At 33.9% G+C, this 144,179-nt stretch overlaps 2 protein-coding genes across 3 annotated transcripts; both read right to left on the minus strand.

The window, feature by feature from the left end:
• Window positions 1–7,098: 7,098 nt before the first annotated feature.
• GDPD6 (PLC-like phosphodiesterases superfamily protein) lies at window positions 7,099–115,861 on the minus strand. The gene is made up of 8 exons (XM_089807663.1): window positions 115,618–115,861; window positions 103,286–103,464; window positions 69,746–69,929; window positions 64,734–64,808; window positions 43,454–43,563; window positions 33,549–33,767; window positions 24,128–24,286; window positions 7,099–7,738 (listed from the first exon to the last, which is right to left on the minus strand). Exons 1-8 carry the CDS (start codon window positions 115,643–115,645, stop codon window positions 7,496–7,498), a joined length of 1,197 nt encoding a protein of 398 aa, XP_089663789.1. The 5' UTR covers window positions 115,646–115,861; the 3' UTR covers window positions 7,099–7,495.
• On the minus strand, window positions 46,465–49,889 carry LOC149534178 (uncharacterized). Of its 2 annotated transcripts, XR_016356954.1 has the most exons (3): window positions 47,882–48,481; window positions 47,560–47,724; window positions 47,300–47,437 (listed from the first exon to the last, which is right to left on the minus strand). XR_016356954.1 is itself a non-coding variant. In XM_089804377.1 (2 exons), exon 2 carries the CDS (start codon window positions 47,113–47,115, stop codon window positions 46,627–46,629), a length of 489 nt encoding a protein of 162 aa, XP_089660503.1. In that variant the 5' UTR covers window positions 47,116–47,437; window positions 47,560–49,889; the 3' UTR covers window positions 46,465–46,626. The 2 variants fall into 2 exon arrangements, 1 of the variants encoding a protein (XP_089660503.1); XM_089804377.1 differs by having other exon boundaries at window positions 46,465–47,437; window positions 47,560–49,889.
• Window positions 115,862–144,179: the final 28,318 nt, after the last annotated feature.

The raw sequence follows: 144,179 nt of genomic DNA on the forward strand, positions 1-144,179 counted from the left end.
TGTTTTTCATATTTTTCAATGTATTTTTTAGATTAATCTTGTATTTATTTTCCATAATATTTCATATGGATGGCAATGCCGCCATATCAATATATTTTATTTTTAAAAAAAGTGATTTATAAATTTAATGATTACTATTTTCATTTACAAAAGTAGTTTGATTTATAATAATTTTTTATTAAGATTAGTATATTAATATTCTAAATTAGATTACTATTTTGCTTAAAATAGTTTTGTACTTTACATTTAGATTATAATTAATCATAACATATTAATATTTGAAAAGTGGATGGCAATGCCGCCATTTTTCAAATATTTTATTAAAATGCCAATTTATTTATTTTTAAATATAAAAACTTAATTTTATAATTTTAATTTTGTTACTTGAAAATTAGAGTAGCCATATATTTTATTTTAATTTATGCTTATTTTTTTCATGCAATTTTTAAATAATAAATATTAACTTTTAGGCATCAATCTTTAAAGAATGGAAGGCAATGCCGCCATTTTTTAAATATTATAATAGTAAGCAATTTATTATAATGTTAACTATATCTCAACATATTTCTAATGTTTTCATTAAGAGTAGTATATTGATTTAGAGTATCATTCTGAATTAGATTACTATTTCAATTATAACAGTTTTGTAATTTACATTTAGATTAAAATTAATCTTTACATATTAACATTTGAAAAGTGGATGGCAATGCCACCATTTTCCAAATATTTTATTAAAATACCAATTTATTTATTTTTAAATAAGAAAAACGAGACTTATACTTTTAATTTTGTTGCATAACCATATATTTATTTTAATTTATGTTTCTTTTTTATATGCAATTTTAAAAGAATAAATATTAAATTTTAGGCATTAATCTTTATACTGACACATTAGAATGTAAATACTTCATAGAATAACAAATATTACTTTGTTTATATTTATGTAACCATTCATTTTATTATGAACATTTTACAAATATTTAACTTTGTATTGATGATTGATTTATATGTTTATAAGGAAATAATGAAATACTCATTTTTTTATTGTGTTAATGCTAAAGGTTTTTTTATTCTGTTAATGCTGAAGGTATAAATAAAACATGAACTTCAATAACGGGATGAAAGTTGAAGTTTGTTCTCATGACGATGGCTTGCAGATTCAATTTTTTCAGGCATGGAAGCCTCTAATAGACAATCAAGCGTTGTCGACATTAGCCCCACTTCTTCTGTATAGTCAAATCATTTTTTTGAGACAGAGTTTCAGAAGTGTGCACGCATAATTAAACAGTGTTGTACAACTATGGTAGAAGCACTTCAGAATGCAGCTTTATCTATTGATCATGTACAAGAGATAGAGATAATGGAGATGGAAGATGTTGCCAAATATGTACGCAACACATCTGCAAAAGTAGATGTGTTTCCATCCATGATGAAAGAGGTCTATGATGATCATATTACAAACAAAGGTCGTAATACAATTTTAATATCTGAAGAATATGTGATGTACTTACATCATTATGGAGAGCTATACACATGGTCCATATGATGATTTCACATTTTTCAAATCTTCACTTATTACTTTATCCAGATAATTGTACTAGGAGATATTGTTCTCCTTCCATCTATGTATCGAAATAATAAATAAACGATTTAAAATTTTATCTCAAATTCTTCTGAACTATACTTCCAAATATTTGAAATGCTTTTTGTTGACCTTTGTTTTTGTATTATTAAAGCTTTTACATGAGATATATCATTAATATGTTGATCATTAAATTATGTATAAAATTGATGTGTTATTTCTAACTATTAACCCACTCTAAAGCATAATATTCATTTTATACTCATTTTAAGTGTAATCATTACCTCAATAATGTTTAGTACTCCTTCATTGTACACTATTCATGCTAAGCATAATTAACATTAATTAATTGTATATTTATAAATGTAACTAATAAAGTTATAAAACTACATAAGGAAAATTTTAATCCTTATATTGTTCTATTATGCTAATAGGCATGTGTAAGGAGAACGAGCTACCCTCCTAAATGTAATTCTAAACATAACAATAACCATAACTTTGACCGTGGTCCTACTTCTCCCCTAACTCTAATCCTAACCATAATTCTAATGCTTTGTCTACCCCTAACTCAAACTATAACCCTAGCTCAGATTCTAACCATAAACCTAATCCTAACCCTAACCCCTACCCTAACCTTTTATGTACCCTTATCTCTAACCCTAATTGTAATGCTAAACTTAACCTTGATCCTATCTCTAACCCTAACCCTAACCCTAACCCCAATCCTAACCCTAACCTTAACCCTAACTCTAATCCTAACACAAACACTAACCCTACCCCTACCCCTAACTCTAACTCTAAATATAACTCTACCATAATTATAATATAACCCTAACCCTAACCCTAACTTTAATGCTGACTGAAACCCTAACCCTAACCCTAACCTTAACTCTAAACTTAACCTTGACTCAAACTCGTACCTTAACCTTAACCCTGATGTAACTCTATACATATCCCTAACTCAATATGTAAAACTAACACTAACCATAACCCTAAATCTAATCCTTTCTCTACCCCTTTCTCTAACTCCAACCATAATCATAACCATAACCGAAACCCTACCGTACCCCAAACTCTAACCGCGAATCTAACTCTACCATAATTGTACTTTAATATTAGCCCTAGCCCTAACCCTAAATCTATCCTTAAAGTTGACTCAAAACTCTAACATTAACCCTAACTCTAACATTAACCCTAATCATAATATTTAATCTTTTTGAAACTCTAACCCTAACCCTAACCCTGACTGTAACCATCCCCCTACCTCTAATTGTAGCCCTAAATCTAACTCTACCATAATTGGACTTTAACTCTAACCCTAGCAATTATTTTAACCCTAATCATAATATTAAATGTCTTTGTAACTCCAACCCTAACCCTAACCCTAACTATAAGCCTACCTCTACCTCTAATTGTGGTCCTAAATCTAACTCTACCATAATTGAACTTTAACTCTACCCCTAAAAATTATTTTAACCCTAAAGCTAACTCTAACCCTAACCCTTTCTATACGCCTATCTCCAACCCTGACCCTAACTCTAATTCTAACCCTAACACTAACACTGACCCTAATCCTTAACCCAATCATACCCCTAACTCTAACTCTAACTATAAATCTAACTCTACCATAATTAGACTCTAATCCTAACCGTATCCCTTTGTTTAATCTTCACTAAAACCCTAACTCTAACCTTAACCCTGACTCAAAACTCTAACTCTAACCTTAACCCTAACTCAAAACTCTAACTTTAACCTTAACCCTTACTTTAATCTTGACAAAAATCCTAACCCTAACTCTAACCTTAACCCTAATTCAAAACTCTAATTCTAAACCTAACCCTAACTCTAACCCTAACAATAGTCATAATCCTAAAATAACCCTAACCACAACTCTAACTCTATTTGTAACTCTAATCCTGACCCTAACTCTGGCTCTAATTGTAACCCTAACCCTAATTCCAATTAAAATCCTAACCCTAACCCTAACCCTAATTTAAATCTTAATGCTAACCCTAACCTTTACTTTAGTCTTGATTAAAACCTTAACCCTAACTCTAACCTTAACCCTGATTCAAAACTCTAATTCTAAACCTAACCCTAACTCTAACCCTAAAAATAGTCATAATCCTAAAATAGCCCTTGCCCTAGCCCTAACCATAACTCTAACTCTAATTGTAACTCTAATCCTGACCCTAACTCTAGCTCTAATTGTAACCCTAACCCTAATTTAAATCTTAATGCTAACCCTAACCCTATTTCTAACCCTAACCATAACCATAACTCTACTCTTAAATATAACAATTTACCTAATAATATCCTTAAAATAAGATTGAATCAAAGTGATGCAAATAAACAATATATATAGAATTTTAAAAAAAAATGTTGAAGAATGATTTTATACTAAGTTTATATGACTACAATTTTATAGTAAGTTTATACAACTAAATTTAAAAAGAAAGAAAAAAATCAATACTAACCATATCAAAAAAAGAAAAATTAAAAAATAATTTATCTGTTGCGCCGCGACTGCTACTAGCTTATATATATATATATATATATATATATATATATATATATATATATATTACGCCGAGAGTAATCGTTCTCGAGGCGCCTATTTTTTTTCATAAATCCCAATTATAAAATAAACTTGGGATTAAATAAAAATAGGCGCCTCGAGAACGATTACTCTCGACATAATATATATATAAGCTATTTATTATACTAAGACAGACATAACTATTGGAAATGAGCTTAAGATGAGAGAGCATAATTTGACAACCTTCCACAAATGAACAAAGATGTACACCCTAGTATGTTTATCATATACATAATGAAGAATGTATAATACAATGATCAACCACCTTGCATATGTAGACAATGATGAGGAGGTGACTTGGTAGGAGTAAAACGCTAACCAGCTCTCCAAAGATGCAGTCAAATGTGTGAGCACGTGTCAAGTATAAATTCACTAGGTGTCTCAAGTAATGAGGAGACATGTCTCAATCACATGAGGTGAGGCTAAAACATGAAAAAAACTTAAGTAAACTTGCTAGGTGTAAATAAGAAAATCCTAGAAAAGTGGTATCATCATAACTAGATGTTCAATAACACTTTATACACTGTATAACTCTACCATGGAAACACTATAGGAGCTCAATACAACCCTGAAAGATGAACAAAATATAATTATATTTACCCCCTGTAAAATATATTTTTATCAAGATACCAATAAGATTGAAGTGAATCAGCAAGGTTCCATATTGGATTCGATTCATTTTGTTTTCCTTAAAAGACGCACCTTTAAATTAAATTTCAATCTGGAACAGGTAATGTTCCCATTTTCACTGTATAAAGCAGAAAAAACTGGCATGTTTCCAAAGTCACTGCAAATTTTTATTTTTATTGGTTTCTTTTAAATCTACTAGCTGTAACTTCCCCTTAAAAAAATTCCAGAGCTGTCTCATTGTAGAAATCAATCTGCTTATGCAAGTATTGTTGTTCTTCTCACCCAAAAGCTTAAGCCACTGATTTATAAAATCCACCTTAAAATTAAATTTCAATCTGGAACAGGTAATGTTCCCATTTTCACTGTATAAAGCAGAAAAAACTGGCATGTTTCCAAAGTCACTGCAAATATCTATTTTTATAGGTTTCTTTTAAATCTACTAGCTGCAACTTCCCCTTAGAGAAATTCCAGAGCTGTCTCATTGTAGAAATCAATCTGCTTATGCAAGTATTGTTGTTCTTCTCACCCAAAAGCTTAAAGCACTGATTTGAAACCAGCAGCAGATTTTACAGAAAAACCTTGATAAAACAGGTCATTGTTTTTTATAACTTTATTTTCAAACCACAGTTTGTTATTCCTTGTATTATAAAACGATATAAAGCCATCTCACGGTGAAAACCAATCTGCTTGTGCAAGGAAGCCTCTTTGGTACTGTAAATTACTAAATTGTATTAACAATTTTGGTTCTTAGGCCAAATCCAGGATATGAGATACTCTTGTTCTTCCCATCCAAAAACTTCAAACACTGCATTAAATTCAATAGCAGATTTTCCAGCAAATCCTCTAAAATTTTCTCATTGTTCATCTACTCACCTTCAAATCATGCTTTGCCATCTCACATGGTTTGCACCAAGGTTTGAAAATCTTCATTTTAAGGACCATTTAAATATAGTAAACTCGGAAAAATAATCAAATGAAAAAGAAAACACATGGAACCCTTCTTGCAGTGCACAAGTGTCCCAATCTTGATTGGAATCCAAACCTAAGCTATCAGAGAGGTCAGTTGTACATAAAATCTATCATCCTTGGCATTTATTCAAACTGTAATTTGTTCAATAGTGCCAAACATTTACTTCAGTTATCATAAGCCCAAGCATTAGAAAAAAATCAAGGTTCAAATAAGTTTCTATTTGAGAAATAAAGAGATGAATTCAACATCCAGTGCCTTTTTTAGATAATTAGGTAAAAATATCAATCCAACTTCCAATACATTTTTCAAAGTTCTCCTGTGGAGAGTATAGAACCACGTTGTAACAAGGGATTATAAGTTAGTATGAACCCTCAATACATGCAACATCCTATAATCCCATCAATTAGTCTGTTTTTGGGTACCTGTACGAATATATCACTCACAACCATAGGCTTAATTATGGATCAATCCATTCTTATATTTCCACTGATTGAGTTTTGTGGTCTATGTTTGCTTTGACAACTTATTGAAATCATATTGGAGACATCATATCTTAAAAGCCTTTCTGCAGCTAATGTTTGTAAATAATATCCATCCTCCCATTGATATGGAGCATTTGATGTACTGCCTTCAGGCACCTGGCCCTGTACAGTTTCCCTACCGGTACTGATCCCGGTACCTCCTGGTTTGTTCTACTATCCAAGATAATGTCATTATAAGGTTATCATGGCCATTATTTGTTCTACTATCCAAGATACTGTCATTATAAAGTTATCATGGCCATTATCCTTCTATTAAGATTCAGGTGGTGTTTTCACCTTAAGCATTAACTTATGCAAGGTTGTCATTTAATAATCATATTCAGTGCTTATGCTACTATCATAATTTACATGTCCAGTTTCTCACATCTTGTTTGATCTCTGAAGCACCCATAAGATGAAGAAAATATAAAGACTTATTTTCAGGAATTTTAATGACTGAAGCAACTTCGTGTACTTCTTTTCTATTTTCTCAGATACCATAACAATGATAATGAAATACAGAGTTTTTAAGTTTGGCGTGTATATTATGACAGAGGAATGTATGTAAAATTCTATTTGCACACAAGCCATATTATTTATTTCGAATACTTCCTTTAGAGAGCTTTAATATAGTTCTAAATTTCTAATAACTTAATAAGCATGACATTTCATTGATAAGCATAGATGTTATTTTAGCTGACATCAAATGCTATGATACTGCACTTGATGAGGGATAAATCCAATTGAGATTTACTATTGAAGTCAAATGACTAACCTCAGAAGTATCAAAATGATGTATTTAGAATTTTAGACATGAGATTTCTAACTTTATTATTTTTGAAAAAGCTTCGGTTCAATGAGCTAAATACAATCATGACTATGTTTCTCTGAATGAAACAATTGGTGAAATTACATATTTTTTAAGGGAAAAACCAGTTGGGGCTTCAAATTGAAGTCCAATGCCTAACCTTTTTTGAAATAGCTTCAGTTCAATAAGCTAAATACAATCATATGATTATTTTTCTTTGAATGACACAATCGGTGAAAACAAATATTTTATAAGGGCAAACCAATTGTGACTTCAAATTGAAGTCCAGTGCCTAACCTCAGGAGTACAAGAACATTGTATTTAGAAATAAAGGAGATTCTAATTTTTAATTTACCTTCAATTCAGTAAGTTAATACAATCATGATTATGTTTTTCTGAATGACTTTATCATGCCAGCAATCTTATGCAACAAATCCAAAGCTGTGCCATTCTTCTTAGAGTCTGTTGGAGAAGTCCACTCTTGATAAGTATGCAAACTTCCAGTAAAATCTGTAAAAAGCCCATCTACTCCAATCACTTTAAGCCAATATGCATACTCTGCATAGGGGTCTTGATGAAAATTGAAATGCAAAAATGTGTTCTCGTTCCTGAAGGTGTAGGGATGAACCTGATATAAAAAGGCTTTCAGTTAGACAGCATCAATGATATGGTAAATATAACACTAAAGATTTAAATTTTGTTTAGATACAAATCTTTAACAAGTGCTCTCTGTTTTCTCTGGCATTATCTTCATTGTTGACTTGGCCAAAATAATTGCAATGCCAAATCAAATAATGTTAAGAGTATGAAATAAACTTGTAGGATCAAAACAAATGCATGTGTGCCAATCGCAAAACACGGTCATTCTTTTCATAAGAAAAAAAAAAAGCATTTTAAGAAGCACTTGCACATAATTCAAAACAATTAGTTGGCATCAACTTGTGTATTACTCCAAAATCAAATAAATTTAAGTGCGGGCTTTAAACAAGTGTCTGCTGAATAAGGTCCAATGGTGCTGAATTTTAGCTAGATTTTAAATGGGATTAAGAACATCCTTGAATAAAATACAAAAGGGTATAAATTGAAGAAGAAAAAGAAAAGCTTCATTAGCTTTTTTGATAAATACAAAAGTATGTTTATAGATGTAAACTTAACGTAATTACAATGGAGAGTCCAGATTTAGAATTTGACCATCCTTTGAAATACTACAAACAGCTGATTTAGAAAGATAACTTGAAGTTTTCCAGATGACAATTATTACTTAAAAAACAAAAAAATTAAAAATAGATATAGCTCGAGCAGCCAGTCATGGAAAAAAATACAGTTTTTTCAAAATTAGGAAAATATCATAGATCCAACACATAAAAGACTATAAGGATAAGAAATATAAACACACAGATTAGTAGCCAAAGGGCCTCAAAATAACTATCTGTTATAAATTATTAAATAGCGATAACTGGCAACCATGTGGATGTTGTTGGAGACAATTTTTATTCATTGATGCTGCTTTCCATGATAAAGTGTAATTTGTGGATGAACAGGAGCTGCCTGAAATTTATTCTCATTTCTCATTCATAACGGGGTTGTTGAAGCAATCAACTTAATAGTATTGATGCTTGGGATAGTATAGCTTGCTCTTTTATTACTTCAACTATACGATAGCATGCATTTTGCCATAGGAACAAGGAGCTGATAGCTTGAAGGGTGTGCTTATGAATGTCTATGATAATTTTGAGACTATCAAGTCAGGCAGCTGTTCATCGCTTCAATACTCTCTTGCTTCTTTTTTCTTCTTTCGAAAATAGGATTGTGTTTGCATGCTTCTTTCAAATATTTTCTTTTGATGGCCTCCACTATTTCATGGATAATTGAAAACAAATTTGGATCAATCCTGTGAGAAGTAAACTTTGAGATTTTAGTTATAAGAGGGTTATTCAAGAAAAATCAGCTGGGAAGGGATGGCATGTTTCCAAGGAATCAAAATTATGATAGAAGATGGGCAAGATATGGAAGAATAGCAGTTAGTAGTATGACTCTCAAGCAGTGGCATGAGGAGTTGAGTGTGATTTTAACATAGAAGGTAGCTAGGATATCAAATCATTGACAATGGAGTTTTTCCTTAAAACAAAAGAGCAAAAGGCTGTATGTCTTTGCTAAAGAAATGAATCAAGGTCATTGATTGGTGTTAAAGGAAATATTAAATAGAAATGATCAATTAGTTACTAGACACAGGATTCAATAAATCGTCTAACTTTAGGATATACTTTATGTTTTATTTCCCTTTTATTTATCCCACATTTATAATGTCGGTTGATTCTCATGCTTGTAAACTTTGATAGAAGGCTTTCTCTTCATTTCTATTTAATGCAACATCTTGGTTATCTGTATGTGCCGACTTCCATTATATTGTATCAAAGCTTAGCTAAAGCCATGGCGTCTAGGAGAGCATCAAGCCCTAGGAATTGCTGCTAGTAAGGCAGATCAATTGGTTGCCAGCGTAGCACGGTAAGTGAAACGAGGGATTTGTATGAACATACAATACTGCAAATCACATCATACGTCAAACACATACAAAATCATGCCCAGAAAATAATAAAAAATTGTGACCATACTTATTTGGAGTCACATGGGGAGGTTTTACTTTTTATCAAAGGTCATGGATAAAACTTTATCAAAAATATGCATGAGTTTAGCACCTATAAATTGAGTGCATTTTTCTACTCAAAATTGCACACAAAAAGCCTATAATTATGAGGACTTATTAAAAGAAACAACCACTTTTTGCATCCTAAGGTCACATCATGATTTTCAAAGTTCTGTTACTAGTTGTGAGTTTATTTTTAGCCAATAATTATCAATTCTGAATGTTACAGGAGGTCTACCATTGTATTTTTGCAAAAGTATTTGCTGCTAGGGTGCAAATTTTATGTACTTGCATTTTTCTGTTCTTAAATTCGAACCAAAAAAGATGTTTTATCTTGCTTTGGGATTCCAAATTAATGGAGAGGAGAACAATACAAAAAGCCTCATTACCCAACATCATGCTCGAAGGTAAATGTTGATTAAGTTGTCCATGACAAATGAAATACTATTTGAAGTCTAGACTAGGAATATTTAGAGGTATTTGAAATTTTTGGGTGAGACTTCAGACAAGGACAGAGCATCATTTCTGAAGATTACATTGTTTTTTATCAAGATGGATGAGAATACTATTTTGCAAGAGCATTTACTCAATATCAACGACATCAAGGATCAGTTGTCAGCAATTGGATAAAAATGGAAGAGAGCATGGTGGTAATCACATAAAAAGTTTAAAGAGCTGTGCCATGGGTTCTTACAGGAGGTCAAATGAAAGAGAGTTCAATACTGTTAGTGAGATGGTGTAGAGAATTTTTTTGTGGTCAGCTACAAGCACAAGGACAAATGATCACAAAAGAAAAGGCAACACTGAGGATGCAACAAAGAATCTGAAGAACATCACATGTCATTACTATGGTAAGTTGAATCATATGAAGAAGTGCTATATTAATGTCGGTTGATCAGAAAGCAAACTAGGAAAGGCCTTGGCATAGAGCTCATAGTGCAAAGCTTACAGAAGATAATTTAGTTGTCTATACTTCCATCGCCAAAAGACAAATAGGTCAGCCCAAGTCATTTGCTTGGTACATAGATTCAAAAACATTATGTCACTTTACCACCTTTTTGTAATTCTTTTAAATATTCAGTGATCTTAAGTAGTGGGGAGTGTATTGTAGTCCATAAAGGAAATGTCCTTTGGAGGGAAAATGTTGATTTTTATCAATGTATACTACGTGTCAAGAATGGAGCTTAATTTACTCTTCATAAATCAAATTACATGAATTTGTCCCCATCTAAATGTCATTTAGCAAATCATAATTGTTATATGGTTGATAAAGATGTTGTCCTATAATTTGTCATCACAAAATGTAGGTAATAGTACGGAACTTTTTCAACTGAGTTAGTTGATTATTTAATTCGGTAGCATTGCTCAATTGACTCCAATTGATATAATGAATCCCTTTACTAAAGGCTTTCGTCAAATCTTTCAGTTTTTCTATTTATTGAGCCTATACTTGATTTTTGAAGCCTTCAACATTCTTTTTGTCAATTTTGATCATGTGTTTGTTGGCTTTTGGTCTTTTGGTTTTGCTCAAGTCATTGCTTTTGGATCTCCTTTCAATTCGGACTATCTTGGGGCTTAATCAGAGTTTACACTCAAAAGATATGACCATTTTAGTGCCCAAAAAGTGGACTCTCTAGCTGCAACTACACAAATTAAAATATCATGTTATATTTTAGAGTTGACATTCACTTTTTAAAAATTATAACTAAAATTCACTTTATGTTATGTTTTCAAGTTACTTTATCATTTTAATTTTTCATTTAAAGTAACTATAGAGCACTTTATGTTATATTTTTAAGTTGAGTTGCTTTTTAATTTTTCACTTAAGTGACAATATTAACTATATAGTTTGATTTAATTTTTGAGTTTTAATTCAAAACATCTTAGTAAATATTATCTTGAAAAATTAAATTGACATGTGCTTAATTCATCCGTTAAGTTATGCATAGCATGACTATAAACACATTACATGAAAATATGTAATTGCCTCTAGAGACCGTGATTTTGAACAAAAAGACTATTTTAAAAATGTGCAAAGACTCTCCAAGAGTGAGACTTGCATATTCAAGTGTTTTCAAAACATGTAGTGACCCCTAGAGAGTGCGATTTTGCACTAAAGGCCATTTTTAAACACATTAAACATGTAAATACATGTGTTTTTAAAATGTGCAAAAACTCTCCAAGAGTGAGACTTGCATATTCAAGTGTTTCCAAACATGCACTGACCCCTACAGAGTGCAATTTTGCACTAAAGGCCATTTTTTAACATGTTTTTAAAATGTGTAATGCACTTCCTAGAGTGTGATTTGCAGTTGGAGTCCAATTACATGTTTTTAAAATATGCATATGCACTCCAAGAGTGTGATTTGCACTTGGAGTCCAATTACATGTTTTCAAACATGCAATCTATCCTCAAGAGTGTGATTTGCCTTTGAAGACATGCAAATACATTGTAAGAACGTGATTTTGGCTTCCTAGAGCAAAACGTCCATGCTTATGTCTCCAAGAATACATTTTTGTTGATTTTGCCCAGATTTGTTCATGAGATGTCTTGAAATCTCTTCCTCAAGGGGTGTTTTTACATTTTCATGCATTATCCTTGCAAAAATGTTGGATTTCTTGCAAAAAGTGATGCATTTTATGGCATTTTGAAGCCACTTTTTGGTGATTTTGATCACGTTTTTGGTTAAAGAGGAGGCATTTTAGCATTTTAGTCCATATCCTTGCTATTGTGAAACACGTTTTTGCATTCAAAGGGTCAAAATGATTAATATTTAAGCTCCAAGAGACCACATTTTTGCTAAAAACAGCTTTTCCTTGAACATTTTACCAAAACTGATTCATGCATTGGTGATTAAAGACCACATTTTTTGGCATATTGATCAAAAATGGTTCTTCATTGCTCATTTTGAATTCATCATTGCAAGGTTGAAGAGGTCCAAGTTTGTTTTGAGAAATTTTCAAAGTTGAAATTTCTTTCTCCTAATCTTCAAGTAAGCAAACATTTTCCATTACGCTCATTAATTCATCTTGCTATTCTATTGCATATTTTAGCTTGATGTTGCACACTTGTCCATAGATATGCCATGAAAAGCGTATTGTTTTCCTCCAAAAATCGTGAAAACTCTCATTTTCATACTTTTGGATTTTTCCCAAATTCCAAATTCGAATTTGCATTTTAAAGTAACTTGCCTCTTGGCATGTTTGAGTCTAAGACCATAGGTACGTGTTTCTTTTGTGCTTGTTTTCATTGTTTGTTTGCTTGCTTTCTTGTTTTTCTTCATTTGGAAGAAATTGCAAGTTCTTTCCCAAGAACTTGAGCATGTTTCATTTCACTCCACCTTCCATCTCTTCATGCAAGTGCATCATTTCATTACACCTCCATCATTACATGCCATAGCACATTGCATCTCATTCTCTAGATGCAATCACATGTAATCTCATCCTCCATCCACATTTACATGCAATCTCATTCTTCGTTCCCATTTGCATGCATTTTCATCTTCTGAACCTAAATACATGTTCTTTTTACATGTAACTGCATTTTGAGAACCCGCTTTTTACTAAAGGTCGCACTTTTAAAGTCAAAAGTTATCATTTGCACGCATTCCCATGCACCTAGCCTTCATTCCTCAAGGCATCTTTATAAGAACTCATCCTTTTCCCATATGCATTTGCATCTCATCCATCTTCCTAAGTCTCATTTTAGCCTTCCACATGTACTTTCCATATCACACCTAATTCATTGGATATGTTCCAAGAGTATCTAATCAATACTCTGAATATATTGTTCCCCCGATATCTATTTTTCCAATATTCTCATGGAGTCAGAATCCATGTCTTCCAATGATGGATTCAATCCCACTGAAACTTTCATGTTGCAGCAAGTCAAGATATGCCAAAATTTCTATAAAGAATGACAACATTCAGTAAAGAAGGCGTACTTCGAATCAAATAAGCAGTAATTCATTTGGTCTCCATTTTCCCAATGGTTGTTTGAGAACTTGAGTTCGTGTGGGAATGTGCCTAGCATTTTGTTTCAAAAAAAGAGAGTTATGGTGCTGATGGAAAGTTGTTCCGAGTTTACACCCGGACATCATTGAGAAGGTCTTCAAAGTGCCAAAAAATCCATAATGTGCAAGTCTAACAAGATAATTCACAACTTGGAATGAGGAAAAGCTTGATCACATTGAGTTTTTAAATCACAACTGGAAACTCGTCAAAGAGAATATAGTGGTGCAAAATATAGGAATCCCCAATCCCATGATCATCATGCAGTACAAGGATTTTGTTGATACTCTACAAGATTGATTCATTCAAAATCAATAGTCTCAACACTTTCTTCTTCTCCTTTCATGTTTGTAGTTGGAAAGAGTGTATTGCATGAAATGATGTAATTATATGAAATTGTGTAATGACATGTAATCCAATAATTTCTCTCACCTAGTTAGAAAAGGTGAAAGTTGGTTGAGTTGCTCCCACTTTTTCCTCCTTTTTCTCAATCCTTTGCCTATATAAAGGAGTGCCCCCTCATTGTAAAAATCATCTTTTGTTGTATGCAAGAAAGCTTAGCCACACTTGTGCAAGCATAACTTTGATTGTATAGTACAAATTTGGAAGAAAGTTGAATGAAAAGATGCAATTGGATTTGAAGCTTTGACTAGAAGCAATTGTGATAGAGAAAATTAGAAGCTTTGACTGTAATTTGTGCTTATTGTCTTTGGTTCATGTTATTAATGTGTTCAATAATAAGAGCATAGTGAGTTAATAAGCAATAGGAGCCAAAGCTTTGACTGAGAGCAAATGTGGTGATACATAGACTAGAAGCTTTGACTATGGCTTGTATTACCATCTCAAATTCATAAAAAATAGTTAGAATTCCCCTACTTCTTGAAGTCTTTGTGCCCCAATGGTAGAGATTTTTCTTATAGAATAAATTAAAATAGGACCTAAAGCCAAACTAGTACGCTTTCAGCTAGCCTTTGAGTTAGTGTAAGTTTATCAGTATCACCGTTTCTAGCTACTAGATAGAAGTGTAGTTGGAGATTCATCTTGCCCATTACTCGCTCTGCGGGTAAGTGGATTCTTTCCTAAAAGCTAAGAGGAAAGAATATTGGTAACACCCCTCACAAATATCTCAACTTCTTTCTTACCTTGAGTTGATCCAAAGAAAGGTGAGAAAGGAGAGCCTTTCCTTTAATGTAGGAGAGAATTTGTCTCACAGACTGTGGCTAGTCTACATCCACCCAACAAAAGAGACCAAAAAGAACATGGATTGTACACACAAATTCACGTAGGACAAGTCAAAGAACATGCATTGGCAGCCAAATGTGCATCGAACTTTAGTATGCACTAGCATAAGGATTTAGGCACCTTAATTTGACCTACCACTCTCACTTGACCTCAAAGAACTTGTTAGATGAATGTCCTCCCATCTAGAAAAAAATACAAGGTGTTTGTGAAGTTGGCTTGGGAAGAAAGCATCTGTCACTATGCCAAGCATTTTTCTCTGTTATCGATTATAAGAGGACAATGTCGATGTAGTATTTACAATTGAAAAATGATGAGTTTATGAATTTCAAAAGTTTAAAGCATTAGGAGAAAAAGAGTCAACCAAGCACACTTTGGTCCACTATTGAACAACCCAAGAAGAAGTGTTGTTGAGCCAAGCTACTATATTACCACTTTTAGATCTAATAATGAACTCAACACTGGTTTTCCTAAATATAGTATAAAAAGATAGTTTGCTGCACCCTACACAACATAATGAAGTGGTTGAGAGGCGTACCACATTATAATAGAGATGGCCCAATGTGTGACATAGAACATAAGTGTTCCAAAAAGGGGCTGAAGCAATATTTACAACAATATATTTACTAAACAAATCAACCACCCAAGTCAAGCAATAGACCTCAAAGGAAGCATGGTCTAGAGTGAAGCTTGAAGTCAATTATCTAGAGGTCTTTGGTTCTACTATTTCTGTTTGGATTGCAAATGAGAAAAGAATCAAGTTATATCCTAAGAGAGAAAAATCAATGACCCCAAGGTACGACAACATGAGGTCCATAGGTTGGATAATGTTAGTACCAATCAGTTGATCTTCAACGAAGATGTCATTATTGATGAAGAAGTTGAGCCTTCCCATACTTCTCTTAAGGCCAAAATTACAACAAAACAACCCATAGTGTTAAAGTGTTCTAGTGTTCAAGTAGCTCCACCTAATGGGATTAAGGGTTTTCAAGATGTGGAATCTCTCAAGCCAATAATTACATGGTAAGAAGACTCTCTTTGCATACTCTGTGAATTTCCTAGTCCCTAAGGTAGTTGAGCCGAGTCAACAAGACTCCCATGTCAACTCTTTCTAAATCATGGAGAGTACTTGGTCAAGCCCTATTCCAAGACTCTAATGCTCAAGCTCAAAATCTCGAATCTGGAGCTCAAACCCTTCTATTAAGAACTTAGTGATAACAATCACACTTTTTAACAAATGTCAACTTTTTGAGGTCATTTGCTTCTCTTATTCACCCATTTTACCCAATGAACCATCAAGATGTCAAGAAGATGATTTGAGAAGAGAACTTAAGAATTCAAAGTAGATAGAATCATCAAATAGAAGTAACAAAATTGTATGCAACGGAGGAAAACAAAGATAGTAGAAGTAGAGAGACAAAGACGTACATTTCATGTCGATAGAATTGTCGACACGAGCAAAATGCTGGTGAAAAATATTTTTCATATGTTTTTGCTACAACAGTGTGCATCTTCTCTTTCATAATTTCCATTTTCAAATAATATATTTGATAGTTGATTTTTTTTTTAAATTTTATTTAAGAGATTTTATTATTTAGTACTTTATAAATTGCTGTGTTTTTGTCAAGTATTTGTTTGCTGTAATATAGTTCTTGTAAATAGTATAAATAAGTTCATTTACACCTTAGATTTTTTTTATGGTAATTTTCAAGTCTTCTTATTGCTGAAATTTTTGTTGACAAGGTGATTACCCTTCCAATTGTTTGTATTGCAAATCAACTATTGTCAAGAACTTTAATGAATTTTATATTGTTGCATTTATTGGAAGATGTATTGTGGATTTGTGCCCAGTCCTTCCTAGCTAATTCAAAATTTTGTATTCATCGTTTGCGCTTGTTCATTAAAGTTTGCTTTGTTCAAATTTATGGTTTTCAATCTCAATAATTAATTTTAAAACGGAAATGTGTTTAGTTGAGTTATTTTATGTAGTAGATAGACTTACATCCAAAAATTTCTTATCTAGTGCAGATATGCTGAAAATGCTTTATGCTCTAGGCTAATAAACAAAAGGATGGGGTCTTAATTTAGTTTATCTATCTAGTACACTTGAAAATATTTTTAAATTTTTAGTCAAAGGGAGCCTTCCCTACTGCTTTAAAGAATATTTTACACACTTCCATTTTTTGTAACACCAAAAGGTATGAATAAAAAGCTAACATTAACAAGAACCATGGTCTTGCCATATGTTATCAGCAAGGATGGATTGAAGAAAAAAGGGTAATAAAAAATTTGACACAAAATTTAGTTTCTTGTTTGAGTAATTCGAAAAGACATTGTAGCTCACAAAAACCTCACTCCTCCTTGATCATGCATCAGGATCTTGTTTCAAATGAAAGCAATTGATAATAGGTCAATCAAGCATATTCAATAATGTTCCCTATTTCTCTTGTGAAGGGTTGGCATTGGAAGTTTAAGAAGAGCCAAAAAAGTCAGTAGTACTACATTCCCTAGGGTTTGAGTTTGTCAATTGAACCTAATCTAGAGTGGGTGATCTGCAAACATGTTAAAGTTGATGAATAACTCTTTTAGTCAAATATTTGTTGATCAAATTATTTCTGTAGTTTGACCTTTTTTGCCAGTGTCCATTATGGTAGGGTTGTTGCCAAATTAGAGCAGCATCTTGCTATCTTACATAGGCTTTGTGGCTGAAGATACATTTTTCAATTCTAGGGCTAAGTTGTGGCAATCAATAGATAGACAAGCCTACTATTCTCCCAAGGTAGATGGCATGGCCATTAGAAATTTTCCATGCAACCTCTACTTTTAATTTTTGCAGACCTTGTTTTATATGTGTAGCTATGTGCCATAAGTTGACTTTTCAAGTGGCACAAATTAAAGAGGCAAGATGCTTTATATTTAATCCAACATGGTCTTTGAGTTGAATAATCTGCAATCAAATGACTGTAGGATATTTGAATTTCATTTTTTGTTCCTTGTAAAGTGTAATGTCCCCATTTTTGCATTGTGGCAGATTTGATGGATTCAATCTATTATTGGGTCCTTGTTGGCTGATACTGGTGTTTAGAGGACCTTGTTGTGGAGTTATTAGGCTCTCCAGTGGCCTATGGTGAGTTTTGGCTCCGTTTTGAGAGACATACTATTTATAGTAAGTCAACAGTTGGTTCCAATGAGCTCATATGAGTTATAGAGGAGTTGAGTGATGTTCTCAATTTTTATTTCTGGCTTCTGCTTTGGGCTCCAAGAATCTTGGAGGGAGCATCTATTTTCAATAAGTCACCATGTTATGTTCATTCATTGTCTTTCTTCATCACAATCACTATTCTGTTGTTAGATTTCAATTCTAATGCTTCTTCAATCATTTTTGCAAGACGAGTGAATTATAATTATTATTCAACTAAATATACTGAGATTGTTATTTTTGATGGTATTGTATATTGGCCACCTTAGTGTCATAGCTTGTTGGAAACGGATTGAAAAGTTTTAAATCTTGGGCACAAGAAACAATGACATTGTGTGTCAAGATATCATAATATGGTTGAAAAGGTCAATTTTGGAGCCAAAGTGAATTAATAAATTGTATTAATCAAGTTGTGCCTAAGTATAACAAAGAGGCTTTTAAGTGAAAGGTGTCTTCATGAAGTCATCTTTATTTACTATAAAAGTAATGCTATGTGAGAAGGGAATTCATTCCCGTCTACTGCTTTTTGATATCTTCTTGTGAGGGTTTTGAGGTTGTGAATTTTTCTTGAGGGCTGACTCCTCTTGAATTGTGCATCAATTGCCGCAGTTGTAAAGCAATTTGTGTTCTGAAGCTAAATTGAACAATCCAATTCACTATTATTGTATAATGAATTGCTCTGGAGCTTTTCAATTTGATATTGGGTGTCCATGTTGAGGGTTTTAGAGGTGAATTATCTCAGCCTTTCTTAGGGAAAGGCGTTTATGTGCTGAAGTTTGGTTTTTACTGTCACTAAATTTGGGCGTCTACTATCTCTATTTTTAGGCAGCATTTGTCTTGCATTTTGGCATGGTTGATTTCAGTGTTTGATTCATAGCTGGTACCTATTACATCTGTGGACTGGTGTGGGTTTTAATCTGATATTCATCTTCAGCTGGGCAGCTTTCATATTGGTATTGGTGCTGCATTTTCGATTGCTTAGAATTCCCTATCGGCTCCTGTGATTTTACCACCAGTGAAAGCGATTTCTCGCTACTGTTATTGAATGCCAATATTGGCGCCATACTGCTGCTGTGACTACATATTTGGAGGCTGCGAATATATATTTAGAGGCAGCAATTAGTTCAGCAGACCCTGCATACATTGCTTGGTGTGGGAATTATACATCTGATGCAAATTTACAAACATCTGCAATCACAGACAGGTGCAATTTAAATCTGTTTGCAATTACCTATTTGAGTGGCATAAATTATAAATTAATAATTGCAAAACTTAGTTGGAATCATTTTGGTTAAGAAGTGTGTTCCTTGCCATTTCAATTTACACAACAATTATATATCTTGAAAAAACAAAAAATGTCACAAAACAAAGAAACCCAAGTCACATCATTCAGCATTGCTAGAGCGAGCCAGCAGGTTTATTACATAAGGAAAGATTATTTGAACCTGAGTGAGATGTCTTTCAATGCTCTACTGCAATGCAAGGAGTAGAGGGGCTCATGAAATAGATTATCACACAAAATACAGAGCGGTGTTGTGGGAAACTAGAAAATGAAAGGTGGTCAACAATATCAGTATTGCAATTTCAATAACTAACACGTGACTAGGGAGAGGAATGAACTTTCATGTATTAGGATAGAAAGCTGAAAAGAACAACTGGGATCTTCACATCCTTTTTCCTCTTCAAAAATAAAGACATGTCCATGGATAAAACAAGATATCATGCCTCACAACTATCATACTACCATAGGGTGTTTATTGTCTTTATACTCAAATAATGAAGGTGAAGATCAAGTTTCTCAATGTTGTACATCTTTTTCATCTGCCAATTCTAACTTACATCAATAAGGGGTCTCCTATACGGAAAGAGGAATGGGCTTGACCAAAACTGATATAAGCTCACAAAGTTCAATTAAATTAAGTTGAAATAGCTAATATGAAAAGGTAAAGGAGGCCATAACTAGAGTTAACAGTCATATTTTATACACCTAGGAAAATATTAGAAAATATATTTATAAAGGTAAATCGTGATGAAATTCATATTTAGATGAGATGAGACATCAAGAAGGATAGAAAAAGGAAGTCCAAAAATAAGCCATACCCACGGACAATATTATTGCCCAATAACTCGGCAATGATTTTTTCAAAATCACATGATAATTTTGTACGGTAAAAATTGCAAAATTGTGCAATTCTTTTAACATGACATCAGTTGTAAAATAACATAAAGTGAAATGCAAAAAAATAATAACATAAAAACAGAGTTTCATAATATCATTGATTCTTTAGCACAGTCTACGTTTCATGTTTGAAAGCTGTGACAAAGGGAAAGAAGGCTGCGAAAGTATTATATTTTAATCTCCCAACTTCAGTGACATCTACCATGCCTGATAACAGTTCCTTACAGAATTTGGTTATTATTTTGATTGATCTGAATGCCCAAATCAGGACCCAACATACAATGTTTTATTATGACTGATGATAAACTATATACCTATGTTTGGTTCATGTAGAGATCTTTAATAAACTATATGAAATCTTTATAAATCTTATGCAATAAATAGGTGATTAATCTTTATAAATCTTATGTGATAAATATGATTTTTTTAGCAGTTTTACAGTCTTATCTTTATAAGTATAGATCTTATGCAATAAATTTGAAATCTTATATGATACTACCTGATCGATAAATCTATACTCATAAATCTATTAATCTGTATTCATAAAAGATTTATAAATTTACGAATATGGATTATTAAATCTGTATTAATGTATATTCATAAATTTATAAATCTGTACTCATTTTTGAATACAGATTTATAAGTTAACAAATATAGATAAAAATAAATACGAATTTATAGATACAGATTCTCTAATTCTTATACAGTTATAAGAAAATCAATAAGATGTCACTCGTAACCATAAATCGGCAAAAATATCACCTTGCAAAGATTGAATGCCATGAGATTACATTATGTGATGGCTGTCTTGAAGAAGCTACAAAAAAGGTGTTAGAAAGCCTTTAAGCATATGAGCAAAAGAATACAGGAAAAAGGAGGACAACAGAGGCAATGACAGCCAGATGAAATTTCAGTTCTACAGTGTTACAAAGAGGTGTGGAGGCTTCTTCTTTCATTAAGCCATGGATACGAGGATCAGGAAATGTGGGCAGGCATATGTTAAGAGTTTTGGGTTCCATGTAACACTCCTGATGCTCAACCAGGATTGCAGGACACTATGTTAAACAAACAGATGCAGCAAGAGGCAAAGCTGGCAGTTGCGGAATTTTGGTACTGCAACAATATTCCCTTCTATGTTTTGTTTAGTCTGTATTGGGATCAATTGGTATGCAATGACTATGTTAAGTAAGGGGTTCAAAGCCTAGAGTGTCAATATGAAGTGAATAAGCCGTGCTTGCGAGATGAGGTGCAAAACACTCATCGTCTTGTGGAAGACCAAAGGAGAATTTGGGCAAAGAATGGCTGCACAATTATGCTTGATGGGTGGACAGATGGAATAACTATGACACTCCTCAACTTTCTAGTTGCTTTAGGGGGACACTTAGTATTTTTAAAATCAATTGATGCCTATAAACAAGTGAAAAATGTAGACTTTGTGCAACATGTTGGATGAGGTGGTGATGGAAGTTGTAGTGCATAATGTTGTCCAGACTATGACAAACAATACAACTGCATATATGGCAGCCAACAGACTTTTGATGGCTAGGCATTTGACATTACCTTGGATCCCTTGTGCCGCCCATTCTCTTGACAAATTGTTAAGGGCATAGGGAAACTATGTTGGGTGGCGGAGGTTGAAGATGGAAGGAATATCACAAAGTACATCTACAATCACACATGGTTCCTAAGTCTTATGAGAAAGCACACTAATGGTAAGGATCTCATGCAATCGGGAGTCACATGCTTTGCTATTAATTTTCTCACCTTGTAGAGCATGTTAGCTGCATTACCCAAACTAAAATGGATGTTTGTAAGTGAGAGGGGGTCTGAGAGTACTTATGCCAAGAAGTTTGAAAGAGGTGGTCTTAAAGGCCATTTTTTATGTTAAATTTGCCAAGATGGTAGAGGGGATCACTAATGCAAGTTTTCAAATCTTAATTGATGATTTATTTTCTAATTTTTTGATATTGCAATTTGTTGATTTTGTTAGATTTTCAAATTTAGATGTTAAAAACTTTGATCAGGGTTCTACAAATAGTAGATGGGAATAAAAACCCTATGGGTTATCTATATGAGACCATGGATATGACCAAAGAGACCATTTAGCACTTGTATGGGTCAATCGAGACCTAATATGAAGTTATGAACCCATATGACACATAATTGATCAAAGGTGGAACCAACAACTCCACCAACATATTCATGTTGTTGCCTACTTCTTGAACCCCAATTTCTTTTCTCCAAAACTTTCAGATTAGATGCAAAGGTTAAGGTCAGCCTGGACACATATTCGGAGATTAGTTGATGATGAGCACCTTTGACACCTCATACTTGATGAGTTACAGTGCTATAAGAAGGTTGTGGGGCCATTATTTTGTTCACTTGATTACAAACATAGGAGAGACGCATGTAGCTAGGTAATAAAGATGATGTGTTAAATTTTACTATACCATTTATTTCACTCATTCAAGTTTATTGAAATCCTTACCAAGTTACAAATGACATTTTTTATCCTTACAAAGTTGAGGTGGGAAGATTATAGTGCCATAGTGTCTAATCTTCAAAAGGTTGCCATCCACATTATCGTAGCCTTGTAGTACTTTTCGTTGGGAGTGCAACTAAAGCATCTTTTAGGCCATTCGCACAGAAAAATGCAATAGGCTGACTCAACAATGATTGAATGACTTGTGTATGTGTGGTAGAACCTTCAATTCCATATTCAACAAAATAGATTGTTGCTCCTAATGGTGATGATGTGGACATGGATCCTTTCTTTAGTCATAATCACTTTGTTGAGTGAAGATGGTGGAGATGACTGGGATGCAGAAGTGGTAACATGTAAGGAGGAACACATGCTTGGTCATCCAGCAAAGGCTCCCATTAAGGCACATATCACTATGGATGAGGCACCTAATGAGGATGTTGCAACAACTTCAGCACCACATACCCAGCGGCAACAGTCTCTTTTGAGCTTTATTCGTAGATCTAATAAATGATTTCTGTTTTTCATTGATTCCAAAACTTGAAATATATGTATTCAGAGGTTGTTATGTAGCGTTAGACTTTGATATTCATTGAACTCAATTTTATTCAGATGTTGCTCTTGGTTTGTGGTCTATGACTCTATGCTAAATTCTAAATGCTAAGTATTAACTCCACACTTTGATTTATCTGGTATGTGTGTTTTTTTGAAGAACATTTTAAGAAATTGTGTATTCTCAAATTTTCAATAGAACTGCCAAATTTTTCCTGAGTTTTTGGGGAGTCATGAGTTTTTAAAATTTCCGGGCCAGCTTAGTTATTGCTGAGCCCAATTTATTCAACCATGATTAAGACAACAAAACCCGAAATTACTAATTACTAAAGAATTAGCATTACGACCATGTTGAAGATGTTATGAGAAATTCTCCTTATTTCTTTTAATAAACAACAAAAACTAGTCAGGTATTGTATGTTGTAAAGTCACAAATAAAAAGGAGATAGGTATGAACCTAAAATATGTTGCATACAAATTCAAATTTGAACACAAATACAAAGGATTCAAGATATGCAGTACAGAAATATCAATATTAGAATTAAAATTTTTTTTTTTTAAAAGAATGAAAAAGTTTAAGCAACTAAAAACACCTTTAAAGAGAACTTCAAATAAGGTTCTGAACTTCATCTCTGTATGATTTTCTCAACAAAAAGGGAAGAAATAAACACATGTTTCCCACAAAACAGATCACGTGTCTCAAAAGAATACCTGTAAATTATGTGCATGTGCTTTAGCAACAAGGTCTGTTGGAGTTGTCAAGTAGTTTAATTTGTCTGCAGGTACTATGGTGTCCTTCCATGGCCCTATGCCAACAACATAATCTTTTATATAGTCAAGGTAACTGTCTGAAGTAATTTCCCAATATGTCTGCAAATACAACGAGATTGATTAATGTTTACCACAATGCATATACATATTTTAAAGTTTGATACAAAAAGAGTGGACTTGACATTTTAAGTTCATATAAAAAAGTAATAACAAGTTGCCATTAATTTTTGGAAATGCATTTATGATAAGAATCTATGACTACAAAAGTTTTCCAAGCTTTATACATGGTGTTGGATATGGAGGTTTCTGGTCAGCTCGAGCAGTGGAGTTTAGAACACAAGCAATGACAGGGTTCAGAAAGGAGTTCTAGCCAAATATCATATTTATACTCTGTGTGCTTTCATTCAGGAGCTGTGCCAGAAGTCTTCTTTTTCTTTGTGGACTTTAGGAAAGCCTCCAATATTGTACTAAATGCTTCCTCTAAAGTTACATGATATGGGGGTCTTACAGAAATTCATTATTACTATGATGAGGCATTCTGAAATAGTTTTCAAATTTCAGCCAATCTTGTACTTTGCTGTTTCCAAAGATTTACTGTTGTGTTAGGAGGAATATTCAGTCAAACAAAAGAATTTTTTTTAGTGGTTCTATTTCGGATGATGAGTTCTATGGTATTTTGTTTTACAAAGACAAGTCTGGAGACATGCTTTGGCAGACTACTAATGCCGACGCACCCTGCAAAGAGTTTACCAAGTTAATTGATACTGTAGCCTGCTTTTTAGCTTTGGGAATATATTTTAAGCATGGTCAAATTTAGGCTACAATATTCAATATCTCCCAAGCTTCTTAAGTTTCAACTCTCTATAGAGGATTGTCCATAATCTCCCACTCAGGAGGACATGGTGTACCATATGTGAGTGTTGTTGGCAATTGGATGTAGTTTATGGTCTATATGAAGCCAGACCTTGCCCTAGTAGTGGGAGAAGATTTATGGATAAACCTAGACAAGTACAATGGGAGGGATACTTTCGAGCTTTCCTAGTACTTCCATTGTTATTCTATTGGACCTCACCATTCATATTGTATTCAAGGATATGAGTATTCAAATTACAATGTTCAATGGTGTCACTAGTTGGATGAGTAATTGGTAGGCTATAGTTGCTTTTTCCACAATGGAAGCAAAGTATATGGCAACTACTCATGCTTGTAAGGAAGCCCTTTGGCTTAGATGGTTGTGTTCTTACATTGGGTTTGATGCAAGGGTGATTAACATTTGTTGCGATAATTGAAGTACCATTTGCCTAGCAAAGAATCCTACTTTTGCCAAAAAAACATATGTTCAATTTCATTTTGTTTGTGAGATGGGAGGGCAAAGGGAATGTACAATTGGAGAAGGTGACACTTTGGCAAATGTTTCATTGACAAAGCTATTGATTGCAAATAGTTCAAATGTTTGAAGGGTTTATGGGCCTCACAATCCCTAGCAGTTGAAATTCAATTATTTCAATTGGCTCTTCGAAGGTGTTTGACAAGTGGAAGAATGTTAGAAACAAGGTGTCTCAAACTTTGATTTTTCAACATTGACTATTTAATCATTGATGTTGATGATACGTTGATAATGTGACTATGTAATTAGATTATATGTACACCTAATAATATCATTTGCAGGAGTGGCATCTTGAGTTGTCTTCGTACATGTGAAGTGACATGGTGATGGGTGACATGTTCTTTATTTTTTGGGAGATAGATATCCCACGTTGTGACTTGACTGAAGCCAATATCATTAGTTAACTTATGCCAAATTATCAATTAACAATGACAAGTGTTGGTGTAAATAAGTATTTACTTTTATACTTTAATTAAATTTACTTAAGTTAATGCATTTTCATATTAGTTGTCATGTAGACAATATAGTAGTTTGTTTTATTTGAGCACATTTTATCTACAATATCTCTTTATGAGATACACCTTAGAGAGTTTTTTGTTGCAAGTGAAGATCAGAGCTTGCTAGTACAAATCAGATTTGGCATCACATTGAGAAGGTTCAAAAATTCCTAAATCAGCTCTTGTTTCATCCAAATCAAACATCTAAGACAAAACTTAGAGTCATTTGAATTTTGAAGGTGCAATGGCGGCGATTTAGAAAAAATAATTACAGAGGTGATTTTCAAACAACGATATCTCACTTATCCGAACTCCTTTTTTTGAGCAATTTTTTTTTTTTTTTGTTTTTGGGTAGAATTTTGTGATCTACACATTGGTGCAAGTTGTTTGTGATCTTTGTTCCTGATTTTTTCTGAAAATTGCAATTCCCACTTTTACAACTTTAGAGGCTTCGTTTAGGCTCATACGGACACATTTTCAAGTGCTATTTTTTTTTAAAAGTGTATGATTTTTTGTCTACTTTCTAGATGTGGTATCAATTTGGAGTAATTTTGAGGGAACATAGTACTTTCAACATTTGGTCATTTTTGGCCTATTTTGGCACTTGTAATTAATGAGACGATCTTGAATCTGATATAGCTTCATATTTTTAGTTGCAATCATCAAAATCAAAAGTCCACTTTGGCCAAATTGAGCAAGTGGAAATTGTCTCGCACTATTGTTCTTTAATTCATTGCATTTTGGGGGTAAATTATTTATGTAATCATGGAAACATCACATCCTACTATCATACAGTTAACTAGGGATATTTATGCATTATGGGCAAAAGGCATCATCACGCATTGTAGATGGCTTAATATCTTGCGTCATCTTTATGGATTTATTCTTGGGCCAAATACATATTGGAAGAGAGAAGCATGGCATTCTAAAATCAACATATTAGAGGTAAAATTTGTAAGAGTCTCACTTCTTGGAGATATCATATAGTTTACCGTACAGCTATGGATAATGATTCCCCTTCCCTAGTTTGGAATCTTATATGAAAACATTTTGGAGACCCAGGTATTCCTCTAGTACCAGTTGATCCAGCTATATATTGTCTCATTCTACTTGAGACAATATTCCCTATGATGATGATACATTAGAGTTCATCACAAACCTTGAAGAAGAGTCTTCATGATCCAAAGCCTCTAGTTACATCTCCTACTCCAATTGAGATTACATCTCTTGTTGTTCATGATGAAACTTGCATTCACAAAGCCATGGATTCAGGTGATTTAGTGCAACAAGACATTCCTTGTCTTCCACTTACAGCTCCTTGGGATCACTTCTTGACAGAGATTGTAGATTTGTCTATGGAGTCCTACATTGCAGGTTTAGGTGACACTATGATGTCATTCATCTTCTCTTTGGTGAAGATGATCCTTCTTCAATTTTTGCAAGGGAACTCTTTGACCCTCATCATTCTTTCAAGGTTGACATGATTGTGAATCCTTTGTTACAGCAGTTGCGAGTCTCTTTCATTTCAGAGAAAACATTTCAGTCTTTGTCACCTTCCTTTTTTGGGCTTGATCATGATTGGTGTTACATCCCAAATTTTGCCCTAATTTTCTTTTATGATAAAAATAGCCGTTGAACCAAAAATAAGATTTTCATGATCAAGTAGTTTATAACCGTTGTGTTCATGTGAAATGGATTTAGTTGTTAGTCGTTATATTAATGTGAAATGGATTTAGTTGTTAGTCGTTATATTCATGTGAAATGGATTTAGTTGTTAGTCGTTATATTCATGTGAAACGGATTTAGAATTTAGCCATTATGTTTTAAGCAAAATGAATACAGTTTTATAATCATTATGTTCATAAATAGTTTTAACCATTGTTCAACCAGTTATTATTTATGGTGAAATTCTTAATGATATTATTAAGTAAATTATGAATTATGAAATTGATGTTTTGGCGAGAATGATTGTTTTGAAGGTTACAAGATAAAGACTCAAGAAAGAGGGGGAAGCATTACGAAATGAGGTTATTCGGCATCGGGACTATCATGTGACCTAGTTATCAGGAAGGTCAGGTTGATCAAAAGACGCCATGGCAGGGTTGTTAAGCTTGACAATTAAGGTTTAAAGTGGAAAAGTTACATGAGCTATAAATAATATAAAATTGTAAAATTAAATAATAAAGAAAAAGCTTACCTTTAAATTTCTAAACAACGATATCATTTAATATTATATTATTACTTTGATTAACTTACAATCAAATATTGCATAGTGCCACTATGTATATACTTAATTATAAATTAACCAAAATAATAATAAAACATTAACGTATATCTTCTTATCATTGTTCCAACGTATCTTACTTTCTAATTGATGGGGAGTTTCATGCATAATACAATCTTGTAACGGCAGGAGACGAACAGCCGATTGATATCTTTATTTATACTGCCTTATCGTTTTGGGAGAAAACCTATCTCTTCTTACTTCCGTTTCAGTCTCTTAGTTTATGTCTTTTGTACCCGTGCGGGAAAGAACAAAAAGTCTTGTCTGCAGAACCGGATACGCACGAACTCATTCACCCGACATTGCATGAAGCCATCCTTGCATGCTTCTGAGCCATGGATTCCAGAACCAGTTGAAGTTTACCCCACGCAGAAGCATACAATACACTGAAGATAAGTAAGGATGATCTGCATTTGTCCATATCTTCTTGCACGCAAATTTCATCTCTATTCTGTTCTTTATTTTTTGAGTCGGGTCGGATGAATGTGAAGAGTAGAAGTATACAAACTAAGTCATAGTATCTCACATGTGCTTACCACCTTAGTAGAATATCATTGAGCATAGTAACTTGTTAGCAATAAAGCATGAAACGTCCTTGACAGTGGTGATAAGGAAATAATAAAAACCATTAGATCTTTCTTTCTTTTCCACGTATATGTTTGAATTTTATCTCAATGTTTCCTTGTGATAGAACTGTATCAGAACCACCCAGGTCATAATCTGTGGAGATATGTTAAGAACTGATCCGTATCCATCCATCAAAACAGTAATAAAAATCAAGTCTAGTACCCATAAAATTTGAGAAAGCCGAACCAAAAACTTATGATTAAGTGTAAGATTGAAATGGATTTAGGCATCAAGAATCATTGATCTGAAGATTTGTTGATGGTGAAAAGATGTAGATGAATCTGATACAAGAAAAATAAGGTAGATATCAGTAATTGTTAATAGATGAATAATTGTTAATGATCTAATAATCTATATAGCTCATGTAAATCCACTTGAAGAATTAATTGTCAAGCTGAGCGGTGGAGATCGGGTTATAAAACCCACCTCTGAAATCCCTGGCCAGGGCGATAAAAAGGGCATTCATGCCACAACAAATGATCGCGTTGATGTCCTGATTCTTCAACTATTCAAAAGTTGTTGGGAACTCAACCCACCTGAGTACTCCGATGACTAGATCGATGAACATCCCAAGTCTGACCTCAGGGTAGGGAGGGCCGTTCTATTCAATTAGAACTTGTGGGGAAAAGTAAAAAGGTCCGCGGTTGAGAGGTTAAGCCCACGTTAATGCTTCTCCTCTCACCAAAGTCAGAGCTTGGTCAATTAATTGGAAAAGACTCTCAGGAAATCAGTACGTATCCGGTTTATTTAAGTTTCTTTATATATATAGATATATATATATATATATCTGTATGCATTTTTCTGAAAGATTTCTTCCATGCATTTAGTAGTTCCTTAATTTGAATTCTTTTAAGCATACTAGATAAAATTTTAGAATAATTTGATACTCAGTAATTAAAATAGATTCAGAATCTTAGATATTTGTTTAGATATCTCATCAGATGTTAAATTCAATAGATTTATAATTGTGGAATTAACCGTATGTTACAATTGGTTCGTGACGTCTTCATCAACCAAGAACATGGTGACACAGTTTCAGACTTCAAAGATAGCATACTTCATATGGATTCCCCTTCCATCTTCCTATCCACAATGGGAGGCATTCTTGCACTTGTATTTAGTTGGGGAAAATGTTGTTTTTAGGCATTGGATTATCTTTTGTCTCCAAGCACTTCCCATACATGTAGGGCAGCATTCACTACGGAGGGGATTTCATTTCTCCTTGTTTCCTTCCTATGAAGGGATTCTTTATATATGCACGATGTATGTCATAATAAGGGGGTCTTGATTACTCCATCCTTGCATGCATATTGCTTTTTTTCATCTCTCTTTTCGGGGGAGGGTTTTTCCCATGACGTTTTTCCTCTTTCTCCACTTTATGAGAGATTGCATTGCATATCTTTTGCTTTTGCATTTTGTACATGGGTACCTAACATGGCCTAGTAGCCAGAACCCATCTTTCATTTCCATCTAGCTTTTGTAAGCTTAAGTGCATTCCCCTAAGTTGCACTTACAGGGGTGTGTTGGTGTAAATAAGTATTTACTATTTACACTTTACTTAAGTTTACTTAGGTTAATGCATTTTCAGATTAATTGTCATGTAGACACCTAGGAGTTTGCATATTCATATGAGTTGTCATGTAGACAATATAGTAGTTTGTATTTTATTTGAGCATATGTTGTCTACTACATCTTCTTATGAGATACGCCTTTGTATTCTTATCCTCTCATTGTTGCACATACTTTCATCCACAATGGAGGATAATCCACTCTTGGTGGACATGTGCTTAGTTGTTATGCTTATCTCTTGCATGACTCCTAGTCATCTTGATTGCCTGTATATACAAGGCACTTCTATGATGTATTCATTTGATTATCCATTATCATTTGATCAATATTGGATCATATCATTTTGTCTCTCTTGTGCTATCAATTGAGCTTTTAGATCTTGGGATTTTCATTCTTTTCCTTACGCAAATTCTTACACGGTATCAAAGCTTGAGGCAGATTCTTACAACAAGAACTATTAAAAAGGAATCAATTTGGGAATCGCCAAAGCCAGTAGAATTGTGCATGCAAGCATTTTTGATGCAACATTTTAGTTTTCATGCATGCACAAGTCTAACATGTTAAGTGGACACATTGCATGTGTTGTTACAATTAACAAACTGTACTTTTAAGTGTGAAAGTTGAGATAGCCACCTTATATGTTCATCTTCAATCTTGCATGGATGCACATGACAACATGTGGTACTATTGTTTGTACCATTTTGGAAACATCTGATGCATACATTGTAAACTCCTATTTATTGTACACTTGATTTTGAAATAGTATCATTTGCATTCATAGGTGCTCTTATGCTGCTGGAATTACTCCAAAATCCTGTGGTAGTGTGAAGATTCCTCCAAGTGCATAACTCTGCAGTTGTACGTAAATTCCAATTCATTGATAAGAAGATTGGCTTGTGTTTAGGAGTGTGGAGTTTTTCTCCTGAAATTTATTTCCCCACACATACAAGTTGTGTTATAGGTTATTCTATCTTGAAGTTTTATTAATATTATATTGAATTTGCATCAAAATCTATAATTTTTAAGGCTTTAAAGCAATTGTTGCTATCTGTAATTTATAGCAATATCACAATTGATGAGCTAAAGGGGCTCTATATTGAATGGTTCATCACACACAATGCTCGGATTTTCTAACAGTTTTTCATCTCCACAAGAACAATAGATATGCCTTAGGTTTTTGACACAAGTGCTAAAGCTGCTGTAGCAGCATCAGAAACTGAGTTTTGGCTTTTTAAATCTTCTATTCTTTTCATTTTCTCCCAGAGCTAATTATACTCTTTTCAACATGCAAACCACCATCCTAGGCAGTGATTCCTCAAATGGTAGCAGTTAACTCAGCACACTAATGTGTGGTCCCCTCTATCAGGCAGGTAACTGGCTAGAAACTGCAGGGATTGACATCTTCCAAGCTGAACACTGTTAACCAGCCAAAAAGAAGTAGATGACTTTTTTCTAACTGCAGAATCAACTGTCCTAACTGGAAAACTCAGCCACTTATTCCACTGACACCCTCAGCTACCTTTTCATTCTAATATAATGATACCGAAAAGGACTACAAACCTATCTACTGCTAATCTGACTACAACAACTTAAATATATATAATGGGAAGGAGTAGGAAGGGAACATGACTGTCCACTGGAGTCACTCATGTAGGTCCAACTAGTGAAGTCCATTCTCATGGCACATTATCAGACCTTTTATTGGCTGTTTTATGAAGGTTGATGAGGATGGCAGTGTTCCAACTGATATAGATTAAGATCGTTCCTCATCCACTTTCCAAGTCTCTGCCAATCATATCTATTCAATAGCAATAAGTCTTTCTTGCTTGTGGTTAGATGTAATGTTTGACTTTGGAATATGTAACATTAAATATGCTAACAATTTTGGGATTGACTTATTTTAAGTTAGCCCACTCTAGTTGCTTAGAGACATTTGTGTAGGCTTCGTTTGGACCTTGTAGTCCTTTTGTATCTATAAAGGATAGGTTTCCTTTTTGGCACTCACATGTAACCAGTTAAGTCTGTTCTATTGAGCCTCATTGACCTACTTATTCATATGAGGGCATAAGTATAATTTCATCTTTCTTTTTTCTACAATCAATCCCGTATTCAAACAGATTGGATATTTTAAAAATATGATGTATGATGATTCTTTTTCTAGTACTAGTATTTACAGCATGATTATAAAAAATGGTTGAAAGTTAGAAACCTTCTAATCTAAGACCTCATACTCATCCAGATTGTTCTAACATTTTGTGAAATCAGAGTAATGAAAAGAAAAGTTTTGGTCCATAGATTCTTCCAAGTTTGGTCAATAAAAGTTTTCTAAATTTCTCTCTTTGAGATGTTTTAAGCTGAGAGTAATCTCATTCAAATTGAGGAGAAACTTCCAATGCCAATATCATGTGCCGACTTTTTCTCCATGGAAAACTAATAATTTCCCTGCTTGTTATTTTCCAAACTTCATATTCTGAGAAGATTGTACTATTTAGGCTTAAGGTATTGTGAAAGTAAATGAAGGTATTAAGTTATTAACAGCTAATATATCTTCATATTAAATTCCTTACTTTCATTGCAGTATACATTTGCATCTCCAAAACACTTGGGTTTGTAATGCAATCCCTATTCAACTGCTATTTTACATTAGGAAAACCAATAACTTACATTCTATTTGTCAATAATTTGTGAAGGACAAAATCAAAACTGTTTCTCAGACAAAGCTCACTCGAGTAAACATGCCTTTCAGTAGTAACTGGTGGTATAGATAATAGAAAGTCTATAACTTGGTGTGTGTATTATGTATCTGCAATGAAAGTATAAATAGGCTTTCCTCTCCATGTTGGAGGAAAGAAAGAATGTCAAAAGATACTATTCACGTTCTTAAAATAAACTGCCACCTCAGTGAATGGAGTCTAGTTATTAATTTGTTTATGTACATCTTACACACAATCTTTTGGACCTGAAATTTTTTTTAAACAAGGGATAAATGTTGAATACCTGGTTAGTGTCCTGTGTTGGAACTGTCACATCATCAATCAAAAATATCTTTGGAGAAGCTGTAAGATTTGAGACATAAATAAGAGAAGTTGGAGCAAAGGACTGGATAAAAACCGGTTGTTTTAACCAATCGGTTGACATGTACTCCCCTTTGTATCCATATTTCAACAAAGTCTCCACAAACTTATCTTCAAATTGTTTTCCACCAGGCCATTTTACCTGCAATCACAATTCAAATGTCTAATTCAATGTTCTTAAATAGTATTCAACTAATATCTTACTATGTCCAATTTTATGGAGAAGAAAGCATGCAATCTAAAATTAATTCAATGTTTTCAAATTTATTATCTACCGTTTTAAAATAGTTTCTAAATAAGAATTATTCAACACCTGCCCACATTACTCCTCAATGTAATATTCCTTTTGGCTCAAACAATTTGTCTATGCTTGAGGATCTTCTCTTATAAGATATCACTTTTGAAATGCTTATGATCGCCTTGCAGTGTTGCATCATGTAAGTCAACTCATTCAAAGAAGTTAGAAGGTTATCCTTTGGCATTCACCATCAAAAAAATTCATCATAATAATGTGAAATCCCCATACTGTCCTAAAAAACAGCTTTGCTCAGTCAAGCTATATATTAAAATTAACATATCTGTGGTCCATTGGAAGCCTTTATGATAGCTTTAAATCTCAAATGCATTGACTCAGAAGTACAAATTAATTGCAAGTGATCTATGCACATAGATAATTATGAATCACACATCATTAGTGCATTGTCAATTTGTCACAATCAACTTTGATAAGCAAAGGCCAAACACTTCCCTCTTGTCTGACGACTTATGCTTAATTTAAAAGTGGAATACAGTTCCAAAAAAACTCAGCAATATCAAAATCCCACATCTACAAAGTAGCTATGTCCGATTGAGTTGCACTTGAGTGAACTTGACAAAACATGGACTTGGCAAGTCAATACAAACAGCAAGATGTGATAAGCTCCCCTAGTTAGACAGTCGTATAATCTTAAAAAATATGTCGGACGATCTTGCAGTTCAATGATAATTTATTTGTGCTGGAATTATTTTACTTTAAAAACAAATAAATAAATTTATAGGCAAAATAAAGTTGTGAAAAAGGGGCTGGGATTGAAAATCGGATCGTCCTCTGAGAGTATGTTTAAATGTAAGTGAACATTCCAGATAAACAGTTGAAGCCTATGAAAGAGCATAGAACTTGAACAGTTGAAGCCGATACAGTCAAAAAATGTAGTTGTAAAGTTGACTAAATGTTTGAATGGGCAGAAGACTATGAACAGCAGAAATATATACAGAAGAATTGTCATTGATAAGTTTCGGGAAACAATGATTTCTTCTCAATATAGTGATATCCACATGGAAAGTGAGAAAGGCTTTCCTCATTCGTGAAGGACATTTGTGTGGCTTTGACTGTCATTTGGCTCTTAAATAATTTCAACAATCAAAATCTCTACATTCTCTGAAAGGACCAAGGTATTCGCTGTCTAGACACTTTTCCATGAATTTCAATAATAACATTATGTTTGTGAATATTTGTTTATTGAATCAAATCCACTCCTGCTTTCCCACCAGATAGATGAGTCATAGAATACTGATTTCCATTAACAGACTTTAAGTGTGAGCGTCCTTGAAATGGTTACTCCAATGCTAAATACATTGATAACTTTGAGAGTATGACCAAGAAATAATGATCAGCCTTTCAGTAGCATTCTTTAGAATTTCAGAGCCAAGAAAGCAAACAATAAAGCTAGACTAGATAGATAAGGAGGAGAATGAGATGGGTTATAAGGGCTTCATCCCAGGCATCTATACTGTCTTGGTAACTCAACTATTTGTTAAATCAGGTTTTAGATTTGATAAAGCTCCTAAGTCGATATGAACTTACTCACTGTTTTAGAGAAGCAAACATTTTTGCAGATCCATGGCTTATAACAGCTCTTCATAATATCACTACAGATGCTAGTATTTTCTTCCAAGGATATAATCACTCCTACCTCATGGGACATCCTTTTTTGGGTTGTCAAATGTACTTTGTGCTTGGTGTTCATGCCAGGGTTACATGGCTCAACTCCTAGGTTTCATTGCCTTGCCACTGCCACTTATCTTAAGGGAACTCTCTCTGCACATTTGTATAACACTAACAATTCTTGTGTACTGTGTAGCTACAGGCGTCTTCATCTTGCTCGCTCCATTCTCACTCGTCATTCATGTTCTTCAATTTTGTATGATTTGGAGTCTGCTAAACTAGATCTCCTGCATGTGGATGGGATTAATATTAAGTAGAAAACTTGGCACTTATATTTTCAATCTATGCATCATGGTTTTCAGGATTATGCTTTCTATTAAGTTCTTTGGGTGGAAGGCTGTGATAGCAACATTTGTTTCAGGCTCAAAAATGCCTTAACTATGCATTGTCAACCCGTGGACTCTCTGATCACTTTGCTCAGGCCAAATTGACTTTCTCTGCAACCTTTTGGTCCTCCCAACCACTTATGTTTCTCTGTTTGCCTCAATTGTTGTGGACCTTACTTGGTATCTAGAAATGACTGAATTCTTGATGAGCAGTTATGGGCACCCATCTTTGTTCTCTTATCCAATCTTCCTGCTAAACTGGAATATAACATTTTGATGGACTTTTACTGGTGGGTGGCTTCATTTGTAGAGAAGATTTGCTGGATGACATGGTTTCAATGTCTGTTCTAATCTCTATTGTAATGGACACCCTAGAATTGCCCAAAAACTGAACCAACTGCTGATAGGAATTTATTCGAATAATTTGCATCCAACTTTTAATTTCTCCATTAAATGTTTAAACCCTTTTATGGCTCCGGAAATAAAATGTTTGTTTGTTTTTATGTCTTTGCATAGATTTGAAACCACATAACATGAACAAGAAGGAATTTATAATAATATGCAAACTGAAGATTGAACTACTGCTGAAATAATATTAATTTTCAACTAATATAATCAAATACATAGCAGACTTTTCAACTCACTAATTACTCCAGCATTATAACATAATTTTCCAGTGATGACTTCTCATCTTGCTGCTACAGTAATATGAATAGTGCCACGCTACAGTGCTGCTACAGTAAAATCTACCCTCAATCAGTCGAAGACCCTCATAAAATCATCCCTTCGCAATGGCATAAGCATCGGACAAGAAGCGAGAATGATATGAGCAAACACCCAATCTGCCTGTAGCTGGAAATACGCTCAATCTGCCTGTTAATGAAGCTGATAGCAATGAATTCCAAAGGCCAAACCCCAAGGGAATGACGTCTAGAATGTCACAAGAGAGGATAGACATCCTTTAATGCCAAGAACGGATCTGCAACTCACACATCAATTCTCTTTTCATATTCCACCTGCCAAATGAAGCCACTAAAGCTCTATTTTATTCTTTCTCCAAGGGTCCATTCCACTCACATAAGCAATATGGGAAAAAAAATGTACAATATAAAACATATTAAAATAATCACTTATGTCTCCCTTGGGTGCCTCTTTTTTTTTGCACACATCCCCATAAAATTTAATATTAAAGTAACACTTTAATAGTTTACAACAAAATTAATTATTACTTTTATAATACTTCAGGCATAAAAATATATTAGCTATCGGACTCCAAATAGCACGAGTGATAGCTCATCGAAAAGCTCTCGCCGTGAAGTACCAAATTCCATCACCAAAACTAGCCTCCCCTGTGTCCTACTAACTTACTAAAAATAGTAAGTATGCCTGAAACTGAGTAAATAAACTCCGTTTTGGCCCAAACTGGAGATGACTAGGCCAAAACACTCTAAGATCCCTTTAAACCCTTCGTTAGCTCTCGGGACCATGTAGAACTAGGCTAACGCACACACACTTGGTCGACTGCTAAATTGGGGACATTACATCCATGGTAAATGGTCTTGTGGGTGATGCTCCACAAGCTTTTCATCAGTGCTTGTTCACTCACAGGCAGTAAATTTGTGGGTCCCTCTTCTCCTCTGCTCTACCCATTTTGATGCAATTCACGAGCTTTATACACATTCATGAATTCCCCACATCTATCCATAGTCCAATATCAGGAGCCATCTTAATGGAGTCTTCTAACAAACCGTGATGCATTATCATTTCCTTTTTTGGTTTTCCTCCTTACAAATGTTGGGCTTCATGTTATCATCTATCATGAATGAGCTTTGCTCGTTTTTGGGAGCAATTTTGTTTAGTCTCGGTTCTGCATTTTGTGACATGGTAATGGATCTTTGTCTTGTAATGTTCAATGAGAGTTGAAATTATTCCCCTCCATTTTGCTCTGCAAACTCTCTCTAAGTATTTGAGCTTCATATTATAAATATAATATTTTAAACTTTTAGCCTTTTACCTAAAACAAAATGAAGCTGATTTTTTTTTAATGTAACATTCAAAAATTCCTACTAAAAAATATGAAGATGAGCCCATAGAAGGTATATGACATTTGAAATCTACTCTACACTTGAAATGAAAAAACCAAGTGGGTGTGTGAATTAATGTCAATAAAACAAATTCAGTTAATAAACTCTTCTTGTTGGTGGCACCTCAATGGTATTCAATTAAACCTTTGACCACCACCAATAAGATGAGATCACCAAATTATTTTCCATTCAAAGATATCCCAAATTCCAATAGTGGTTCTGTTTTGTTCCTTGCTTGTGATGGCCTGTTTTATGCATTCTTGTTTTTATAAAATTGAATGTTTTTATCATTTTGTTTGTGAATGCATTTGAAGTCCACCTATTTTTTGCTGATGAAGGAGAAGGGTTGATGTTGTCTTGGAAATAATGGCAAAATTTGCTAGCATCACGGAACAAGTCTTCATACTTTTCCTATAAATGGACTGGAATCACATGAGACAAATTCACTAAATCTGGAAAGCTATCTAAACTTCTCACTTGATCCAATCACAGTTGGGGTATGCTCGTATTCAATGATCCTTCATTTTCCACCACTGCGACTAAAACTATACAATTCTGAGAGTTGATTGTTGTTTCATTTCACACACATTTATAAGCTGCTGTTGTTTGCACCCTATTTTATCATGTCTCATGGTGTGTTGTTTCACTTTTTTGATCTGCTATGACTTTAAATAGCTCATTGCGTTAATGATGTTTCAGGTTTTGGTTTTCCCTTCCTTCCATTTCAGCCAGTTCTCTTTATTTCCAATCCCCAAACTTGGCTAAGGCAGCGAATAGGAAATCGGTTGAAGGTAGCGATTGTCATTACTTTAAAATTGTTTGGGAAGTTCCTAGTTCCCACTCCTTACCTACCACACAAGAAAAATATTGGCAAAAATATACATAAGGATGATCAATTGCAGGCAGAAGGTATGCATCAAAGCTCAGATCCACAGCTGACTGGGGTTGCGAGTGGCATTAGCATGTGACCTGTGACAGCTCCTTTATGAAGGGTCTACCATTTTTATTACAAAATGGTTTTGTGGACAAATGCCTGATGGAATAAAGGTGTCCCTTTTTGTTAAACAACAATTGTTGACACCAACCCCAATAGGGATGCGACAAAGAGATAAGGCAGAAAAAAGGGTTAGGGCTAGTGACAATAGAACATTAAAACCTAAACAATGCACATTCTCCACCTAGTCACCCTACCTTGCCATTAGTGGACATCCATTGTCTGCAATGCTATAGTAAAGGAGGTAGTTGCTATTTGGTGAGAGTTTAAGAATGATTCACAATGCCCATACTTCATTTATGGCCTGCAGTTCCCCTTTGTCAAAATACCCTTCCTAGGCTTGTTTATTGGTGTTTTATGTGCAATATCTTTCAATTTTGTGCTTCACCCCCGTAGCCCATTGATTCTCCTGTATGGTACCGATCATGTTCTTGCAGGCTATCCACTACTTGGATGCAGTTCTGTTTGGGTTTCCAATTCCCAGCGACCTCCCAACAGCCTTGGATTCCTATGGTTATATTGGCAGATGACTTTCATTTTGTCAGAGGCATGATATAATTTTCTAGGGTCTACAAAGAAGGTAGCCAAGACAAATACAGACAGAAGAACTAGAGAGATCAGAATTTCAGCTTTAGATAGCAATATTTTTGTAATATATGATTTAGGTTTATACAGAATATGTTGGATACTGATGCGGGCTTCTTGCATGCAGAGGCGGAAATGGAAGCGATTACAAGCGGAGATGGGCGGAAGCTCTCTGTATTAATGTGGTTCCTGTTTTTTTTCTTTTATTTAATTCCTCCGCTGATTCTATTTCCTGAGTCCCCAAACACAAGCATCAATCATATGCATGATGTCTCCTTGTGTATGTACTCCCATATTCTCTGCTGATGTTCGTCTTTGATGAATTGGACTAAAAAGATCTGTGCAAGGATACTGCACTGTAGGCTCTTGATCTCTGTCACTGGAGATGACTCATCCCGTCAGTTTGCTACCTTCACAAATTCTCTCCCATGCTATTTCCTACCCTTAAATTTTTGATACCAGAAATTCTCTCTATTTATACGTATATTGCTTGTTTGGTTGTGTCTTTCCATAGTAACCATTCCACATAGTTAAATAATAAGTAGTCATTTATTATTTTTAATTAATTATTGTTTGATTAATTTAACATTATATTTATAATCTTATTGAATATTTGAGTTTCAATTTGAACATGTATTGGTGAAGTTATAAGTATCATACTATCAAATGTTTTAATTTTGTTTCTTTCTTTCATTTCTTTGCGTATATATGTGTTTGTGTGTGTGTGTGTGTGAGTGTGTGTGACAGAAATTCTCTCTATTTATATGTATATTGCTTGTTTGGTTGTCTTTCCATAGTATCCATTCCGCTTAGTTAAATAATAATTAATGTCATTTATTATTTTTATTTAACTATTGTTTGATTAATTTAACATCATATTTATAATCTTATTTCAATTTGAATATGTTTTAATTTTGTTTCTTTCTTTCATTTCTTTGCATATATATATATACACGCATCTGAATTGGTAACTAAGCTGAATATGCAATAATGCATGTAACTATTGTAGAAAATATGAGAATGGCAGATTCAACACTGATTTTGTGTTCTACATTCGTATATTCTACATTTTTGGTTGTTTGTTGTCTAGTTAGTCAACCCAAAAACTGTAAAATCTTTACAAAGCTTTTCTAAGGTGTTGTTTAACACAGTAAAAGAAATGTGTGAGTATGTTTATGGATAATTAAGGTGACTTGTTAAATAGTCTGCAACCATCTATTTTTTTCTTGAATGTATATGTAGAGCCCAGCTTACCTATGTATTCTAGAAAGCCTGGACTTTTGTGATGTATTGATTGACACATTATCTTAGTTGCGAGATTACATGTTCTTCTTAAGTTGGGAAATTCTATTGCCCAAATGGATAAATACATCAATCTGCTATTGGTTTTCTCTCTCCCACAGTCCTCAACCTATTCAAAATCAATCATTTTGATTCAGATTGTGTATATTCTTTTGAGCCGACGTTTCAGGTCACACTCCATGAACCATCATCAGGGCAAGAGAGCAGTAAGGAGTTGATCCTTAACAGCTCAGATTGTTTAGATTTAACATATAATTCCCTTCCATGGAGGGTGTCAATAACTGTAAATGTGTTTCCACAATCCATCATATCAGTTTTTAGCTTCTGGATTCAGATTGTGTATATTCTTTTGAGCCAATGGTTTGTTGTCAAAAGATTTGGCAGTAATAAAAGGTCTCAACATTCCTCAAGGACCCTGGATGATGGGAGGGTCAAGGAAAAGTGGACAACAGTGCCAAAGAAAAAGAAAGATTTTTCCACTGAGAAACAGTAATGACTGTATTTTTGGCATTGTAAATGTTAAAAGCTTTCTATTGTATTCTGTTCTATTGCAAAAAGGAAGGGATCTTCCATAATATATATCTTCATTTTATATCCTTTGTGGTTGTATGTGGTGATTTACGCATATATACAACCAAGAAGAAGAACAGACAACATCATTAGTTTTCTATTTTGAATGTATGCTTACATGATTTATTTGATACCAAAACATGTGAAATTTACACAATATCTCATACCTACAATCTAGGTAACTGTGAACTAGAAATGATTTCTAGCTTCTAACAAACTTTACTCTGTACTTTAACTTGATGTACACTATCAATCAAAGAACTTTTCTAATCCTACTTAGTACTGTAAATTAAAACCAGGTCCAAGAAATTACTTATTATTCCAAATAACTTGTAATGCCCCCATTTTAGCCAGTTCCTACAATTGGCTTGGTCAGTTCATTGTTGCGACCCTCGTGAGCTGACAATGGGATTTGAGGGTCTCAATAGTGGAGTTATTAGGTGTTCCAGTGGCCTATGGTGAGATTTGGCTCTGTTTTGAAAGACTATTTATAGTAACTCAACAGTGGGTTTCGATGAGCTCAGTTGAGTTAGAGGAGCTGAGTGATGCTCTCAGTTTTTATTTATGGCTTTTGTTTTGGGCTCCAAGAAACTTGGAGGGAAGTCTACTTTTAGTAAGTCGCCCTGTTAGGTTCTTCTCTTGTTTTTCTTCATCGGGATCACTCGTATGTTGTCAGATTTCGATTTTGATGTTTCTTCAGTCATTTTTGCAAGATGGCTGAATTATTATTATTATTCAACTAAATAATGATAAGGTTGTTATTTTTGTTGGTATTGTATGTTGGCCACCTTAGTGTTATAGCTCATTGGAATTGAGTTCGAGAGTTTTAAATATGGGGTACAAGAAACAATGACCTCGCGTGCCAGAATATCATGATATGGTTGAAAAGGTTGTTTTTGGGAGCCAAAAGGAAATTAATAAATTATATTATGTGCCTAAGTATAAATCAAAAAGTGAAAGGTGTGTAGTTGAAGCTAAGTCGCATGATGGAGAGTATAAATATGGCTCCCATGATGAGAATTGATCATCCAATTGTCTATGTCTTTTATTGGTTTTGCTGAGGGTTTGAATTTGGGAATTCTGAAAAATCCACTGAATTGTGCTCCAATTTGCTGCTGAGGTATAGCAATTTGAACTAGCTTCTCATTTGTGATCGCTGTAATTGAGAAGTTGATTTCTGCGAAAGATTAGCTGAGTTCTAAGATCCATTTGTGAAAAGGCATTGACTGTCCCCACATTTGTGTGCCCTGTGATTCCTGATTGAGGGTTCGACCTGCACATTAGTGGGTGCCACACATAAGAATTGGCCAGTGTTTGATGTTTACTGGAGGCCTGTCTTTAAAGTTACAGACCTGTGATCAAATTTGGAGCCTGTGTTTGTCCTTTTTGAGCCATGCTGAAGAAATTAAGGCCTATGTTGCTGAGTCCGGGCATGTGGACTAGTTAGGACAGGCAGCGTTTGATTGTGGCAGCCTGTGTTAACGCTGGAGGAAATAATAAGAGCTGGAAAGAGCACTGTCAATTCAATAATTGTATATTGCTGTGGCAAGTCGGCATTGGTTGAGAAACTTCAAGTTTCTCTTTACATTATAAAGTCAATATTGTTCAGCTGATGATTGTTTGTTTTCAGAACTGCAAATTGGTTATTATCTCAAGGTTATGGCATTATAGTAGCAATTATTCATTTGCATTCCAATGTTGTCTTATTTATATATACATCAATTCAAAAAATCATTTACAATAATTCAAGAAATCATTATCAAACTGAAAATAAAGGACAGCAAATGCATGCCAAGTGTTTGATGAAATGTTAAAAAATTGAGTAGTGAAGAAATCGGTGTTTGTCAAGGTTATAACTGGTCGGGGTTATTACAGTACTAAGAAACATAATATCCATGTACAGCCAATTTCTTGAATGGAAAATGTTAGACACAAATGTTATAGATTGAAAAATATAGAATCAAGAAAAACCTATTTACTTACATGTTCATTGATGTGCACTGGGTTTTTAATTTCTGGGTAGATTCCAACAACACGAGGGGCATCCAATGCAATAGATATAAACTCCTCAAATGTGATGATTGAAAACTCCCCTGCATAGCATTTAAAGATATTAGCTTATTTTGATTATTTCTATACAACATAAGCTCAAAGCAATTCTTTCAACTATTTGATTATTTCTTAAGTTAGTTTTGGAATAGAATTCAATTCTATACAATAGAATCTCAAGGTAATTCTCTCAACAAGCAGTTCACTAATTCTTACCCTGCAGCCTCCTCAATCCCAACTCTAAAGTAGGGATAAGCCAAGGAGTACTCAGCATGAAGAGTGAGAGTAGTGAGATTATACAATGCTTGATGCCCAAAGCTAGTGATTGATGCTAAACCTTCACCTTCTACTCTGATTATGAACTCTGCCTTCACCTTTGAATCTGACTCAACAATTACTTGATTAAAGCTGGGGCATGAAATGATGCCCAAAGTGTAAGGATACAGCAAGCATCAAATGGCTAAGTCTCCAGTTAATTTGGCATTCTGACTTTTTGGCATCACAAAACAAAGGATCTTGTCTAGTTTGGCTTTGAAAAAGGAGATGACGAAGGTAAAAGAATCATAGTTTAAAACATACAAGGAATAAAAAGATAACTTCTAAATGCAAAACGTAAGGAAAATTTGTTCTTTAGAAATCCATTTACACGTCTGTGTATTTACAAATCGCAGAAGCAGAAGCATTCACCTACCAAAAAATGGACAACATCCAGGTATTTTTGAAATAATCTGAGCCCAATTAGCTTAGATGCAAAGATCAATTCTCTTCTAAAATGCTCCTAATATTTGTTTCAACATGCAGTTTTTTTGCTTGGAAAATCAACATACCTCTCCCTCTAAAGATTTAGGATAAAAAGGTCCTTATATGATGTAAATAACAAGTGTTCACAAAACTGACAATATCATATCACAGAAAGAGATTTCAATAATATTTCAACCATAAGCTTTTGCTTTTCAAACATAAAATGTAATGATGTCTGGAGTAGGGAGTATGCACATAAAGAAAACATATGACTCTTTAACATGCATTTCTTACTTGCAAACTGAAATCGACAATCTCCTAAATAAAAATTTATTAATAAAAGTACTGGGTGATCCCATAAAAATATGGTTCAAACTTCAAATTCTTTCTGAGAAATTGAAATTGCTGACAAGAGCTGTTTTCTCACTACAATAAACAATGTACCTCTTCTTGACAATAATTAATCCAAAATGTTCTTTAAAGGGTAACTAGAGATCATACCACAGAAAATGGCCACAATATGATATGAAGACAAACACATGTATGAAGGAAACAAAGAACTAGCAAAACATGCAACTCTTAATTGTGAACTAGAAATGACTTCTAGACAATATCAGTTGTAAAAATATTCTGTGACCCATATAAAGCAATGGCTAAAAAATGTTTTTGACAATTGCTCAGAAAGGCAAAATGCCCTTTATAATGCAGAATAAAGGATAAACATTAAAAATAGTTATTGCTAGATCATGCAACATAAATAGATTTACAACATATTTCTACAACAAGATGCCAAAAACAATATGATATAATGTTGTCACATCTCCCACAGGTTGTAGCTGGCTGTGGATAGGTGTATTGATTGATTCATTGATGGCAAGATGTAGATGATGCAAGTTTAGCAATTTGATTTTGAAGTCTACCAATGAAAACTTCAAGTCTACTATCAAAGCTGTTCATCAATGCATGGATCAATGGTAGCATGAGGCTCTCTCTCTCTCTCTCTCTCTCTCTCTCTCTCTCTCTCTATATATATATATATATATATATATGCAAGACACACAATGTCATTATACGAAATAAAGTTGCTCAATTAACCAGTTAAACATAGTACATAGGACTGTATATTCACTAAAATTTACTTTAAAAAACTGCACTAAATACATTTGGGTAACAATATATCTCAATAGAGCAGCTCAACCTAAATATATAAGAATTAAAAAGAACAGACACAAGTTTTGTGGGCAGTAGGCAAGGAGAGGACATGAGCTGGATTACAGCTAGGAATGAATGAAGGAATGGTGCCTTGTCTGAAGAAAGAAAACTAAATTAATGAATAAAATTTCACTACGGAGGAGGAAACTTCATTTTGAGGGGGAATGGTACATTTTGAAGGGATAGGTAAAGCAGATAAATATGCCTCAGATTGACTTCATTGAGTAGCTGTTTTCTTTCCAAAGAAGGAAATGTGGGTTGCTGGCTGGCACATTGATAGGACAGGATGATGCCACTATGGAGTATGGAGGCCTACCAACCAGTGTTGCCCAGGGATGTGTTTCCAGCATAATTTGACCAGTCCCGAAAGTGGGGACGTCTTGGAAACTTTGAAACTTTTGGAAACATGTGGCTTGGCTGTCCAGTAAAATCAATGTTTGAATTTTGATAATTTGTTTGATTTCCACTCTCATGTGAACTGTCAATTTAAATTATTTATATATGTTAAGGTTCTATAATGTATACAAGCATGCTTTATCCATGTTTTCATACGAAAATTTAAAATTTCCTATGTTCCCCCAAGTTTCCGGTACGGGGACAACGGGGGACGATGGGACGGGTTTCCGGGACGGCAAATTTTTTTGGCAATTTTGGGGACGGGGGGGGACGGGGACGGGGACGGCTATATATATAGAAAAAATTTTAAATATAGTATATACATTGAAATTTGTAAATATACATGTCATTCATATGAAACTAAGCACAAAGCATGTCATTTAAACATTATAGAACCATAACATACAACATTTGAATGCCATCTATGAAATAATATCCGATTTTAGTATTTTACTATTTAGTATTTTAGTATCCAATTCTCAAAATGCATATCAATACAATATCAGAGAACACTGAACAATGAACATTAAGTTATTAACCATTGTCAATATCATAAGACTCATAATGATAAGCATGATAAATCATAAATCTGAAAATCAAAATCAAAATATGCCCAAAGCTATAGGCTGCCATAAAGTAATAAGTATCATATAATCAATGTATCATAATCATGTTCATGTTCAACATAAAAAGCAAAACATAGAAAATGAAGCAGACTGCTGCTCCTATTCTCCCTCTACTAATCCATGGCATCAAAATCAATCCTCCTCACTGTCATCCTCCATAGGAAGCGCAGTCTCATCAAATGGAACCCCAACCAGTCCTGGTGCTATGTCATCCTCATCTATCTGGGCCACATCCTCAGGCTCAACATCCCATCGCAAAGTTGGTGTCTGCCTATACTCTAGAGTCTGGCGATCGGCAAGTCGAAGAGCATGATGCACTGTCACTAGCTTCTCCACTCTTTTAGAGGTAAGTCTATTCCTCTTGATAGAGTGGACATATGAATATGTGGACCAGTTCCTCTCTGCAGCTGAAGAACTAGCAACCTGTGAAAGGAGGCGACCGACAAGTATCTTTAACTCAGGTGTATCTCTCCCATGCCAAGTCCACCATCCAATAGGATCCCTCTGTGCCAAAACAACTCTATCCAACCTTGCATGTGGCTTACCCAAGTTTGGGCCACGAAGGTTGGTGAAGTCAAGGAACTGTGCACGAAGAGTAGAGGCATCTTGAGTTGAATACATCTTATCAATTGCTTTTGTGAAGCCATCCAAAACCTCAGGATCATCACATGAGAGGTCCCTTCCACCCAACTATGCATACCATTTGGGATTTAGAGCAAATGCTGCCATATGAAGCGGGGTATTCATTATGTTCCACCTCCGCGTCACAATAGGCCTAATATGCTCCTCATAAAAGCCCAATGTAGGATCCTTTGCTGCAACAATTCTCTTCATCTTACCCAGCATGCTGTCAATAGTCTCATAGATCTCTCCTAAATTAGGAGCATCAGTATCAGCATATCTAATGACATCAACAATGGGTGCTATGACAGAGCAAATGTATCTGCAAGATCAAAATGCCAACAAAAAAAAAAATCAGAATTAGAATTTTAAGAATTTTAAGATTATTAGTAGGAAAATCAGCAAGCAAAAGATTAATAGTAAATTTAAAAACCAACAACTTACTTCATTGTGGACCACCAACTCTCATCAAAGATCCTTTGCCTCGCCGCTTTTCCTTCAGTGGACTTCGAATGAGACCATCATCCTCACTCTGGATTCACCACCATCAATTGAAGAGCCTCATACACCTCAATCATCCTCTCCATCAAGATGAAATATCTGCAATACCTATAGCAACAATTTAAAATTTAAAATTTAAACTTAAACATTAATGATTAAAATTTAAAACAAAAAGCATCACATGTAAGTAAACTTATAAATAATTTTTTTAAATAACTTAAAGTTAAAACAAACTAAAAGTAAACTATAATTATAATTGACATACCTTGTCTCGGCTGGTTTGAGGAGCTCCTTCTTAGAGAAGGACCTGAATAGAGCAAGTGAAGTGTGGTGGTTGCAAATAAACATTTGCACTTCTCTAGCTTCTAGCACCACTTGCTTCACCCATTCAATCTTCCCTATGTCCTTCAATGCATTGTTCAAGGAATGAACACAACAAGGGGTCCAAAATATGTGCCTATAAGCACCCTCTATCATCAAACCTGCTGATTTGCACACAAGTGCAGAATCTGTGATAACTTGTACAACATTAGAGGGCCCAATCTCCTCTATGGCATCTCGCAAAATGGTGAACTGAAAATCTGCATCCTTCTTCTTTCCTGAGCAATCTATGGCTCTCAAAAAATAAGAGCCAGCAGGGGATGTGACAATGATATTGATGAGTGGCCGATGTCTAACATCAGTCCACTCATCCATCACAATAGAGCAGCCTGTCCTAACCCAAGTGCGTCTCATATCCTCAAATAATAAAGCAACCTTTGAGTACTCTTCATCTAGGATAGTGGTTCATAGCTTATGCTCACTTGTAATAACCCCAACAGGTTATAACTTCTTCAAACACCAAGAATCTTTATACTTCAGTTGTTTGACATTTTGTCAAACACTTTGCAAGCAAGAGTCATCTGACTGATATAACTTTTCAGACTGCTGCTGTGATTCTTGTTTGGATTTGCCTCAAAGAGAATGCTTACAAAGACTCCAAATTGTCTAAACAATGTCCTAACATAAATATGCAACTAATTTTGGCAATAGTGAATGCATATATGAGTTCTAATCATGAAAATGATCACCTACAGCCAACTGGTATTTTAACAAACAGTTGGTATGCAAGCTAACTGGCTGATAAAAAAAATGATATATTAATGCTCAAGGACAACTATTAATGACCAGCAATTGTATCTCCTTGATTGAGAATGAGTATCCAATACAATATTCATATTGAGTTAGCCAAGACTCTCGACATTTACAAAGATATCAAAATATGATGATTGTTGGTAAAGTAATATGCACCTACAGCTGCCAATGAAAACTAATGCAACACTAAATATCTAACTTCAATACTCCCCTACAGCAGTACGCTAATCACATGCATGATTAAATACAACTAAAGCCATGGATTGCTGATACCATTGTGAGGAATGTAAAAATGAATGATATATCTATTAATGAATGATGGGTCTGATACGAAATGACAATTACAACAACACTCTATAGTGAAAGACAACTATGAAAATACACATCAGACCTGGCATATGAAGTCGCCTTAGAGAATAGATGTATTGCAATATCACTGAACAGAAAATAACCTCCTCAAGTGCCCAAGTCGTGCCTCTCTAGCTGCCGCCCCTGATTGTAGATGGCTGTAATAATTTTCTTTGCTTTTTCGAATTTGCTTTTTCGGATTGCTTTTTTTTGGATTGCTTTTCCGGACCTACTTTTTCGGTTTTGCTTTTTCGGCCTGCTTTTTTTTTCGGACTGCTTTTTCGGCCTGCTTTTTTCGGCTTGCTTTTTTGGCCTGCTTTTTCGAACTGCTTTTTCGGCCTACTTTTTGTACTCAAATATTTTTTCTCAATGTAGCACAAATAGAAGACTGAAGTATCTTCCTCCTAGCTACAATAATTCAAGTGATATTTCACACCCTCAAAATTGCGTACCAATTGAGAGTTTTCGTTCTCAATGGCCACAAATATGTTTTCTCAATGTAGCACAAATAGAAGACTGAAGTATCTTCCTCCCAGCTGCAATAATTCAAGTGATATTTTACACCCTCAAAATTACATATCAATTGAGAGTTTTCGTTCTCAATGGCCAGTTATGACTACTGCAGAAACCCTAGGCTCCACAATGCACATCAACAAACATCAACATCAACAACAACAAATCTGTATGATTAGAATGAAGCCTGAGGTGCCTATTTATTCTTTTTCTCCACTTTCTCCAGAAACTTCTAGAACAATATTTTATTTTATCTATTAAGTGACTTTATAAAATATTTTATAATTCAAGTCACTTTATTAAATTAATTAAATATAAAATTACCTTTTAATATTTATTTATTTGATAACTTTATAAATAATTAACTTAATACCACTTATTTATTTAATTAAAATAATTAATTAGTCATCCTCATAAAATATTCATTATTTTGGACAACCTAATTAATTAAATTAATTAAATCAAATTGCCTCCAAAATGGGGACATGACAGTCCGCCCTTCCTGAAATTGCTTGTCCCCAAGCAATGGTTGAACAATAAACCAATCAATCCACTTGGATCCCAAATGTGATCATGAACTATACTACTGTCAATTAACATAGGCTCCTGCAATATCCTCTGCAATATAACCAAGAGGAATCCATAATCAAACTGACAATTACAGCTCAACCAAACTCCAAAATCACAACTGCCACAGTCAAAAACCCATGAGACACAAACTCTTAGAACATCAGAACCCAAGTAAAGTGGACAAATCAAGCTGCCAACACAGTAAATACCATCAACGCATCCCACTGGCCTATACCGAATGTACAATCCAACTCTACAACAATGGTGAATACTCCCGAATGAAACTGTACCAAGTATGGAGAATCCACACACTGTACAACTCCTGCAGTCAACACAACTCTGCAGATCACCGGCCACTGTCTCATAACCATAACTCCCATGCACTGCTGATGGTGAAAAGACATCACAAGATAAACAGCAAGAAATGGAACCCAAACCAACTTTGCCTGCCATCAACTCCTCAACACAAGGATCAAATGCTAACTGATGTACATACCCTGCAGTATAATGCTGATAAAAAGAACCAACCTCAGTCAACAGCTCACCATGAACAAGTGATACAACCCACTATGACTGATCACCAGCTACGTCAGGAGATGTCATAGCCAAAGGAGTAGAATCAATAACAACAACCGTTGAAGCATCACTCCCAAACTCTTGCTCTAAGTCATGTATTATCAAGCTGTCAACCACAGAATCTATCGCCATGTCATGCCCATCACAACTCTCATCCCGAGGCGTCAAACCGTCCTAGAACTGATGACAAGCACTAGGAACCAAAGTACATCTCTGTATCATCATCTCATCAACGTGGTCATCAAAGGTAAATTGATGAGCATACCTCAAGTGTAATGCCGATAGAATGCGCCAATCTTAGTGGCTCAGACTACAATCCAGATGAGACTAACTGCAATCGATCATTAACCATGTTGGAACTGATTACTACCTCCGAAGATATCACCAAGGGAGTATTACTAGCAGGAACCATGCCAACTGTCGGCTCACCAACATAACACATGATCTTTGATACAACATCTCTAGTCTCTGTGCCATCAGTACTAGAGGCCACCACTATGTCAGGCATACCACAACAATCTGCTACAACACCCAACTCAACTGAACCTGACTCTAGTGGGAATGAACCCGATATGCCAATGTTAGTATCAAGGATGGATGCATCCCCATCTCCATTGTCTTTGACAATCTCGACCATGGACATCCTCGGATCACCAGACACCACAGCTTGTGACTGTACAGAATCTGGTAAAGACTGCAGTAGCTCTAACTCCATGGTCACCTTAGCCAAATGAAATTGTGACTCCTCGAAAGCCAACTGTGTTCTCTCAAGAATCTTTGAAGTCACCTCGAGCTGCTGAGTAAGCTCACTCACCTTATCTTCCTTGGCCAATAATGCATCGTATGCTGTACTCCCCCACCCCATAAGATAATCTTTGTCGGCTACCAACTGCATATAATTCTGTCTCAGAATCCGGATAGCCTCCCATAAAGAGTGGAACTCTGTCAAGGAAAGATAACTGCATCCCTACTCATCACTAGTAGGAGAACCCCATCCATAAACTGCTAATAACTGATGAGCAACATCGAAATGTTGGCAAGTGATAGCAATGTCTCACTCACTAACTCTCAACTGACTAGACACATGATGGCACTGGCTAGACTATCTCCTACCAACCTCCTCTGACACACTGTCTAAAGGAGTATCTTCAAAGTTACTGGTCTCTAGAGTATTACCATCCATATCCTGCAAATCAACTCCAAACCTCATATCAACATACAGAGTATCAAAAACTGTAGCACCGCTATCCAACTCCTCTGTACCAAAAGAAACGGCCAAGGAAACTATGTCTTCAAAACTGCCCACTGCATCCTCCTGGATGTCATCAATGCCAATATGATCCTGGGACTCATCTGTACATACTGCCAAATATGAAAGATCATCAACACATTCCAGCAAGAATGGTCGACTGGATATATGAACAAAGCCCATCACCAGTGTATAAAAACTAATACCAACATCGGACAAGCTGCTGGCACAAGAAAAAACAACACCCTGCAATCTGCTAATCAAATCCATGATAGCACCCAAACAATCACTGCTACCAAAAAGTGTTAAAGATCTCCAGTCAACTAAATCCCAAACGCCAATATAACAATCTCGAGTCCATATCCGTAAACTAGAATCAATTGGTAACTCAAGCAAACTCCTCACCTGAGTAATATGACCAATACCAACTAACTCCACATACCTGTCTGACATTGTCCCTGTATCCTGGATGTGAATGCAAGATGAACTCACAACATTATCAACGACCACATATGATTTATGTGCCGCAGAAAGCTGAGTATCAGGAGTGCAAGATGGACCTAAACTCAACTCCATGCCATGCTTATCCCCATGTCTCTCCCAGTCCTGTAATGCCAAAAGAGTATTCACCAAAGAAGCTCGAGTGTCCTCAAGCTCGCGAGAAAGCCTATAAACTTCCTCCTCCTTCCTCCTCAAGGCATCTTAATAGCCTCTGACAAGTCTAAGAAGATGGTCACGATCTGATAGAAGATGTAAATAACTCAACTTCATCGTTCCCATTCCTTCCCTAATCGCCTGTAAGTCAACACAAGAAGACTTCGCCTGAACTTCCTTATGTCTACCCTGTAACTGAATCATCCGAATGTGATCCTCTCTCATATCCCGCATCCTGTCATGATGAGATAATGAAGTCATAATATTGTCTTCTCTCACCTTCAGCTGGCTGGACAAATCATGTGAAGTACTACCAGCCTCAACCTCATGTGACGAAGCATCTATCTGTGCCTGGTACTCTATCTCAGCAAAGTCATGAATGCTCAATGTTTGCTCATCTCTACCAAGTATCTCACCATCATGCACAACAACATCCTCATAATCATCATCTGGACCCACTACGTTGTAGTCACTGCCTGTTGGAACTAGACCATCCCGAGTACCTATGACATCACCCTCTGACGACTTGTATACAATTGTCTCAACTTGAGTATCAAGTTGACCGTTACTATCAATCTATGTAATATCCATTCCCACTACCTTCTGAAGTATTGTGTGCCCAACATCTTCCTCCAAGCTAGTCTAATTTTTGTCCTCCCTAGATTCAGCTATATGCTGGTCACCAACTGTTGCAAACTCCTTGTAGAGGTTTCTAGATACCTCACTTGTAGAGACCTCTTGTTCCTCTTTGTTTTTGTTTTGTGATGTAGTCCTCTTAAACATGGAAACCATCAATTCATTCATCCTTTTCTGACTTTCATCCAACCTTTTCAAATTTTGTTTAAGCTTCTTCATATCCTTGTCCCACTGCTTCTGGGTACTTGAAGTAAACATGATTAACTAACTGATTCAATGTCCGATCTACCCAACAGGATGGCAGGTCAATAGCTCTGATACCACTGTAATAACCCCAACAGGTTATAACTTCTTCAAACACCAAAACTCTTTATACTTCAATGGTTTGACATTTCGTCAAACACTTTGCAAGCAAGGGTCGTCTGACTGATATAACTTTTCAGATTGCTGCAGTGGTTCTTGTTTGGATTTGCCTCAAAGAGAATGCTTACAAAAACTCCAAATTGTCTAAACAATGTCCTAACATAAATATGCAACTAATTTTGGCAATACTGAATGCATATATGAGTTCTAATCATGAAAATGATCACCTACAGCCAACTGGTATTTTAACAAACAGTTGGTATGCAAGCTAACTGGCTGATAAAAAAAATGATATATTAACACTCAAGGACAACTATTAATGACCAGCAATTGTATCTCCTTGATTGAGAATGAGTATCCAATACAATATTCATACTAAGTTAGCCAAGACTCTTGGCATTTACAAAGATATCAAAATATGTTGATTGCTGGTAAAGTAAATATGCACTTACAGCTGCCAATGAAAACTAATGCAATACTAAATATCTAATTTCAATACTCCCCTACAGCAGTACGCTAATCACATGCATGATTAAATACAACAAAAGCCATGGATTGCTGATACCATTCTGAGGAATGTAAAAATGAATGATGTATCTATTAATGAATGATAGGTCTAATACGAAATGACAATTACAACAGCACTCTATAGTGAAAGGCAACTATGAAAATACACATCAGACCTGGCATATGAAGTCGCCTTAGAGAATAGATGTATTGCAATACCACTGAACAGAAAATAACCTCCTCAAATGCCCAAGTCGTGCCTCTCTAGGTGCCGCCCCTGATTGTAGATGGTTGTAATAATTTTCTTTGCTTTTTCGAACTTGCTTTTTCGGATTGCTTTTTTTTTGGATTGCTTTTTCGGACCTGCTTTTTTCGGTCTACTTTTTCGGTTCTGCTTTTTCGGCCTGCTTTTTTCGGACTGCTTTTTCGGCTTGCTTTTTTTCAAACTACTTTTTCGGCCTGCTTTTTCGGCCTGCTTTTTTCGAACTGAAATATTTTTTCTCAATGTAGCACAAATAGAAGACTGAAGTATCTTCCTCCTAGCTGCAATAATTCAAGTGATATTTCACACCCTCAAAATCGCGTACCAATTGAGAGTTTTCGTTCTCAATGGCCACAAATATTTTTTCTCAATGTAGCACAGATAGAAGACTGAAGTATCTTCCTCCCAGCTGCAATAATTCAAGTGATATTTCACACCCTCAAAATTGCGTACCAATTGAGAGTTTTCGTTCTCAATGGCCAGTTGTGACTATTGCAGAAACCCTAAGCTCCACAATGCACATCAACAAACATCAACATCAACAACAACAAATCTGGATGATTAGAATGAAGCCCGGGGTGCCTATTTATTCTTTTTCTCCACTTTTTCCAGAAACTTCTAAAATAGTGACTTTATAAAATATTTTATAATTCAAGTCACTTTATTAAATTAATTAAATATAAAGTTACCTTTTAATATTTATTTATTTGATAACTTTATAAATAATTAACTTAATACCATTTATTTATTTAATTAAAATAATTAATTAGTCATCCTCATAAAATATTCATTATTTTGGACAACCTAATTAATTAAATTAATTAAATCAAATTGCCTCCAAAATGGGGACATGACATCACCGGGGGGCACAAATGAGGAATTCATGCTCATAATATCTTTCACCATTTGTTTATAATAAGTGGAACGGGCTGCATTATATGGGATACCATTAGCAACAAAGAATCTACCAATGGATGCCTCACACTTCTCCTTTGTCTGTGCATTAAACATACTTTCCACCGAGCCCTTCTCACTACTACTTATCTTTCTCTTCCCTCTAGACCCACTAGGGCTGCCACTAGTACCAATGGCAGATGAAATATGCCTAGATGATTGTGAGGGAATGGATGGTGATGTCACTGTCAAATTTTGCCCCTCCATTTCAGCCTCTAAGTGCAATCTTTGACATTCTAATTTTTGTTCATCGGTTAGGTTAGGACAAACTTTGACTCCTTGGCATGTAACACCTAAAAAATGTGACTTCACTCTTGTATAGCTGCCCCTAAAATCATCAAGACAAACATAACAATCCCACACCCTAGTCCCTCCTAAATTCTTTTTATCTTTTGGCCTAGGTGTGACATATTGGAGAAGAGGTTTTTTCCTATTGAAAGGACCCTTTGCAAAATTCTTCATAATGTCGAAAGGGCATTTAAACAAATCAGCTTTAGGATTGAGTTTTTGCCTAGTGTCACTACTAACAACATCAACCTCTACATTTTCTTCTTCACTACTACTACTTGTACTCCCACTGCTGCTCATTGTGTTTAAATATGCAATTGAATAGATATATGAGCTGAAACAATGAAAAATTAAAAAAAATCAGACTTTGCAAGCTACAAATTTATTAAAAAAATGATAGATGAAAGCACAAAGAGTTTTATACTTACTTGGTGGACAAAATAGAAGATCAAACCCTTGGTCAAGCTCTTGGAAGCAAAACTATTACCTCCTCTACTTGCAAAATGAAAACTTCAGCCGGCTGCAACATAAAATGAAAACCAAAGAATGGTTAAAACAATTTAAATGTGTTGAGTGATATACATTTTAGGGTTTTTGGAGGAGTGGGGCCCACTAGCCGACCAAAAAAGACACAACAAATTTTTTTTATGTTTTTTTTTTAATATTTTGAGCTTGCAAAAAAGGGGGACGGCCGGCCGTACCCGGTATGGTCGGGGGATGGCTAGACATCCCCTTTTTGTACTGGGGACGGCTGGCCGTCCCCTTTTTGTCCCCCCCACGTCCCCAAGTTTCAGAGACGTCCCCTGCAAAAAAAGGGAATTTGGGGACAGCTGGGGGACGTCCCATGCCTGTCCCCCTGTCCCCGAAATGGGGGGTTTTAGGCCGGGTACGCGTCCCCAGGGAACATAGAAAATTTCCCTACATATTTTAAAATATCCCTATTTTTTATATAGCTATGCCCACTACCAACCCCTTCTCTGGAAAAATAATCCATCCTGAAACACCACAGTCCCCCGTTCCGAAAAGCCAAGGTAACATAGCTACCAACATGTTTTCTACATCTTCAATTATGAGTTATGATAAAGCCATTAGATATGCCTTCAGAGGGGGTGCTGATATTAAGATCTTACAAAGGAAAATTGTGCAATTTCTGGTACCATGTAAAATAAATGCTTAGCAGTCTGACTTTGCCTTCCCAAGAAGCTTTCAGGCCAAGCAGTTCCCAGCAGACTAAGCTTTTTGATAACAGTGATCAATCAGTGGCAGATGGGCAGAATGTTTATGCTAATATCTTTATGGCTAAGCTAAATAAGACTTTGACTTGGAGCAAGGATCTAAAGATTCGGTGAATGTAACATCTCATATCTTCCTTCAAGATGACGGATTGCCAATGACAACTGTGACCCGTCCAGTACTTCAAACTGTATGCAATTATCCCATCCTTCCAAGAAAAGCAAGAAGGCAAGTATCAGGGATCTTAATGTGATGAAATTTCTTCAAGTCTGATCATGTTCTCTCTACTTTATGTGGAGAGAGTAGTGTATCGCATACATGTTCTTCTGCAGTGTACAAAGAATTCCCCATATCAATTTGATAAGTAATTATGTGTAAATAAGTATAGAAGAGTACAATTTCAATGGGCTGGGCCACTTTCTAGCAAAGTAAATGAGAACACTTATTTATAACAATCATAAATATAGAACTCCATAGGTCAAAACATCACAAAAGGAACGCAATAAAAAATTTCAATGCAATTATAAACAAAACGAAAGAGTGAATGCAACCACCAAAATTCAAGCTGGCTTATTCCAAAAAAGGGAGGATATTATCCCATTTTGAAATAGAATTTAATAATAAATAATAATAAAACTTAAATATAAAAATAAATAAATTGATAGATAATAATAAAATATAATATAGCTACAAGATAATTAAGTTAAAATAAGGGCAAAAGATACATGATGAAGAGTGGAGATTCTCTCAACATAAGAATAAAAGGGAGAAGTGTTCATTTGAAAAAGGATATGGAGGAAGGAATAAAGAGGAGTAATGTGAAGAAAATAAATGACTCTTTCAAAGGGTGGAAATGATGAAGGGCTGTAACTCTTTCAGAGGGTTGTAGTTATGTTGTGAGTCGTGACTCTATTAAAGAGGGACAATTATGAGGGGTTGTGACTCTTTCAAAAGGCAGAAATGTTGAAGAATTGTGAACTCTTTCAAAGGGTGGAAATTGCGAGAAATTGTGACCATTGCAAAGGGTTGCGCAGACATGGCAAAGAGGTGTGACTCTCCCCCATGTTGGAAGATAGAAAGGGAAGAAGGCTTCATTTGAAGACATTCAAGGGAGATTGATTAGAACAATAATATATTATTAAGGAAACAATAAAAAGTGGTGACTCAATCCTTGTGGAAAGTGGTAACCCTTTCACCAATAATGTATAAGGGAGGATTCATTCTAAGCATTGAAAGGGATACATTGCATTGTGAATCAAGGGATAAATAATGAGTACTAATCAGCAATTGGTACTCATTAAAGGGAAGATCAGAGTAAAAGGCATGAGCAGATCATCCAACAACTAACACACTCGAGAGTCCCTTGCATCAAAAAATATAATCATCATCAAATCATTAAAGCATACACCTCAAGGAATCATGTATAGAAGGAAGGAGGTGAAAATAAAGGGGATGTCATGAGGATTGTCATCTAGGTACGATACCCTAAGTGGATGCCTATGTTGCCCGCCACTGGGGCAAAGAGGGTCAAAGTTCCACTCTTGGGCTTAGATAGCAAAATCAAGGAACCTCCATTATGATCTTCTCTCTAACTATATAACAATGGCTATCAATCTTAGGATATCAATCATGGATAGGAAAAGCAAGTACAAGCACCTCACTAGGTACGATACCTTGGATAGATGTCCATGTTTCCTACCACTAGGGCCAAGAGGACCCAAACTTCGATCTTGGGCTTAATGTGGGATGGCCAAGTGGACCTATCATGCTTCTTATCCCACATCCTAATATGTTGAAATGATGCTATAGATATTAAAGGAATATCATGTGTTATGGACTAACCCTAAGAATGGAGACACACATGTATCATGGGTTTATGTTTCTTATTTTATGATTGTTGGGTTCAAATCCAAGATTACCCTATGTAAGGACATGTTTTACTTGGTAAGATGTAACCCTAGCCCTAATTTGATTGCCATTGTGATTTTCAAAGCAAACTCCAGGGAAAATTAAGAAAGGACATCACATGGATGTCACATCTCCCAAAGGTGTCCATTTTAACTTGTTATAGATAGGTGCATTGGTCAATTTGTCAATGGATAGGCAAGATGATGCCATGACTCGATGCTAGAATATGATTGTTTTGATCTAGTAGATTTAATCAAGACCCTTTCAAACAGATTATTGATGATTCTCTTGTTTCTTTCTCTTTCAAGATTTACACCTTACTACTTGGACATCAATGACCATTTTCCCAACAATCTCCTTATTCTTCCTTCAACAACAATAACAATCAATTCCAACAAATAGCACATTAATAAGGGATAAGAAGTAAACTTAGTTACCGGATTCGCATGTCAGACACTGGATCTAGATTTGGGTTTGATTTAGATCCGTGAGGATTCGGGTAGGATCCTCGATCCTGCCTATGGATCCATCGGGATTATTGTGACTTTAGAATAGTCCTGTCTTCTTCAGTCCTATTTGTTTGACAATGGTCATGTCTTCTTCAACTATCTTTTTTTGTTCAGTCACTTCACATAATCTTACTGATTGGATTTCATGTTCTCTTTTCAGTCCTCTTATTTATTCATTTAGGAGTTTGTTCTTTCAAGTAGATCTGCAGATGCTTTGTCATTTGGATTGATTGATTCAAATAGTCCTTCAGTCTCAACTTCTTCATAAGAAAATTGTTTTATTTGGATAGCAATTTCCTTTCTCCTTTTTAGAAAATCCTTCAGATCTTGTCTTGCTTTCTCAAGTTTCTCCAATATGAGTTGGATGTCAATAATCTAATTGTCAATAACCTTGTCCAGGTTAAAAGCCTCCATCTCCAAGATCTAATCTCCAAGTGTTTAAGCTTCTCTCATAGAACCAGTGCTCTGATACCAATTGTTGATTGATGGGGGTATAAACAAGATAACAAGATACTGAGGGGGGGGTGAATCGAAATCTTAAGCACTTTTACTTTTCACCAATTCATTTACACATTCACCTGTTAACCTATGCATGTAAAACTTGAAATAATGAACTTGTTGTATCGTGTAAATATGATCTATCACATGCATGAAAATAAACACATAACACAATGTTTGTTACCCAAAAACCCTCCAACGTGAAGGTAAAACTAAGGTGGGGATGACACCTACAAATCTTCACTACTATAGTAATTAAGTTAACCTATTATGGTTACAATGTTTGATCATAAAATATGATCTACTCTATGAGAGGTTTGCCTTGTTAAAAGCTTAAGAGACTGCTAGGTCTCACCTTGTTAGAAGATTTAACACTTACAACAAAGTAAGGACTCTGTTAGGAGATTTACAAAGATCTATTAAGACCACTCTTTTAAGAGATTTACCCTAATTCAAGTCGGTTAGCACTAATTCAGTACCTGACTCTCAATATGCTCTGTAAGTTGATTTTGAGTCTTCTCCTTGCTAATTGATCCTCTCCTCTGATCTATTAATCCTTGTCTTCCCCTTCACTGATATGATTAGGTCACTTGCTCTGTTAAGAGATAACAAAACACCTTCACTGACTTTTGATCTGATCTCAATCCTTCACTTCACTAATCGCATATTACTCCTTGTTTGCATTCATACACTTCTCTTCTCCACGCCATACTACACCACATGATCTAGGTTAAGATCTCATCTATTTCAAGAGTTTCGTAAAGAGTTTTCTAGATGCTTCCATAATAGCCTCTCCATCTGAATCGTTGAACACAAAACATAGGGATCTATAATCCACGTCATTCATGCATAAAACCCTCTGTAACAACCTCTACAAATATTAAATATGCCTTCCATGTTGGCTCAAAAACAATTTATCTCAAATTTGTTTCATTCCTGACTTTTATGTAAACACTGCATTGCTCAACCTTTACTACTTTCTAACACTTGGCATTGTTGTTGGTCAATTTGTATTGTGCTTGGCACAAACTATGTCACCCACCACTTGTATGCTCAAAACTGCTCGGTCGATGTTGAGCTTGACTTGTATAGAAAATACTCAATGATCATACACTTGCTTGGCTCCTATAAAGCTCAGTACACACTTGCTTATGTACATGACTCGGCCTATGTAGAGTAGCTCGGTTGCAGTGATGATCGTCTAACTCTGTCTTGTAAATGACTAAGTGTTTAACACTAATAGACAACAACAGTTAGAGATACCAACAATATCCTAGGTCATACAGAGAAAGGAGAATGATCCTTGGGACACCTTTTACAACAAGATCGAAGCAATTTTTCATCATCGATGGAACAAGATGGCCACACCTTTGCACCTCCTTGCATATGCTCTACCCCCAAGGTACTATAATGCTTATAAAATGCTTGTGCTTATTATCCAATGTTTGTGCTATTGATATTTAATAATGTTCAATTGTGTTACGCTATCCCCAAGTACTATAGTACAGATATACATAGCCTTCCAGGTAGAGAGCCACCATTTAGAGATGTAGAGGTTGCAAATGGCTATAAGAGGGCACTAGCTAAAATATTCCAAAATCCAGAAATTGGGGCAATTGTGAGGAATGAATTTGCTACCTTTATCTTAGGTGATAATTTCCACCCTATTGCTATAGCAGACCAAAGTAGGTGGATGCCATTAAATGGTGGTACCTTCATGGATAAGACTTCATGTACCTCCAACCTCTTGCCATAAAGATCCTATCCCAAGTAAGTTTGTAACATTTAGGACCTAAAGTTGATTTCTTAAGCTTAAAGTTAACACTCTCAATTCCTTGAATCTATCTTGATTGTTGTAGTGATATTTTTTCATTTCTCTTTAGGTTGTCAGCTCTTCTGCAGCTGAGCTAACTAGAGTACTTACTCCTTTATCCACTCAGTAAAACGCAACTGGTTGACTATAAAAAAAAGTAGAAGACCTTGTGTTCATTCACAAAAATTTGCACTTGTTGTCACGGAAGGATTCTAAGTACAAGAAGGGGCCTGAAAAGCTTTGGGATGTAGCACCCAAGACTCCTAATTTAGATATGACCGTCTGGGATCTAGCTAGATCCACTTTGCTTGATGTGGATGATGAGGAGGAGGATTATGAGTTCATAATCCCCTCTACTACTAATGGAGCTGGTTTGGGTTCCTCTGGTGATACAGATATAGCACTTGCAGCTCATCAATACCCCTCTGATGCGGCTTTTCTTGAAAATCCATTTGATGATTAAATCAAAAACTTTAGTCTTGACACTTGACTCTTCTATGAGTAAATCATGTCACAAACTTTAAGTTTAATGATCTATATTTTGAATGTTACAAACTTTCACTTTTAGTAATTCAATGTGAATGTGTTGATTTTCTTTATAATCGTGAAAAAAGATCAATTATCAAGTATACTAGATTCATAGATGCATACTAGAATCATAGATTCATACTAAGAAATGATTTAATTTTAGAATTATGTATATTTCTCTTATGTTTTAGTATATATAATACATATACATATATGTATGCAAAAATCTTCCACGAATCATACTTGGGGAAAAAAAAATCTTGAATCCACGGATCCAATTCACGTGCCCAAATCAGATTCGTTTCACGAATCAGCAACTAAGGAAGTAACTGGTAGGAGATAATGAATACATATCTATATTAATGAATTAATAGCAAGTTGGTGAATTGAATACTCGACACTAATAGATATCTAGCTTACGGAAACTAAACAAATTAGCTAGGATTCATGATATTTATAAGGGATAAGAAATAACTTATAGGAGATAATGAATACATGTCTATATTAAGGAATTACTAGCAAGCTGGTGAATTTAGTACTCAAAACTCATAGATATCTAGCTTTAGGAAACTAAACGGCTTAGAGTTAGCTAGGGTTCATGATATCAAAGGCCATGGTTGAAATGTGTCTACTTATTACTTCAGAATATAAATATTGGAAGGTGACAAGTAAATTACGAGAAATAGCTTAGAAACCAGGTATTCTTTGCAACAGACATGTTCAACTAGGGTGCTTTGTGTTAGAGGACTATTGGGCTGAATTCTTGAATGAAGTGATTGAAGATCACAGTCTCTCATGTCTTTGTCTAAGAAGTCCTAGGCTAATATCCATCTTGGCATCATACCTAGTTCAAATGTGTTTCCATTAGTAGTAAGAGAATGCACTGGACTATGACTATGGCTGGTTCAATATAATAATATGATTTGAAGATATCTTGTAAGGTTGATGCTCTTTGTCAATTATTGCCGGCCATGTGGTACTATAGGATTAGGTCATGCAAATTGAGCATGATTAAAATGGCATTGTCATATGATAACTTAAAGGGAGTTTAGTAAGTAATATTTGCAGTAGAAGTGTCTATAGGTAATAAAAGCTGATGCATAGAGCTGTGATAAGAGCAAGTCATCAAAATTACACATTTTGATTATAAGAAGAAAAGTGGTAGATACTTTTTATTCAAATTGTGGTCTAAACAATATTCTGTTGCATTTAATGTGTAAATAAATAATGATAATTTCACTGTCACTATCCCTCACTCTTTATTACTTAAGCTATTTTCTGATTTTGGCCAGTAATTGCTCATTGAATAACTGTTAAGCTATATTATTGACAACAAATATGGGAGTCCTTCCAAGAAGTTAGAATTTCTGCCCCTTGTTGGAAACATTGTCTTAGACTTTTAGGCCTGAATAACAGATTCTATTGTAATGAACAACAGTTATTTGCTGACTTGATTTCTTAACCTCACCTACTAGGGTTGTTAGTGTGATGTGTATATCCCTTCTGAATATAGTGATGGAAATTCTGGTGCAAACTAGGAAACTCTGGTTCCCTGCATGGGATACATGGGCAGGGTCATTCCAAATGAACCTCTGACAAATAAATTGGGGTCTTGGGATATGCCATTATAAAGAGAGCAGAACTTGTACGGTGCAGGAATATTAGTGGTGGCAGAATGGTTGCTGCCATTGCTAGGTTTGGTAAGGTAAACAAGCTAGTATGTCTTAATTGGGAGTAATTTATGAAGATGTGGGAATACACGGTCCTTTAATTGAAAGTGGATAAATCAATAAGTTGATTGGATAATCAAAATTGTGTTTCAGGTGTAACAAAAATGGAGGGAAAGAAATGGTAACTAGGGCAACTATTACATTTACAATTTGCCAACTGCAAGTGTACATATGAAGAAAACATTTAACTGAAATACATGCAATTTCGCTTGCAAACAGGAAACCATCTGCTAGATTAAAACTAATGAAAGGAAGGAGTATACAATCCTATGAACAATGCTCCAAACATGCTTTATGTTTGCATCTGCAATGACCACAACAAATTAACTTACCTCACGGTGGATAACAAACCCTTTTCGCCATGGAAATAATGGCACATGAAAATTGTGATGCACCCTCAAAGTTCGATTTTTCAATGTTTACAGAAAGCATGAATAGCAAAGAACCCTAGCTTCTCAGATAAAAGGGATCCTAACAGAAGATGAGAAATAAATCCATTGAATTTTACAAGATCATTTCAAAACAATTTCCAGATATATGCAAGGATCCTCCATGGAGGCTCCAATTAGTCTATTCAAACAGGTGCTAAAGAGAAAAATGAATAATACTGATAAATGACAATATATCTTTCCTCATGGATAAATACAGCATCCTATCAAACAGATGCACATAGAAAAGAAAACTGTGCACCTCTACAAGAGCCTTAGTAAATGACAAGCAATTTGAGTCTGACTCAAAATCACACAGTTAAAATCCTGATAGCAATATCACAATTTGACTTGCTGTGGAAATTATCTCCTACTTATCAAGCAATTTGAGTTTACTTCAGGAAATTCAAACTTACAGTTATATGACTGATCACGGAAAATGTATCTTTGCTTCACTCTCAAAGTCTTGAGTTCTTCCAATGTGAAATCAACTGCAAAATGTCAAAAATGCCATTGTTAAAAATAGATATAAGAGGTCAGAATCAACAAAAGTCAAGACATTGCTTTTGCCAAAAAAAATGAAACTTTTCTCCATATTTAAGCTTAAGGAGATATTGTTAATATGAAAATGTTGCTATACAAAATACATCAAAAAATACTATATGATTCCTTTGTCTTGCTAGAAAGTTTTCAACAAAAGAAACTAAAGTAGTGTTTTACATGAAAGAAAAAAGGCAGGCCTAATCATGGAGGGAAAAAATCAGAAACTAAATTGCGTATGACCAAAACAAACTCTGCAATTTTTGAAGTGTGTAAGGTTCAAAAACCATATAAAAAGACAATCTCCAGCCCTAACAAATGATCAGAAATATTAGAATAACTCACACATATCCTGATGAAAGTTCCAAAATAAAGAAAACGAGAGGGTGGCATATCAAAGGCAATGTGATCAGGTATGCATTCAAACAAAAAGAAAATCACCAACCTAATAAACATATCACTGTAAATGCTGAAATCTTCCATTGCTGGGGAAATATGAAACCAAATCTGACATTATCATTCTCACCAAGGTAAGGAACTTATATTACTATTATCACCTAAAACTGCACCCTTGTTGAGTTTGACAAAACTCAATGTCTCAAGGAAACATGGAAACACTCCTAAGCTGTGGGTCACTTAAAAGATGGAGTGAGTCTCTGGATGAGGCTGGCTCGTAGCTTCTAAACTACTGATTTTCAGGGAAAGGGAGAGAAAACATGAAATAAATGACTGATAATTCAAGGAAAACATCAAAACCGTGAAAACTACATTGTGAGAAACTTATAGTGAAACAAGCTTAATGAAATGAAAACTTCTAGAAATGACACTAATTCTTTTGCAGACAAAACCTAGAGTCACGACCTGTTATGAATCCCTTAAAAATAAATATTTCACTAACTGGTTATGAATGACTTGTAGAAAAACTGAGGGAAAAGCATTCCATAAAACAGTTCCTAAATATCCAAATAATTAACCCGGTTAATAACTTGTGTAATGATCATTTATAGAAAAGAAACAATGCATGAGATAAAGCCTGAATAAGAAGATCTAGCAACACTTCGAAGTTCCACCTTATTGATCACTTAAGGAGACTAGACTGCAACAAGTAGGACGTGAAAACTCACTAAATACACTCCATAACCTCTTGGGTCGGATGCTAGAAAATAGCCTGGAGAAAAGGGCCTAGAAACCTCCAAAATAAAGTCCTACCCTTGAAAAAACTCCACTAAGTCATAAACACCCCTATGACTAACCCAAAAATGTCCATAAAATGCTCAAGATGGTTATAAAGACCCCTCCAGCTGCCAAAACCAAGTCAAATTCGACCTAAACCAATTCCTAGAATTATTCCCCAAAACTCCAATTGATTCATAACACTACGTCTTCATGTAACATCTTCATAACTCCTAAGATCAAGTATTACCACGCATGTCTCATTTGCATTTTTTTTTTAAAACCAAAAATTAAATGATTTATATCATATCATTTAATATTTGTCTTACAATCTGAATTTGCAAAAAAGAAAGTGTTTTTTTTGAAAACAATTCCCAATCACAAACTTCTCTTAAATCCCCCCACGGAAAACATAGAAAGGAAATAAGAAAAAAAGAAATCCCACAAAAATTGCATGCAAAGGAATTGAGGATTTCTTTGTTACATTTTTCAACCCTAAAGTCATTCATTCTCTTCACTCTGCATTTTGAGGTCTGAAGAATTCGGGAGCCGCTACTAGGCTTTGAAGAAGACTTCTACATCTCAAGTATACCATATTCCATGCATTTTTTCAAACATCTTGATTCCTGGCCGCCATATTGGAGACGTCTAAGTTTGTCCTACTGATCTCTCATGCTATTTTTGATAGTCTGAAGCTTTTGCTTTGATCTAGCGTAAGATCTGGAATTGTTTTTACTATTGTCGTTTTCTGGGATCATTGCTGAACTTTGAGAGCATCTGGATTTGTATTTTGAAAGGTACACTGCAAGGCACCTTTTGACATGGTTGTTTTCTAGAAATTTTAGAACCATCTTATCTCATATTTCGCTAATTTCTCCACCATTTTTATGACATTTTTTGCAGCTGGAGCTTTTCCATTTCTTAGAAGTCCATATATGCAGGCAAATCATGAAACCAACACTGGAATCTAGATGTTTTTTTCTTTGTTTCTTTTGTTCAAACATCTCTTACAGAGGTAAATCCCTTATTTGAATCTGTTGTTCATAAAATGCCCAAATGATGTTAATTTCTATTATAGGGTAACCGGTTGTAGGGTTTCTACTCCATAGAAGCCATCATTGGCATTCTGAACATTTTCTCTCTGATTTTGATGTGGGTTTTGCACATCTTGCTGTTTGCATTTGCTTCAGGTTACTGAATGTTTAACCCTTATCATGGTAGCTGACTTGCTGTTTTTCTTCATCTGTAGATTTTATGTGATTCTCTTCATGTTTTGTATACAGAATTCACAAAACATCATCCTGGCTTTTCCAATCCAAACTGGGTATATTAATACTTGAAAAGGTTTTGTGGTATTCCTTATGGAAGGCTTTTAGATGTGAGCAGATCTGAGATGAAAACCCAATTCGCAAATTCCTTTAATCACATCTCCTATAAATTTTCTGGTATTTGCAATGAGGGTTTTGATATACATTCCGTTGAGGTTTAGCTTTCAATGACCTCTCTTTTTGCATTCCTTCATTTGGGTATTCTGATTTTTTATCTTTTCTCCAGATTTATTCATTTTGATTAATCTTCCTGTTGATTGTAGGCATCATACAGGCTCTTTGTCCTTCACAATATTTGGCTGAAATCTATTTCTTGAACCTTAGCACCCTCGCACTGAACTTCTTGTCATTGCCATGTCTTCCAGACCAATCTCCATGCTTGAAATGCTGGCTCAATTTAGGAATTTGACTCCGCTGATTTATTTGTTTAAGAACATAAAGCCAAAATGCTTTTCCTTTCATTAAATATTCTGAGTGCAAACAATATTTTCATTCCTTTTGTTTCCAGCACTGTATTTCTTTGAAAATGAATAAGAGGAAACTCATCTTTGCTGATATATAAAAGCTGGTACAGTTACATTCAAAATAGCAACTCTATTTAACTTTCTCTTACTTGTCAAGCTGCTTGTATACTAATGAAAAGATTCATGAATTGCAAAAGGAGGAATGTAGTTATTTTTGTTTTTTTTTATTCATTCTGAATTTTGTTCCTTAGCTGAATACCATGTATTGCTAAGATCATACTACCTCTTTTCTTTGTTTGTATGGAAGTCTGATAAATGAATCTTTGTTAGATCTGAACCATTTTTTCTTCTACTGTTACCATGTATGTACTCTCATCTTCAAGCCGTTTTCACTTCCATTACCATTTTTATAGAATGCTATAGCTCTTTTATTTCAGCAAGCTGTGTCTAGTCATTTTCTTTGCATTCATCATTTTCAACCACGCTTATCTTTGCACTTGTTTCCTGCATCATAATATTATCTGCTCTGAGCATCATTCTTATTGTTGCATCTTGATATTTGTCTATCTGCAAGGTTTCAAGATAATGACAATTTGTCCCTTAAAAGCTTCTTTTGGTCTGCACATCTATCATAATAAAAGGTTTCAAATCAAGAATGACATGTCCCTTTGATATTATACTTTTCCTTTCTGTAATTGATATAAACCTGTTGATCAATGATATGCTGGGCCTGAACCCTTGTGGGAGCCACATATTATGTCCATGTGACATTGATCTTTTTCTACACATGACACAAACAATTAGAAAAATAAAACATGGCTTAGGATTTTGGATGTACATATATATGCATGGTAGGATGGTGAGTTTGCTAGCCATTGCTTAGATCTTTTAGATCTAACTCATTTTTTGCAATTGCAGGACTTGGAGAGGGAACATCGAAAGCGGCACAGCAAGGGCAAGCGCGTGGACAGGTGGCAACACAGCCAGTCATTCCAAGCAATTGCTGGCACCCATGACCCTTTTTGTTTTCATATTTCTTTTCCACATTTGTATTTATATTCAAAGTCAAGCTTTGGTTTATTTCTTTAACTGGTTAGTTTCACGGTTTTCGTGGAACATTATGGACATTTGATGAATAAAATTACATTTTCAGAAAAATGTATGACACTAGTTTTGAGCTATTGTTCTATTTTCATCATAAAATGCAATTTATAGACATAAATGATCAAGTGTTTGCATAAAGTTATGCTTAAAACATAAACACTTAGATAATCAGTCATTTCCAGCAGTATAGCTCTTTCTGTTTGAGCTGGTAGGTCAAATAGATAACAGTTACTTGGCATGAACATTGCATATTCAACATAATCAGAAGTAATGGAAAAACACAATAATAGAATTATGCTCAAAATACTCAATAAGAAAAGGAATACTGAAGAGTACCTAGCAAGCTCATACTAAGCATACTCAAGAGTACACGGGATAAAGAAGGAACACTCAGGAGTACTTGGCATGCTCATACTCGGCACACTCAAGCGCACTCAGCGTACTAATGATTGTAGTAGCCAATACTGTAAATGGTTCAAGGTTATTTCAGTCAACAATCTCAAACAGCGTATGCTAATTAAATATCCAAGAACTCGTAGTATAAAGTCTGTGTGTGTGTGTGTGTGTATATATATATATATATATATAAAGTCTATAATATCCATGAACTGAAAAGTCTATAATATCCATGAACTGAAAACAACAAAGCCATATTCATGTATGTATGTATGTATGACAGAATGAATGAATGAATGCATGCATATATGCAATCTCAACAGCAGTATTTTATGTATATATGTATGTATGTAACATATCAATTTGTAAGAACAGTATGTTGTCAATAGATGGTATAATATAGACAGGTCTACAAGAGCATACCAACGAACCATCCAGTGACATTATAGCCTTGAACTTCATATGTTTTACGACGATTGGAGAACTCTTTGTGTTTGTGTACATCGGTTGTATCATCTAATGTCACATCATGAAAGCATATGAGAGCACCATCTTTGGTTGCAAGAATATCAGTTTCGATGAAGTCTGCACCCTCTTGAATAGCTCTCTGAAAAGTGTAACAGGAAAATAAAAATTTGTCAGATCTATTTACAGTTTTGAAAAAGCAATTGAAATCTTGTAGGATACAGGAAATAAAAGACTTGAATGCTTCATGTCAGAAGAGAATCACTAGAAAACAATATGTAGATAGACACTACGAAAAAAAAAGCAATCAAACTTTTGGCTTTTAGCATCACATAATTATCTTGCCACTAAAATGTTCAGGTTGCATGGCTTCGCAGAGTTGCAATGTAAATATTCTCTATTCCACTAGGAGAAAGTAATCAACTAAAAAGGCAAAACATTGGGAACATAATTAAATAAGACTATTAAAATGAGAGTAGCTAATTAGTGATTATGTGAGCATTCTATGTTCAATTCAAAGGAGACAACAATAGAGCCAAAACATAGCATATGATCTAGCCACCTACAAGTTTGGCGTAATCACAGCTCATGTTTCCTGTAACTATCACTAGAGCTATAATCTTTGCTACTATGTCTAACAAAAGCATAACTGGCCAAGAGAATCCTATGATTCTCATTACTTGCACAACGATTGTGACAGCTGACATCTGAACCTTCTTATCATATGAAGTAGGAGAAGCCCCATTGAATATAAGTGACACTGAGCTGCTGAAGGTATTAGCGCATTTCATAAGTTTACAGCATGGCTTATGACTGTTCAACAATCACTTCACTTCTGCACATGACATGGCTAATGGAAAATGCATTCAGTCATCCAACAATCTTTGGTTTTAAGTCAAGTAACGTTTGCTCAAGTAGCTCATGGTGTTGCTTGTCCACCATTTTGATGCACAAGCATGGCATGTTTTCTGTTCCCATGACATCTTTTTCCATATTTTCCTTCGTACATAATGAGATTTGATTCTTCTCTTATAAGAATGTTCTTTATCCATCCAACTTCCTATTATTGAAAAGTATGTCATTTGCAAAGTGAGCTATCCCTAGTCAATAAAATTTATTTATTTATTAGGATGTTTAAGGGGGTAACATAGCAAGTGTCGATCTAGTGTGCTATAGTGATAAGATGAATTTTACAAGAAGCACATCCAATAGTAAAAGTTCTATTAAATTTTTGAATAAGTTCAAGTATAAATCTAAGTAATTTTTATTATCTACATTCCTAAATTAAATTGAATATATTTGTCCGAAGTGTATTCATACAAGATATAATTTGATATTCATATAACCTATCCACATTAAAAAATTAAATGAATTGAACTAATGAATCTTTATTCACAGAGGTATCTTTCTAATGTCATTTTCCATCCAGCATATCTAAATCCTAGAGGGGCATTTTAGATAGTGTGGAACATGTAGACAAAGCAATTGTGTGTAGGAATTCTAGCTTTCCTGTACTCTAATATCGTAGTGAATTTAAGAGTTTTCTCTAATGCCACAAATCCTCACTTTAGAATGATTCAAGGGATGAAATACTGATTGTGAAATCCATATGTTGAAATAGCAACAAAAGCATGTAATGAAGTGAATGTGACAATCTACATTATTTTGTCCAAACAAAGCTAAACAAGTCAAGATGTGCAATGAGAAGAAACAAAGCACAGGAAACTCATGTAATTCATTACTATGATAGAAAGATTTCTATAGTATATTTGAGAATATATTTTCTGGTCTTAAAGAATTTGTGCTCTATGAAAAGACGATAAAGAAGCAAACATTACCTGTGGAGAAAGGCTTGAGCAATGAGTATATTCTACAAAGCTCCGGATATATTCTATTACAATGATCAGTAGTATCAAGATCAGTGATGAACATTGCATTTTATGGTTCTATTTAGGTTTTGATTCATAGGCTCTGATGTTTTTTCTCAGAAAAACAAAAATGAGTTCAATTTACACTACACACGCATAAAGTGAATAATTTCACAAAGTAACTATAAGTGTAATTTAAAGTAATCCTGCATTTACAAAGTGAAAAGTTCACAAGGAAAATCAGTATGACAACACCATTAAATAGTAAGAGTCTTATGTTTATTGAAGCAGGTTCTTAGAAATTTTAAAATGTACAATTTCATTTGCTTTTAAATCTGGTTTAGGGACGTAGTAGTCATTTGATATTATATTTATTTTTAGCTCAAATTTTCCAAAGGTGGATTTAAGGATCATAATTATAGTACTAAAGCCACTTTCTTGGCCAAATAGGGCATTGCAAACAATGGAGGTCTTCTCTATCATCATATAAACTATAAAAATGGAAAAATATGATTTTTTATTTTGACAAATTATGCTTTTATGCAAGAGTCTGAAAGATTGTGTTGGACCTTGCTAGTGTTGGGTGGATATTTTGCAACCAACGGTTTTGGGTAAAATCCAATCGCAAAATATGTAGACCAACCATAGCATGTGAGACAAAATGTTTGCTACCTTAAAGGGAAGGCTCCCTCTTCTCACCATTCCTTGGATCAACTCAAGGTAAGCAAGAAGTTTAGAGATTTGAAAGGAAATTTTCAATATTCTTTCCTCTTAGCTTTCATAAAAGAATCCACTTACCCACGAAAGTGAGTGATGGGCAAGATGAAACCTCAAACTACACTTCTATCTAAAGTTGTAAACAGTGATACTGATAAACCAACACTAACACAAAGGCTAGCTGAAAGCATAACAATTTAGCTATGTTCCCTGGGGACGCGTACCCGGCCTAAAACCCCCCATTTCGGGGACGGGGATGTCTCAAGGATGGGGGGACGGGTATGGGACATCCCCCAGCCGTCCCCAAATTCCCTTTTTTTGCAGGGGATGTCCCTGAAACTTGGGGACGTGGGGGGGACAAAAAGGGGGACGGCCAGCCGTCCCTGGTACGGAAAGGGGACATCTAGCCGTCCCCCGACCGTACCGGGTACGGCCGGCCATCCCCCTTTTTTGCAAGCTCAAAACATAAAAAATAAAATAAAATAAACATTTGTTGTGTCTTTTTTGGTCGGCTAGTGGGCCCCACTCCACCAAAAACCCTAAAATGTATATAATTCAACACATTTAAATTGTTTTAACCATTCTTTGGTTTTCATTTTATGTTGCAGCCGGCTGAAATTTTCATTTTGCAAGTAGAGGAGGTACTAGTTTTGCTTCCAAGAGCTTGACCAAGGGTTTGATCTTCTATTTTGTCCACCAAGTAAGTATAAAACTCTTTGTGCTTTCATCTATCATTTTTTTAATAAATTTGTAGCTTGCAAAGTCTGATTTTTTTTAATTTTTCATTGTTTCAGCTCATATATCTATTCAATTGCATATTTAAACACAATGAGCAGCAGTGGGAGTACAAGTAGTAGTAGTGAGGAAGAAAATGTAGAGGTTGATGTTGTTAGTAGTGACACTAGGCAAAAACTCAATCCTAAAGCTGATTTGTTTAAATGCCCTTCCGACATTATGAAGAATTTTGCAAAGGGTCCTTTCAATAGGAAAAAACCTCTTCTCCAATATGTCACACCTAGGCCAAAAGATAAAAAGAATTTAGGAGGGACTAGGGTGTGGGATTGTCATGTTTGTCTTGATGATTTTAGGGGCAGCTATACAAGAGTGAAGTCACATTTTTTAGGTGTTACATGCCAAGGAGTCAAAGTTTGTCCTAACCTAACCGATGAACAAAAATTAGAATGTCAAAGATTGCACTTAGAGGCTGAAATGGAGGGGCAAAATTTGACAGTGACATCACCATCCATTCCCTCAAAATCATCTAGGCATATTTCATCTGCCATTGGTACTAGTGGCAGCCCTAGTGGGTCTAGAGGGAAGAGAAAGATAAGTAGTAGTGAGAAGGGCTCGGTGGAAAGTATGTTTAATGCACAGACAAAGGAGAAGTGTGAGGCATCCATTGGTAGATTCTTTGTTGCTAATGGTATCCCATATAATGCAGCCCGTTCCACTTATTATAAACAAATGGTGAAAGATATTATGAGCATGAATTCCTCATTTGTGCCCCCCAGTGAGCATAAGCTGCGAACCACTATCCTAGATGAAGAGTACTCAAAGGTTGCTTTATTATTTGAGGATATGAGACGCACTTAGGTTAGGACAGGCTGCTCTATTGTGATGGATGGGTGGACCGATGTTAGACATCGGCCACTCATCAATATCATTGTCACATCCCCTACTGGCTCTTATTTTTTGAGAGCCATAGATTGCTTAGGAAAGAAGAAGGATGCAGATTTTTAGTTCACCATTTTGCGAGATGCCATAGAGGAGATTGGGCCCTCTAATGTTGTACAGGTTATCACAGATTCTGCACCTGTGTGCAAATCAGCAGGTTTGATGATAGAGGGTGCTTATAGGCACATATTTTGGACCCTTTGTTGTGTTCATTCCTTGAACAATGCATTGAAGGACATAGGGAAGATTGAATGGGTGAAGCAAGCGGTGCTAGAAGCTAGAGAAGTGCAAATGTTTATTTGCAACCACCACATTTCACTTGCTCTATTCAGGTCCTTCTCTAAGAAGGAGTTCCTCAAACCAGCCGAGACAAGGTATGTCAATTATAATTATAGTTTACTTTTAGTTTGTTTTAACTTTAAGTTATTTTAAAAAATTATTTATAAGTTTACTTACATGTGATGCTTTTTGTTTTAAATTTTAATCATTAATGTTTAAGTATAAATTTTTAATTTTTAATTGTTGCTATAGGTATTGCACATATTTCATCTTGATAGAGAGGATGATTGAGGTGTATGAGGCCCTTCAATTGATGGTGGTGAATCCAAAGTGGGGGTGATGGTCTCATTCTAAGTCCACTGAAGGAAAAGCGGTGAGGCAAAGGATCCTTGATGAGAGTTGGTGGTCTACAATGAAGTAAGTTGTTGGTTTTTAAATTTACTATTAGTCTTTTGCTTGCTGATTTTCCTACTAATAATCTTAAAATTCTTAAAATTCTAATTCTGATTTTTTTTTTTTTTTTTTGGCATTTTGATCTTGCAAATACATTTGCTCTATCATAGCACCCATTGTTGATGTCATTAGATATGTTGGTACTACTGCTCCTAGTTTAGAAGAGATCTATGAGACTATTGATAGCATGTTGGGTAAGATGAAGAGAATTGTTGCGGCAAAGGATCCTACATTGGGCTTTTATGAGGAGCATATTAGGCCTATTGTGATGCGGAGGTGGAACATAATGAATACCCCGCTTCATATGGCAGCATTTGCTCTAAATCCAAAATGGTATGCACAGTTGGGTGGAAGGGGCCTCCCATGTGATGATCCTGAGGTTTTGGATGGCTTCACAAAAGCAATTAATAAGATGTATTCAACTCAAGATGGCTCTACTCTTCGTGCACAGTTCCTTGACTTCACCAACCTTCGTGGCCCAAACTTGGGTAAGCCACAAGCAAGGTTGGATAGAGTTGTTTTGGCATAGAGGGATCCTATTGGATTGTGGACTTGGCATGGGAGAGATACACCTGAGTTAAAGATACTTACCGGTCGCCTCCTTTCACAGGTTGCTAGTTCTTCAGCTGCAGAGAGGAACTGGTCCACATATTCATATATCCACTCTATCAAGAGGAATAGACTTACCTCTAAAAGAGCGGAGAAGCTAGTGACAGTGCATCATGCTCTTCGACTTGCCAATCGCCAGACTCCAGAGTATAGGCAAACACCAGCTTTGCGATGGGATGTTGAGCCTGAGGATGTGGCCCAGATAGATGAGGATGACATAGCACCAGGACTGGTTGGGGTTCCATTAGATGAGACTACGCTTCCTGTGGAGGATGACAGTGAGGAGGATTCTGATTTTGATGCCATGGATTAGTAGAGGCAGAATAGGAGCAGCAATCTGCTTCATTTTCTATGTTTTGCTTTTTATGTTGAACATGAACATGATTATGATACTTATTACTTTATGGCAGCCTATAGCTTTGGGCATATTTTGATTTTGATTTTCAGATTTATGATTTATCATGCTTATCATTATGAGTCTTATGATATTGACAATGGTTAATAACTTAATGTTCATTGTTCAGTGTTCTCTAATATTGTATTGATATGCATTTTGAGAATTGGATACTAATATACTAAATAGTAAAATACTAAAATTGGATATTATTTCATAGATGGCATTCAAATGTTGTATGTTATGGTTCTATAATGTTTAAATGACATGCTTTGTGCTTAGTTTCATATGAATGACATGTATATTTACAAATTTCAATGTATATACTATATTTTAAAATTTTCCTATATATATAGCCATCCCCGTCCCCCCCGTCCCCAAAATCACCAAAAAAATTTGCCCTCCCGAAAACCCGTCCCACCGTCCCCCGCCGTCCCCGTACCGGAAACTTGGGGGAACATAGCAATTTAGCATTAAGTCCGGTCTTAATTTATGCTATAAGAATGACCTTTACTATTGGAGCACAAAGACTTCCAGAAGTAAAGAATTCTAATTATTTTTGTGAATTAAGAAAAAGATACAAAATATAGTCAAAGTTCTTAGTCTATATATCTCCACAACCACTCCCAGTCAAAGCTTCGGCTTTGATTGCTTCCTAACTCTTTATACTCAATTATCAAGAATGCAAAAAACACATGACTCAAAAATAACGAATGCAAATCACAGACAAAGCTTCCAACTTGTACTAATCACAATTGCACTCAATCAAAGTTGAGCTCCAATTGTTTCTTTGTATTCACTTTTCTTTCAAAATAGCACTACACAGTCAAACTTATGCTTGCACAATTTCTTCAGAGCTTTCTTGCATACAACAAAAGATGATTTTTACAATGAGAGGGCACTCCTTTATATAGGCAAAGGAGTTGAGAAAAAGGAGGAAAAAGTGGGAGCAACTCAACCAACTTTGACCTGTTCTAACCAAGGAGATAAATTATTGGATTACATGTCATAAGGACATGCAAATCGTATTACATGTAATTACATATTTTCATGCAATACATCCTCTCCAACTACAAACTTGGAAAAGAGAAGAAAGAAGATGGAAAAGAAGAGAAACAATCCTAAGGATTGTTCTTAAGTGCCTTGAACTTGATGATGACATCATGCATTGTAGGAATATCTGAGATTTTGATTGTCTTTGATATAGCTTCTAATCTAGCTGCGTTGGCATTTGCTGATTTTACAACTTTACAATTTTCCATGAGAGAATCTTTTAAGTGTTTTGCTAAGGTTTTGTACAAAGCAAACCTATTCATTGTGTGAGGACCAAAATCTTCAGAATCTAGATCACATTAACTTTGATTGTATATTCTGAAGTCACCTCGTCTATTTCAAACATAAATTGCAGGAAATTCTCTAAGGCTTGTTGAAAAATTGAAGTTATTCATGTACTTTGATTTGGCTTATATTATCTTCCAATATCTTACGGGCAATTTGGAGCTAGAAATGAGGATATCTTCCAGAGTACAAGGAGAGTACTTACTGAGTCCATGAGAAGACTCATGTTCCATAGTATTGCTATCCAGGTAACAATGTTTAGGAGATTCAAAAGATAGATTTTTAAGTTGTTGAAGGAATGAACCGTGAAGATCAACATTGGCAGAGGCAAAATGTGGAAGGCACTAACCTTTCAACTGGTTTGACAAAATTCCATACATAAGAAGTTAGAGTTTCAAAAAAACTATAACCATCAATACGCCCTTGATAAGTTGGAAAAAAACCTTACTTCCAAAGAGGACCGAATTTTCATGTGAATTATGGAGAGGACTTCACAGTTGAAGGGGATAGATCCAATGAAGATATTTCAGATATTGACCCTCCATGCAATGAGAATGACCAATACAGTGAAAACAGAAATTTCTATGTTTTGCCTAGTTGGTTTTCCTTTAATGCAAATTGTTTACAACTATCTTTGCATCGTGCACAATTTATAGAGTTGTTACTATCATGACAGTCGTGCCTTGTGCTGTTTTTTTTGGCACACAGAAAGTGACAAGATACATAGTCAATGATATGTCAATTTCTTTTTCGATTAGGACCCTGTGTGGTCTACAAACAGGCAATACAAGAGAAACAGATGAAAATATAATTATTTTGTTTACAACTTCTAATAAAATAAATATTGCCTACCTTTTGTAATTCTTCACCAACAAAATAGAAACTCTATTATTTGACGAATATTGGTTAATAATTAATTATTATATTTTATATTAAAAAATGTTATTAAATAAGTTTAATTGAACTAACATACCTACCGCTAGGTCGGCCTCTATGCCTTCTGGGGGTAGATTTGCCTCTTATGCTGATGTGGCTGCATTTGAGGTGGGTCTTCATGGTGCTCGTGTTGTTCTATCTGGGCCTTCTCGTCCCCGTGAAGTTTCCCTTATATGGGTTTCAAACCCTATAAGGGTACTCTTGGCCTCTGAAATAGTCGACAATATTTTAGGTACGGCAAATGAGCTCTCTTCTTTTGCTGCTATTTTTAGATTTCAGGGTTTTTGGCCCTCTCTTTCTAATCTTCATGCTTGGATTTCTAAGCATTGGGAGCCCATTTTAGATAGTGAGGTCCATATCTTTCCGGTGACTAAAGGCTTTTTCATAGTAAAGTTCAATTCTGTTAAAGACAGGAAAACTATTTTGTGCAATCATAGTTTTTCATGGGAGGACAAATTTCCTCTTATGGCCAAACTGTGGCATATGAATTTTGATCCACTTACTGAATCCTTTAACAGGGTTCCTATCTGGGTCTAGTTACCAAATCTCCCAATGCATCTCTGGCTAGATTCAATTTATGAAGCTATTGGGGCTACCATTGGTTATTTTTTATATGTGGACCCAGACACTTTGGATATCCTTCATTTGACATATGCTAGATTTCTTGTAGAGATGGATATTTCTAAGGGCCTTCCTCAGTTGGTTTGTTTGGATTCTTCGAAGGGCTCTTGGACCCAAACATTGGATTATGAAGGTATTCCCTTTTCGCTGTAGAAAATGTCATAAGACTGGTCACATTGCTGCTCATTATGCTGCTGTGAAGACCAAATCTAGGCGACCACCCTCCTGGTGGTCAGGGGCCTCTTCTGAACACTATATGGTGGTCAAGTCCTGTGATGCGCCTCTAGATTCAGCGGTTGTATCTGCGGATGTATCTTCAGCTGATGATCTTTCGGTGCTGGTGTTAGAGGAGGTTCCTGTTTCTTCTCCTGCCCCAGTACTGGACCCTTTACCCTCTCCTGCCCCTACCCCTGTCCTTCCTCTTGGTTCTGGGGGGAGCCAGTTGGCATTGGGCTCTTCTAGGAAGATTGTTGGTTTTTCGGATTCCCCTAGGCTTCATTGTTCAGTTTCTTTTGGGTATTGGATTGTTGAAGTAGCTAAGGTGGAAGATGGTTGGACTGTGGTAAAAAGAAAGAACACTAGACCATCTGCTTCTCCTTTAGAAATGAACCTCTGACCGTGCAAGAGTGGCTCTAAATCAAAGGACAAATTGTGATATATCTGGCTCTACCCCCTTGCTGGATCTTTACTTTTGGTTAGTGATAGGCTATTTGTCACCTTGGTTACCTTATGTTCGGGGGTGACCAGTTCTACTTTTGGTTACAGTATCTTTGAATCTGAACTTATTGAAAATCTTTAGACTCGTTCAGGGTTTTAGGCTCCCTTCAAAATCTGTTTATCTTATAAAAAACATACCTATCTTTAAAAAATCTATCTAGAAGATGTTGGGAGATATCATTCTCTAGGTGCCTACTTTTTACTAGATTAACAGAATAAGCACCTACAAATGATGTCTTCTAATGTATTTTACATAGATCTTTCCAAAGAAGGTGTGCTATTGTATGTGTACATTGACAATGAAATTTTTCACATTTATCAATTTCAAATAATTTAACTCTCATGTGAATTCTCAATTCAGTATCATGTTGTGCAGAAATTTTCTATAATATACATACAATATTAAGAATTCCTTATCAATGTTACATTGTTATCACATGAATAGAATTTCCCTAGTTTTGTTATTGCTGTCCTCTACTATTTACTGAAAATGACCTCCCAGAAAATCCAACTCAAAAGTACACCCCTTGATCCCAACAACTTAGCATAACATTGCTTTCAAAAGATCCAAATTGCCACCTTACAACTTGAAAAAGACCCAATTTGCATTTACTTGTTTGTTGAGAGTTAAGCATGAAAATGAAAGGGAAACACAAGTGATCAACTAGTAATAACCACATAGGACCAATTTGTCATAATATTTTATCATTATTTTGAGGCTTACACATAAGAAGATTATTTTCTTGATCTATTATAACACTGAATTCTACCAAGCTAGGGCTGCTAATGGATAATATCTCTCCAGCAAGAGTGGTTGCTACATATATTGAGGGATTGAAAGAATCCACTAGAGGGTAGCAAAAAGGGACAAGTAGTTGTGAGGGCTAACTTCATTGACATGTAGCCATTGCATGGAATATTCTAAGACCTTCATTTTTTTTAGAAATGTAAAATGGACACTAACTACCTACAACTAAGGTTTGAAGTCGTGATTCATCACTCAACTTGTTAAAATAGCACACCTAGTGAAACATGTCCAAAAAAACTTTTTAAAGATTCAACCAAAACTTAATCTAAAAATCTATAGTAGTTGAATTTAAAAATATCATTTGCTATTAATAGAATATTATATAACTATATAAAATATAACATATATGCAACTTAAATGGACCAAATAGTTATTAGTAATCATAGATATTTGTTATATCTAACTTTTATATCCAACACAAAAAGGACAAATAGTTCAATATAAAAAACTTATTTGTTCTTATTAAAATAACATGTTATTATATAAAATACAATTTATATCCAACACAAGGGGACCAGTAGTTGAACACTAAAACTTCTTGACATTCTCACACATTTCATGGGAAAATACAAGGCATTTAATGTATTTACCTTTCATATTTGTGAAAAGTCAAATTGCTAATATGAAATACTCTAATGCATATACATTGCTACCCCAATAGTTGCACACATAAGAATAATATTTGTACACTGAGATAACAATATTTGTTTAAGTGAGCATCTATTATTATTGAGTGAGAAAATTATTTTTTAAGTGACACATATAATAGATGTCTGATATTTTAAGACATTATTTTTTAAGTGACACACATATATTTGACAAGAATAAGTCTAGATGTCATTATTGCAAAGGTTTCTACAATGGCAATAAACACCATTTACGTGTGTTGTGATTACTTGATTGAAACAATATTTGGGCTTTATTTACATGTGTGGTCATTGCACATTGAGCAGCATAATAAACTTGTGATTTGTGTTTGGTCTCTAGTAGCATTACAACTCACTACAGGCAGTGTTTCTCCTTAAGGATGTGAATTATAGGGATTGGCATGGCATTTTACTACACCAGATATGTTGTGGAGTCTCCATTCACCTCTGTTGCAACTTGTTTTTCCAACACCATTATCTAAATCTGGTTCCTTAATAAATTGAGTTATTTGCATTGTAATTAATTTGCAAGTTTGATGATTGTTGTTGAGATCATTGTGTTGGTGTTTCATATTAGTTTCAATTTGTGTTATTTTATGAGCATTTCTATATATTCAAAAACACACAAAAATTGCAAGACTGCACAAAAGTGAAAGGTCATTCTTCAACATAATTTTGGAGTGAGCCAACAGGGTTCATTATAGCGGTATCAAAGCAATTTCTTGTCATCCAATAGGATAGGAAAAAAATGATGATTTGGTCTTGTTGTTATTTTAGTGACCAGCACTCTTGCAGTTATTTCAGTTATGGACAAAATACATGAAATCTAGTAAATACGGAAACAAGTTGAATGGCAAGGATAATCTCAAGAAGCAATAAATGTCTAATGGAAAGTATGGAAAAGCTTAAACAAAACCAATTAAGGATGGATGTACTACTCTCGAATCCAACAACTCCAGATAGTTGTGCAAAGTATATGGTTTCCATTTTAAAGAGTCTCCCTCACCAAGAATGCAGGAAGAGAAACTGAAATTTTTCACACGTGAGGCATCCACAAACCTTCACCATGAGTTTTCAATAGTTGATGATCATGGTGACGATCAATAGTTGATGACCAATTTTCTACAAGATGGCAGCACCGAGTACCAGCATCTTGATGCGGCCAGAGTTAGTGAATAAGAAAATAATATGACATGGCCACTAACATCGATGGCAATGTCACTCCAAGGTCTAATTCTCTGGGCAGCAGATTCTTATTTGATCATGTTGGTAATGTTGCTGATAGGGCAAGTGCGGAAGAGGCAATTGATGCCATCATTAGTTTAGACTCTCTTTTGAAGATTGAAAAAAGAATATGAGCACTGACAGCTTTAATTTTTATGGATGTTGTCATCATGTTGAGGTAGTGCAGGAGACAAGAGTCTTCTCAATTGGGAAGAATGAGGGCATAGAGCTACTTAGCGATGACACTCATGATTTGAGTGTTATGGAGGAGTCAGGTGATGTAGATTTATGCCCTATTATTGTTAATTCACATGACAGTCATGTATGCAGCAATAGGTGATAGTAGAGGGGTCTTAGTTGTACGATGTTGATACTAGTTGTAAATATTCTGCAAATTCTGAATATCAGATCTGAGATAAAACCTTCTTAGACTTGTTCTAATCTTCTTTAATGTCAAACCTTGAAAGGAGATGATAATACTAATTGACTTTCTGAAAATGTATTTATCACAGCAAGAATTGATTTGAGGCAGAGTTGCTTAAAGGCGCAGACTTGTAATTTTAATGTGTGTCCTTTAACTACAACAATACCCTCCATATATATAATAACCAAAGGGCATGTCCCTTAAAGGGACATGACCCTATCTAGGTTGGCCCACAAAGACTCCTCATAATCGGCGCCTAGAAAGGAGACTAATTTAACAACAAACATAACTAATTGTTAATGTTTTAATGCTCACTTAGAGTCACCCTAAAAGGACCACCGATCATGCCTATTCAAAGGGCAATGTATTAATAGCCTTAACAATGGTTTTATATGCTGTAAGAGGAATGTGCAATCTCAACAATCAGACTGTATGAGAATCAAAAGTTATAGTTTTAACACTCCCTCTTAACTTGATAATCATATTGAGAGATAAAATATCTAGCATCACCAATTACGATGAATAAGCATAGAATGATACTCTATATCTATCTTCTTCTTCTTCTTGATATGTGGTATTATTGAACACGTGATCCTATGTCATATTACTATATCTGTGATATGAATTATCACTTATGCTAGTGATAACAGTATTGCAATGAATACAATATACAGGATAATATATTGGAGAATAATTAAATTATTCATTTATCCAGGTTGTGACTCATAGGTACTGGTAATCCTTTATCACAACATGATCTTAAGTTAAGATCTACTAGAACACAGAATAAAGTTTGAAAAATAAATTCTTCCTTTATCCAAAGTTGTGATTCATGTCTATGTCACAAATGATCTTGAACTCATCTAAATCTAACAGTAGTTCTCTACTATTCAACACATTATCTAAGAGATCGTCATCTCTCATAATGTCTTTCATACTAGTGTTTATTATCTCAGAGATCGTCACCTCTTAAATAATGAATACAAATGGTGGAGCCCATAACAGTCAATAGCTTGACAATAAAATTAACTTTCATTAATAATTTAAAGAATACAAAATTTTATAATTCAACCATACCAAGTGAAGTTATCTATCTTCACTCGAGAGAGAGGTTTTGTAAGAATATTTGTTGTCTAATCTGCAATACAAATGTCTACCATCTCTCTAACATAATGGTAAGGAATTTCAATATGTGTGGACCTATTATGAAAAACTAGATTCATGGAAAGCTTGATGGAACTCTAATTATCACAATGAATAGTCGTAGGATTCATGGCTTGACCAAATAATCCCACAAGTAACTTTCCAAGCCAAATTGCTTCCCGAGAGGCCATTACTGGTGCAATGTATTTGACTTCTGCGGAACTTTGTGCTACTAAAGATTGCTTTTTGCTGTAATGTCCCCTCTTTAGTTCGACATGACATTGATCATGGATTTTGCCTATTCCAGACTCTCGTAGGCAAATGGTGTGGAGAGAGAGTCAATTTTGCGGATCAGATGGTCATATCTTGCTCTTGAAGAAGTGTTAAGAGGTTATATTTTATTATTATGTGTTATTGGGGCCTACATGTTATAATTTTAAGTTGAGTTGCACTTTTTATTTTATAAAATTACTTTATTATAAAAAGTGCATTATAATGAGATTTTATAAAGGATGTTTCTAGAAGTTCTAGAAAAAGTGCATTATAAAGAGATTTTATAAAGGATGTTTCTAGAAGTTCTAGCAACTTCTTAGAAAACTGAATAAATAGAGGGCTGGGCCTCTCATTTTGGACATGCTTGGATTTGAGATTTCTTCTACTTCTTCCATTGTGGAGCAAATTTGTAGTCTCTTGGGTCTGCAAATTATTATTTGATCTTTGGGAACGAATCACTCCCTTGGATTGGCGACTTTGAGGGTGTGAAATATCACCTGAATTGTTGCATTTGAGGAGTTGGTAATTCAGCCATCTCATTTGGACTTCATTGAGATTCTGTTATAAGGGTTTACTTTGGTTGGAATAAGGGTTTCAGTTGTGCCCTAGCATTTGTGGATTGATTAACAGGGTTTGAAGACACAGTTGTGCATTATTTTCAGACTGTCAGTCCAGGGTTTGGACCCATGTTTTTGCTCATAACTCCTAATTGGCTTGACGGATGAATTTCATATTTTAGGGGGTTATTCCGCAACCCTAGGCGCCCAGATTTATTGCTTTTGGAGTGACAAAAAACGCTGCAATATTTTTATCTAGCAGCCGTACCAGGCCGTACCTGTACGGCCCTGTCAGTTGGGCAGCAGCAGCAATTTTGTGAGTCGGTTTGGGGCAGATTGTGAGGTCTTCGTGTGGCATTAATTCAGCATTCATATCCGGCAAAATTGGAGCTATTCCAGGCGCACAAACTGAAGTTTTGATTGCCAAAATATTGCATGTTATGGATTAGAACAGTCAGCACTGTCATTGCATAAATAGTTATTTCCAGTCATTAATAACTGTTGTAAAAGTTTCGTCATTTGCATTCCAAATCTGAACTGGGTTATTGTTCATGTCATAACATTGCATTGTCAAGAGCTTGATGTAATAGAAGTGCATAGTTGTGACAGTCTCTCATTGTAATCAGTTCTATTTGCTGTCATAAAATCAGAATTGCATTGGACTTCATATTTGAGTTTCATATTGTCATCTATCTCTTAGATTGGTAGTGTTATAATCTGGAATTGTTGTTCATACATTATTGGCATCATATATTGAGGTTTCGTTGTACAACAATTAGTAATATTGCAGCCTTATTCGGTTACATGCCAACTGTTTGACAAAATTCCTAAGTCCAGTTTGAGGGTTTCAATGGCCTTTATAGTAAGGGTCATTACAGTGGTATCAGAGCAATAAGTCCTGCCATCCTGTGGAGGTCTTATAGGGAATTTGGAACAGCTGGATAGGAGGGAAAGTGTTTGACGAAATGTCAAAACACTAAAACCAGAACATTTATGAGCATGCGACAGAGGCTTTATAATTTCCGCAATACCAAAGCAAGACAAGATAGGATTTTAGACCTGCAGAGCGAACAGTCTAGCTCATCTGTACAGGTGGATATAGAATCCAGTCATACAGACACAGGGGAGGTATTCTTTGATCAAGACTACGACTACAATATGGATAGAGGCGGGAATGCCGGTCCAGATCAGCAAGAGGAAAGATTTTTACAGTTATTAGACACCTTGGCACAGGGATAGCGATTAGCCGAACAAAGAGCACAGGAACAGAATCAGAGAATGGAGCTTATGATGCAGATGATGGCTCGTCAAATGGGGTTGAACGCTAACATAGGTGGAGGAAATAATCAGAATGGTAACAATCAGAATGGGAATAATCAGGATGGGATACATAATGGAGGCGAACAAATTGGGAACAATTTCGGTCATGCACCCTAGCAAGCTAGGACAGTGAGTTCGAGACCTATGATTCCCACGTTCCTTCCTAGAGCTCCAGAGCAGCCAGTACCAAAACCCCAGATCACTGACATACAGGATCAGCTGAGGAGAGATTGGGAAGCAGGAGGTCCAGATTTTATAGCTGCAATCACCTTTAGAGAGTATATGGATGTGCGGATGAAGCATATGCCTCATGGACATGACAGGACTCAGAGCTATGAGCTACGAAAGAAAGTAGGGAAACTTCAGTTACCATATTATGATGGCTCGGGGAAGTCTACAGCAAGAGCTTGGGTTCAAAAACTTGACACATACTTTCAATTGAACCCTATGTCTGAGGAAGAAGCTATTAAGTATGCAGCAATTCACTTGGATGGGTTAGCACACGAGTGGTGGCATCATGGTATGATCACTATGGGTCATGCACACATTACCTCATATGTGGAGTTTACGGAGAGACTGATTGAACGTTTTGATAAGAAGGATCCAGAACTCCATTTCAAGGAGTTAGCTTAGCTTAAACAATGGGGATCATTGGAAACATACATCTCAGAATTTCAGAAACTTGCAGTGTTAGTAACAGATGTATCTGAACGGAGGCTATTGGTTTTATTTATGGATGGGCTAGTTGATCCGTTGAGAGGGTGGATTAAAGCTCTCAACCCTCCCACTTTGCAGGAAGCCATTAAGAAAGCTCGTGACATGGATTCCTCTTCAGCTTCTAAAAATAAATTCCAGGCAAAGAGTTTCCTTTCAGGAAAAGATAGCGATAGGAAACCCTTTCATAGAGAGGCACAGCTACCTAAGGAGGAAAGTAAGAGGTTGGACAAGGAGACACTTAATGACTTGCGTAGGAAGAAGCTATGCTTCTATTGCAAAGGCCCGTATGAGTATGGCCATGACTGTCCTATGAGGCCAAAAGGGAAGACCAACCGAGCAATGTGGGCTTATTACGAAGGCTCAGATTCAGATAGTTCAGAACATCATGATGAGGATCCTGATGAAGCAGAGGGAGAGCAGGAGATAGACAGTGCAGGGCAACAGCAGGGAACAGAGCTACATTTACAGGAAGCACGACTGTCTAGTATCCAGAGAGAGGGATCTTTCAGACTTCGGGGAGTTTTGGCTGGGCAGAATGTTATTACATTATTGGACACAGGTGCCATACATAATTTCATTGATGCACGATTTGTGGAGAAGCGTGGACTCATTACTGAGGAGTTCGTGGGACTAAGAGTCAAGGTAGCTGATGGATACACTCTTCGTTGTGATAGGATGGTATGAGACCTACCTTTGCGCCTGAACAACTATGAGTTTAAGGCGGACTATCATGTGGTCAACATGGGTGACATGGATATAGTACTTGGAATGCAGTGGCTACATTCATTGAAGGTGGTTACCCTGAGACTAGAGGATATGGAGATACAATTCGAAGTGAATGGTAGGACTCATGTGCTTAAGGCTATCCGTAATGGAGACATCAGGACTATCTCCTTTAGGCGGCTGGAGAGATTAACTAGGCATAATGATATAGAGTGGGCAGCAGTTTGTACTTTGACACCTACACAGGAGGAGCAACATAAGACGGAATATCATCCTGATATTCAGAAATTGAGGATTAAGTACGAAAAGGTATTCAGTGAGATTCCACCAGGCAGGCCACCGGACAGAGGCATTGAGCATATTATTGAGCTGGAGGAAGGTGCTAAGCCTATCATGATCACACCATATCGACACCCAAAGCGACTCAAGGATGAGATCGAAAGGACCATCGAGGAGTTGCTAGCTACGGGGCACATCCAACCAAGTAAGTCACCTTTTGCATCTTCTGTTGTTTTGGTAAAAAAGAAGGATGGAACTCTTCGGATGTGTGTTGATTACAGGGAATTAAATAAGAGAACCATTAAGAACAAGTATGCCATTCCTCGCATTGATGAGTTGATAGATGAATTGCATGGGGCTTGTTATTTCACGAAAATTGATTTGAGAACAGGATATCACCAGATCAGAGTCCGTGACTAGGATATTGAGAAAACTGCTTTCAGATGTCATTGTGGGCACTTTGAGTTTGTAGTCATGCCTTTCGGTCTGACCAATGCACCTGCCACTTTCCAGTCCACTATGAACAGAGTTTTCCACCATCAGTTGAGGAAATTCGTGCTGGTGTTTTTTGATGACATTTTGATCTATAGCCGATCATGGTAGGAGCATCTAGAGCATTTGGAGACAGTGTTGAGCATTTTACAGAAGGAGTCCTTGTATGCAAAAGAGTCCAAATGTGACTTAGGGATGACCGAGCTGTTATATTTGGGACACATTATTAGTGCAGATGGAGTGCGGATGGATCCTGAAAAGATTCGCGCTATCGTTGATTGGCCTCCACCAGAGAACCTTACACAGTTGAGGGGGTTCCTTGGTTTATGTGGTTTCTATCGTAGGTTTGTCAGTGGCTACTCACGACATGCAGCTCCCATGACAGATCTACTGAAAAAAGGGGAATTTGTGTGGACTCAGAAGGCACAAGACTGTTTTATGAGATTTAAGGAGATAATGACTACGTGCCCAGTTCTAGCATTACCTGATTTCACGAAGCCATTTGAGCTTCAATGCGATGCATCTGGAGAGGGAGTAGGTGTTGTACTTATGCAGAATAAGCACCCCATAGCTTATGAGAGCAGGAAGCTCAGAGGCCCCGAGCGTTCATTCAGTATATATGATAAGGAGATGTTGGCCATCATGCATGCTTTGGCCAAATTCAGACAATATCTTGTGGGTAACAAGTTTTGTATTAAAACTGATCATAACAGTTTGAGGCATTTCTTGGGACAGCGGGACCTGAATGATCGCCAGCAAAAGTGGGTAAGTAAGTTGCAAGCATATGATTTTGACATCTCATATGTCAAGGGAACTCAAAATGTTGTTGCAGATGCTCTTTCTCGAAGGCCACACCTCACTCTTATGGTTCAGATATCAGAGGATTGGCGACAATTGATTATAGCAAAGTATGCCAAGGGTACATGGGCCTCCGATATAGTGGAGGGAACAGTGATTGATACCAGATACACACTTGTAGATGATTTAATCATTTACAAGAACAGGATTTACCTAGTCCCAAGATCGAAGGTTAAGCAACTGATTTTGAGAGCATTTCACGACTCACCGACAGCAGGCCATCCCGGGTACTTCAAGACTTACAGGTCAGTTCGAGAGTGGTTCACTTGGAAGGGGCTGAAAGCTGATGTTTTGCAGTACGTTCGAGAGTGTCTTGTTTGCCAGCAAAACAAACAAGAACACACCTATCCAGCAGGGTTCCTACAGCCACTTCCGATCCCTGACAGGAAGTGGGAGTGCATCTCCATGGACTTTATCACAGGTTTGCCCAAGGTACAAGGACGGGATTGTATTTATGTGGTGGTAGATAGATTAACAAAATATGCTCATTTCTTTCCTATCACCACTACCCACTCAGCAGCTCAGGTGGCAGAGGTTTTCTTTCGGGAGGTTTTCAGAGTACACGGATTGCCTCGGAACATTGTGAGTGACAGGGATAGCCGTTTCATGAGTCATTTTTGGCAGGAGGTATTCCGGTTATGTGGCACGGAGCTTACACCCAGCACTAGCTATCACCCCCAAACCGATGGTCAGACGGAGATTGTGAACAAATGGGTGGAAGGGTATTTAAGGAATTATGTGGCACGGAGCTTACACCCAGCACTAGCTATCACCCCCAAATCGATGGTCAGACGGAGATTGTGAACAAATGGGTGGAAGGGTATTTAAGGAATTATGTGGCAGCTCAGCAGCGAGCTTGGGTCAGATGGATATATCTCTGCGAGTATTGTTACAATACTACATATCACATCACTATACAGATGACACCCTTCATGGCACTTTACGGTTATGAAGCACCTAGTTTCTTGGATTTGTTGTTGGGCGACAGCCGGGTACCCAGTGCAAGAGAATTATTACAGGAGAGTAAGGATATAGTTGCTACTCTCAAAGATAATATTGCGAGAGCTCAGAACCAGCAAAAGCAGTATGCAGACCAGAAGAGGACTAAGCATAGTTTTGAGGTGGATGATATGGTTTACCTCATGTTGCAGCCATACAAGCAATCTACTCTTAAGAAGAGTGGTGCAGAGAAACTCAAGCCACGCTATTACGGACCATTCAAGGTTATCAGGCGAATTGGTGAGGTGGCTTATGAGTTGGAGCTTCCGGCAGACAGCAGGGTGCACAATGTGTTTCATGTGTCCCGCCTCAAGAAGGCGTTGGGTCAGAATGTGGTGCCTTCCGCAGTATTACCTCCTTTAGACGATGAGGGAAAATTGATTTTAGTGCCAGAATCCATCCTGGAGAGCAGAGAAAAGCAGCTTCGCAGAAGAGTGATTAGAGAATACTTGGTTAAGTGTAAAGATCTACCTGTTGAGGATGCTACTTGGGAGGGGGAAGCTATTTTGCAGCACCCGGCGTTGAGATTGCTTGAGGCCAAGCAATTTCAGGAGGGGCGGACTGTAATGTCCCCTCTTTAGTTCGACATGACATTGATCATGGATTTTGCCTATTCCAGACTCTCGTAGGCAAATGGTGTGGAGAGAGAGTCAATTCTGCGGATCAGATGGTCGTATCTTGCTCTTGAAGAAGTGTTAACAGGTTATATTTTATTATTATGTGTTATTGGGGCCTACATGCTATAATTTTAAGTTGAGTTGCACTTTTTATTTTATAAAATTACTTTATTATAAAAAGTGCATTATAATGAGATTTTATGAAGGATGTTTCTAGAAGTTCTAGAAAAAGTGCATTATAAAGAGATTTTATAGAGGATGTTTCTAGAAATTCTAGCAACTTCTTAGAAAAGTGAATAAATAGAGGGTTGGGCCTCTCATTTTGGACATGCTTGGATTTGAGATTTCTTCTACTTCTTCCATTGTGGAGCAAATTTGTAGTCTCTTGGGTCTGCAAATTATTATTTGATCTTTGGGAACGAATCACTCCCTTGGATTGGCGACTTTGGTTGGAATAAGGGTTTCAGTTGTGCCCTAGCATTTGTGGATTGATTAACAGGGTTTGAAGACACAGTTGTGCATTATTTTCAGACTGCCAGTCCAGGGTTTGGACCCACATTTTTGCTCATAACTCCTAATTGGCTTGACGGATGAATTTCATATTTTAGGGGGTTATTCCGCAACCCTAGGCGCCCAGATTTATTGCTTTTGGAGTGACAAAAAACGCTGCAATATTTTTATCTAGCAGTCGTACCAGGCCGTACCTGTACGGCCTTGTCAGTTGGGCAGCAGCAGCAATTTTGTGAGTCGGTTTGGGGCAGATTGTGAGGTCTTCGTGTGGCATTAATTCAGCATTCATATCCGGCAAAATTGGAGCTATTCCAGGTGCACAAACTGAAGTTTTGATTGCCAAAATATTGCATGTTATGGATTAGAACAGTCAGCACTGTCATTGCATAAATAGTTATTTCCAGTCATTAATAACTGTCGTAAAAGTTTCGTCATTTGCATTCCAAATCTGAACTGGGTTATTGTTCATGTCATAACATTGCATTGTCAAGAGCTTGATGTAATAGAAGTGCATAGTTGTGACAGTCTCTCATTGTAATCAATTCTATTTGCTGTCATAAAATCAGAATTGCATTGGACTTCATATTTGAGTTTCATATTGTCATCTATCTCTTAGATTGGTAGTGTTATAATCTGGAATTGTTGTTCATACATTATTGGCATCATATATTGAGGTTTCGTTGTACAACAATTAGTGATATTGCAGCCTTATTCGGTTACATGCCAACTGTTTGACAAAATTCCTAAGTCCAGTTTGAGGGTTTCAGTGGCCTTTATAGTAAGGGTCATTACATTTGCATATCCATGATATCATTGCTGATCCTAAACTAAAACAACATTCTGAAGTACTTTTTCAAAATCTCAAGGTTAAGAGTGCCTTGTAAGTATCTCATTATGTGTTTAACTGCAACTAGGTGAATCTCCTTTGGCTCACACATAAATTGACTTGAGTCATTAACAGCATAACATATATCAAGTTTTGTATTTACCAAGTACATAATAGACCCAATCATCTATCTGTAGAGAGTAGAATCTATGGAAGGTGATTCTGTTGCTACTTCTTTAAGTTTATGTAGATTGGTCTCCATTGGAGAAGACATAGACTTGCAGTTCCACATTCCAAATCTCTTCAAAATATCTAATGTAAACTTCCCCTGATTAAGTATAATGCTGTCAAAATTCTGTCATACTTCTAGTCCTAGAAAGTAATGAAGGAGTCCCAAGTCTTTCATCTCCAATTCTCTAATTAGATCTTTCTTGCATTGATCTATGAGATGACCATCACCTGTTATTAGTAAATCATCAACATACAGTATCAAAATTACCATATCATTTTTATCCCTTTTATAATATAGATTTGGATTGGCTTCATTTTTGGAGAATCCTAAGCCGATGAGATACTTATCAATTCTTTCATACCAAGCCCTTGGAGCCTGTTTAATCTCATAGAGAGCTTTCTTGAGCTTGCAAACAAAAACATTAGGATCATGAGTTTCAAATTCTTCAGGTTGCTCCAAATATACCTCTTATGTAATCTTTCCATTCAGAAATGTTGTTTTTACATCCATCTGATGTACTTTTCATCCCTTCAATGCTGCAATAGCTAGGACTGCTCTTACAGAGGTGTATCTAACAACAGGAGCAAAGGTTTCTTCATGAACAATACCCTCTTTCTGAGAGAATCCCCTGGCTACAAATTTGGCTTTATATTAAATATCCACTTGGAAGAGACAACAGGTTTTTCTTTAGGTCTAGGAACAATTTTCAAACATCATTCTTCATAATTGATTGGTATTCTTCCGTCATAGCACCCTTCCAAGTTGTATGTTTAATAACATCTGAAACATTGGTTGGTTCTGATTTAGACAAATCATTGATGTTTGTTGTATAACTAGAAAATCTTTTGGGTCTTTTGCTTTCTCTAATTGTTCCAAATGGTGCAGCGAAGTCTTGTGCTTCCTCTATTGTCTTAATGGCCAAAAGTGGTCTTTTCTTAGAATTTTGAGTTTCTTCAAGATTAAAGTTTTGAATTTCATCCTCAATTTCTTCAATATTCTCCCCTTGAGACTCGAATTCAGTATTTCTTTCAGAACTAGGTAAAGGAGAGGGTTCTTCAGAACCTAGGACTCTTTTGAATGCTAAATCTTCTTCAAACATTACAACCCTACTAAAATCAATATTTTTCTGATCAAGTATGAAAATTCTATATGCTTTAGATGTTTCACTATACACTAAAAAAATTCCTTTTCTCCCTAAGGGTTCTAACTTAGTTCTCTTTTCTTTTGGAACATGGCTATATACAGGGCACCCAAAAATCCTAAGATGACTTATATTGAGTTTAATCTTAATAAAGACTTCTTCAGGAGTTATCTCTAAGGTAGGAGTGAGGGCTTTTGTTTTGAATATAGACAACAGTACAAGAGGCTTTTACCCAAAGATAATATTCTAAATTTTGATCAAATATCATAGCTCTAGCAGCTTCTATAATTGTTCTATTCTTCCTTGTTGCTACCCCGTTTTATTGAGGGTTCTAAGGAACGGTATACTCCCTCTTAATTCTTGTTTTTTTACAAAACCTTTTAAACAAATTTGAGGTGTATTCCTCTCCATTATAAGTTCTAAGAGTTTTAATTTTATGTCCTGATAAATTTTCAGTTAAGATTTTAAATTCTTTAAATTTCTTTAAGATTTCTTTTGATTCTTTGCATTTTAAAAAGTAAATCCAAGTTTTCCTAGAAAAGTCATCTATAAAAAGTATATAGTACCAGAATCCTCCGAGAGAAGGAACAGACATAGGTCCACATAAATCTGAGTTGATTAATTCCAAAACATTGTTAGTTTTTCTAGTGCTATTATGAAATGACTTTTGGTGTTCTAACCCAGAGCGCATCCTTTGCATATGCTTGAGTGATCTTTATTCAATTTAGATAAACAAGTAACCATCTTCTTCATAGTTGATAAAGTTTTGAAATTTAGATGTCCTAACCTTCTGTGCCATATTTAATTTATATCCGTAGCTTCATGAATTAAGGCTTGAATAGGTCAACTAGGTTCTGAATTTAATTCATACAAATACCCTTTTCTTTGACTAATCAATTTTGATTTCTTAAATGAGGAGTTCTTAGCCCAGGTTATTACTTTACCATCCATGAATGTAACATTATGTCCATCATCTTCAAGTGTTGTATCCAAGATTAGATTCTTTTTTATTCCTGGTACATAGAGTACTCCTTTGAGAAGAAGAGAAATCTCGACTTTAGTTTCAAGGTACAATTTCCAATTCTTTTGACGAAATATGCTGAATTATCACCGATGGTGACTTCGCCATTAACCTTTTCTAATATAGAGTCTAGTGCTTCTTTGTATCTTGTAATATGTCGAGATGATCCACTATCAATCACCCATGCTTTTACTTGAGACTTCATTTGATAGTGATTAATACAATACACGATTCTCAGGATCATAGTTATCTTCTTCCCTAGTTATGTTTGTACAGTTCACTTGATGTTTAGAATTCTTAGGGCAATTACATCTATAGTGTCCAAATTTTTCGCATTTGAAGCATTTTATTTTAGATAGATCTTTCTTAGGTTTGTCATTCTTTTGATTACCCTTTTTCTTCTTGAAGTGCTTCTTCTTGCCTTTATAGGAATTTGTGTTAAGAACATAAAGTTCTTCATCTTCAGTTAGTTTTATGGATTCTTCCTAAAGACAATCTCCTTTAAGTCTATTGAAATCAGGAAGATTGTCTCTGGCACTTATTCCTTATGCGAATCTTTCTCATGAATCTGATAATCAATCTATAGCCATCAGTGTCAGTTTTGTGCCACTAATTATGATTCCTATACTTGCTAGTTCATCTCTTAGATTGGCAACTCTTAAGAAGTAAGAATTCATTGATTCTCCCTTCTTTATTTGTATATGATTAAGTTGCCTTTTTGGTGTGAGAACTCTAGTTGCATTGTTAACCTCATATGCATTTAATAATGATTTCATCATATAATATGTTGTTTGATGTTTCGTTAGCATGGATACTATCTCATTTTTTACTCCATCTAATATGATCTGTATGGCTTTCCTTCTCCCTTTAGATGATTTTATGAGGTTCAATAGCAGGTTGTTTGGATCTTGAATCAATAAATTGTTTTACATCATTTTCTTCAAGAATTATCATGATTTTGAATTTCCAAGTCTCAAAATGTTCTTTCTCATCAAACCTATCCTCGAGTCTAATTGTGTATGCCATTGAAGATATAAGTGTGATACTAGATATCAAGTCTGATTATTTAATTTGCAGAGCCTAGGTTCAACTACTAGAGCTTTGATCTCATGTAAATATTCTGCAAATTCTGAATATCAGATTTGAGATAAAACCTTCTTAGACTTGTTCTAATCTTCTTTAATGTCAGACCTTGAAAGGAGATGATAATATTAATTGACATTTTGAAAACTTATTTATCACAGCAAGAATTGATTTGAGGTAGAGTTGATTAAAGGAGCAGTTGATTAAAGGGACAATACCCTCCATATATATAATAACCAAAGGGCATGTCCCTTAAAGGGACATGACCCTATCTAGGTTCGCTCACAAAGACTCCTCGTAATCGGCACCTCGAAAGGACATTAATTTAACAGCAAACATAACTAATTGTCAATGTTTTAATGCTAACTTAGAGTCACCCTAAAAGGACCGCCAATCATGCCTATTCAAAGGGCAATGTTTTAATAGCCTTAACAATGGTTTTATATGCTCTACAAAGAATGTGCGATCTGCACAATCAGATTTTATGAGAATCGAAAGTTATAGTTTTAACACTAGTGATGTGGGGATCTCTAATGTTTCATGTGATGATGATTCATGCCACACTGAGTTTGGTATATCATATCACATGATCAATGATGACTCAAAGTTGTTATTGGATGATGATAGGTCCCAAGATCATGATTTACAAGGACTTACATATGAGGGAGAAGCAAAGACATGCGAGGAGGTTGATACAATAGCGGCTTCCAGTTATTCAAAGGAGGTATTGATAGAGGTACCCAGTGGTAGTCCCTAGTTGGTGGACATGTGCGAGGTTATTGCTATACATGAGGAAAGTAATCATGATATGAACTGTACGGATACAGTTTCCTATCACAGTGTTGTCCAAGAGTCAGAGAGCTTATGTAGGAGCTAGGGTATGTAGAGACATCATGTGACCAAACACTTGAAGGTGAGCAAGAGTGATATCTTTTCAACTCTTGAGCATTATGATGCTATCCGACAGATGTTAGTTGTAATTGGTTGGTATGCTCCTATGTCAAACGAGCATGGTGGTAGTTGCCTTTCCCTAGTGGAGATTCATTCACTTCAAGAGGTTGTCATGATTGTGAAGCGTAATTATTTAAAGTTAGTAGCTAATAGAGATTACCTTCTTGAGTGGGTAGCACATGTTATGAGGCGTTGTTAGGGAAAGAGGAGGTGGTTAAGCTCACCCATGAGCCTACGGCAACTTCCGTAGTTTTGGAGAGCACCCAGGCTCTCCAAGAGTCGTAGCTACAGTTAAGAGGGGCAATTGTGGAATTGGAGTATGTACAATCTAAGCCAACCTAGATCTAGTTCAGCTACATATAGTGGTGGTTGGTGGTGATTTGACTTCCACGGATAGGGATGATGTATGGAATGAGGATGAAGTTACATCCATCCTTTCTATGAGTGTAATAGTTCTAGATAAGATAAGTGCATCAGTGGAGGACTGTAGAGAGCATCTTGTTATACTAGGTCCCCAGTAGTTACCATATTGACAAATGACGTTGAACAAGTTATTTAGAATCTTGATGTGACAATATTGGATTCTTCAAAGAGTTGTGTGCCAATTGCTAACACTAATCCTACTTCTTCATAGGACTTGGGCAGGGAATCATCTGATTTGGAGACGAGCTCTCATGGATATTTGTTTCAAAAGAAAATCTATTACCTCATCTCATAAAATTGATAGCAATAGATAGATGGTAGTGCTATAGTTTTAGAGGGATCAATTGTGGATTGCAAGGAAGCACATTCATGCTTCATATAATTTATACTGCACCGAGTCCTTTATGGAGTGTTTGCTTGAGAGTCTGGAATTGCAAGAGGGACCTTACAAAGCTTCTGAGGGTACTCTCGTTCGGGGTTATCATAGTGTTCGACATTTGGTGGGAAAGATTGTAGAGACTTTGGCTACAATGCCTTCCTACAGGAATTTTGTGCTTGGATTTGTTGATAGGCTACCTTGGATCTTGATCAACCAATTGTTTGGTGATGGATATTGGAGCCATCTCTTGGTCTTCGCTTTGATGATAATGAGCCTCTAACAGAGATTGGTGGAATTTATCACAGCTACACTATGAGGAGTGCTCATCATTTTTCTTTTGATCCACAAGTAGAGGAATTGGTTTTGCACATGAGTGGGTTGGCACCAAGTTCATACCATCCTTTACGAGATGGGTTTACACTATCTACAGTTGATGGGGTTATTAGTTGCAAGCTAGTAGGAAGCTACTTGCAAAGTCAACATATCCATGATAGTTCTACAAAAGATGGATATCTGAGTTTCAGTACAATTACTTTTGAGAGTTCTTGTCCTTTGAGCTTCATCCTCAGAGCAGATTGGTAGAGTGTGCAAGGATATTTGATCTATCAATTAATATGGGATATCCATTCTTTCTGGTTGTGGATGAATGTGAATTGCATCTCTACTAGGATTTAGGTGGAGACACATTTAGCATTGTGGATTGGTTGAGTTGTCATCATTAGCATGGTGACAATACATTCAGGATAGCTTTGTGGATATTGGTATAGTCATAGGAGTTTGCAAGTGACACGAGGGATATTATATAGATTTATCCTTGGGATTCGGGTAGATCATTGTGTTTCTTTAATTCATGTGGTTGCTTGAGGACAAGGAATCTCGAGGAGGGAAGATTGTAATTTCCCCTTTTTAGCATTACCATGACAGTGGATAGATTTAACTTATTACCGGGTCCTTGTAGGCTAATATTGTTGATTAGAGGCGCATGTTGAGGGTTATGACTCCGCTTGGTGGTACTAACTATTTATAATAAGTCAATAGATGGTTCCAATGAGCTCAGATGTTTTAGAGGAGTTGAATGATGCTCTCAGTTTTTATTTTAAGCTTCTCGTTTGGCCTCCAAGAATCTTGGAAGGAGCATCTATTTTTAGTAAGTCACTCCATGAGTTCATCCATAATCTTTCTTCATCGAGATCGCTCATGTGTTGTCAGATTTCAACTCTGAGGGTTCTTCAATCATTTTCACAAGACGGGTGAATTATGATTATTATTCAATTAAATATGTTGAGGTTATTATTTTTGTTGGTATTTTATATTGGCCACCTTAGTGTCATGGCTCATTGGAACCAAGTTGAGAAGTTTTAAATCTCAAGGGAACAAGAAACAATGACCTAGGGTGTTAAAATATAACAATACTATTGAAAAGGTTGGGAAGTTAAAAAATTGCATTATTCAAATTTGTGCCTAAGTATAAAGCAAAGGGCTTTTCTATAAAAGGTGTATCTAAGAACCTATTGGGTGGCTAGTGTGTTGTTGAATACTTGGGCTTTGTAAATGTTATAAAATACCTTCATGAGACCAATCAACCTAATACATTATTGCATCTTTGTTTGATAATATTGAGCACCAAGGGTTTCAGTGTGAGTTTGGAGGAAATTTGGTGTTCTTCCTCGAATTTGCTTGCACTTTGAGCAAGTTTTGCATACCAGTGAATTGTGTATCATCTAATAAGGATAGAATAATGCTGTTGTAAATCATTCAATCATTCCATCTGCTATGATTTGGTTAAGGATTCATACCAGTGAATTAATTGTGTATCATCAACTGAGGATTGAATGATGCTGTTGTAAATCATTCAGTCATTCCATCTGTTGCGATTTGGTTAAGGAGAAGAATAAGTTTGGATGCCATTGTTGCAAGGGTTTATAGAACTGCAATTAACAGCATTTATGTGTGCTGCAATTACCTGATTGAAGCAATGTTTGGGCTTTATTTACATGTGTAATCATTGCACGTTGGGTAGAGTTCTCAACTTGTGAGTTGCATTTGGTCTCCAGCAGCATTACAACTCACTACTGGCAGTGTTTCTCCTTAAGGCTGCAAATTATAGGGATTGGCATGGCATTTTTTACTACACCAGATTTGGCGTGGAGTCTCCATTCACCTCTGCTACAAGTTGTTTTTCCAACACCATTATCTAAATAAAGTTCCGTTATAAATTGAGTTATTTGAATTGTAATTAATTTGCAATTTTGATAATTGCGATTGAGATCATTGTGTAGCCATTTCATATTAGTTTCAATTTTTGTTATTTTATGAGCATTTCTATATATTCAAAAATAATAATTACAAGACTACACAAAAGGAAAAAGTCGTTCTTTAGCATATTTTTTGAGTGAGCCAGCAGGGCTCATTACACTAGTGCCCCTAGTGAACACCACTAGTGTCCCTAGTGATCACCACAATGTCCTCATCTAACACAGCGTAATAGTGGCAAACGTAAATGGAAAGGAAATAGTAATACAAAAGAAGCAAACCATTACACAAGATACATGTGGAGAAACCCTTCAGGGAAAAAGTCCACACCCAAAGAAATCCAAAGCTTATATTAATCCTTTCAAAAGAGTTGCATCAATACAACTTTTCCCTCTGAAATTTTACAACACTTCATTATTTCCAAAATTTGTAAAATAAGTAGTAGTTTTGTCCTCCTACTCCAAGCTAGATATATAGGCAAAAGTGATACAAGAAACTATTAACGTTTTCATGAAGTAGTCCACACATAATTTCCATGGAGTTTTAACCAAGTGGACTTTAAATCACGAGAAAAGTAATTTATAAGTAAAAGATTCCTTATAACATGTGTATGGGGATTACAAGCATCATTTTAGAAGTTTTAATACTTTTCTAATTAACCTACGAATGCAATTTTTTTAGAGTACAAAAACAGCCCACAAAAAGGAAAAATAATAACTGCTTATATACTAGAAAGGTTGCCAACTTCTTACACATAGTCAACAACACTTTCTTACACCTCATATAACGTCATAGATGACACCACTATAAATAGCAAGGTTCTCTTCCACTTCATGCCAAGTATCCACAAATGTTGCCATTGGCAAAATTAAGCTTCCTCACTCATTGCTGCCTTGCAACGAGATTCCAAGTGCTAGGAAAATAATGTTTTTAATTACAAAAAAAAGTTTCTCCTCATGTGGGATATCGAAATTCACCTTCCATGATTCTTCTAGACTAATAAACTAATAATCAATTTTTTAAATATTTAATTTAAAATATAGTCACAGGAATGCAAGATTAATATCACCTATCGTTATTAGTATATATATCTTAAATACGTCTGTATAATGACACTAAGAGCAATCACTCTATGACCTATTTATTCTCAATAACAATTTTAATATCTCAATGTATTTGAAGTATCTATACTAGTAATATAAATTAAATAGATATAATAGGTATGATCAATTTTATTATAATATTACTTAATTTAACAAGGACGCGTTGCATCGAGTTCCTGCCCGAAGTTCTTTTATTGTTTTTTATAGCCGGATGTTGCAGCAACTATTTGGAATAGATTGATAACTGTTCTTGTCATTGGAATGATTTTCGATACCTACGGTTTGGAACAATATGACAATAGGGAGAAAGACCCTTTGATCAAATTAGCATATATTGAAACAGCCATAGCAGAAGCAGTTTAATGTCACTTTATTCTTTCGTCACTATTTATTTCATTCTACTTCTTATTATTAAAACTAAAGAATACAATATAATACAATATAATACACTTGGCATTTGAGTCGAACATTTCAGTTGCCAAACGTCATTTGCTTAATATGAATCTTCCAAATTTTGTTAAAGCTTCTGTGATCAATCGCTTCAATTGAAGGCGGGCTGCTACATTTATCCCCGTCCTCACAATAAATATTTTAATAAAAATTAAAATCTATTATATTTCTATACTAATCTAAGACCTTAGTGATACGTGCCACTACTAACAATTAAGTAGTAAGGACTTTGCATGAAAAGAAATTGGCTGGGAGATTCATTAATATGTCCATATCTGTTATTCACAATTCACGTGCCTTGTCAAATTCACAGGAATGGTACTAAGAATCAGAGATGGTAGATGGTGACTCTGTAAAATCGGAGGAGTGTTACTAAATTTCCCATAGTATCTACTCTGTCAGCTAAATCATCATGGTAACCATAGCAAATCCAATAATAAACATTAAGCATGTTTCCTTGTTCTAGTTATCTTACATGCTGACTACTTAAAAAGCTTTGCCAGTCACTCCAAACTCAAAGCTCTGCCAGTCAATCCGCTTCTTGCTTTTAGTTGATATCTAGGCTTGGCACGATCTCCATTTATATAGGTATCAGTGCATTATGGTTGATCATTTCAGCAGTTAGGCATGCCATTTTTTCGGTTGAATCGGGTTTGGACAGGTTGTATTGATGGGCATATGAGGCTGCACAGCTGCCGATTTCATTGCAGCGAAACTCTTAACAAAAGATTGTGAATATAATTTATTACAAACAAAATGACGACTCCACATCTTATAAGGAGAAACTAATTCCAAATATGTAATTTCAGAGAAACATACCCTTAAGAAACACAATTGATCTAGAATGGCCTCACTGAAAATGCGGACAAAACGGCAAGGACGAGATTACAGAGTTGGCAAACGACAATGTGCTCATATTAAACAGTGTTTGCAGAGGAAATAGATTGCAAGAGTTCACCCCAAAACCTTACCACTTTCTCTATGCACAGCAGGAAGAAGAACATCTGAACTAAGAAACAAAACAGTCCTTTCTAGGAACTGGCAGATGAGATAATTTCAAGATTGTCAAATGTCACCGAGACACATTACCCATTGCATTAATTGGTGGACGACCAAATGCAGACACCTGTAGAATTTGCTGAAACAACAAAATAAGGAAGTGTGCAGGACAAAAGATTTTATGTGATTTTGCTTGGTTTCGTGGCACAAGAAAAATGAATGACATGTCAAAGTGAGTGAACCACAAGACGTTCACCTAACACAATTTATGCAATCTACGCAGTAAATAAACTGCAGTGGGAAAGATATTATGGCAGAAGAGTAATGAGTGAAAACACATCAATCATCAACGTAGAGAGAAAACATGTTGCTGTCAATTGCACTTTAGCTTTTGCAAGAAATCAATATTCCCAAACATTGAAGAGAAAACTGGAAGCCCTACTGTTCACCTAAGGGACCAATGGGCAGTTCACATGTAATGATTTGACAACTCAACCTAAAGCAAATACATTATAAAAGAAGTTTGTGTATTTTAAATAAACCACTACCATTGGTCAAAAGTAAATTGGAAATAGCACCTAGTCAGATGCTATAGTATCCTGCCGAATGGCAGGAACTAATAATAAAATAATCAAAATTAACTTAATAGTATACTCATACATAAATGTCTATATCACACAAATGAATAGAAATTATTTGTGCCAGTTAAAGATACAGAATTTAGTTCTTTTACTAAACATAAATGAGCCTAATTTCTGAGAAAAACAATACATGCTAACCACTCTTTAAAAGATAATATATAATTAGTAAAAAAAAACTATTTATAAGGTGTATTTTAGATTTTACTTTTTTAACTTTAGAGAAGATATAAGTTATATTTTAGATCGATCTTCTCTAACAATAAAAATAATTTAAAATTATTGTTTCAGAAGTATTAAAATACTATTCATAAACAAAAGTATTTCAGTGGTATCCATAAATCAAGTTACATGTCTCTTACTTTGTTGGCTACAAAAGTATCTTTATTTAACATTTTTTAATCATCAGGCTCACGCCATTCCACCCCATTTTACCAATATAGTTATGCCCATTGGCGTAACAAATTGTCATAAAGTTTAGTAAGGCTAAGAACACTAAGAATGAAAACATAACATGAGGTGGCAAACCTAACACCAGATGTCCTGCTTATATACAGGTACAAATACAAATATCCAATTAAGGAACAAAAGAAGATTTCACAATAGTTTTCAAGTCAAATATCTACCAGCATGGGTTATACGTCTATTGTCACAGAAATTGACTAAACATAATAAGCTAGAGTAAGGCATTACTAGACAAACTTTCGGCAGTAGTAACGAACTTTTCAAGAAAACTCCTTCAGGTTCATGAATGCATTGAAAATAATCTATTTGTATTATCAAGAGTTTTTAAAAGTCTCACCATGTAAGCTGCAGCAGTTTCTTCAGGTATTTCACCATTTGAACCTCGATGAGCAATATTGTAAGGACCTGCTGTCTGGATTGGCTGCCGATTTCCATCTTCTTTTTTGCTTGGAAGTGGATAAAATGGCCTCCCAGCACAGCCTGTAATAATTTGTAGTGAAGCTACCAAAAGAACCACTGCAATTTAATAAGATCTATTAGTTCACATTCTGAATCTGGGGCTGGAAGCCAGATCTGAAATGCCTTTAACGTTTAAACCTAGCTCACAATTTACAATACAAACAGGATATTTAATTGAACATTTAGGAGAAACCTAGAAAAGTCAATCAGCAGATGTCCTTGTTGTTAATTTCAATTTCCATTAAATTGTTCTTAAATACAAAGTACAGGTATAAACCAAATCCTTGTCAGGTTCATCCAAAGCTTGTTAATATAGAAGAAACCTTGAGATGCTACTTTATCTTCTAAAGCAAAACGAGTTGCAAAAAGATTAAAATTGAACTTAATCAAATAAGAAACGGAGTATTTGAGTTGGCATTATTTGAGTAATAAAATCATGGTGAACAAAAAAGAAACATGTGTTATAAAAGGCTGGAAGCTTCAGTAAGCATTTAAAAGTAAATTTATTTTGGTCTAGCTGACTCTTGTCAAAGGCATGTTGCAAGATCTCATCGATTCCAGCACCATCAAGAAAACTTTCATAAAGGATAAAAAGATAAACATGAAAATGGGATGGTAATTAAAGAAGTTTTATCACATATTAACTGTGGTGTGTCCTTACAAAATGAAGGGGATACTGAACAAGGTACTCCAGTTTCTCACAAAGATTGTTAATATTATACGTTGGTGTAATTAAATATCCTTAATTACACTTTACTTAAGTTTACTTCGGATAAAGCATTTGCATATTAGTTGTCATGTAGCCACATAGGAGTTTGCATTTCGTTTTAGCACATGGTGTTGGAGAAATCCACTTGAGGTGGAGTTAGTTGCCATCTCATGCCTCTTTACGTGCAAGATCCACCTTTAGTGCTCCATCACATCATCATCTTCTCATTACTACGCATGTTGCACATACTTTGTTGTACAATGGAGGATGATCCACCTTTGGTAGATATGTGATTACACCTTATCTAGTTGATAGGTTATCACTTGCATATCTCCTAATTATCATGCATTGCCTATATATTCAAGCACATCTAATTTGTAATGTGATGGGCATTTTATTTGTGTATTCTTGATCATTATTGAATCAATCAATTGATCATATCATTTTGTGTATCTTGTGCTATCAATTGAGCTTCTAGATCTCAGCATTTCATTCTTTGCCTAATGCAAATTCTTACATTATCCATGTCTACAAACCTGGAAATATAATTCTAAAAAGAGCAACTTTATTTAGTAACAGATAATTGGCCAATGCTATCCTAAGGGAGATCTGGGATCTAGACAATGCCCTTGTACAGCAATACATAAATGTAAACCAACATTGTAGAAAAAGATAAATCAAAATGTGATTGCCTAAGCATTTATAGAATTTGCAATATACTTGGTCTAAATGTTACTGGGAACTTTTGAAAAGAAATGTCAAACAAGCATAGAAAAATGGGAAGGAGTCTACACAAGTAACTCCCCTTTGGCCAAAGGTATTCTACTAAACTCCAGACGAAGGATAAATGCATGAAACATTGGAGGAATAATTACTAATTTATAGGATTGAAGTAAAAAGAAATTAGAAATTTCAAAATATTTTTCTGGCAACTCGATATATAAGACTTGTAAAGAAGCCCATAAAGATTTTATTGCCAGAAAATGAGGAAGACAGAGAACTGTAGAAATATGCTCAACAAGGTTATTAGGTTAATTAGGGTACAAAGATCCTCTAATTGGCAGCCATCTAGAACCATATCCATTTTTGGATTATAGATGCCAAGGTATCTGTGTATGTTGTTATTTATCTTCTGCAAATTATTAGGCAAAATTGATGAAAAACTGGTGGAAGTGATACACTTACTGAAATAGCCAGAATCATTTCCTACAAGCTTAGTAATGCAAAGAGCATAGCTTAACCTAATTAATAAAGTATTTTCATACAGTTGTCACCCATTTCTAAATAAAAAAGCACTTTCAGGAAAAATGTCTTCCTTGTTAAATATTAGTCTAAGGACACACAAAAACATTGAAGTCTGCTCCTTAGAACATAATGCCCTATATGAAGTTCTGCAGAGATAAACAAGTTTCAGACTAACCTTTAATATTCTGAAATAACATTCTAAATTCAGAAAGAAAGAAGATCAGAACATCAACAAATAAAAGATATTATCTCAGATCTAAACTTATAAATTTGTAGAAATTTTACATGGTATCAAAGCTGTAGTAGTTGAACCTAGGCTTTGCAAATTAAATAATCAGACTTGATATATATCTAGCATCATTCTCCTATCTTCAATGGCACAGGCAATTACACTTGAGGGCAGATTTGATGGGAAAGAACACTTTGATGCTTGGAAATTCAGAATCATGATGATTCTTAAAGAAAATGAAGTAAAACAATTTATTGATTCAGAATCCAGACAACCTACTGTTGAACCTCATAAATCTATCTAGAGTAAAGGAAATAGGAAAGCCATTCAGATCATATTAGATGGAGTGAAAAATGATATAGTACCCATGCTAATGAAACATCAAACAGCATTTAATATGATGAATGCATTACTAAATGCATATGAGCTCAACAATGCAACTAGAGTTCTCGCACTATAAAGGCAGCTAAATCACATACAAATAAAGAAGGAAGAATCGATGAATTTTTACTTTCTAAGGGTTGCCAACCTAAGAGATGAATTTTGAAGTATAGGAACTATCATTAATGATACAAAACTAACACTGATGGCTATAGATGGATTACCAGATTCATGGGAACCATTTGCACAAGGAGTAAGTGCCAAGGATAATCTTCCTGACTTCAATAGACTTAAGGGAGACTATCTTCAAGAAGAATCCAGAAAACTTTATAAAGGAGGAAAATTGAAAACGGAAGATGAAGAACTTCATGTTCTTAACACAAATTCCTATAAAGGTAAAAAGAAGCATTTCAAGAAAAAAAAGGGGTAACAAAAATAATGATAAACCTAAGAAAGATCTATCCAAAATAAAATGTTTCAAATGTCAAAAGTTTGGACACTACAGATCAAATTGCCCTGAGAATTCTAAACAACAAGTGAATTGTACAAACATCACTAGGGAAGAAGATAACTATGATCCTGAGAATCGTGTATTGTATTCGGCACTATCAAATGAAGCCTCAAGTAAAGCATGTGTGATTGATAGTGGATCTTCTCAACATATTACAGGATACAAAAAAGCACTAGACTCTATGTCAGAAAAAGTTAATGGCGAAGTCAGCATCGGTGATAATTTAGCACATTTCATCAAAGGAATTGGAAATTGCACCTTGAAACTAAAGTCAAGTAGCTCTCTACTTCTTAAAGGAGTACTCTATGCACCAAGAATAAAAAGGAATCTAATGTCAATTACGGCACTTAAAGATGATGGACATAATGTTGCATTCGTGGACGGTAAAGTCATAACATGGGCTAAAAACTCCTCAATTAAGAAAGCAAAATTGATTGGTCAGAGAAAAGGGTATTTGTATGAATTAAATTTGGAACCTAGTTGACCTATTCAAGCGTTAATTCATGAAGTTGCGGATATAAATGAAATATGGCACAAAAGGTTAGGACATCTAAATTTCAAAACGTTATCAACTATGGAGAAGATGGTTATTGGTTTACCTATACTGAATAAAGATCACTCAAGCATATGCAAAGGATGCACTCTAGGTAAGAACACCAAAAGTCCATTTCATGATAGCACTAGAAAAACTAACAATGTTTTAGAATTAATCAACTCATATTTATGTGGACCTATGTTTGTTCCTTCTCTTGGAAGATTCTAGTACTATATACTTTTTATAGATGACTTCTCTGGGAAAACTTAGATTTACTTCTTAAAATGCAAAGGATCAGAACAAATTCTAAAGAAATTTAAAGAATTTAAAAACTTAACTGAAAACTTATCAGGACATAAAATTAAAACTCTTAGAACTTATAATGGAGAGGAATACACCTCAGATTTGTTTAATAGATTTTTTAAAGAAACAGGAATTAAGAGGGAGTGTATTGTTCCTTATAACCCACAACAAAATGGGGTAGCAGAAAGGAAGAATAGAACAATTATAGAAGTTGCTAGAGCACTGATATTTGATCAAAATCTAGAATATTATCTTTGGGCAGAAGCCTCTTGTACTGCTATCTATATTCAAAATAGAGCCCTCACTCCTACCTTTGAGATAACTCCTGAAGAAGTCTTTACTAAGGTTAAACCTCATATAAGTCATCCTAGGATTTTTGGGTGCCCTGTATATATCCATGTTCCAAAAGAAAAGAGAACTAAGTTAGAACCCTCCGAGAGGAAAGGTATTTTTGTAGGGTATAGTGAAACATCTAAAGCATAAAGGATTTTCATACCTGGATAGAAAAATATTGAACTTAGTAGGGATGTAATTTTTGAAGAAGATTTAGCATTCAAAAGGGCCCTAAGTTCTGAAGAACCCTCTCCTTTACGTAGTTCTGAAAGAAATGTTGAGTCTGAGTCTCGGAAGGAGACCATGGAAGAAATTGAAGATGAAATTCAAAACCTTAATCTTGGAGAAACTCAAAATTCAAAGAAAAGACCACTTTGGGCCATTAAAACAGTAGAGGAAGCACAAGGCTTTGCTACACCTTCTGGAATAGTCAGAAAAAACAAAAGACCCACAAGATTTTCTAGTTATATAGCAAACATGAATGATTTGTCTAAATTAGAACTAACCAATATTTCAGATGCTATTAAACATACAGCTTGGAAAGAAGCTATGACAGAAGAATACCAATCTATTATGAAGAATGATGTTTGGGAAATTATTCCAAGACCTGAAGGAAAATCTGTTGTTTCTTCCAAGTGGATATTTAAAATAAAGCATGTTACTGATGGTAGCATTGAAAATATAAAGTTAGATTTGTAGCTAGGGGATTCTCTCAAAAAGAAGGGATTGATTATGAAGAAACCTTTGAACTTGTTGCTAGATACACCTCTGTAAGAGCAATCCTAGCTATCGTAACATCGAAAGGATGGAAAGTACGTCAGATGGATGTAAAAACAACATTCCTGAATGGAAAGATTACAGAAGAAGTATATTTGGAGCAACCTAAAGGATTTGAAACTCATGATCCTAACGTCTTTGTTTACAGGCTCAAGAAAGCTCTCTATGGGCTTAAACAGACTCCAAGGGCTTGGTATGAAAGAATTGATAAGTATCTCACCAATTTAGGATTCTCCAAAAATGAAGCCGATCCAAATTTATATTATATAAGGGATAAAAATGATATGGTAATTTTGATACTATATGTTGATGATTTACTAATAACAGGTGATGATCATCTCATGGATCAATGCAAAAAAGATTTATTTAGAGAATTTGAGATGAAAGACTTGGGACTCCTTCAATACTTCCCAGGACTGGAAGTACAGCAAAATTCAAATAGCATTATACTTAACCAAGGGAAGTATACATTAGATATTTTGAAGAGATTTGGAATGTGGAATTGCAAGTCTATGTCTTCTCCAATGAAGACTAATCTACATAAACTTAAAGAAGCAGCAGCAGAATCACCTTCCATAGATTCTACTCTCTACAGACAGATGATTGGGTCCCTTATGCACTTGGTAAATACAAGACCTGATATTTGCTATGGTGTTAATGCCTTAAGTCAGCTTATGTGTGAGCCAAAGGACATTCACCTAGTTGCAATCAAACACATTATGAGATACTTACAAGGCACTCTTAATCTTGGGCTCAAATATGAGAAAGTTGACTTAGATTTACATGGATTCACTGACTCAGATTGGGGTGGAAGTGTTAAAGATAGAAAAAGTACTTCAGGATGTTGTTTCATTTTAGGATCAGCAATGATATCTTGGATACATAGAAAACAGTCTTCAGTAGCACAAAGTTCCACAGAAGCCAAATACATTGCAGTAGCGATGGCCTCTTGGAAAGCAATTTGGCTTAAAAAGTTACTTGTGGGATTATTTGGGCAAACCATGAATCCTACGATTATTCATTGTGATAATTAGAGTTCCATCAAGCTTTCGATAAATCCAGTTTTTCATGACAAATCCAAGCATATCAAAATTCCTTACCATTATGTAAGAGATATGTTAGACAAGAATACTGCAAAATTAGAATACATTTGCACTGCAGATCAAACAGCAGATATTCTCACCAAACCTCTCTCTAGAGTGAAGATAGATCACTTCAGGAAAAGACTTGGTATGGTAGAATTGTAATTCATTTGTATTATTTAAATTATTAATAAAATAATTTTATTGTCAGACTATTGACTGTTATGGGCTCCACCATTTATATTCATTATTTAAAAAGTGACAATCTCTGAGGTAATGAATACTTGTATAAATGACATTATGAGAGATGACAATTTCTTAGATAATGTGTTGAACAGTATAGAACTACTGTTGGATATAGGTGAGTTCAAGATCATTTGAGACGAGCATTTCCATGCCTATGAATCACAACTTCGATAAAGAAAGAATTTATTCTTCAAACTTTATCCTATGTTCTGGAAGATCTTGCCTCAAAATCGAGTTGTGCTATAGGATTGCCAATTCCTTTTAGTCACACCCTGAATAAATGAAGAATTTAATCGTTCTTCGGATTTTATTCTGTTTGTATTGTATTACATGCAATACTGATATCACTAGTATAAGTGATAAGTCATATCACAAGATGGTTATATGACTCAGTATCATGTGTTCCATGATACCATTTTCTCAGAAGATTCAGATAGATATAGAGTATCAATCTATGCTTATTCATCGTAATTGATGATCCTAGATATGTTATCTCTTAGTATGATTATCAAGTTAAGAGGGAGTGTTAAATATTAACAGTGATATTCATACTGGTCTGAGAATTGCAGACCGCACCTTAATCTTCTCCCCTTATACCATACAAAGGCATTATATATACTACACTTGACAAATAAATAGGGCAGCAATCCTTGGCAGTAAACATGCTATGTAGTAACCATAACTAATTGTTATGTTAGTTAACATTCTTGTTATCTCCTTCATAGGTGCCAATTTATACAAGTATTGTATGGGCCGACCTAGAGAGGGTCATGTCCCTTTAAGGGACATGCCCTTTGGTCTTGGTATAAGGGGTGGGTGTTATTGTAGTCTAAGGACACACAAAAACATTGAGGTCTGCTCCTTAGAACATACTACCCTATACGAAGTACTGCAGACATAAACAAGTTTTAGACTAACCTTTAATATTCTGAAATAACATTCTAAGGGCCCGTTTGGCTGCGGGAATAGGAATAGGGGAATAGGAATACGTATTCTGGAATAGAAAATGGGGCTACATATTCCTGTTCTTTGTTTGGTTAAGCCAATATTTGATGGGAATTCACAGACCCCAAAATTTATGTTCTCTAAAATTTAAAAAAGTGGAATAGGAATACGTATTCCAATAACACCTATTTGGGTAGAATTGCAAAACCCCATTTTTGGGCCAAAATTGGAATACGTATCTCAATTCCATTTTGGTGCATCCAAACGAGGAATTCAAAATTTTTGGAATTTACATATGCCTATTCCGCTTGTATTCCTGTTGCCAAATGAGCCCTAAATTCAGAAAGAAAGAAGAAGATCAGAACATCAACAAATAAAAGATATTATCTCAGATCTGAACCTATAAATTTGCAGAAATTTTACATTCCTAGCCTTGGCTTCTCAGCTCAAATCCAGCAGTTGAAATGAATGACTGATCAGGCAGAAAATGTAAACAAATGATGGGGACATGTAAGGACTTGTGCCAACAGATTGTAGAATATTTGTCCAATAAAATTGATTATTTTGCCGTAGTTGTGTATCTATTTAGAACAATCTACTGTTTAATACTCTTCATCCTATCAATTTATACATGCCATTTTATAAGGAGAAAATAGTAAATACAAGTCTCCCTGGATATGTCCTAAAGAATGCAGGATGTGTTAAGGGAATGCAAGGAGAATAGTGAAAAAGCTCAACTGTCAGGCAGATTATATCAGGTGCCAGTGCATCTCCCAAAATGCCATTTAAGTATCAAATTGAAGTGGATCCTTAAAATAGCCGATGACAACATGATTGGAGTCAAATGAAGCCATATAACTGTAGAGTAAGGATCAAAGACCTAACTTAAAGACTCTGGAAGCCATATACCCTAGTCTAAGTGACATACTTGTCAAAGCATAAACAAAATCATTGAATGCACATTAGCTTCCCCAAATAATTTGGCTGAACACAATTGATATACAACCATTTATATGACCGAATGAAACCATCTCAAACTCAATTCCTGTAAATTACCTATCAGAACAATCTATTACTATTTATTAAATTATACAAACATAGGCATATACAACGATGAAACATTTTGTCCTTCAAGGCCCAAGAACATGTAATTTGGGAGAACGACATGCTAAGAAGTCTTCTAGATCATTTTGACTGGGAACAGATTATTACTACACATTGATTTTAACGCAACATATTATAGATAAAAGTGTGGCTGATATATTTTTTGAGTTAAAATGGAAGGTAACCATTTACGCTGGAGACAGAGTAGATCATGTGTGAATTTTGATGCTCTACAATCCCTCCAATATGTACCATTAAAAGCAGGGAATATTACTGATCTAAATAACCGTCTCTGTTGTTTTTTTGAACAAACAAAAATAAGTTGTGTGAGTCACCAGTAAAAACATAGTCTTCTGGGCAATTCTGTGTCCACAAGCTGGGGTTCAATGCAAATACCTATTGAAAAAGTACAGCTGTAGTAAGATCAATGAAAGGGACTCAGTTACACCTGAAATGTTCTTTACAATGTATTCAAGACCTCATAGGTGATTGTAAATATGGAGAATTTTGAATTAGAATCAGTACACATTTTTCTCATTGTGAAGGATGATGCAGCCAGTCTTCAAAACTTTCTGTATCCCACCCCTATCTCTCTTCTACCAAAATTCTTATTGGTAATGGTAATCTATAAATTACCTACACTCCATTATTATTCAGAGATGACTACCTTCAAATTGAGTACACACTTGCACAGCTGAGTCCATGCTTTAACTCAAAATTACTACAGTGAAAAATTTATGAGTGATAACAACTGTAAGAGGAAGACCCTATAAACAATGACAGGAAGATGCCTTGCAAAAGAGGCAATTTCTAAAAATTTCCAAATTCTAGTGGGGCTGCACTTGGCTTTGCATAGTTTCCTTCTATGCAAGGAGTAATTTCAAAAGCATGTTGAATCGAGTATACAAGGGGGTTGAATGTTGTACATCTGTCAGACTCACATGGTGCAGGTACTGTAGAGTCGTTCTTTAACAAGTCATATGCTCTCCAGCTGCAAACAGGTAAAAAATTGGTTTCTAATGATTTAAAATTGAGAAATGAAGATGGGAAACTTGGTGGACCATTGGGGTCACCATGAAGTGCAGTTCTGCTTAAGAAGGCAGTCAACTGCCAAAGGTTTTTCAACTTTTCAGTTTTGCCTAACTGCTGCTGGAGATCTACAGTGCTACTGAAATGACAGCTTGCTGCAGAATTGTGTGCCTGATGCTGAAGTGCATATTTTAGTTTTTGGCTGTTGTTGACTTCGAAGAGACCATGTTTTTCAGTTATTTCTGTCCTTGCTAGCCATGACAGGGTAGCTGAACACTCTATATTGTGGGATGTGATTCAGTCACAGCTGTTGCTATTGATTGCCAAGGAGGGCAATGGATGAATCCATATATGATAGGAAAATAATGTTAGTGATCCTGCACTAAAGGAAGCTGAGCTGCCATGTAAAATGGTTGGGAATCCCGTAGGTTTAGTTAGAAGGTGGTGCAATTACAAGATTGCCAGATACCCTCCTAAAGCGAATTCATCTTTCCATCATGGCAAGGGCAGAGGAGGCATAAAAAGGAGTGAACAATTCATTGAGGGATTCAGTTGGCATATGCAGAACACTCTTACTGTATTGTTGATAACTTGATAGACAAATAGCATATTGCAGAATTCTAGAAATTGCAAGTTGTATGAAACAATTTAGTTGCATGTGTAGTACATTCCCAAAAAGATTATTGATATGGTACAGGATCTGTAATGGATTGTACACTTAATGAGATGCCATTGGCATACTCATTGTTGGGTTTTCTTACCCATAAGGGTTGGGAAAACTATAGTGTCATATAAATGCTCCTTCTGAGGTGCTCCGTTATTGTTTGTTTTCTACTATTTTCATGTATTATTTAAGCATTATATTACCGTTGCAAGCAAATAAAAGCCAATAGAGCAGATTGTTAAGAGATTTGAGTAGTGCCAACTATAAAAACCATAGTCGACAAATAACTAAGGCTGTCAAACTAGTGGATTATGGATCACTAAAGATGCTGATCTTCTATTTGTTCTTTCTCTTCACCTAATGATTTGCATATAGAATTGATATTCATCAAGAAGTGCCAAAAATTGGAATGCAAATATTGAAGGATCTCACTTATTCTTCTTTTTTCACAGTCTTGAACTATTATTAGACCCCTCATGTACACATCTAATAGGCCCTCATTTAGCATCAATCTCATCTACTCCAATAAGATTGACAATAGAATCTCCTGCCAGTAAATCTGGATAATTAGATTGATCTTGAAAAATATCGATGCTCTAGTTTGTTTACACTTTGTGGATGTGAAGGTTATGACCTGTTTTCAATGATCATTGAATTAATGATGAAAAGAGATTTTTTATCAGATTTCCTATCTTAAAGATTTTAAGATTTCTGCAGACTATTCTGTTTTAGAAACCTTCTGGATTAATTGTGTCTAACTATTCTTATTTGGACATTTCAAATCAAACTATTTGTTTACTCATCAGGACAGAAAAATGTGTGTTTGATTGCCAAACCTCACGCTTTTAGATTGGATGGTACATAGCTCTTACGAACAACACTTGTTTCCTAGTTTTCTAGCCATGTGTATCTGTATGAGATAAGATACGTCCCGTTCAGAGTAATTCCAAATGCTCTGATTAGTCTTTATAGCTTAGGTCAGATAGAATACAAAAAATAGATGGTTGCATGTATGCTTACATAGTGACTGAAGACATAAGATGCCCATATAAAACACATAAGGCTTCCATTTGCATATTGTATAATAGAATGCAAAGATTCAGAATTTCAATCATCTCAGCAGATACAATTTACCATTGTCTCGCTTTCCAAAAGCTATCTCTGAATGAAGCAGATATTTACTAATTTGGATATAACCACTCAAATTCAACCAATTAATAGGCAGTCTATTTTCAAACTGATACACAATTGAATAGGAAAAACCCTCATTCTTGGTGTGCAGAGATCAAAGGGTTGGTCCTTTACTGTTTTAACAACTGGGATGATCCATCCTGCAATTAGATGTGTTTCCTTAATTATTTGAAACAATTAGATGTTCCCCATGTTGGAAAAAAAATCTAATGCTGCATTGAACTAGCAGCATGTTCTAAAGAAGCGTGGCTGACCTTTTCATCCCGAGACGCACCAGCTTCAAATCAAAATGTTGAAGCGGACAAGTTTACCCCTTCTACAACACCAGATCAATTTGGGTGCATGCCCATGTTCTTTTCAGTATTCATGTTCCTTGTTTCTACTGCGCCTACTAATTTTCAGTGGGAATAACTCAACAATCTTCATCAATACCATAAACATATTAAGCCATTATACCCATGACCATTAAACCAACCAATATGATGAACTGAATTTTGGTTAATTCCGTAAGAAAAAGCTCTGTGATCTGCTCAGATTTCAACAAAATTAACTACGTTCGAATACTTAAAAATAAAAGACGATGAATCCGAAAATGAATGAAAGAAAAGCTCCATTGTAGAAACTGGCATTGAATAGGAAGTACACGATCCCAAATCAATAATGGATACTTGGTCTACTCCAATGCATTCCAATTCCAATCAGGTAATCAACATTATAACATATCCATGTAAAGATACGTACCCAAAATGAAGCCCAATTTCCCATTGAATCAAATGCAATTTATTCATCAATGCAAGTCCGCAAATAATAGATCAAATCTTAAAAAAACGTTCTGCGACGACCCAGGTAAACAAAACGAAACACAGAACAAAACCAATGAGCAAATTTACGAAAATATAATTAAATTGCAAGAGCAGAGTTATTACATGAGGTTGCAGCCATTGACGCTGTCATTGGTAGAGGACCTGTTCAGAGCTTCCTCTTAGGATGAGAATTTGTCTACATCATCTAGTCAACTCACCCTTTTAAGGTCGCCTCCATAGTTGTCAATCCGGAGGAATAATTGCTTGGTATATTCTATTCATAATCAGGATCTGTACCAGAGTCGTCGGAACTGATTTAAATAAGCATGGTAATCGAGATCCGGTGATCTGTCCCAGTTCCCTCGCTAAAAAAATGGGTCTATATAAAGCCAAATATAGGATTTCATTTTATTATCTTCAAATTGTTTATTGTTCAAGGCGACTCGTGCTGACTCGAATCAAATATGAGTTAATGGCTGGTTTCAAATCATCTGAATTGATCTGGTAGGCTCGTGCTTGATTTTTTTAGGGCGTCTGACCTATTGTTTAATGACACGTTACACTCACAGAAAACTGTCCATGAAGAGAGTGTCGTGCAAGGTTTAAAATCGCAGCTACTTCCAATTATTCGTGTTTTTAACTGACCCAAAAAACACAAAATTGTCAGATAGCCCTTAAGATTTGGAGGGCTCGCTATCTCTACTTTTCAACTTAGGTTACACCTAAATGTCATATATTTCAAAGAAATATATCTAAAGTATGGAGACAGATATTTAATTGTTATTTATTAGGTCCTGCCATGGCAGGATATTATAAAGGAATATATCTAAAGTATGGATATAGATATGTAATTGTTATTAATTGTTATTAGTTTCTGCCTACGGCAGGTAACTTATGCTTTCGCTTAGTCCATTGTATTAATAGTTGCACCAATCAGATTTTAGATTTCATTTATATAGTAATGTTTGCAAAAGGTTTTGTAATTTGCATTATTTTTTGGAATTGAAAAATACAATTTTTTGAAAATCTTATTGGCTCATGAAAAAAAAGGCAATGAAAAAATTTAATTTTCTTCAACAAAAATACAACTATTTTTTCCAACACCTCTATTAATGCAAACATTAATTGCAACTTTATCTTTTCTTTTCTTGTGACAAGTGGATAAATTTTATTAAAAAATAATCATTTTCCTAACACCTCATGAATGCATTAATTTCAATTTTACCTTTTCCACATTTGTGACTAGCGGACAAACTTTTTTTTAAAAAGACAATCACTTTTAATTGATGTTTATTTTTGTAATTTGTAAAATGCTATTAAATATAGATATTTTAATCAAGTATAGGTATTTTAATCAAATATAGACAGTATAGGTATTTTAATCAAATATAGACATTTTAACTCTTTTAAATTGTCAATTTCTAAAAATTATTTTTTTCATATTTATTTTAATTTTAATTTATATATAAGTTTAAATTAGAATTTAGTTTCTTTTATTTTGACATATCTAAACCAATGCTTTTAATAGATTTATTGTTTATTTTTTATTTTTATATATAATTTTTATTATATTGATATTTTTAATTTATACTTTAAAATACATAATATTAATTTTGTATCAATTTTAATAAAGATCAAATTGTTTAGCTTTGTATATTATCAACTTTATTTATGATAAGTGTGTTTGATTTTTTTAAAGCATAAATGTTATTTTTAAATTAATTTATGTTTATTTATTTTTATGCATTAGATTTAAGCTTAAGAATATTGTCCACCTTCTTCAATTAGATGAATTTATCGCTTAAACAAGATATATCAAACAATTTCATCATTAAAATAAATCAATTTAACTCTTTTTTAAAAAAATTATATAATTTTATCTATATCTTATATATAATTAGTTCATAAATATCTTTGGTCTCATAAATGTTCTTTACGATGTCATCTAATTTTAATTTACCATGATACTATAATATTTATTTATATATTCTTTTACTATTTTAATTAATATATATCATTGCAGTTATATAATTTAATAATATACTGACTATACTCTGTAATTTAATTTAGCTTACCACTATAATATTATATTTGTCATTACTATTTATTTGTTATTTTATTAAACTAAATACATTATATTTTAACCAAAACCTACTTCAATCAACCATAAAATCATGAAGGCAGGAATTTTGGCGCTTGCGCCCCTTGTTTATTAGGTCCTACCACGGCAAGATATTATAGCATTATATAGCATTCATTGAATGTAATTTTTTAATTTGATTATCAAATCAAAACAATTTATTTTTCAAGAATTTTATATGAAATTATATAGTTTTAATTTATATTAGTTTTTTTCAAAATTCAAGATAAATTATTTATCTACAATCTCATTCACTAATGTATGCTACAGTAGTTTTTCACTTCTGATTTTTTGTTCACAAAAATAAAAAATCACTTTAAAAGTATTCCACTATTGTGAAAATGACAAGTGACTTGACATTAAAATTAAAATAATAAATATGTACCAATTCAAATTAAGAGATGATATTCAATTAAATATATAGAACTTTTCCAATTTTTTAATTTAAATTATTTAAATTAAAATAATTAATATGTACCAACCATCTATGAATATCTTCAAATTCTTTAATAAGAGATGATATTCACTTAAATATATATAACTTTTTTTAAAAAATTAATTAAAACCATCTACATCAAAATAATAAATATGTACCAACCATCGACAATGACTATAAATATCTTCAAATTCTTTAATAAGAAATGATATTTACCAAATGAATGTCTTTTATTTTCAAACTTTTTTTTATTCTTGAAGGAATTTTAAAAACAAAACTTCAAATCTTTTATATTAGTTTGCTTAGGAATATTTGCATAGATTCTTTAAAAATATTAGCAATTCCTTTAGGTTATTTATCTAATTTATTTAGACTTTAATTAAGATCTAATTTTAATAATTTTATTAGATTTTATCTAGATATTTTATAATTTAATCTAAAATTTAAGTTTAAATTAATAGAAAGAAAATAGATTTGTGAATAATCATTTTACAAAAAAAAATTGATTACATTTATACTTGCAATATAATATATTTATTTAAAAATAAAATTAGCATATATTTAAGCAAGTTTATAAAAAATGTCAAATTTTTAATATAAATATATTATTAAAAGTAGTTTTTTTTTAATGTATTATAAAAATAACATTTACTCTAATTTATTTTAGATATTTAGTAGTAATTTTGTTCCTCATTTCATGACACCTAGAAAATCATTAAATACTCCCCTTTTCATTTTGGTTAAGCTACTCTCAATGTCATTTTTGGCATGGTAGACATGTAACATATGACATTTAATTTATTGGCAATTTTTTTTAATTTATTGCATTTATATATATTTGTTAAATATACTATGAGAAAATGTATAATAACCATTTTACTATTGCAATTGCAAATAAAACAAAATTTTCAAAAGTCAAATTTGTAGTTTAAGTGTATACTTCATACAATAATAACAATAGGTGACACTTTGACTATAAAATTTAAATCAATTTCTACATTGGCAGGAACTAGATGCTATGCGTCCTTGTTATAATTAACATTAATTTTATTAAAGGTTTACTAGTTGGTGTGTTGGTTGAATGGTGGTAGTGTTGTTGGTTTTATTTATGTTGAAACTCTTGTTGGTAGTTCTGAGTGTGGGATTATGTCTTCAATGAGCTAATATGCTCATAGGTTTGGGCCTCAACTTTCTAATAGGGCAATGAGCTCCCCCATTTTGTTGTGTGAGTGCCACAAGTCATGATAAAGAAGTTACCAAGCACTTAAATTTATAATTGAAAAACTATTATTATTTTATTACATATGATATTGTAAATATTAAATTATATTATGTTTGTGCATTTGAATAATTGAATAGTAAGAATAATGTTTTGGATATTAACAATAGCAAAACAAGAGCCACTAGTACATTTCCACTGAATTTTTGATCTAAATTTTTGACCAAAGGCCAAATTGATCTTTGTTTTTTTCCCCGATTTAAATAAGGTTCAATAGCAAAAAAGAAAGAAAATGGCATAACATGTTCTTTTTCACCAAAGGAATTGGTTTGATGAGCTCTACGTGCACAGGAGCCTTTTGAGGTAAGAAGCAACCATTTTCCATCGATCAAAGATATTCAAGTTATGCATTGTTGAATGTTCTTTCATCAGTAGTAATATAGTTATATAAAATAATTTAGACGATAAGTGAACCTCAACATAAACAGTTAATAGGTTATTTACTTTATTGCATTGACATTCTAATAATAATAAATATAATTAATAGTCTTCTCTTCAAGCTAAAATAACTTGAATTATATGTTATTTTACGAAACCCACCCATGTTTAGGACTATCTGGTTGGCTTCAAATGTAATTGTAATTGTTATATTGCTAAGCTTCCTTAATACCTTTTACGAATTCACACTTAAATAATATAGAATGATTATTAATATATCATTATTAGTTGATAGGCTCTTCTCCTTGAGAAACATTAGCCGGTTTGTCCAGATTTCTCGATAGTCTTATGCCGATAAACAGATTTGTGGTGCCAGAAAAAAACTCTCTGGTTATGTAGATTTGAGACGGGTGTATTCATCATGCACAGTGATAGTTTCATGTAAAACATTCTCATCCATATCCTTACACCCTCTATCATCATGACACTTCTCAATCCTCCTTAATGTAGACTAGATTCACTTTATGACCACCTACACCTATTCCCATTCACATTCACTCATCTTTGATCACAGACTCAAAATTTTGATTACATGTTCAGTATAGGACTCATTGTCCATAAGACCCCATCAATGAGTCTTCACCTTAAACCAATCCTTTAGCCATTTGGATTTATAACACCCAATCACTTTGGACTTTTCTCATGCACCCAACTCCCAATACTCACCAACCCTGACTCTATCAATTTGGAAGCATCTCTGATGAATCGCCATGTCTACTATGACAGTCCAATACATTATTACAAATAGTCATCAAATTAGATGTTGCCTTGGTCTCCCAGCCTATACTTGTATTGTCTGCCCCTAGTTCGCATTTCTATTATCATTGTCAAATTTCTTAGGTTGATATTATGCATTGATTAGTTTAGAGATATTGGATTTACAATAGTATGATATTATTTCATGTTTTGGATTACATATATACTTGTTGATTTCATTTCACATGACGTTAATGATGTCTTAATGATTCCTGATTAGTAAATGTGGTTTCTTTTGTAACAATGTTAGTATGATGTCTTTAATGATGATTATGTTGTATTGATAGAGATGCATTATTATATGTACGCATTTGATATTTGACTTGTGATTTTTACGATACTTACCCCATACTGGCATGTGTATGGTGCGCGTGTTTATTTTATCTTTCTATCTGAAGTGTTTGATGTAGTTAAGGGAGGGAGTTGTAGTCACCTGCTAGTCGGGATCTACACGATGAACCACTCCCCGCCATTGTCTGTTTAATTTAGATATATTATATACATGTACATGCTCGTCTTTTATGCAGGATGCAGGTACCGGGCATCGACTTCCCTGAATTGCCAGGATGAGCGTGCCCTATTATAAATACTCAAATGGTGAGAATGGGAAGATAATGATCAGGTCCAATACTAGCCATAGCCTATAATACTTGTCCTGCAAGGAGGACTCGTAACAGACTGTCTAACTTTTTAAAACCCATGAGTATTTTGTGCGTATGTTGTTTTGTGAGTCTTTGATGAATTTTCTGTTAATTAAGTCTAATTAAAAGATTAAATTAATAACTTAATTTAATGAAAATTATTATGACATTTTAATATTTAATTATATTTAATTAATTGAGAAATTAATTAAATAAAAAGAATTGGATTTGAAGATAAAAGTTTTAAGAATAAATTTAGAACGTGATAATATTTATTTAATTTAATAATAATATATTTAGAGTTCATTTTTAAATAAATGCTAAATATTATTGTTATTTAAGTTAATAAATATTTATCAAATTAAACGTTAAAAAATAAATTAAGAAGTGAAAAGATATTAAATTATGAATATGTTTTAAGTTCGCATGAATGAGTTTAAAATATAAGAAATTAATTAAAAGATAAAATATGTGCACATGATTAAGATATTTTAATAAAGTGCGCATGAGATTAAAGTTATAAATTTATTAAAGTAAAGTCAAATGGATAGTTAAATAAAGTAATTTAATGATTCACTTAACGTGCACGAAAGGAATTATAAAAGAATATCTTAATTAAAAAGAAAATTAATTGTGCATGAACGAATTAATTAAATAAAATAATTATAATTTTAGACTAGTGGTGATAGAAACCCTAAAAGGTAATTAGATTCTATATTAGAGGGTTTTGGGTCATTATTGCACACACAGGTTTATGGAGGGCAACTTGAGGGTTTGGAAAGAAAAGAATTTTACATGGCTTGAAAGATTTTGCTTGTGATAGAAATTTGTATCTAGTTGTCAGAGGTTAGCATCAAATCCAGGTAGGATCTCGTGGTTTAATTGTATAGTAGCTTTCGCTTTTCAAACTTCTGTCTGCTCCGTGTCTTTTGCATGTGATGTTTTTCTGGTATGCAAATATTTCTTCTTGATTCTGAAATATCTGTACATGGTTTTAGATGGATACATAGCTGAGTTTACTTTAGAGGGTTGTTTTCTAAAAAGAATAAGATTGAATAAGAAATCAAACAAATACAAGAATCTATGGGATATTGAAAATGGGTTTGAGATTTAAAAGATAAATGTTGTCCTTTTTCAATAGATTTTAAGAACAAAAAAAATTAATCTGAGAAAAGGGTTTGAAGGAAAGAAAATTTTAGGTTAGAAATTCGCTTGGTTAAGGATATCTTCTCTATCGAATTATATTTATAAAAGTTTATAAAAATAAAATAAACTTTAAAAATAAATAAAATAAATAAATAATTTTAATTATACATGTTTTGGAATTATTTTATTTTATAATTAATAAAAATTTAATTAATTTAATTTAATTAAAACCAATTTTTTTAAAAAAATTAAATAAAATAATAATAATAATTTTTATTTATACACAAGGAGGTGTTTGAAACAATTTAATAAAAAAATTATATAAAAATAAATTTTTGAAAAAATTACCTTGGGACCCTCCCCACCTATCCTCCTTGGTGGCTAATGTGCGTCGGCGATTCCAATCGCACGGCTTGGCTTTTAAAAAAAGCCTGCGGCAACATTTTTAAGGTTGGTCGCATAGCTATATAAAGCCATTGGCTTTATTATATAAAATGCGTTGTTTTATAATTTTATTTTAATTATAATTTAATGTTATTAAAATTTAATTATATTAAATTTTTAAATTATTAAATTTATATTATATTGATTTTAAATTATTGAATGTTATTATATTAAATTTAAATTGTTAAATTTAAATCATATAAAAAAAAATTGTAAATTATTAAATTTAAATTATTAAGTTTAAATTATATTTAAATTATTATTAACTATTATTAATTTCATTATTAAATTTCATTAATATTTTATAATTTTTTATATTAATAATAAATGTATATATTTAAATAAAATATTGATTAATTTAATTAACTATGATTTAAATAATATTTAATTAAGAATAGAAGTTATTATCATTGAGGACTTATTTATTGATCTTAATAAAATCGTAATTATTTTATTTAAATCATTGATGGATATTATTTGAAGATTCGATTGAGATTATATATTGTTAAATGTATTATAAGGAGACATATTATAGGAGAATATAATATGTCTCCTAACATATATAGGAGAATATAATATGTCTCCTAACATATATAACATAATATGTCTCCTTAAGTTTTAAGTATAAATTTAGAACGTGATAATATTTATTTAATTTAATAATAATATATTTAGAGTTCATTTTTAAATAAATGCTAAATAGTATTGTTATTTAACTTAATTAAATATTTTATCAGTTAAATTTTTTAAATAAATTAAAAGTTGAAAGATATTAAATTATGAAACTTTCTAGATCGCATGATGTGAGCTTGAGTTGAAAATAAAAGAAATAAATTAAAAGATAAAATAAGTGAAAATAATAATGTTATTTTAATTTCATAAAGTGCACATGAGATTAAAGTAATACATTTTAGAAACTTAATTGATAAAATATTTATTAATTCAATTAATAATAATATTTAGTATTTATTTAAAAATGAACTCTAAATATTTTATTATTAAATTAAATAAATATTATCACGTTTTAAATTTAAACTTTTAACTTTTATTTCCAAATTTAATTCTTTTTATTTAATTAATTTCTCAATTAATTAAATATAATTAAATATTAAAATGTAATAATAATTTTCATTAAATTAACTCATTAATTAATCTTTTAATTAGATTTAATTAATAGAAAATACATCAAAGGCTCATAAAACAACATATGAAAACCCATGTATTTAATTGAAATTACGATTTTTCAGTTTTCAGTTTTGCCTATGCTTAGGTTTACATATAATTTCACTTTGAAGTCTAAGTGTTGAAGTATGAAAAATATACAACTAAAAGTTTAAGTTTAGGTTTCAGTTCAACTAGTTCCAGTTTGAAAAGGATACACATAATAGTTTAAAGTTTTCATTCTTGTTCAACTAATTAATTAGTTGGGTTTGTTATTAACTTCTAATATTTCAAATTAATATTAGAATCTTAACTTCGAATACCAAGAAAGATTTTCGGAAGAAGGTTATTGAAGAGGAGCGAATTCTCTTACAGTTCCTAGGGATTGCATAATAGCATCAGGATCAGGTAGGGTCTTGTGTTTTGATCGCTGATTATTTACGCAATTTTCTTATTTCCTGTCTTCTTCGTGTCTGTGGATTGTAGACCTGAATTCTCTATGATGAATGTTTAAACATTACAATATTGAAATTTATCAGATGCTTGTCAATTAACTTCTGTATACATAGGATTTAAATAAGAAGGGTTGAATCTAAGACTGAAATTCTAAATTAGAAGTTCGGATGGTTGACTATATTTTCTCTATCAATATAAAGAAGGAAATAATTTTTCATTAATAATGAAATCAATATAAAAATTTATTAATAATAATAAATTAATTTTAAAACTTATTAACAATTCATAACAATAATTTAATATGCAATATTTATAAAAACTTATTTAATAAAAAAAAAAAAATATATATATATATATATATATATATATATATATATATATATATATATATATATATATATATATATATATATACATTTAACAACTCATAACATAATAAATTAAATTTTATAACAACTAAATTAAATATTAACTAGAACCTTTGTTAAAAATTATTAATAAATTTACATTCAACTAAACTATGTTAAGGGGGTCGCCGACATGACAAGCCGTGCGGTCCCATCTCCTAATTTAGTGCAGTCGCTGCATTAAAGCAGCACGACTTTAACGCCGACGACCAAAACAATGAAGGTGAATGGTGGGGGTGGGGTCTCCCCACGTATATGCTTCATTTTATTTTATTTTTAATTTTATTTGTTTAATAAGATTAAATTTAATTTCAAAATTTTATTAATTATTGTTAGGATTTTTTAAAACAATCCTCTCAAATAAATATATATAATTTTAAAAATTTTATTTTAATAAAATTTTAACCAAAAACAATCCCTCATTCATATATACTTTATTATATTTTAAATTAAATTCAAACAACCTCTCTTGTAAAATGTATTAATTATTATTACTTATAATATCATTTACAAATATAGTCTAATAGGAGAAATTCTATCAACGATTCAAATTTTCCTATCTTAGCATTTTCTTTCTTTCAAACCCCACCCAGATTTAATTACAATTCTAATTCGACTGAGGGAGAATTGCAACGATATATATATATATATATATATATATATATATATAATCTCGTAACCAGACGAAAACAACATACATGCTCGGATTCAAATTTACAAGATTGAAAGATTCGTTGCAATGAAATACAAACAATCAGATGCACAATCACGAAGAAGACAGGAATATCAAATTGCATAATTCAATCAGTGATCACAACACAAGATCCTACCTTAATCTGATGCTAACACGTAACCAATCGAGAATTGTGAGAAGATTCGCTTCCACAAATTTGCATCCAGATTCGTCCCTAAAATTCGTGTCCAATCTTCATGTTTCCAGAAATGAACCTTCAATTGATAATAAAAAGGGTTCTCTCTCCTTGAATCGAGAAACTAACTATATGTTTACCCGAGAGAACTTAGTGCTTACAAGACTCAACTCCAAAGTTAGCTTTAAAATTACCTTTTATTTATCTTTCTTTATCTTTTCTATACACATAAAATGAATTATTGAATAACTTTATTTAATTTTCTACTTGACTTCTATTTTTAATTAATTTATTACTTTAATCTTATGTGCACTTTAAGCAATTAAAATAACATTATTAAATTCACATGTTTAATCTTTTTAATTAATTTCTTTTTATTTTTCAAACTCATGCAGGCATCATGCAATGTAGAATCTTTTTAATAATTTAATATCTTTTCCACTTCTTAATTCATTTTAGAAACTTAATTGATAAAATATTTCTTAATTCAATTAATAATAATATACAGAAATCACAAAATCACCTCAGCCCTATACAAGCGACTGGAAAGCATCAAAAGATAAGCCACAATAATTACATCAGTTCTTCATGAGCAACTGATAAGCATCAAATAATAATCATATGATCACAACAGTTCTCTATCAGCAAGTGAATGCATCAATGATAAATTACAATATCCAATGGTTCTCCAACGAGCAACTGGAAAGTATCCCAATAGTAAATCACAATACTAATCGAAGACTCCAAAATGGTCAAGTCAAAACATGTCACAACATGACATCATCAAGAACAAATCATCCAAAGCATCTTAGTCCTCTCAAAGCGACTGGAAGGCAAATCAAATAGAACTGATCGATGACTCAAAAATGGTTAAGTCAGGTATCTCATATACATACACCTTAGCTTCACACAAGGAAACTGGAAAGCAAAACAAACATGTCATAGAGCATAGCGTCACATTACCAAGGTCAGGGATAAAAGATCGAGACCATCATTAGCATGACATCACAAACATATAGCTCCCAAGCCTCTGGTATACATCCTAAACTAGTCAATACTAAGACAAAGCCCAAAATCCCAAATCATAGACAATATAGAGAAAACATCATAATTTCATAATTTGGATTTGATTTGAAAAATATAGTTGTTGTTAATGTAGGGTTTAAGTTCCAATTTAACATATGTGAAGCTAATACATTTATGTTTTAAATACTTCCTGAATGGATGATTATTATCAATAAGATTTAATTGATAGGTTGACACTTTGTTTAATTGTACTCAATTGAACATATACCTTAGTTTTATAGGTATTGTACTGTTACTATATTTCAAGTATTAAGCTAGACTGTTTTAATAATAAATTGTAGGTTTTTTTTAATATTAACTTGCATATTATGAGAATTAATCAGCCTTTAGAAGATCAGCCTTTATGACATGAAGACTCTTTGGTTGTCACTTCTCTGGATAAAGTAGAAGATCAGCCTTGTCACTGATCTTCTACTTTGGAGTAGATTAATTTGTTTTTAATCTACTCCCGGTTGTTAAAGGTTCTGGGTATGTACTCTATATTTCATGCATGTATAATGATTATTCAATGTTTTCAATTATCGATGATGATTAGTTAGATGGTTTATTATCACATGTGCTTTCTTATGGATACTTACCCCATACTGCATGTGTATGGTGTGCGTGTTTGTTTTCTTTATGTATGGTGTTTCTGATGTGGTTAAGGAAGGGAGTTGTAGTCACCTGCTAGTCGGGATCTACACGATGCACCACTTCCTGCCATTGTCTGTTTAGCTTAGAATATTGTGTTTGTACATGCATGAATATTATGCAGGTTGCAGGTACCGGGTATCGACTTCCCTGAATTGTCAGGATGAGAGTACCCTATCGCATTGTCTCAATGGTAAAATTAATTGATTTCTCAATTAATTAAATATTAAAGATATCATATTAATTCTCCATTAAATTAATGTAGTGCCTGCCCCTAGTTCGCATTTCTGTTATCATTGTCAAATTCTTTTAGGTTGATTTTATGCATTGATTAGTTTAGAGATATTGGATTTACAATATTATGATATTATTTCATGTCTTGAATTACAAATGCATCGGTTATTATTGCTTAGTTGATTTCATTCATGTGTTGTTAATGGTATTTTGATGATCCTAGTTAGTAAATGTGGTTTCTTTCATAAAAATGTTAACATGATGTCTTTAATGATGATTATGTTGTATTGATAGAGATGCATTATTATATGTACGCATTTGATATTAGACTTATGATTTTTACGATACTTACCCCATACTTGCATGTGTATGGTGCGCGTGTTTATTTTATCTTTCTGTCTGACGTGTTTGATGTGGTTAAGGGAGGGAGTCGTAGTCACCTGCTAGTTGAGATCTACACGATGAACCACTCCCCGCCATTGTCTGTTTAGTTTAGATATATTATATACATGTACATGCTCGTCTTTTATGCAGGATGCAGGTACCGGGCATCGACTTCCCTGAATTGCCAGGATGAGTGTGCCCTATTACAAATACTCAAATGGTGAGAATGGGAAGATAATGATCAGGTCCAATCCTAGCCATAAGCCTATAATACTTGTCCTGCAAGGAGGACTCGTAACAGACTGTCTACCCTTTTTAAAATCCGCTAGTCTTTTGTGCGTATGTTGTTTTGTGAGTCTTTGATGAATTTCTATTAATTAAGTCTAATTAATAGATTAAACTAATAATTTAATTTAATGGAGAATTATTATGATATTATGAATATTTAATTATATTTAATTAATTGAGAAATTAATTAAATATAAAGAATTAAATGGGAAGATAAAAGTTTTAAGATTAAATTTAGAACATGATAATATTTATTTAATTTAATAATAATATATTTAGAGTTCATTTTTAAACAAATGCTAAATATTATTGTTATTTAAGTTAATAAATATTTATCAAATTAAACGTTCAAAATATATTAAAAAAGAAAAGATATTAATTTATGGAAAAGATTTAAGTTCGCATGAATGAATTTTAAATATAAGAGATTAATTTAAAAGATAAAAAACATGTGAACTTAATAAAGATATTCTAGGAAAGTGTGCATGAGATTTTAAAAGGTTATTAAATTAATTTAAAGTAAAGTAAAGTGGAAAGTTAAATAAAGTAATTTAATAATTCACTTAAAGTGCATGAAGGAATAATAAAAGAATATCTTAATTAAAAAGAAAATTAATTGTGCATGAATGAATTAATTAAATAAGAGAGAATTAAATATTGGAGATAAAAGTTAAAGTTTAAATTTAGAACGTGATTATATTTATTTAATTTAATAATAATATATTTAGAGTGCATTTTTAAATAAATGCTAAATATTATTCTTATTTAAGTTAATAAATATTTTATCAATTAAGTTTCTAAAAATGAAATTAAAAGTGAAAAGATATTTAATTATCATAAAGATTATAGTTCGCATGAATTATGCATGAGTTAAAAATAAAATTAATTAAAAGATAAAAATGTGAACTTGAATAAAGATATTTTAATAATGTGCACATGAGATTTAAAAAGTTATAAATTTATTAAAGTAAAGTGGAAAGTTAAATAAAGTAATTTAACAATTCACTTAACGTGCATGAAAGGAATAATAAAATAATAATTTTAATTAAAAGGAAAATTAATTGTGCATGAAAGAATTAATTAAATAAAGTAATTATTATTTTAAAGTTGTGGAGATAGAAACCCTAAAGGGTAATTAGATTCTATATTAGAGGGTTTTTGGGTCATTATTACACACACAGGTTTGAGGGGACACACTTTTGGAAGGGGAACAAAGATATCTCTGGAAGCTTTGAAGGGTTTGGATTAGCAAGGGTTTCACCAAATTGTTAGCAACAGATCAAGGTAGGGTTTGTGAACTATTGTAGAAATATTTTCGGATCTCTGTCTTCTTCGTGCTTGTTGAAAATTGATTTCTCAAATTCCGTTGTATGAATCTTGCCACCCTTCGTTCTACATCTTTTGCTTTTCGATCCCATCTGTGAATCCGGATTGAAAAAAACTATTTAAATAACCTCGTTCTGCAATTGAAAGAAATTGGTAATAAATCGGGATCTGGGCTTTTGAATTAAATTGGAATTTAGAAATTTAAATTTAGAAAGGGTTTGTTTGTGGAAATGAAAATCTTAGGATTGAAAATTCAAAGGGTTCGATTTATTTTTCCTATTAGACTAAAGTTTCAATCATGGATTAAAAATAGATATATATTTTAATATGAACTAGAAGAAATATTGTAAAAAAATGATTGATATATATATATATATATATATATATATATATATATATATATATATATATATATATATATGAGATAAAAAGAAAGTTATATAATAAATTTTATAAAATATGCAAATCTTTTAATTATAATAATAATAATAATAAAACGTTTTATGAAATATTATAATTTAAAATTTAAAAATAAATAAATAAATAAATAAAATATTATACCCATCTTAACTCTCAAATCGCAGTACCTGCGATGCGCAGAGTACTGCCGATCGCGGTACTTGCGATGCGTAGTGTACTGCAGATCGCAGTACCTGCGATAGTCTTTAGATATTAAAAGAGGCCGCACGGCTAGAATGTCGTCGGCCAATTATAATTTGTTTTATTTTATGGAATTGGATTGCTATTTATATTTAATTTAATATATGTAAATTATTAATAATTATGAACAAGTTTCATTTTATTAATAAATTTTAATATTAAATATAATCTTATTTAATAATGTTTTATTAGTAATTAAATAAATTATTGGTTCTTAATTAAATTTGTTTTAATTAAGAATGATTAATAATAAAAGCTATTTAACAAAGATGTAAATTTATTTATTTAATTTATAATATTAATTGTAATAAAATCGAAGGGATTCTTTTACAATTAGTAGAGTGTTAAATTTTTTTATAACTTAAATAAATAGATGGGGTAATTTTATAGAGTTGACTTGTGGAATAAACTGAGAATCTTATACACTTAAACGTTCATTATCTTCCCTGCACGGTGGGAGTGGAAGCCTGACTAGGTAACCACGCGGTCAGGAGGTAGTGTCTTCTTACCATTTGGGTTCCCCTTCACATTGCTAGCTGTTGGATGTTCGTTGCAGAAGATGTACCTTTATCATTCTTATTTCTTATCTCAAAGACTTCTTTTCAGATGATGTATATATGCTATCATGTATTCTGATGTATTGTATCTATTTTCACATACCCTGCGACATGTGCAGTGGATGTTATTAATTGGATGTACTTTCATTGTGTTAGATATACTTATGCATTTGCTTATGCGATTATGTATCTGTTATTTCTTTATGATCACGAGACATTGTACTTGGAACTTAAACTAATTAATTTAAAACTATTAAATGTGACTCAACGTAAAGGAACCTTTGAGGAATTGAAACTGTATCTATATTTGCATATGTGTACTTGATGTGTATGTTCATATTGCTTCCGCATTAATGTTATCTTGATGTTGTTTAAAACTTTAAAAAAAAAAAAATAGTTCAGTAAACATTGTAACATGTTAGGTTTCATTCTCTTGGGTTCCCGAGCGGGGCGTTACAATTAAATCATTAATTAATCTTTTTAATTAGACTTAATTAATAGAAAACACATCAAGGACTCATATAACAACATACGAAAACCCATCATAGAAAAATACATACTAAATCAAACAAAAAGGGTTATAATCACGAAATAACATCATTTGATGTATTCGAAGGGTACTTAACTCAGATACTTGCCCTAATTATCAATTAGGACAATTGACTAAAGGGTTTAGGAATTGGACTTAAGAGTTTACTTGACTTCTATTTTTAATTAATTTATTACTTTAATCTCATGTGCACTTTAAGCAATTAAAATAACATTATTAAATTCACATGTTTAATCTTTTTAATTAATTTCTTTTTATTTTTTAAACTCATGCAAGCATCATGCAATGTAGAATCTTTTTAATAATTTAATATCTTTTCCACTTCTTAATTCATTTTAGAAACTTAATTGATAAAATATTTATTAATTCAATTAATAATAATATTTAGTATTTATTTAAAAATGAACTCTAAATATTTTACTATTAAATTAAATAAATATTATCACGTTTTAAATTTAAACTTTTAAATTTTATTTCCAAATTTAATTCTTTTTATTTAATTAATTTCTCAATTAATTAAATACAATTAAATATTTAATTATACTTACAATGAGTTATCAAAGAACAATCATGATATATTATTGATAATGTTTTTTGCATTCATCTTTTCATGCACATTAAGTTGAATTATTAAATAACTTTATTTACTATTCCACTTGACTTCTATTTTAAATTAATTTATTACTTTAATCTCATGTGCACTTTATGAAATTAAAATAACATTATTATTTTCTATTATTTTATCTTTTAATTTATTTCTCATATTAAAACTCATGCTTAGATCATGTGATCTAGAAACCTTTAATAATTTAATATCTTTCAACTTTTAATTTATTTTAGAAACTTAATTGATAACATATTTAATTAATTTAAATAACAATAATATTTAGCATTTATTTAAAAATGAACTCTAAATATATTATTATTAAATTAAATAAATATTATCATGTTCTAAATTTATCTTTGAATTTTTATCTCCAAATTTAATTCTTTTATTTAATTAATTTCTCAATTAATTAAATATTAAAGATATCATATTAATTCTCCATTAAATTAAATCATTAATTAATCTTTTTAATTAGACTTAATTAATAGAAAACACATCAAGGACTCATATAACAACATACGAAAACCCATCATAGAAAAATACATACTAAATCAAACAAAAAGGGTTATAATCACGAAATAACATCATTTGATGTATTCGGAGGGTACTTATTATAAAGTTGAAATTTTTGATACAAACCATATATTTATCAACTTGCTAAGATATTGGGGCATAATGTATGATATAACATTGTTATAATCATAAGTAATATGCTCAAAAGTTATATTGTAAGGCATAACCCTTTGACAATAATTAGTAACATTCCTCGTGTTTGGATAATTCATTCTTAATTTTTCCTTCAATTTTTTCTCTACCACTTGTTTCTTATGTGTTTCTTATGAATGTTTGGGATGATTATTCTTTTAATATATATAAATATATTGAAAAATTGTTTCCTTCTTTATATTGATAGAGAAAATATAGTCAACCATCCGAACTTCTAATTTAGAATTTTAGTTTTAGATTCAACCCTTCCTATTTAAATCCTATGTATACAGAAGTTAATTGACAAGCATTTGATAAATTTCAATATTGTAATGTTTAAACATTTATCATAGAGAATTCAGGTCTATAATCCACAGACACAAAGAAGACAGGAAATAAGAAAATTGCGTAAATAATCAGCGATCAAAACACAAGACCCTACCTGATCCTGATGCTAGAATGCAATCCCTAGGAACATAAGTGGAAACATCTCTTCTAAATACTGACTTAAATGAATCTAATAAGATAATTGTATGTTCTCTCCCATGCCTACAAGCAGGTGACTATGACTCTGATATGGAATACGAAAATTCTCTGAATGCAAACTTCAATGTAGATCTCGACTAGCAGGTGACTACGACTCGCTTCCTTAACCACATCAGAGACGCCATACATAGTGTTGGTGGTATGGAATTTGGACTTCCTTAACATAGTTTAATAAGTACTACATTAACACATAACATAAGTAGGGAGAGAACATTAAGACATCACGCTAACATTGTTACAAAAGAAACCACATTTACTAATTAGGAATCATTAAGACATCATTAACGTCATGTGAAATGAAATCAACAGGTATATATGTAATCCAAAACATGAAATAATATCATAATATTGTAAATCCAATATCTCTAAACTAATCAATGCATAATATCAGCCTAAGGAACATACACATCAAACACATAGTAGCGGAAGCAATAACATGTAATCATCAACAATCATACATAACAGGTTACATTCCTTAAGGATCCCAAGACGTTGAGTCACATTTAAATTTAATTAATTCTAAGGCTAACAACTACCACATCCACATGAAAGAATAATAATAAAGTCCAATGTCCATAATATACAGTTGTTCCGAATGCCTCTTGGCAAATTAATTCAGAATGCTCAATCATCCATTGTACATGTCACAGGGTATGAAAGGCTTAAAAGAATATTCTTATGTAAAAATAGATATGCATCAACCTCCACGAATCCATGATACAAAGTACAGTAAAAATATATGAACCGATTCACCATACATGATACATCCATACATCCATAAAATCTAACCATCCATCATAATAATCCAAGAACATAGTGAAGGTAAATGCCAACCAAGAAAGCTCCAGCCACGGCGACTACGGACGGATCTCAATGGTAAGAGTAAAAGCACTACCACCCGACCATGTGGAACCTAAATGGTCCACTCCCACCGCACTGAGGAGATAGTCTCAAGTCCCAAATAGGATAACAAAACATATAACATAAATACTCTCTAAGTCCAGGAAATCCTATAAGTATGCTAACTCAAAGGTTCCTAAAATAGATTGACATCTAAACCTAGAGGCACCACAAAGACACGTAGGAAACCTACTATGCAATAAGTAGGGAGAGAACATTTAGTTGTTTTAATAAGTGAAAACATCTCATCTAAATACTGACTTAAATGAATCTAATAAGATAACTGTATGTTCTCTCTCATGCCTTGAGTGCTAGTATAGACTAGGATGGGGTAGAGAGAACGCTTGGTTACGACCTTGCATTCCGTAGTATGCCTCGTCAGTACGAGAGGATACTAGTGGCCGCAGGATCACAGGGGACCCGAGATTCCTAAGGGATTGCTCGGGTAACTTCCGATGTGACTTTTGCGATGACACTTTCCCGCTTGCATAGTAGGTTACCTACGTGTCTGTGTGGTGCCTCTAGGTTTAGATGTCGATCTTTTTAGGAACCCTTGAGTTAGCATACTTATAGGTTTTCTTGGACTTAGAGAGTATTTAAATGAAGGTATAAGCCAATAGTAATACTCCAGCCACGGTGTCTCGGACGGATCTCAATGGTAAGAGTAAAAAGCACTACCACCCGACCGCGTGGAACCTAAATGGTCCACTCCCACCGCACTGAGGAGATAGTCTCAAGTCCCAAATAGGATAAAAAAACCTATAACCATAAATACTCTCTAAGTCCAGGAAAACCTATAAGTATGCTAACTCAAGGGTTCCTAATGTAACGCCCCGCTCAGGAACCCAAGAGAAATAAACCTAACATGTTACAATGTTTATTGAACTATTTTTTTTTTTTGAAGTTTAAACAACATCAACATAACATTAATGCGGAAGCAATAAGAACATACACATTTGCAATTACAGATACAGTTTCAATTCCTCAAGGATTCCTTTACGTTGAGTCACATTTAATCATTTTTAAATTAATAAGTTTAAGTTCCAAGTACAATGTCTCATGATCATAAAGAAATACCAGATACATAATCGCATAAGCAATTGCATAAGTATAAACAATACAATAAAAGTACATCCAATCAATAACATCCACTGCACATGTCACAGAGTATGTGAGAATAGATACAATACATCAGAATACATGATAACATATATACTTCATTTGAAAAGAAGTCTCTGAGATAAGAAATAAGAATGATAAAGGTACATCTTCTGCAACAATCATCCAACAGCTAGCAATGTGAAGGAGAACCCAAATGGTAAGAAGACACTACCTCCCGACCGCGTGGTTACCTAGTCAGGCTTCCACTCCCACCGTGCAGGGAAGATAATGAACGATCTACATACGGCTATCAAACATAAAACATTCCTAGGCAAGGTACCCCTAATAGCCAAAACTACCTCAAAGGTAACACATACTACTCAAGAAGATAAAATAATCCAAAAGTAAGAACACCCAAACCAATACTGACACCACATAACCAAACATCATACACGAACCAAGTATAAACCAAATACCAAGATCATAAGATAAAGTCAACAAAAGACAGTCACCTCAAGTCAAAAGCCACATGTCAAAAGTACAACATCCATGAATCACCAATCATCATCAATGAAAGTAAATAACCATAATAAACACATCCGACAATAGATACACCACCAACAATAAGTACACCACCAGAGATACACAAAATCCACAAAGATCTACAGAGGAGACTTAGGCTACATACTAGGGAGTGTCATCACATGGCTGCTTAAGTTACCCTGGACTGATCTCTTAAGAGACCCCAGACCCTCAAGCGTTGAGTTACCCTGAACTGGTTACTATGAACCCCAGACCCTCAACATCACACATATGGAAACTAGAAAGCCCTCTCAAGAAGACGAGGCACTCATCTCATTCCCATCTTTAGTCTATACAAGCACTCAAGGCATGGGTGGATCAAATCTCTAACTTATCTTTTTAGTGCGTTTCCCCCCCATAAATTTTAATTACTAGATTATCACTTATTACATAACTTGCATTAGGTTACCCTGGTACTGACCACTTTGGGTCCCGGACCCCTATGCAAGCCACTCCCAAGTCACGTACCTAGACAACCTCTCCTAAGCACATAAAAAACACAGTTGTGTCCCATACCACAACACCCATAAATATCAAACTCGGTTCCTTAACAGACAACCTGATAACAAGATGGTTCTCCCATCCAAGTACACATAATTTCTCCACAAGATAAACCTCATAAATATAATCTCCAATATGAATCACAAAACACATCACAACATCTAGTCCCATAAATAGTATACAAGAAATCTCACAAAACCTCTGGTGTACATCCTAGACTGGTCAAACTAGGTCAAACCCCAAATCATAAAATATAGAACACCAACCAAGTAGCTTTCTTAGTACATTATGTTTTGAAAACACAAAGATTTAATTTTTAATGTAGGTATCATAGTTGAAATTGATCTTGAAAACACATTGTTGGGTTAATATAAAATTTCGGTTTCCAATCTGACGTATGGTTTAAGTAGACGAATTTCATAGTTACCCCTTACGAATCACCCCATTCTTATTATATTTTGTGCAATTACTCCTACTTGATTAAAGTAAATTTTCCAAAATAATCAAAGATAAATAAATTATTTAAGTTATTAAATAATAACTAAATAAATTAGAACTACATTTTATAACATTCTTTATTAATTAACCTTAATTAGACTAAATTTAATTAGGTTAATTACCAATTTTAAATATAAAACTATATTGATATTATTTAATTAATTATTAATAAGTATTAATAAATTTTATTAACAATATTAAAAATTAATAATTTAAATTAATAAAAATTCAAATTTAATAACATCAATAATTAATTATTTAAATTAAATACAATTTAAATTGTATTTAATTTAATAAAATCAACATTTAATAAATTAAAACTGATTAGTATTTAATATATATATTAAATAACATCTAACATATATATTAAAAACATATATTAATATTAATTAATAAATATATTATTAAATAAAAAAGATATTATTAAAAACTTTATAATATTAAAATTATATATAAATTTATATATAAACCAAACACCCATGCGATTTTAAAAAATCGCTGCAAGCCGAACAGTTACGACTGCAGTCAAGTCGTGCGGCTCCCCATCGCAGTCAAGGCACGCGTGAGGACCGCCGACCAAGAAGGTAAGTAGAGGGGTGGGTAAAAACCCTCCCCACTTATAATTTTATATATATATATATATATATATATATATATATATATATATATATATATATATATATATATTTTTTTTTTTTTTTTTTAATTATTATTTTTTAAAACAAAACCAGAACCCAACAAAATATTTCGCCCATTATTTATTTATTTAATTAATTTTTTTAAAACAATTTCAATTTATTTATATTAACTCCATAGTTAATAAAAATAATCAGCAAAAACTTTTATAATATATTTTTTTAACAATTTTGTTTTACATTTTTCTTTGATATATATATATATATATACAGTTGCCATCTAAATCTGATAGGACGAATATGGCAATGATCAAAAGTTTTCTTTCTAAATTAGAATTTACCTTTCTTTCAAATCCTACGAGATTTAAATTAATTTTCTCTACGATTTTTTTCATAAATATGAATAATGAAAGACTAATATCAATCAATCAGATTTGGACAACAATCAAGACGACAAACAGAATTTCAACCACCCAAACAAACACGGAGCACACAGATATATTTTCCAAATTGAAAATGCATTCACGGGGTTTCAAACCCTACCTCGTACTGATGCTAAACTTTGACAATAAAATGAAAATTCCTAGACAAAATCCTTCAAGCCACGAGAAATTCCTTTCTTTCGCAACCCTCTGAGTTGCTCTCCAAAACCTCTGTGTGCCCTGAAAACCTGTGTCTGAAAAATTCCCCCCAAATAATGACCCCAAAACCCTCTAATATAGAATCTAACTACCCTTTAGAGTTTCTATCTCCACAACCCTAAAATAATAATTACTTTATTTAATTAATTCATTCATGCACAATTAATTTTATTTTAATTAAAATATTCTTTTATTATTCCTTCATGCACTTTAAGTGAATTATTAAATTACTTTATTTAACTTCCACTCAACTTCTATTTTAAATCAATTTATAACTTTTTAAATCTCATGTGCACATTATTAAAATATCTTTATTCGAGTTCACATGTTTTTATCTTTTAAATTAATTTCTTTTATTTTCAACTCATGCATAAATCATGCGAACTATAATCTTTATGATAATTAAATATCTTTTCACTTTTAATTTCATTTTTTTAGAAACTTAATTGATAAAATATTTATTAATTTAAATAACAATAATATTTAGCATTTATTTAAAAATGCACTCTAAATATATTATTATTAAATTAAATAAATATAATCACGTTCTAAATTTAAACTTTATTTAACTTTTTAATATATTTAGAACGTTTAATTTGATAAATATTTATTAACTTAAATAACAATAATATTTAGCATTTATTTAAAAATGAACTCTAAATATATTATTATTAAATTAAATAAATATTATCATGTTCTAAATTAAATCTTAAAACTTTTATCTTCAATTTAATTCTTTATATTTAATAAATTTCTCAATTAATTAAATATAATTAAATATTCAAAATATCATAATAATTTTTTATTAAATTAAATTATTAATTTAATCTATTAATTAGACTTAATTAATATAAATTCATCAAAGACTCACAAAACAACATACGCACAAAGGACCCACGGATTTTAAAAAGGGTAGACAGTCTGTTACGAGTCCTCCTTGCAGGACAAGTATTATAGGCTTATGGCTAGGATTGGACCTGATCATTATCTTCCCATTCTCACCATTTGAGTATTTGTAATAGGGCACGCTCATCCTGGCAATTCAGGGAAGTCGATGCCCGGTACCTGCATCCTGCATAAAAGACGAGCATGTACATGTATATAATATATCTAAACTAAACAGACAATGGCAGGGAGTGGTTCATCGTGTAGATCCCGACTAGCAGGTGACTACGACTCCCTCCCCTAACCACATCAAACACTTCAAACAGAAAGATAAAATAAACACGCGCACCATACACATGCAAGTATGGGGTAAGTATCATAAAAATCACAAGTCTAACATCAAATGTGTACATATAATAATGCATCTCTATCAATACAACATAATCATCACTAAAGACATCATGTTAACATTGTTACAAAAGAAACCACATTTACTAATTAGGAATCATTAAGACATCATTAACGTCATGTGAAATGAAATCAACAAGTATATATGTAATCCAAAACATGAAATAATATCATAATATTGTAAATCCAATATCTCTAAACTAATCAAAGCATGAAATCAACCTAAAAGAATTTGACAATGATAACTGAAATGTGAACTAGGGGCAGGCACTACACCTAAAAAGATCAACATCTAAACCCAGAGGCACCACACAGACACGTAGGTAACCTACTATGCAAGCGGGAAAGTGTCATCGCAAAAGTCACGTCGGAAGTTACCCGAGCAATCCCTTAGGAATCTCGGGTCCCCTGTGATCCTGCGGCCACTAGTATCCTCTCGTACTGACGAGGCATACTATGTTTACTAAACTATTTTATAATAGTTCAGTAAACATTGTAACATGTTAGGTTTATTTCTCTTGGGTTCCCGAGTGGGGCGTTACATCTAGTATCAGAGCCAGGTTTTCAACATTGGGAACTCTGGGCATTATGTGCGCCATCACTTGAGCAATTAGTAAACTTGCAACTTATTTAAATGACAAACTTATATTGACATCAAACTTGAAACCAAACTGTTGAACAACAAACTTTGAAATGATACAAATTCTGAACATGGAACTAGAAAACTTATAAAACTTTTTGGATTATTGCTTTATGTCGGTAAGTTACGACCTTATGGTTATGTTGGATTCTTAGATGTCATTGTTGTGTGTGGGTGTTGTAGGAGAGATGACATCTGGGTCTAGATCCATTGCTAGGGGTCGTAGCTCAGGACATGGTAGGAGTCGTGGGAGAGTTAGTCCCCATATTCCTTCCTTGGTCCATTCAGGAGACCCTATTCAGGAAGAGGCTAGAGAGGATGATAGTGTTAAGCATCATGCTGAGACAGAAGGACCGATCACTAGAGACTTGGTCAAGGAGATCCTAGCACGCCTACCGTTGCAGGATAGAGCTCATCATTCAGAGCATGGAGATAGAGATAGGTCCATGACTCCTAGAGGGAGGAGCCTAGAGAGCATGAGGCAGTCTAGCCAGTCCATCCAGATGAAGGACCTATTACGAGTTAAGATCAAACCTTTTAATGGAGAAGGTACTGGATATGATGCGAAGAATTGGTTGATTGATCTAGATAGATGTTTTTCCATGCAAGACTTTGACTCCAATGTCAAAGCAAGATATGCCATCACCCATTTAGAGCACTTTGCAGCGATTTGGTGGAATATGGAGGAGAAGAAACTTGGGATAAATATGCAAACTGTCACATGGGAGTTGTTCCTTGAACACTTCCATGAGCGATTTCTATCCGAACAGTGGCAACTACAGAGGGCAGATGAGTTTCATGACTTGAGACAGGGTACCAAGATAGTGGTGGAGTATGAGCATAAGTTCTTCGAGCTTATGTCTTATGCAAGAGTTAGTGATAGTTCACCATTGATGGTCCAACATTTCATTAGAGGACTTAATGCTAACATCATTGGGGGTGTTAAGGTTTTCCAACCTAAAACCCTTAAGGATGCTATATTGCGAGCTACTTTGGTTGAGATGAATGTGACTTCAGGTCAAGGTGGCCTACCAGGTGTCCAGGCTAGAGGGGTACTTTATTCAGGAGCATTGAGGGATAACCAGTCTCAAGGGATTGGAAGTTCTAGAAATTCTCCTAACTTCTCTAAAGGTAATCAGGAGAAGCCAAGAAGAAAGTTCTTCCATGGTAACAGTGGTGGTTCACAGTCAGGGAACTATCGCAACTAGAAGCGTAGTATGCGCAATAGGTTGGATCAAGTTCCTCAAGCTTTCAGTCAGGATGCTAGAGTTGGTAGTTTTGATCAGTCACGTGCACCTGGAACTTAGGAAGGCTTTAGTGGAGAGTGCTACTTTTGTGGACAATATGGTCATAGAGCAACCAATTGCCGCGATCATGGACCTTAGTTTTGTGTTGATTCATGTTTCTTAGTAATGGGCTTCCAGGAGTAAGCCTAATTCTAGGGGGGGTGGATGTAGTGCCTGCCCCTAGTTCGCATTTCTGTTATCATTATCAAATTCCTTAGGCTGATATTATGCATTGATTAGTTTAGAGATATTGGATTTACAATATTATGATATTATTTCATGTTTTGGATTACATATATACTTGTTGATTTCATTTCACATGACGTTAATGATGTCTTAATGATTCCTAATTAGTAAATGTGATTTTTTTTGTAACAATGTTAGCGTGATGTCTTTAATGATGATTATGTTGTATTGATAGAGATTCATTATTATATGTACGCATTTGATATTTGACTTGTGATTTTTACGATACTTACCCCATACTGGCATGTGTATGGTGTGTGTGTTTATTTTATCTTTCTGTCTAAAGTGTTTGATGTGGTTAAGGGAGGGAGTCATAGTCACCTGCTAGTCGGGATCTACACTATGAACCACTCCCCGCCATTGTTTGTTTAGTTTAGATATATTATATACATGTACATGCTTGTCTTTTATGCAGGATGTAGGTACCGGGCATCGACTTCCCTGAATTGCCAGGATGAGCGTGCCCTATTACAAATACTCAAATGGTGAGAATGGGAAGATAATGATCAGGTCCAATCCTAGCCATAGCCTATAATACTTGTCCTGCAAGGAGGACTCGTAACAGACTGTCTACCTTTTTAAAACCCGTGAATATTTTGTGCGTATGTTGTTTTGTGAGTCTTTGATGAATTTTCTGTTAATTAAGTCTAATTAAAAGATTAAATTAATAACTTAATTTAATGAAAATTATTATGACATTTTAATATTTAATTATATTTAATTAATTGAGAAATTAATTAAATAAAAAGAATTGGATTTGAAGATAAAAGTTTTAAGAATAAATTTAGAACGTGATAATATTTATTTAATTTAATAATAATATATTTAGAGTTCATTTTTAAATAAATGCTAAATATTATTGTTATTTAAGTTAATAAATATTTATCAAATTAAACGTTCAAAAATAAATTAAGAAGTGAAAAGATATTAAATTATGAATATGTTTTAAGTTCGCATGAATGAGTTTAAAATATAAGAAATTAATTAAAAGATAAAATATGTGCACATGATTAAGATATTTTAATAAAGTGCGCATGAGATTAAAGTTATAAATTTATTAAAGTAAAGTCAAGTGGATAGTTAAATAAAGTAATTTAATGATTCACTTAACGTGCACGAAAGGAATTATAAAAGAATATCTTAATTAAAAAGAAAATTAATTGTGCATGAACGAATTAATTAAATAAAATAATTATAATTTTAGACTAGTGGTGATAGAAACCCTAAAAGGTAATTAGATTCTATATTAGAGGGTTTTGGGTCATTATTGCACGCACAGGTTTATGGAGGGCAACTTGAAGGGTTTGGAAAGAAAAGAATTTTACATGGCTTGAAAAATTTTGCTTGCGATAGGAATTTGTATCTAGTTGTCAGAGGTTAGCATCAGATCCAGGTAGGATCTCGTGGTTTAATTGTATAGTAGTTTTCGCTTTTCAAACTTCTGTCTGCTCCGTGTCTTTTGCATGTGATGTTTTTCTGGTATGCAAATATTTCTTCTTGATTGAGAAATATCTGTACATGGTTTTAGATGGATACATAGCTGAGTTTACTTTAGAGGGTTGTTTTCTAAAAAGAATAAGATTGAATAAGAAATCAAACAAATACGAGTATCTATGGGATATTGAAAATGGGTTTGAGATTTAAAAGATAAATGTTGTCCTTTTTCAATAGATTTTAAGAACAAAAAAAATTAATCTGGGAAAAGGGTTTGAAGGAAAGAAAATTCTAGGTTAGAAATTCGCTTGGTTAAGGATATCTTCTCTATCGAATTATATTTATAAAAGTTTATAAAAATAAAATAAAATTTAAAAATAAATAAAATAAATAAATAATTTTAATTATACATGTTTTGGAATTATTTTATTTTATAATTAATAAAAATTTAATAAATTTAATTTAATTAAAACCAATTTTTTTAAAAAAAATTAAATAAAATAATAATAATAATTTTTATTTATACACAAGGAGGTGTTTGAAACAATTTAATAAAAAAATTATATAAAAATAATTTTTTGAAAAAATTACCTTGGGACCCTCCCCACCTATCCTCCTTGGTGGCTGATGTGCGCCGACGATTCCAATCGCACGGCTTGGCTTTTAAAAAAAGCCTGCGGCAACCTTTTTAAGGTTGGCCGCATGGCTATATAAAGCCATTGGCTTTATTATATAAAATGTGTTGTTTTATAATTTTATTTTAATTATAATTTAATGTTATTAAAATTTAATTATATTAAAATTTTAAATTATTAAATTTATATTATATTAATTTTAAATTATTGAATGTTATTATATTAAATTTAAATTGTTAAATTTAAATCATATAAAAAAAATTGTAAATTATTAAATTTAAATTATTAAGTTTAGATTATATTTAAATTATTATTTGTTAATAAATTTAGTGATAAATCTTATTAACATTTAATAATTTAATAATTAATTAATGATAGTAATATAGTTGTTATTTTATCTTAATTAAATCGAATATGAGTTTGCTTAAATAATAGAAATTATTTAAGAAGATGTGAATTGATTTTATTGAAATCACAATTATTTTATTCAAAGATCAATAGGTATTGCTTTAATAATTTAAGTAAATAGTTATACTAAATTATTACT

The sequence above is a fragment of the Cupressus sempervirens genome, chromosome 10 (genome assembly GCF_028749045.1).
Source record: "Cupressus sempervirens isolate cs-2001-9-10 chromosome 10, ASM2874904v1, whole genome shotgun sequence".
NCBI lineage: Eukaryota > Viridiplantae > Streptophyta > Pinopsida > Cupressales > Cupressaceae > Cupressus > Cupressus sempervirens.

Coding starts and splice junctions, on each gene's coding strand:
- LOC149534178 (XM_089804377.1), bottom strand. CDS start 47,115: ATGTATTCAACTCAAGATGCCTCTACTCTTCGTGCACAGTTCCTTGAC.
- GDPD6 (XM_089807663.1), bottom strand. CDS start 115,645: ATGACAGCGTCAATGGCTGCAACCTCAT. Junction 69,930..103,285: donor AAACTGCTGCAGCTTACATG/GTGAGACTTTTA, acceptor TACACTTTTCAG/AGAGCTATTCAAGAGGGTGC. Junction 64,809..69,745: donor TGTCACTGGATGGTTCGTTG/GTATGCTCTTGT, acceptor GACATTTTGCAG/TTGATTTCACATTGGAAGAA.